General features: G+C 42.8%; 1 protein-coding gene across 2 annotated transcripts; it reads right to left on the bottom strand.

Moving 5' to 3' along the window:
* Positions 1 to 10217: 10217 nt before the first annotated feature.
* On the bottom strand, positions 10218 to 85483 carry LOC140715480 (hyaluronan-binding protein 2-like). 2 transcript variants are annotated; one of them, XM_073027779.1, is made up of 14 exons: positions 85363 to 85480; positions 84345 to 84363; positions 75582 to 75680; positions 73750 to 73818; positions 67861 to 67968; positions 54067 to 54183; positions 46960 to 47076; positions 45749 to 45920; positions 30211 to 30305; positions 25156 to 25435; positions 22791 to 22933; positions 22561 to 22695; positions 21170 to 21312; positions 10218 to 10738 (listed from the first exon to the last, which is right to left on the bottom strand). In XM_073027779.1, the coding sequence occupies exons 1-14, from the start codon at positions 85429 to 85431 to the stop codon at positions 10583 to 10585; spliced, it is 1722 nt and encodes a 573-aa protein (XP_072883880.1). In that variant the 5' UTR covers positions 85432 to 85480; the 3' UTR covers positions 10218 to 10582. The 2 variants fall into 2 exon arrangements, with proteins under 2 accessions (XP_072883880.1, XP_072883881.1); XM_073027780.1 differs by lacking the exon at positions 75582 to 75680 and having other exon boundaries at positions 85363 to 85483.
* Between the last annotated feature and the right edge of the window lie 37304 nt (positions 85484 to 122787).

The raw sequence follows: 122787 nt of genomic DNA, 5'->3' as shown, positions 1-122787 counted from the left end.
AATCTCCTTCATGACCTCCATCAGCACAGGGACACCACAAGGCTGTGTGCTTAGTCCCCTGCTCCACTTGACACTGATGACTGTCTGGCTAGCACAGCTCCAAAGCCATTTTCAAGTCTGCTTCTGACGCCGCTGATATAAGCCGACTCAAAGGAGGTGATGATTTAGGAATGGAGGTTGAAAATCTGGCTAAGTGTCGTAACAATCACCTCTTTCTCAACATCAGCAAGACCAAGGAGCTGATTATAGACTTCAGGAGAAGGAAACCAGAGGTCCATGAACCAGTCCTCATTGTAGAATCAGAGGTGGACAGGGTCAGCAACTTTAAATTCTTCGGTGTTATTATTTCGAAGGACATGTTCTGGGCACTTACTTAGTAAGTGCAATTACTAAGTAAGCACAGCGGCATCTCTACATCCTTAGGAGTTGCAGAGATTTAGCATGACACCTAAAACTTTGACAAGCTTCAACAGATGTGTAGTGCAGAGTATATTGACTGGCAGCATCATGGCCTGCTATGGAAACACCAAAGCCCTTGAATGGAAAATCTCACAAAAAGTAGTAGATATGACCCGGTCTATCATGGGTAAAGCCCTCCCCACCACTGGGTACACCTGCATGAAATGCTGTGACAGAGAAGTAGCATCCATCATCAGAGATCCCCAACACCCAGGACATGTTCTCTTCTCACTGCTACCATCAGGAAGAAGGTACAGGAGTCTCAGGACTCACACCACCAGGTTCAGGAACAGTTATTACCCCTCAGCCATCAGACTCTTGAACCAAAGGGTAACTGCACTCAGCTTCACTTGCCCCATCATTGAAATCTTCCCACAAAAATGGACTTACCTTCAAGGACTCTTCAACTCATTCCCTTGATATTTATTATTTATTTATTATTATTTTTTCCACTTTTTGTATTTGCACAGTTTGTTGTTTTCTGTACTCTGGTTGAACACCCAAGTCGTGTGGTCTTTCATTCATTCTCCTATGGTTATTATTCTCTAGGTTAATTATGACTACAAGAAATTGAATCTCAAAGTGACACACGTGTACATTTAACTTAAACTTTGAACCTTGATGATCATCCAGTTACCTATGTCCTGCATCTTGGGTGTAATTGCCTCCCTGCATGTCCTGTCTATCAACCCCTCAGCCTCCAGAAAGATCTGGAGTTCATCCAGTTCTAGCTTCAACTCCTTAACATGGTATCTGTTAGAAGCTGCAGTGGGATGCACTTGCAGATGTAGTCGTTAGAGACACTAGAGGTCTTCCTGCAAGATGAACATTCCACTATCCTGCCTGGCATACCCACCTCTCTAAAATGTGCAATAAGAAAGAAAGACTTATTACTTACTTGGGTCCTGAGCTTCCCACGGAGCATAGGCTGGCAATGAGGTCTCATCTCCAGTGTCCTCTGAAGAAGATTGTATCACTTCTGCAATCCATTGCATCCAGTGGATTGCAGAACAACCATTGTTCTGAGTAGGGGATTTTTACACAGGCTGAAAACTGCATGACACTTTAAATGTTTTTTTTCACTAGACTGTATCTGCGTTCAGCAGGCTGGTGGTTTATTAATGACAAGCCATTGAGTTCCATTCTGTACTTACTGCTACAATTTGTAACAGCGTTTTAACCTGAAACATTGACAATGTAGATATATTGAAGCTGTAAAATGTTCCAAAGTAAAAGTTGTGGTAACCTTATTATTTGGAAAATTTATGAATTATATTGATTACAATATATCAAAATAATCAATTACAGGGTATTTCATATTTATAATAACATAGATTTCAACATTGTATTAGCATGTGTGTAAGAGCATTTTAGTTACTGCATGGCAATGCACCTGTGCAGCTCAGAGGAAACACTAGCAAATATAATTAACCTACTTCAAGTCCAAGATTAATTGACATTCAACCATACATTGTTACCCATGAATATATCCAAATGAAACAGTGTTCCTTCAGGGCCAAGGTGCAGAACTCAGTACCAACAATCACATACAGCACAAGGCACATATAGGATATAGAATTACAATAGCAGTATAAATACAATCACAAAAAAAAAAATCTAACCCAAGTCCCTGAGTGCCGAGTGATGTAGATTGATGGTGCATGAGATGTTGTCCTGGAGGAGAACGAGCATACAGCAATCTGTTCATTACGTGCCAGGGCAGCTGCAGATGAATGGAATCCAGCTTCTCTTCCTCTGAGTCACCAATGGAAGGCACCGCTGACGGAGGAGCCCGTCCCCAACCCGGCCTGGATGCCTGCCACACCACTCCACCTCCAGCATCTCTGGGCAGCTGCAACAAGCGACCCCTTGGCATGAGGGGCAGGCTCACACAGCAACTGAGGCCGTGTAGCTCCCCTGCCGTCAGTATTTCCAATGGATTACTGAGCTGGACTTGCAGTATTCCACATTACCAATGTCCAATAGGGTCTTCTGATCACAAGAATAACAGCCAAGACATTCATTTCCACCAGTTGTTGGACCACCTCCAACATCTTCCTGTAGTGGCTGTAACACAGAGTGCAATAAGTGCAGTTCCATCCCTATCCAGCAAGTTGCTAGTAGGGCAGACCTACAGTACTTGTTGTTTGTAATATCCAACAGAGTCTTGAGATTGTGAAAAAGATGTAAAGGACAAACAATTACACTTTTGTTTGGAACCAGAGAGCCTATTATATTGTCTTTAGTTGTGTAGAGATTTATACTTGATGAAATTCAGCCAAGCAAATGACTATCACATGGTTATTATGATTACAATTATGAGAGATGCCAATTCACTAGGAATCCTTGGCTCACATTTGAGCCAATGAACAAAATCTATATGTTATTATATGTTACTAACAGGTCAATTTACTCAAGTAGGATATCAAGGGAGCTTGTGCTGAAGTTGAGACTTGGAATGAAAATCTGAGATATTTTACCACAGTTTTTCAATCTAATCATCATTATGTCATCAATAACATTCAATCTTCAGAATTACAGAGGCACAGCCTATTATATAAGCATTATAATATAAAGTGCCAGAATATAGTTTCTATAATCAAAGCAGCACACTGTAAGTTGTAGCACAATAAGTACTACCTCTTTGAATTAAATGCTATAATTTAATCTTCAGAACAGTTCTGGTCTACTCTAGCAGCAGTGAGTGATTGATATGGTATGGTGCAAATACAAAAATCTTTTGTGTCTCTTTGTGATTGAACCAAGCTGTGTGATTGTTACAGTTTTCTCTTCCAAAGAATTATACTTCAGTTTATTGAGTGTGGTTAGACTCCTTCTCCAAGGTTTCAAAAGGAGATATAGATCAGGCAAAATCTGATTTGTCTTTGAGTTGTCATTTCAGAAGTATATTTGAAGGTATAACCAACTATAGCTCAGTGTATTTACTTTAAACCTTTCCTGAAGTAACAACAAGTAAGATAAAGGCTATCAGGTCTTCACAGTAACAATAATCCATAAAAGAAGCTAAAAAGAAAGACTTGCATTTATATAGCATCTTTCATGATGCCAGAATGTCACAAAGTATTTTACAACACTTTGAAGTCTAGTCACTGTTGAAATGTGAGAAACATGGCAACCAGTTCCCACAAACAAGTAAGCTCCTACAAGTAACATGGTGATAATGAGCAGAAAGTCTGTCTTAGTGGAACTGCATATATTTCTGAGAAAATGATTTGCTTACATTGAACCAAATGATTTTTGTTGCTTTCCTTTATTTTGATCTAATTGACACAAACTGCACTGTCAAGCAGCTGAGAAAATTGACATATTGCGCTTCTCTTCAGACACAACAGTGTTTTTGCTGCTTAAGTTGTTGGGCTAAATCACCACAATTGAATACAGTTTCTCCCCTTCTCTAATTGAAAATGTTGGTGAAAGTACACAATGACATTGAATCAAGGCTGAATGGCATGTTTTTATCCTGAGCAACACACACAACATGCTGAAGGAACTGACCAGGTCAGGCAGCATCTATGAAAATGAATAAACAGTCGATGATTCAGGCTGAGACCCTTCTTCAGGACTGAGATGGAAGGAGGAAGATGCCACTGTAAAAAGGTGGGGGTAGAGGAAGGAGACTAGCTGAAAGGTGATAACTGAAGCTTGGTGGATGGGAAAGGTCAAGGGCTGGAGAAGAAGGAATCCGATAAGAGAGGAAAATGGACCATGGGAGAAAGGAAGAAGGAGAAACCTGGGGGAAGTGATCGGCAATTGAGGAGTAAAATGCCAGAGTGGGGAATTGAGCAAGAGGGGAGAGGGAGGGAATTTTTTCCCAGAAGGAAAAATCGATATTGACGCCATCGGGTTAGAGGCTACCCAGACCGAATATGAAGTGTTGCTCCTTCACCCAGAAGGTGGCCTCATCTCGGCACAAGAAGAGGCGTGGACCAACATGTTGGAATGGGAATGGGAATTGAATTTAAAATGTTTGGCCATCCTATTTATAAGTTAGTTACTGAGTCACAGAGTTCAACAATGTCTTTCTTCTAGGAACTATTCTAATACTTGTAGTGCAAGTCTCAATCATTTGAAGAAGAATTGTACAATAAACTCTGGAATTCTATATCATTATTTGTGGAAATTGTCCACTAAGCCTTTGCTGAGAAGTTGATTTACTTTTTCAGCACTTTAGTTGATAGAGCAAATTGTTTATCCTTTATGGAATCATCCCATATCTCAGTCCAGTGCAGGGGTTCCCAAGCTGGGGTCCATGGACCCCTTGCTTAATGTATTGGTCCATGGCATAAAAAAGGTTGGGAACCCCTGACCTAGTGACATCAACTGAAAATAAGGCAACATTGAGATGGTATCGGGTTCATTATCTGCAAGGCCTAAACTCAAAAGGAGAATTTAAGCCCTATCGGATATAGATAGCCACAGATACCCTTACAATAGGGAAGTTATACTGTAACTGCCTAGTCTTCAAGGACTAGCTTACTTCCTATGAAGTCTCTGTCGCAAGGTCTAGATGCCAATACTCATTGCTTAAGTGGCAGGCTCCCCCCTCCCTTCTGGGGAGGAGATACTTCCAGATAACAAAGTAGTTTATTTTTAATGATGCATGATTAAATTTTGACAAATAGCTCTTAACACACATTTAACACTCACAGTGGATTTCTGATTTATATAAGATTTTCAAATTACTAAAGATTTACAAACTACAAAGGATTTCCAAACAGAGATGCAATTCTTATGAACTAAAAAAAATACCAAAAAGTTGCAGGTGAACAAATCATCCATTGCAGAAACCGAAGGCTGAGGAATGGATTCTAGTTCTTGTGTCACCCTGTCTTTCCGTCATTTTCCCTGTAATTCCAAACAATCCTCAATGCTATCTGATATTTGTTGCAACTAGTTAACATTATCTGAATGTGATATTTTTCAAATATCTTTGCTGTGACAAAGTAATTTACAAAGACATTCTAAAAGCTTCTGCGGAGAGATTCCAGACATCTGCAATTGATGCTGCAAGGGTTGAGTATGCAGATATCCTGACCATTGATAGATCATCTATTCCTGTGATCACGTTTGATGTGTTAAGTGACTTAACCCCATTATTTTATGTTTGCTAATGAAGACAAGATAGCTCATGGTCACTTCACTTTGCAAACCATATCTCTCAGCACCAGTCCAGGTGTCCTTTTAACTTCAAAGTGATTATTGTTTGCAATGTACATTAAGAACTGAAGACTGATTTTTGTTTACGAAAAGAAGCTGAGCAGAGAATGTTTGTTTGAAGTTCAACTTCGTCAGACACAACTTTGGCCCTTTGGAAATGTTGTGCTGCTGTGATAGAAAGCTGAAGTTAGGAATAAATCTCTTGAGCCATGGAAAGTGAGTATCTCACACAACTTGCTCCATCTTTTCACCTGGTTGTCAGCAGTAACAAATCCAATATCTGGCCAGCAGTATCACCAAGAGGATAGTCACCATTTAAGGCCTGCCTTCTTGGCCTTATCGGTTTTGGCCCTGGCTTCAATGGAAATGAAATTTGGGAGAGAGATACACCCGAGATTGAAACAAATGGATGAGTTCTTGATTAGAGGCATTCCAACCATTATTACTTCCATCAAGGAGGAAGTAAAGGAGCCTGAAGGCCCACACACAACATTTTAACAGAGCTTCTTTCCCTCTGTCATCAGATTTCTGAATGGTCCTTGAACCCATGAACACAATCTTGCTAGTCTACTTTTACACTGTTATTTTTTGTAGCTTACAATAATTGTCTTTTTGTGTGGTGGGTGGACATACATCTCTATCAAAGGAGGTGTAAGGCTAGCCTGCAGATCATTTCTAGGCAAGGTGTAGCACCTGATCAGCCCCCATCCCCACCCCAACAATCAGGGTTACGTGAAGCCATGGGAGCAGGTGGTGGATGGTCATGTGGGCAGCTGGTGCAGATCACATCCTGGTTATGCGATCACTTAGTCCGTCCTGTTCCATTTCAGTGAGCTGAGATTGGAATGGCAGAGATCTGTTGTTCACAAAACATGTGGCTGTTTTGCCAAAACATTTGCCAAATGTTTTGCCAAATCACCCAAAACATGGGTGCTGTTTGTGCTGTGCCAGAGGCTGTAAGATGTGAACTGAGGTTGAATCCAATCATTCCATGCCTGAATGTAACCAACTGTCCAGTGTTGAAAGGGAGAAGTTGCAACGTCTGCCCATGATCCCTTGGCAAGTTAGTGACAAATGTCTCCATGTTCTAAACTAAATGCTGTCTTTTTGCAGACATTCCAGCCTAGACACCATTATTCCTTTCTAGTAGCAGATCAATGAATTTCAAAGTTCAAAGTTCAACTGAAAGTCTTTATTTAAGTTTCCAGCAGCAGATCTAGTGTGCAACTCACCATTCACAAATTGACACTTTTTCTCCTGGTCTTGCTGTATTGTCCCCAGCCCTTCAACATACGTTCATCCCTCCTTTGTGCTGTTGTATAAGTTACACACAGTGTAGATATGAGCTTGGATGCTACTACTGTAAAAATGATCATTGGCTGTATCTTCATCTTCACCAGCTGCTTAGACATGATTCCATAAGACCGTAAGATATAGGAGCAGAATGAGGCCATCGGGCTCACTAAGTCTGCTCTGCCATTTCATCATGGCTGATCCATTTCCCCCACAGCCCCAATCTCCTGCCTTTTCCCCATAACCGTCATGCCCTGACTAATCAAGAGCCTCTGTCTGAAAATACTCAATGATTTGGCCTCCACAGCCACCCTGTGGCAAAAACTCCTCAGATTCACCACTCTCTGGCTAAAGAAGTTCATCTTTATCTCTGTTCTAAATGAATATCTCTCTATTCTGAAGCTGCGTTCTCTGGTCTTAGACTCCCCCACCATAGGAAACATCCTCTCCACATCCACTCTATTGAGGCCTTTCAACATTTGATAAGTTTCAATGAGATCCTCCCCTCATTCTTCTGAATTCCGGTGAGTACAGGTCCAGAGGCATCAATTGGTTCCTAGATGGTAACCCTTTCATTCCTGGCATCATTCTTATGAACCTCCTCTGAACTCTCTCCAATGTCAACACATCCTTTCTTAGATAAAGGACCCAAAACTGTTCACAATATTCCAACTGAGGCCTCACCAGTGCTTTATACAGTAAATCTTCAGCATTGTTTTTATATTCATCCCTATGTATCTGATCTGGTAGAATAGGGTTAAAAGGTGAGAGGGGAGAGGGAAGAGGAGGACGTGTGTGATTATGCCTGCAGTAGCTTTAAGTATTATGACAAGGAAGAGACCATTTGGCCCATCAAACCAGTATCAGCCCTTGGAACAATGTGTCAATCCCCCTTCTACTACTATTTCCCAGTAACCTAATTTGTCTCATACACTTGTCAACTCCACTTTGTTTCTCCTGTCAGCTGCCTACAGTGCCTCCAAGAAGTATTCATTCCCCTTGGAAGTTTTCATGTTTTATTGTTTTACAACATTGAATGATTAGCAGTGATTTAATTTGGCTTTTTTGACACTGATCAACAGAAAAAAGACACTTTCATGTCAAACTGAAAACAGATCTCTACAAAATGATCTAAATTACAAATATAAAATACATGATAATTGACTGCATAAGTACTCACTCCCTTTAAATAATCCACCAAATCATCACTGGTGCAGCCATTTGGTTTTAGAGATCACATAATTTGTTCAATGGAGATCTGTGTAAAGTTGAGGTGTTTCAATTGATTGTAGTAAAAATACACCTGTATCTGGAAGGTCCAACTGCTGGTGAGTCAGTATCCTGGCAAAAACTACACCAGGAAGACAAAAGAACACTCCAAGCAGCTCCGCAAAATGGTTATTGAAAAGCACAAGTCAGGAGATGGATACAAGAAAATTTCCAAGACTCTGGAGCACAGTTAAGTCGATCATCAAGAAATGGAAAGAATACGGCGCAGCTGTAAATCACACTCTCTGTGGAGTGCTCTGATTGAGGGAAGTACAGTTCCCATACCAACCAGTCAGATGTAGGGGGTCCAGGGCGGGTGGCAGCATGCGGCAGATGTAGTTCATGGACAGCCCCTCAAAGCATTTGGCTATTATTGAGGTGAGTGTGACAGGATGCCAGTCATTCAGACCTGTTACCCTGGTCTTTCTAGACACAGGGACAATGGTGGATGTTTTGCAGCAGGAGGGCACTCTACACTGGGAGAGGGAGAGATAAAAAATGTCTGTAAACACACCTGCCAGTTGTGCTGCACACATCCTGAGTACTCACCCTGGGATGCTGTCTAGTCCTGCAGCCTTGTGGCTGTCCACTCGTTGGAAACACCTGAGTACTTCAGTCTCAGAAACTAGAAAGGAAGACTTGCATTTATACAGCATCTTTCAAGATGCCAGAATGTCACAAAATCTGCAACAATACTTTGAAATCTGGGAAATATGCAACCAATCCCAACAAATGGCTTTACCCATTATAACCAGCAATGGGAGCTGGAACATGTGAGTGTGTCATTCAGTTAGCTCCTGTTGCTTTATTCTGTATGTTACATCCTGCTGAGTGAAGGTTAGAAATGAGCGAAGACTGTTATAGCCAGGACTCGAAAATCGGGTAGTGTGGACTTCAAGTGCTCAGTGTGCATGGGTTAAGTTAACTGCACGGTATGATGGGTATGAAGCCTGACTGACTAAGACTGTTATTAGTAATAGATAGGTAGTGTATTGACTGAAAAATTGAGTTAGTTGTGTCATTAGTGATATATACCTTTTGAGTATGCATTCACTGACCTTCCATACTTGTATAAGATTATTATATAATTTTATGCACTGTACCTATGAGCTTAGAGCTATATTCTTGGAAATGCTCTCTACAGCACTGCCAGCCAGCACCATTAACTCCTCATGTGCAAGCTAACTTTACATACTGCAGACTGCCCAAAACATTGGCATCCCTGTAAAAGCATGCACCAATTAACAGTGTGAACAATGTTAGTAATGAACATGCCCTATAAAATTGACACCTTGACAACTTATCATGGGTTGATAAGTTTTGCATCATAATCACTTGGGAGCAGGGTGGAGAAAGGTCTCTACCAAAGGAGGTGTAAGGTGCTTCGTCCCTCTGCTAGCCTGCAGGTCACCCTTGCACAAGACACAGCTCCTGCTTAGCACCTCCTGATCAGGGTCATGTGAAGACATGGGTGCAGATGGAGAACGGCCATAAGAACAGCTGGTGCATATCACAGATTCTGGTTATGTGACCTCTGACGTCAGGCAGACAATTTCTGAAGAGTATTGATAACGGCTGGGGTCACCTGTCTTGTAAAGACACTGCCCGAAAGAAGATCACCCATATCATATGACGTGGCACCTATTGAATGAATGACCATAATCACAAAGCCCATTTTAAAAGATTATTTAGTTTAAATATTTACTTTTTAAAATGTTTTTTATGAAGAGTGCCCTCACAAAATTTGTTAATCTGTAAAGAAGGATAATGACGATATAGCTTCAAGCTAATTGAACTGAAAATAAAAATTGATGCAGGAAATGATCACTCTAAAGATGTTTTGTTTCTTATTCATGAAGTACCATCTATGAAAACAACTACTGTTAACTAACTCTGTAAGTTTCATATTGGATAATTGGTAAAGGCACTTCTCTGAGGACAGAACTCAATAATTGCATTTTGTCAGTTGTGTATACTAATATTGTACATCACTGCATAAACAGATTACAAAGACATCATTGTATATAAGAAATTCTGTATTTCTGATTTGTTTATTAAAATATGAAATAACATGAGAAGCTTTGTGAGTGTTGTAGATCAAAATTATACTATGGTAGGTCAAAATCAAAGGCACTTAGTAAATGCAATCACAAAAGGATTACGATTCTACTTCCTCATAACGATGAACAGTATTAGAGGAATACGTAATTAATGATAATGAAAATCAGAGTTGATATTAAGATGGTAGAAATGATCTTATTGTCATTGTGGTAATGACGCATTTTAATGTCCTTAATGCAGTTTCTCCAGAAATAATGTATATTTAAATACCAATGTCAAACTTCCTTTTATGCTCTACAACGATCCCCAGTGTTAAACAAACTTAGGTAGCTCGTGCTTTAATCCATTTAAGGAATGTGGTGACACGAACGTAAACACCAGGTTTGTACTTCACTCCACAGCGATCGCCCCAGCTCACTATTCCATAGACCTGGTAGCGCCCATTCTTCATACAGGTCAGTGGTCCTCCTGAGTCACCCTGAATGTGAAAGAGCAGGTGTCCAGTTTATAATGTATTAGCAATGACTTTCATTTAATCCTTTGATACTGAAGAAAAATCATCATTAAATTTTCAAATTACTGAAAATTTAAACATAGTACGCTGTGTGGTTTGTTAATTGAAAGATGGCAGAAAATAACTCTGGCTCTTGTGCCCTCTTTGTGTGATAACTGTATGTCAAGAGGCTCAGTTGTTTTTCAGACCAAACATCAGATTGGGGAAGAAATGTGATCTAAGTGACTTTGACTGTGGAATGATTGCTGGTGCCAGATGAGGTGGTTTGAGTATCTCTGAAGCTGCTGATCTCTCCTAGGAATTTTGCACACAACACTTTCTAGACTTTATGGAAAATGGTTTGAAAAACAAAAAAAAATCCAGTGATTGTCAATTCGGTGAGTGAAAACACCTTGTTAATAACCTATAATGAGAGAGGTCAGAAGACACTGACCTGACCGGTTCAAGCTGATAGGAAGGCAACAGTACCTCAGTACCTGTTACAACAGTGGTGTGCAGAAGATATCTCTGAATGTACTGCACAGCAAACCTTGAAGCTAATGGACCTTGAAGCCAGCAGAGGACCATGAGCAATACACAGTGGCTACTTTATTGAATATAGGATGAACCTAATGAAGTGGCTACTGAATGTATAAAATAGCATTGACAATGGAATGGATCTATAAAATAGCATTGACAATGGAATGGATCTATTGTGGATCATTGACTACAGAATGGATCTATTAAGGATCTACTTACTGAGGCATAGGAAATGCAAAAAGCACTAGAGGTACATATGATGTTAGTCATTACTACTTTTAACTATTGAAAAATCCTTCTCCAATTGCTAATCCATTTTTATTTCAGATTCTTGTTGTTAAAACCTCCCCATAAATTAAGTTTCATATCTGCATGTGGTATTGCTACACACTTGTGCAGCAAATGTCTCTCCCAAACCTTTCTTAAACTTGACCATTTTATTGACTCTCGTGAAAGAATGAGCTTGCAACTTCTTTAATTTTCACCTCTTCTTTATTTATCTAGCAGTAGGGAACATTTTTGATGTTCAGTGCAATACCTTATCCCCTATCAGTACTATTTAAATTACTATGAAATTGGTAGAACTGTCAGCTTTTAATGACTAACATCATATGTACCTCTAGTACTTTTTGCATTTCCTATGCCTCAGTAAGTAGATCCTTAATAGATCCATTCTGTAGTCAATGATCCACAATAGATCCATTCCATTGTCAATGCTATTTTATAGATCCCTAATAGATCCATTCCATTGCCAATGCTATTTTATAGATCCATTCCATTGTCAATGCTATTTTATAGATCCCTAATAGATCCATTCCATTGTCAATGCTATTTTATAGATCCCTAATAGATGCATTCCTCTTGTGCCAAAATGAGGCCACCCTCAGGGTGGAGGAGCAACACTTCATGTTCTGTCTGTGTAGCCTCCAACCTGATGGCATGAATTTGATTTCTTCCTCAAATAAGCAATCCCCCCACCTTCTATTTCCCACTCTGACTTTTTACCTTTTCTCACCTGCCTATTACTTCCCCAGGATTCTCCCTCACATCCCACTCCTTCTCATTCTCCTATGGTCCACTCTGCTCTCCTATCAGATTTCTTCTTCTTCAGCCCTTTATCTTTCCCGCCTGTCACCTTGCAGCAAGCCTTCTACTCCTCCCACCACCTTTTTATTCTGGTAAGATACCTGGTATCTTCCGTCTTCCTTCTCAGTCCTGAAGAAGGGTCTTGGCCTGAAATGCCAACTATCTATTCATTTCCACAGATGCTGCCTGACCTGCTGGGTTCCTCCAGTATTTGTTGGTGTTGTTTTAGATCCATTCTATTTTATAGATCCCTAATAGACCCATTCCATTGTTAAGGTTACTTTACTATTTTCATTGTTATGAAGGTATATTAATTCCACTAAGATCTTCTGCCAGTCCCTCATTGTGTCCTGCAGTCTACTTTTCAGATTACCTCTGTCCTTCTTATATTCCACTTGAGTTCCTACATTATCATCAACATTACATTTGTCATGTTCTCTTTTTCCATTGGAACAATCTCAGGATTGCTACCTGTGTCACTTGCGAGTGAGGCAAGGAACAGAAGTATTATAAAGATTAATACGTGGCTGAGAGGATGGTGCAGGAGGGAGGGCTTCAGGTTTGTAGATAATTGGGCTTTGTTCCAGGGAAGGTGGGATCTGTTCCGAAGGGACGGTTTACACCTGAACTGGAGCGGTACTAACATTCTTGCAGGGAAGTTTGCTAGTGCTTCTTGGGGGGGTTTAAACTAAATTTGCAGGGGGTGGGGATCCAGAATGTGAGAGAGGATAGTGAGAGGAAGAATAAAGGACAGGTGGGGACTACACGGTTCCGGAATATTAAGTGTGTAGTAGAGAAAGGTGGGGCGGAACAAGTGATAAGGAGGACTCGTGTACAGAGGGATGGTCTGACGGAACATGGAGTTAAATGTGTTGAAAGAATAAGTAAATTTAGGAAGGACAACAAAATTCTAGGGGCGTATAGCCCGATGGGAGTTCGAGGAGCTGGGTTAAGCACAATAGGCAGCGATTCAAACAGAGAGAGGAGAAATGGGCTAAAAATTCTATATCTGAATGCACAAAGTGTCAGAAATAAGGCGGATGAGCTTGAAGCCCAGGTGCGAATGGGTAACTATGATGTTGTTGGGATAACGGAGACATGGCTGCAGGGAGATCAGACCTGGGAAATGAATGTACAAAGGTATACTTGCTATCGTAGGGACAGAAATGTGGGCAGAGGGGGTGGGGTGGCCCTGTTGGTGAGGAATGAGATTCAGTCCTTTGCAAGGGGGGACATAGGGTCAGGAGAAGTAGAGTCTGTGTGGATAGAACTGAGGAACAGTAAGGGCAAAATGACCCAAATGGGTGTTGTCTACAGGCCACCAAACAGTAGTATGGATATTGGGTGCAAGTTGAATAGGGAGTTAACATTGGCATGTGGCAAAGGTAATGTCGCAGTAGTTATGGGGGATTTCAACATGCAGGTGAACTGGGAGAATCAGGTTGGTGCTGGACCACAGGATAGGGAGTTTGTAGAGTGCCTACGGGATGCATTCTTGGAACAGCTTGTACGAGAGCCGACCAGGGACAAGACTATTCTGGATTTAGTGTTATGTAATGAACAGGATTTGATAAGCGATCTCGCAGTAAAGGAGCCATTAGGAGGTAGTGATCACAATATGATAAGCTTTTATCTGCAATTTGAGAAGGATAAGGGCAGCTCGGAGGTGTCAGTGTTGCAGATGAACAGGGGAAACTATGGAGCCATGAGGGAGGAGCTGGCAGTTGACTGGACGGATAGCCTAGCAGAAAAGACAGTGGAACAGCAATGGCAGGTATTCTTGGGAATAATGCACAAGGTGCAAAATCAGTTCATCCCCCAGAGAAGGAAGGATTCAAAGGGGGGAAAGGGGCCACAGTGGTTGACAAAGGAAGTCAGAGATTGCATAGCATTAAAAAAAAAGGAAATATGACAGAGCTAAGGTGAGTGGGAGGACAGATGATTGGGAAGTGTTTAAGGAACAACAGAACTTAACTAAAAAGACAGTACAGGGAGAAAAAATGAGGTACGAACGCAAGCTAGCCAGGAATATAAAGGAAGATAGCAAAAGCTTTTTTAGGTATGTGAAGAGAAAGAAGATAGTTAAGAACAACGTTGGGCCCTTGAAGAATGAATTGGGTGAAATTGTTATGGGAAACAGAGAAATGGCAGAAGAATTTAATGAGTACTTTAGATCTGTTTTCACTAAGGAAGACACAAGCAATCTCCCAGATGTATGGATGGGCCAAGGACATAGGGTAACAGAGGAAATGAAACAGATTGACATTCGGAAGGAAACGGTGATGAGAAGACTGATGGGACTGAAGGCTGACAAATCCCCAGGTCCAGATGGTCTACACCCTAGGGTACTAAAGGAGGTGGCCCTGGAAATTGTGGATGCATTGGTAATCATTTTCCAATGTTCCTTAGATTCAGGATCAGTCCCTGAGGATTGGAGAATGGCTAATGTTATCCCACTTTTTAAGAAAGGAGGGAGGGAGAAAACAGAGAACTATCGACCTGTCAGCCTGACATCGGTGCTGGGAAAGATGCTAGAGTCCATTATTAAGGATGAAATAGTGGCATATCTAGATAGCAGTGATAGGATTGGGCCGAGCCAGCATGGATTTACCAAGGGTAAATCATGCTTGACTAATCTGTTGGAGTTTTTTGAGGATGTAACCAGGAAGTTAGACGGGGGAGATCCAGTGGATGTAGTGTACCTCGATTTTCAGAAGGCATTTGATAAGGTCCCACATAGAAGATTGGTGGGTAAAATCAAAGCTCAGGGCATTGGGGGGAAGACATTGACATGGATAGAAAACTGGTTGGCAGATAGAAAGCAAAGGGTTGCGGTGAATGGGTGTTTCTCGGAATGGCAGGTGGTGACTAGTGGGGTGCCACAGGGCTCGATATTGGGACCACAGCTGTTTACCATTTACATTAACGATTTGGATGAAGGCATAGAAAATAACATCAGCAAATTTGCTGATGATACTAAGCTGGGTGGCAGTGTGACATGTGATGAGGATGTTAGGAGAATTCAGGGTGACTTGGATAGGCTGGGTGAGTGGGCATGTACTTGGCAGATGGCGTTTAATGTGAATAAATGTGAGGTTATCCACTTTGGGAGTAAGAACAGGAAGGCAGATTATTATCTGAACGGTGTAGAGTTGGGTAAGGGAGAAATACAAAGAGATCTTGGAGTCCTTGTTCATCAGTCACTGAAGGTGAATGAGCAAGTGCAGCAGGCAGTGAAGAAGGCTAATGGAATGTTGGCCTTTATTACAAAGGGAATTGAGTACAAGAGCAAGGAAATCCTCTTGCATTTGTACAGAGCCCTGGTGAGACCACACCTGGAGTATTGTGTACAGTTTTGGTCTCCAGGGTTAAGGAAGGACATCCTGGCTGTAGAGGAAGTGCAGCGTAGATTCACGAGGTTAATTCCTGGGATGTCTGGACTGTCTTACGCAGAGAGGTTAGAGAGACTGGGCTTGTACACGCTGGAATTAAGGAGATTGAGAGGGGATCTGATTGAAACATATAAGATTATTAAGGGATTGGACAAGATAGAGGCAGGAAATATGTTCCAGATGCTGGGAGAGTCCAGTACCAGAGGGCATGGTTTGAGAATAAGGGGTAGGTCATTTAGGACAGAGTTAAGGAAAAACTTCTTCTCCCAGAGAGTTGAGGGGGTCTGGAATGCACTGCCTCGGAAGGTAGTGGAGGCCAATTCTCTGGATGCTTTCAAGAAGGAGCTAGATAGGTATCTTATGGATAGGGGAATCAAGGGATATGGGGACAAGGCAGGAACCGGGTATTGATAGTAATTGATCAGCCATGATCTCAAAATGGTGGTGCAGGCTCAAAGGGCCGAATGGTCTACTTCTGCACCTATTGTCTATTGTCTATTGTCTATTTCATTTTGCCCTGAATGGCCAGGAGATTCGTCATTAATCAGCTGCAAGGATTATATTTTACTGATTGTGAGCTGAATTTCCAAAATCCAGTTTCATTGAAGTTAATGGAATTAATTTTGGAAGCCAGCTGCAATATTGCTGTTCCTGTTTATTGAAATTTGCATCTCTGAATGAAGATGCACTGCTAGACATTTACTTCTTTCTCTTCCCTGCCAATACCACAATCTGCGCACAACCATTTTATCCTGAAGGCCTCTCACTTCCCATGATACTTTTGTTTTTGAATTCCAATCACCTGGAACAAAGCAACTTTCAAGTCATTGCAATTAATATTCCTCCAGGTAAATATTTCCATTCTTGAATATTCTTTGCCTTTTCTGATAACTGTTCAAACTCAATATTATGAACCTTGCTCAATTATATTTCAGACCTCTGCACACAGGGGTGACCTTCTATATGCCATGGACCCTTACCATTAACTGAGGGATCTGTGGATCCCAGGTTGAGAATCCCTGTCTGTATAGATTTAAAACTGCTTCATTAAGAATAGGAACTGAACACATTATTTAAAAGTGCCCTTCCAAATGTATTTCAAGAATTTCATGCAAGTTTTCACTGTTAGAATATTATGATTCCAATCTCCCATTATCACCATTCTTGTTCTTGCATTTTTAGTCATTACCCTACAAATCAGATTATCCACCTCCTTTCCTATTCCACTACTTCCAGAGCAAGCAGTGTAAAAAACTCCCCCATTTTCCCCTTGTGTTTAGATTACATGTTTCCTTAAGGTTGTTATAGCTGGGAGGTGGTAATGAGGATAAGTGCCCACTACATAATTTAATGCTCCCAATGGTGTGCATCTCAAACAGTCTCTGCCAACCAAGACCAGCCCCTGGCCTTCATGTGTGGCTTAGCTAACAAGCCCGGTGGAGCCATTTCTACTGACAGGAGAAGAGGAAAAAGTGGGTTACTGGCATCTTAAAACTAATCACTACGAGCAGATGGAGCTCATCAATTGTGGTTGGCAACTCATCTAGACGAAGGAAAACTTTGATCTCAAACCTCCTTGACCTTATGGCTATACCCACTCATGAGGAAGGCTGCAGGAGGGAACCCTGAGGGAAAAATGCAGAGTTCCCAAGGCCATCTTACGCTGAGTTCAGTGCTGACCTGGCAACTCCTGTGATGGCGCTGGTTGCTAAACTGTGTCGGTCTCTGCCATTCCTTTGGATTCATCAGCTGTGTGGAGAGGGGGAGCCCGCTACATGGGCAACAGCTTGCTCTCCATATCCCACTGCCTAACTTGCCTATCATGTAGACAGCTAGGATGCAACGTCCATGGTCAACCCTGACAGATGGAGGACCTCACGTTAGATTACAGTATGTACTTCCAGAGATCCAATTTCTTCTTTGATCGATTCTACCATTACCTTCCCTGTTCCTTTATACCTCCTTATCAGCTCCATATACTTGAAGGAATTTTATCTCCCAAAACAAGTGAGATTGTGAACATTCTTTAAAAATATCTTGCAACCCAATGTATTTTGAATTCTCCCATTTCCCATTTTGCCAGTAATGGAATAAACCACTGGTGTGAGGGAAAAATTTTGATCAGGTTTCTTTTCCTCAAATGTTATGTTTTACATATTTACTGTCATGGGCCCTTTGGTCCTCTACAGTGAGTCGCAGAGCGTTGGGCTTCTGGGTTTCTTGGCCACCCTTATTGAATAATTTTATAAATATTTAATGAGAGTCATTAAGCTGGCTACTGTTTAATCTTGTCAAGTTAATTGTGACTGACACAGGGTTTCCACGTTCTATGATTATTTAAAGCGGACTATCATTTCGCACTGCTCACGGAGTCTCCTTGTGGAGAATTATTTGTCTCGCAGTGCTGCTTGGTCGTGCCTTCGATGCTCTGTTGGTATTCCTGTGTATAACCTTTTGTTTCCTTCTCTACAAGGGAGTCTAACACTCTTCTTCACTTGGGTTGAGTCGCTGCCAGAGAGCACCGTGACCCAGTCTGCCGTTCCCCCGCACCTGTGTTCAGCCCTGTTGGCGACCACTGTGATATTAAATCTAGTTCACTTAATTTGCCAACCTCCAGAAACTCAGAAATTAAGAGGGGGCTGGAATTTCTGTGTAGAAGTTGTAGAGGTACTACCAACGTTGCCAGAAGGTTCAGGAGAGATTTGCCCTAAGATAATCAAATGACTTCCATCAGAGATCAGTCCACTTTACAACCTCACGGCCACTCTTATGATTACCGACCTTTCATTCCCATTAAAACTTGCCACCCTTTTGTTCTGTGCCTTTGATATCCACCGGATAACCAAGATCAATTTCCATTCCTCCGCCAACCCCCATTTACCCATCATTATCTCCTCCCCAGAAGTGGAAAACCTACAGTACTGTGCAAAAGTCTCAGGCACATATATATAGCAAGGGTGCCCAAGACTTTTGCACAGTACTGTAGTAATTTTATACATTACACTGAACTGCTGCTGCAAAAAACAAATTTCATGACATAAATCTGATTCTGATATGGGTCTCTATTGTGAACTGAGAGTGGGAAGGGGGCAGGGAGAGGGGAATGATGGTTGGGAAAAGGGGAAGGGAGAGGGGAATGATGGTTGGGAAAAGGGGAAGGGAGAGGGGAATGATGGTTGGGAAAAGGGGAAGGGAGACGGGAATCGGTTGGGAAAAGGGGAAGGGAGAGGGGAAGGAGCGGGAAGCACCTGAGAGACATGGTATAATCATCAACAAACCACTTGGTGACCTAAGGCTGGGCTTGTCTGCACTGACACCCCAGCACTCCTTCTCCGTCACCTGGCCCACACCCCTCATGCAGTGCTCCACCCTCACCATTCCCAAGACCTTTCGTTCCCGTCAGATTTACAAACTTGCCCTCTGCTCCATGCTGACAAACACAGTACTGTGCAAAAGTCTTAGGCACCCTAACTTTATGTGTGTAAGTCTTCTGCCCGGTACTGTAGTTTGTCCTAGCCTGTAAGCCTTTTTCCACCCAATGAGTGTGGATTACCAGGGACAAGATTTATGTATTTAGAGATACAGTGTGGAACAGGCCCTTCTGACCCAATGGGATGTGCCACCAGTGATCGACCTACTCACAGGACAATTTACAATGAACAATTAATGTACTAACTGGTACTTCCTTGGACTTTGTGGGAAACCAGAGTGCCCGGAGGAAACCCACATGGTCACTGGAAGAACATACGAGCTTTCTTACAGATGGTATCAGAACTGAACTCCAAACTCTGACACCCAAGCTGTAATAGTTCTGTGCTAACTGCTACGCTTCTGTGGTGCTACTGTTCTTCCAGGTCAATGGAAATTTCAAAATGACAAATACAGAGGCAAGTAATTTCCAATCTTCCTTTTTAAACCTAGTCTCTGAGATTGCTATTACATTATATGTGACATGTATACAGCTTACACAAAATGCTGGAGGAACTCAGCATTTTGTGAATAAACAGTTGACGTTTTGGACCAAGACCCTTCTTCTGGATTGAGAAAGAAGGGGAAAGGTTCTCGTCTCCTATCTGATTCTTCCTTCTCCAGTCCTTGACCTTTTCCACCCACATGGCTTCACCTATCACCTTCCAGCTAGCCTCTTCCCCCTCACACCACCTTTTCATTCTTGTGTCTTCCCCCTTCCTTCTCAGTCTTGATGAAGGGCCTTGGCCTGAAACATCAACTGTTCATTCTTTTCCATAGATGCTGCCTGACCTGCTGAGTTTCTTCAGCATTTTGTGTGTTGTTTTGGATTTCCAGCATCTGCAGCCTTTGTCATGTTTATGTATACAGCTCACCAAAGTTATTCAACATGCACAGTGCCATTTCAGACTGTTCTCACGATAATGTGATCTCTCTTCTCTTTCTGATCTTCTGGATTATTCTTTAAGCTCGAAACATTCTCGCCTTTTCCAGGCCTTTTATTTATCCCTTTCTGCTTTACTCCATGGGTCAATTTAAACCAAATTACCCCACAGTAGTAACTAGCCCACTCTGTGTGAGAAAGTTTAAGACAGAACCCTGCTATGGTGCAATTCCTCCATCAGTTTTATTCAGAGCTTCACACAGCATGGAAAAATGTCCTTCAGCCCATCTTGAACAAGATCTTCATCCACACACAAGGGATTCTGCAGATGCTGGAAATATTGAGCAACAGGTCAGGCAGCATCTATGGAGGGACATAAGCAATCAATGGCTTGGGCCAAGACCTTTCATCAGTTTTGGAAAGTAAGGGGGCAGAAGCCAGAATAAGAAGGTGGAAGGAGGCGAAGTAGTGCAAGCTGGCAGGTGATGTGAGACCTGGTGAGAGGGAAAGTGGATTTGTGGGGGGTGCGGGCACAAAGCAAGTATCTGAGAAGGGATAGGTGGAAGAGGTAAAGGGCCAAAGAAGAAGAAATCTGATTGGAGAGAACAGTGGACCATGGAAGGAAGAGGGGATCCAGAGAGAGGTGGTGGGCAGGCGAGGAGTGGATCAGGTGTGAGATGGTAACCGGAATGGAGAGTGGAAAAAGAGGGAGAGAGGGACGGAGCAGGAACTACAGGAAGCTGAACTTGATACCTTCAGTTTGGAGGCTACCCAGAAGGAATATGTGGAGTTAAATATAAGTTTGGCCTCATCGTGGCAGTAGGGGAGGTCAAGGACAGATGGGGTGGTGCATTAGCATAGTGGTTAGCACAAGGCTTTACAGAAACCATAAACTACAAGAATCAGTTTTGATACCATGAAACTCTCACTCCTTCTTACACCATTTCTGTGGCTCTGCAGTTAACTTGTTGATCGACTTTGATATAAATGAGAAATTTTTCCACGGTGGAAGCAGGTTTCACAAACAAAAGCACAGCTATTGCCAACCTGACATGAGTCCACACTTCCATCCAGACTTCCTGCACAAAACATAGTGTGATTGATGGCAGCTCCATACGACTCCGGGTCTTTACAGCGCTGATCGCCTATCACTCTCACCTTGGTGTGCAATAACTGATTGGATGATGCCTCTGTACAAACAGTAATAAATGGAAAATGGTATTAAATTCTCCGAGTATCAATTTAGGACAATGGACTCAGGGTCTAGATTATATACATACATATTTTGCGTGATTGTATTTTACTGATATCCTATATGTGCTTGCTATCTTGTATGTGAAAGGACTAGGCCTTGAGCTGTGGAGGTGTTATCTGTTGTAGCTGCCAGGGAGAGGCGTTGGGGTGGTGCCACCAGCTGGAATTAGTGCTGACACCGTCCCTCCCCCCATTGTTTACTCGGCAAAAGACGAACTGTGTTGTAGTCGTCTTCAGGATTTGGTGACTTTGGATGGCTTGAGTTTGTTCTCTTTTATCGAGTGACTGTATATTTCTATCTTATGCATGCTATGTGTGCTTTGTACTGTGTATGACTGTTGGTACTGTGCTTTGCCCTTGACCCCATAGTAACGCTGCCTAGTTTGGCTCTATTCACGAGTATTCATGTATGATTCAATGACAATTAAACTTGAATTGAATTGAAATGAATATATTTCTAAATATACTGATCTGGAGTTACACGCTGACCATGGTTCTTTGCGGGAATGGGTCCCGCTATCAGGGTTTCATAGCTGGCTGTTTCTCGGCACGCCAAGGGCTCGGCCTAAGAGTCGGCTCGGCTTTGGAGGCCTAGGATCTTGGAGCTCTGGAGATGGGCGGATTGAAGGTCAGTGTCATGGAATGAGACCCTTGAGTCATCGGTGGAGTCAGAATATCTTTGGCTATGTGCCCAGAGACTTGAGATCTTTGGGCACAGAGCTCGAAAAAAGCAGCATAACGGACTTTTAACATCGTAAACCAGTGAGTTGTTTGTTATGTCTCCCCACTCACTGTAAAAAGGAGATATCTCTTTCTCTTTTATTAGGGAGAGAGAGAGCCTGTGGTATGTCGAATGTCGGGTGAACGAGTAGTCTTTGGGGTGCTGCAAGTCTGTGTCTTTACTGTGGCTTTGCTCACGCTTGAGTGCTCAGTGGTGGGTGCCGATGTTTTTGTTGGTAGGAGAAGAGGGGATTGTTGCAGCTGCCACTTACACGTGGGAAGGAGGGGAGCTGGGGGGGCACTTTGGGGTTATAACATTTAACTATCATTCATTCTTTGGGGCACTCCTCGGTTTTTGTGGATGGTTGTGAAGAAAAAGCATTTCAGGATGTATATTGTATACATTTCTCTGACATTAAATGTACCTTTGAAACCTTTGAAAAGAACAAAAATGATTGCAGTACCTGTTTCTGTCTGTCCCCATCCTGAAATGTAGCACTCAGTACCTGCCGGAAAATCACTCTCTGGCAAACAGACAGTTTTGACGTATTTAGTTTCTTTGGCACAGTGACCACTGACAGGTTTAATCTTCAGCAAAGCTGGAATGCAAATGATTAGTTGTTACTACTGTACCGAAAACCTTACAAGGAGAATAAATTAGCAGCTTGATGGCCAAGTGCCTCTGCTTGCTTACCAATATCGTTATATAATCCCACAGAAGTTTCCTGATAGTTATCATGGACAATAATATTTTCAACATCAAAGGTCTGTTGATGTGTTTCGTCTTTTTGAAGATCTTGTTTGCCAAGTTGTAAGCGGAAATCTCTTGGCTGTGCTCTATATGTTAGTTTGAAAAATATAAAGAACTTTGCTAACTAAAAATAATTAGTAATCAATGTCAGAAACCAACAGTATTAGAACAGTATTTAGTGTATACTCCCAACACAATGTGTGAGTAAACATGATAGCTTAAATTCTTTCTAAAAGTTTCATCTGAATTGGAATGTTTAATTCAGGTGTAGGTCAGATCTTGGAATTCTAGATGGTATCTGCAGATCCTCTAACTGATCCCTCCACCACAAGAAGAAACGTTGGAAGAAATTCCCTCAGTTGATGCTGATGGTTCCTTGACCTTGAATTGTTATGGCTCTCGTGGTGAGAGCCCTTGCATCTCCAGATACCAAAGGAAGTAGTCATGAAGGAAAATTGGCAAGTGCTCAAGTCAGTAAAATGTGACAATTGGAAGGAAATTTTTATTTGAAGGAACTCTCCTGGCAATTTTTGTCTGAGAACTCATGCTCTTAGTATCTATCTAACCATTCATCTCCCTCTCTCTCTCTCTCTCTCTCTCAGAGCCATGTACCTGTTTTCTATCTGCATTGTATTCTGTGTTGCTATGTTTATCATGGTAACTAGTCACATGAGTGGGGGCGTGGTTAAAAGAGAAGGGAATAAATTATGTACTCTTGCTTATTTCGTGGCAGTTTGTAGCTTGTGACTGGCGGAGGTCACTTGGTCTTGGTTGACCACTGGGACTACACTCCATAATGCTTAGTTATATGTTCACCAATTGCTAATAAAGGATTGAATAAAGGGTTTGACTTTTGGAGCAATCACTGGTGCTGTGGACATGTCACACAAGTATAACGGTATAGTTACAGGCAAGTGGCAGTGTTTTGTTTTAATTTTGAATTAGTTTAGCCATTATTTATTTGTGTTTGTATAGTTTGTCCTCTTTTACTCATTTGTTGTTTGCCATCACTTGTTTGTAGTTTTCCATTGATTCTGTTGCATTTCCTTATTTTATTGTACAAGGAAATGAGTCTCACTGTGACATACTGTATACATACTTTGATAATAACTTTACTTTGAACTTTTGAACTATGCTCCTTCTAGGTGCTCGTAGGAATAGGAGTATCCTTTTCTGGTGGCTGCCAGTAACTAGTGATGTTCCGCAGGGGTTGGTGTTGGGACCACTTTTTTATGCTGTATATCAATGATTTATTTGATGGAATAGATGGCTTTGTTGCCACGTTTGCAGATAATATGAAGATTGATGGAAGGGCAGATAGTCTTGAGAAAAAATGTAGGTTGCAGAAGGACTTATTCAGATTAGGAGAATGGGCAATAAGGTGGCAAATGAAATACAATGTTGGAAAATGCATGGTCATGTATTTTGGTAGTAGAAATAAATGTGCAGACCATTTTCTAAATGGGGAGAAAATCCAGGAATCTGAGACGCAGAGGGACTTGGGAATCCTCGTGCAGAACACCCTGAAGGTTAACTTGCAGGTGAGGAAGGCAATTGCCATGTTAGCATTCATTTCAAGAGATTTAGAATACAAGAGCAAGGATGTGATGCTGAGGCTTTATAAAGCACTGGTGAGGCCTCACCTTGAATATTGTGAACAGTTTTGGGCCCCTCAGCTTAGAAAAGATGTGCTGGCATTGGAGAGGATCCTGAGGAAGCTCACAAGAACGATTCTGGGCATTAACCGGTCATCATCTGAGGATCGTTTGATGGCTCTGGGTTTGTACTCATTGGAATTTAGAAGGATGAGGGGGGATCACATTGAAACCACTCGAATGTTGAAAGGCCTAGACAGAGTAGATGTGGAAAGGATGTTTCCCATGGTGGGGGAGTCTAGGACAAAAAAGCACAGCCTCAGGATAGAGGCGTGTCTATTTAAAACTTCTTTAGTCAGAGGATGGTAGATTGTTTGATCTATCATCCTTTGTCTTTTAATCTTTCCTTCTTTTGAACCAATCACAATTCCAGTGGCTCTTTCCTCCTCTTTTCCAATATCTTAAAATCCATTTATGGCCAAGCTTTTCACAATACAGATGATAAGCCATTGTAAAATTAAATCTCTCCACTGATGCTGCCTAATTTACTCACCATTTTTAGCCTTTTCTGTTTGTTTTATTTTAAACATTCAACACCTATGATATTTTACTTGGAACAGAAACCAAACTTACTAGAAAATCTTATGAAATGTAGCAATGTGTTAATATGAAAGGAGATAAGTCAAGATAATCTTTAACAAGTTAATACCTACTGTGGAATGATGCAGTGTGCAGCAGTGAGAACCCAACACGGTTTAATCAAGGCTCCACCACATAGATGTCCTGGTTTATAGAGCCCAATGCGGTTCTTCAGCTGCAGAGATACCTGCCATGGATACTTTCCAGGAACTGTCCTTTTCCCTCCAAAGATTCTGAAGGTGACATTCCCAACCTCTGGGATTCCACATTGGGAGGATGAAATGACAGCAGTAGGAGCAGTAGATCGGGGTGCAGGCCTGGTTGTAGTTTGTCGATTGGATTGTGTTCCAGATGCTATGATGGAGCAAGAGTACGGAATCAAAATGCATCCTCTGAATTCACTGTAACTCTTTTGGGATTTGTGATATTTGATACTGTTTTCAGAATTTGGGGAGTTATTCTAATTATAGAGTTTATACATCTTGGAAACAGGCTCTTTGCCTCAGCCTCTCCATGATGACTAAGTTGCCTACCTGAGCATGTCCCATTTGCTTGTGTTTGAACTAAATCTTTCCCATTATGCAGCTAGACACAAGAGATTCTGCAAGTATGAGAAATCCTGAGGAAAGCACTCAAAATTGCTGAAGGAACTCAGCAAGTCAGGTAGATTCTATCAAAGAGAATAAATAATTGATGTCTTGGACAAAGATCCTTCTTCAGGAATCCTGAGACATTGACCTTATTCCACTCCATAGATGCTGCCTGACTTGATGAGTTCCTCCAGCATTTTGTGTGTTGCTACTAGAAATCTACCTACTGTATATGTCCTTCAAATGTTGTGATTGTACCAAACTCTACCACACCCTCTGGCAGTTTGTTTCATTTATCCACTATCATCTGAGTGAAAAAAGAAATGCCCCTCAGGTCCCCTTTAAATCTTCCTCCTCTCATCTTAACCTAAGTCCTTTTTTTAGATTCTTCTACTCCGGAAAAAATATCTGTCACCATTACCCTTATTTATGCCCCTAGGCTCCTGTATCTAGCATTGTTTTAAGGACATAAAATCAATCTACAATATGTACATAAGTTATCTTATGTATTTACATTTATTGTGCTTTTTTGTTATTGTGTTCTTTATCTTTTAGGTGGTAGAGTGGAGATACGTCTCTACCAAAGGAAGTTTAAGGTGCTCCTTCCCTCTGCTAGCCTGCAGGTCACCCTTGGGCAAGGTGTAGCACCTGCTTAGCCCCTCTCCCTTCCTCCCTGATCAGAGTCATGTGAAGCCAGGTGGTGGATGGTCGTATGAGCAGCTGGTAAATATCACAAGTCCTGGTCATGTGACCACTGATGCCTGGCAGACAATTTCTGAAGATTATTGATAATGAATGGGGTCACCCATCTTGTAAAAACACAGCCCAGAAGGCAGTTTTTCTGTAGAAATATTTGCCAAGTACAATCATGTTCATGACAGATGGAAGACCATGATTGCCCACGTCATATGACATGGCACATAGTGATGATTATGATATTCTTTATCTTATTGTGGTTCCTTTTTGTGCTGCATTGGATAGAGTAACAATTATTTCATTCTCCTTTGTACTTGTGTACTGGAAATGACATTAAACAATCTTGAAGCTTGAATCATGTATCATGGTTTTGTATATCTTTATTATGTCACCCTACCTCACCCCAGGATAAAAGCCCCAGCCTATCCCATCTCAGCTTATAAATTAACCCTCCATTTCCAGTAATATCCTTGTGAATATTTTCTTCACCCTTTCCAGCTTAATGACATCCTTACTGTAGTGAGGTGGCCAGAACTGGAAATAAAACACCAATTATGGCCACACCAACGGGTAGTGCAGTTGTAAGAATTCTCCAAAGATAAGAACCGTGTATGAAGAACAAATGATGTTGACATGGAGGAACTTTGTGAGATACAAATTTAGTTTGTTTTAATCATTTTGGATTAGATAAGGACACTGATTTAATAATCATAGCCATCCAAAACTACTATGAGGGTGCCATGGTAGCGTAGTGGTTAGCACAATGCTTTGCAGTCCAGGTAACTTGGGTTCCTGCCTGTAAGGAGTTTGCACATTCTCCCTGTGACAGTGGGGGTTTCCTCCAGGTGCACTGCAATCCAACAGCTTACTAGTTGGTAGGATAATTGGTCATTGAAAATTGTCCTGTGACTAGGCTTAGATTGAATTGGGGGAATTGCTGGGCAACGTGGCTCAAAAAGCTGGCAGGGCCTATTCTGCCCATTATTTTTTCAATCAAACAATCTATCATTAAATAAATAAACAGACAAATAAATAAATAGATAGTGCAAAGTGATAGATATTGACGAGAAGAATAACAAAATACAATATAAAGGTACAACTCTGAAGGGAGTGGATGGACAAAGAGACTTGGATACATATCTTTGAAGGTAGCAAGATAGATTTGGAAAATGATTGAGTACGCATATATTCAAGCAATAGCATTTGTCCAAGCATTGAATTTCAGGCATCCTGAACTGCATAAATAGAGACACCAAGTACAAACTGGGAGGTTTCATTGAAACTCTGTGAAACACTGGTTGGGATGGAAATAGACCATTGAAATCCACTCTGGCCACCACACTTCAGGAAGGATGGAACATCCCTAGAAAGGGCACAGAAAAAATGTGGAAGACTAGTTCCTGGGATGAGGGGCATCATTAAGGTACTGTAGATAGACTGAAGAATCTGGAATTGCTTGAGGAGCAAAAGTGGAGATATGATATGTTTCAAAAATGTTCTAGACTGAAGAAATAGTGAGTGTTTGCACTGATTCATGTTGGGAATGTGAGGACAGATTTATGGTGATTGGCAGAATACTTAGGGATTGCATAAGGAGAAAAAAATCCTCACAAAGATTAGCCTTTATGATCTGGAATTCATTGCTTGTAAGGGTAATAAAAGCAGATTCAATCATTGCTTTCAAGGAATAGATGCTTGAGGGAGAAAAGAACGGAAAGCTACAGGGAAAGGGCTTGTGCTTTGACCTAACTGTGATTCTGGTCCTTGATTCTCTATTGTCAGAGATTTGTTTCAATGCTCACTTGATACAATACCAAGCTGGTCACCTGTCCCATTGACGTTACAATTTCAGATTAGGAAATTGAAAAGGTGACTTGCCATCTACTTCACTCTCAAAGAAAATCAGTGACTATACAGCAGCTTATTTTGCTTGAGATCTGTGTGAAAGCTGCTTTCTATTAATTAAAATTGTTCATCATTTAACATGGCTTTTGTGAACTATGTACAGTTAGTTGATAAAAATAGACACACAATACTTCGTATCATAGTATCTTCACAATGCTTCCTTTTGTATAGGCATGGTGATAACGTATTCTCACTCAAGAGGAAGGTTACTGATTTGACAGCAAGAGTTGGCAGTACCAGGACAGGTGGCCCTTCAGATGGCAATTGTTGATTGCTGAAGAAAGGGAAAACTTAAATTCTTTTGTCCTGCCCTGGTGGTATCTCTGAGTGAAACTGGAAGGAACTAAGAAAATCCTCTGATCTGTTACATCATTCTCCAATGCCTGAGATCAATTATAAAGATGTTGTCCAATTTTATTTCTTAAATTGAAGTAGCACTGTATCTTTAGCATAAGAGATTCTCTAGAGTAACACACACACCACAAAATGCTGGTGAAATTCAGCAAGTCAGGCGACATCTGTGGAGAGGAATAAATTGTTGATATACTGGGCTGAGGTCCTTCAGTTGGATGAAGGATCTGACCTCAAAATGTTGATTCCTCTCCGTAGATGTTGCCTGACCTGCTAAATTCCTCCAGCATTTTGTGTGTATCTTTAGCAATTAATCAGCAAAGTGTTAATTATTTATTTTGATTGGGGATGTTTCTGTCTATTCAATAAGACACTACTAATCAGAAACATGAGAAAATCTGCAGATGCTGGAAACCCAAAACTTTGCAAAATGCGGGAGGAACTCAGCAGGCCAGGCAGCTTCCACGGAAAAGAATAAACAGTCAATGTTTTGGACTGAGACCCTTCATCAGGACCCTTCTCCCCAAGGAAGGGTCTTCACCTGAAACGTCAATAATTTACTCTTTTCCATAGATGTTGCCTGATCAGCAAAACTCAGCATTTTGTGTGTGTGGCTAATACCAATCAGGATCAAATAACTAATGGAACAGGTTAATTGTTCTGAAGGAAGGATGTGAAAGCTTTAGGGAGGATGCAGAGGAGATTTACCAAGAATTAGAAAGCATGTCTTATGAAGATAGGTTCAGCGTGCTCGGCTTCTCTTTGGAGCGAGGAAAGATGAGAGGTGACCTAATAGCCATGTGTAACATGTTAAGAGGCACAGATAGATTGGACATCCATGCCTTTTTCCCAGTGTGGTAATAGCTAATAACAGGGGGCATAATTTTAAGGTGATTGGAGGATTGTCTAGGGGAGAATGACTGGCAGTTTTTTACAGAGAGTGGTAAATGTGTTGAAGTGGAGATGGTAGAGGCAGGTACATCAGGGACACAAGCATGAGAAATTCTTCAGATGCTGAAAATCCAGAGCAACAGACACAAAATGCTGGAGGAACTCAGAGCAGGCCCGGCAGCATCTATGGAAGAGAGTAAACGGTTGATATTTCGGGCCAAGAACCCTTCATCAGGACTGGAAAGGAAGGGATGGAATTCAGAATAGGAAGTTGGGGGAAGGGAGAAAAAAGTACGAGGTGGCAGGTGATAGGTGAAACAAGGAGAGGGGGAGGGGTGAAGTAAAGAGCTGGGAAGTTGATTGGTGGAAGAGATACAGAGGATGGGGAATCTGATAGGAGAGGACAGAAGAGCATGGAAGAAAGGGAAGGAGGAGGAGCACTGGAGGGAGGTGATGGACAGGTAAGAAGAGAAGGTGTGAGAGGGAAACAAGAATGGGGACATTAGGGATGCTTAAGAGACTTATAGGTAGGCACATGGATGAATGAAAAATGGAGAGCTAAACGGCAAGGAGGGGTAAGGTTGATTTTGAAGTACATTAAAAGGTCTGCACAACATTTTAGGCCAAAAGGCCTGTACTTGGCTGCACTGTTCAATGTTCTATGTTCGAAATGAAATGAAGAGAAATAATACATACCTGCAGTGCATTGAGATATGTCACAGTGAGCCCAATTTAATTTGTCATGCTTTTCCTTAAAATAGCACCAAGGTTTTTCATCACCATCGGGATTTCTAAAGAATAAAAGATGTTAAGAGTAAACCTTTATTGTTAAGGTGAGTAACGTGTAATTTCAATGAAAATGTAATAGGGAAGGATTTCTAAAAGTCTACTTGTAGTTGTTCCTTTCCACACCTTGTAGCGCATTGGGCAGCAATTTTTCTCGCCATTTCTTTAGCATTTTTGTCTGTTTTTTATGAGACCAAATTGCTAGCTCAACGCTCAACCCAGCATGGATGGAAAGCGTGCAAGGGGTTAATCAGATTTGAACCTGGGACCACTTGTCTCGAAGTCCCATGTGGATGCCACTACACCACTAGGCAGCTGACAAGTTTATTTGGATGAGTCGAATTTGATGCCGTCGACAGCTGCGTTCTGTTTGACGTCTTTACTCCTCCTCCACTGCCTTTCCTTGCCGTCCATGTGGAAGGGACATTACTCACCGGATTCCAAATTACAGGCAAGGAATCACCTCTAGTGGCCGCTTTTCCACCTTTAGCTTTGGTGCACTTCCAAGGATTTATCCTGGGTGAATGTGGAGAAGATGTTTCCTGTGGTGGAGGAGTCTAAGACCAGAGAACACAGCCTCAGAATAGAGGATGGAGATGAGGAGGAATTTCTTTATCCAGAGAGTGGTGAATCTGTAGCATTCATTGCCACAGGCAGCTGAGGAATCCAAGTCATTGGGTATATTTACGGCAGAGCCTGATACGTTCTTGATTAGCCAGAGCATGAGGGGATACGAGAGAAGGTAGGAGAGTGAGAGGGAAATGGATCAGCCATGATGAAATGGCGGAGCAAACTCGATGAACCAACTGGCCTAATTCTGCTCCTGAATCTTATGGTGTTATGGTCTCTTCCTAATCAAACTCACCACCATCTCTCACAGTCGTTTTTCTGCCTTTGAAATGTCACATTGCTTGCCTGACATATGGGATATTAGAAACATTTTCAGCTAGCTATTAGGAAAACCAATTCCCCTGGACATTCTCATCATTCATCTTCCTGAGATAGGTCTGGGGCTGAGTTGATCTGTTTGCAACAGTGAGCTCCTGGCTACCAATTGATAGCGCTCCCCAAGGCTGGCCTAGTTCTACTCTTTAGTCCCCCACACATTCAAAGGTTTGTTTATTATCAAAGTATATATCTCTGAAATTCTTCAATTCTCTGGGTAACTGTGAAACCAAGAAAGAAAATAAAACAAAAATGGAACGAGCACATCAACCCTCAAATCCCTCCTCCAGCACAAAAACTGAACAAAAACAGACCAGCCACATCGACCCCCAAATCCCTCTTCCTGCAAAAAAAAACCCAAACAAAATGGATCAGGGACATTGACCCCCAAATCGCTCTTCACGCACAAGAAAAATGAATCATACGCATCAGGCACATCAACCCCTAAATCCCTCCTGCCACACTAAAAATGAAGAAAGTGGATCAGGCACATTAACACCACAAATCCCTCCTCCACATAATAAAACAGATCAGGCACATAGACCCTATCCAAATCCCCCTCCCTGCGCAAAAAAATGAGAAAATGGGGTGGGACTATAAGACTGAAAAATAGAGTTTATAGTCCAAAGTCCACATCCATCAATACTGAAAACACCTGGGTGCAGCAGCATGCTCTCCTCTCTGCACCCGCTTCGATGCTTCAATCTTCCTTGTCGCTTTAATCGGCGAACAATGGGAGCTTTAATCAGTGAAGTGGAGCCAAACATCAGCTTGTGCCCATCCTGCAGACTGCCTGCTACGAGGTTCCTGCACGTTGCCTCAGCCTCTTGGAATCCTCTCAGAGACTGCAAAGCGCTGGAACACCCAAACGATCTCCAGACTTCCATGTTCACTGTGATGTCTCAATCACCCTCACCCTCGGCAAAATGGAGCCAGACATTGGCTTGCACACCATCCTGCAGCCGTCTTGTCTGCCTCTATCTCCCAGAATCCTCGCAGAGACTACAGAGCACTGAATCACCCAAATGTTCTCCAAACAGCAAAACACAGGCCCCAACAGTTCCAGAATCACATTCAGGACAAGAAACAAATGTAAAAAACATAAAAGAAGTGAAAAAGATGGTTTCATGATCTACCCAGAAGATGTCGACCAAAGGAGTGTTGTATGCAGGAACCATCTTATCTGGATGTCCCAGCATGCATTTACTTCTTTTGCTCATCATTTACTTCTGAGAATTGTGGCCTAGGCTATATCTGATTATTTCAAAGAGTTCGACATCAACCTCACGTTCGTCTGTTCCAGTTATGCATTCTGCATTTTGTACCTATCATTGCCTCCGAAAATAAAGTTAGGTCCTCTTTGTCATTGAAGTTGTGAAAGAATTGTTACAGGTGAGGAGTGGTGATGGGAGGAAGAGAGATACACTGTCAGCTATTGTGGGATATTAAAGATTTATAGTAGACCTCAGGTTATCAAAGCAGACAGTTATCAGCTCTGAGGTCCGATACGCTACCGATTCAGAGTGGATCTGAAAGGTCTACACTCAAGTCTGTTCCCTCAGTGGGCTCCTAATCTCTAACAATGTCCTACTGTCCTACTAATATAGATGAGATGTGAGGACCACAGCAAACTGTGTCTCTGGAACTTTCTGTAAGATATTGTTATATCGAGAGATCAGTTAATCTGATGGCACAATCATTAGCAGAGCAGCAGCAGACTACACCTCTCCACACGGCTAATGAATCCAAAAGACCTGCAGGAACCAAAACGATTTGGCCCCAGTAGCATCACAGGAGTTGCCAATCAGCATTGAACTCAATGTAGGATTGCCTAAGGAACTCCAGCTCTGGATTTTCCCTCGGGATTTACTCCCAAAGCCTTCCCCATGGGTGAGTATAGCTGCAGGGCAATGAAGGTTTGAGATTAGAGTTTGCCTTCTCCTAGATGAGCTGCCAACCACAGCGGACAAGCCCCATCTGCCTGAAGCAACTGGTTTTAAGGTGCCAGTACCCACCCCTGCCCCATCTGCTGTCAGTAGAAATGACAGCATTTCTGTCACTTCTGCCACTGGGCTTAGTAGCTATAGCACATGTAAAGGCCAGGAGCTGGACTTGGTTGTCAGAAGCTATTTGAGACACAAACCACCAGGAGCTTATCCCCACCACATCCCCAGCTATAATAATCTTAAGGAACCATATCTATCTTAAAAGCCTTAATGAACCCTTTCTATATTAGCACTATCTACCCTCAGTGCATAATCATACATTTACTTCAAAATCGGCTGTTCCTGTAGAGCTCTTCCTATTTTCATTGCTGTTCCAGGGAAATCATCTTCAATTGGTTGTACTCAATGTCATGGTCAATTGAGATAAAATGATGCTTTACGCTGCATCCATAACAAATAACCTAATCTGGACCCACAGCACCTCCTCACTACTCAAAAAGGCAAATCAGCGTACACACTTTCTGAGAGAATGAAGATGTTCAAGGCTCACCATCCCCATTCTAACAACTTTCTACAGGAGCACCATCCAGAGTGTTCTGTCTGGCTGCATCATCATCTGGTACAGAAGCTGCAAGACCCTACAGAGGAGAGTAAAAACTATTGAAGAGATCATCGGCAGTCTCCTTTCCATTTACTGGGGACGATGCAGCCAAAAGCATTGTTGAGGATTCCTATCACCTATCCCACAATCTCCTCGACCCACTACCATCAGGAAGGAGGTACAGGAGCATCAAGACTAGGACAGCCAGACTGAGTAACAGGTTCTTCCCTCAGCCTGTGAAACTAATAAATATCCTACCATCACTCGGAATGCAAGCTGATTACTGTTTACTTGTGCTGCTCTTTACTACATATTAACTAGTATACAGTATAATATTTTGTTTTATGCGCTGTGTGTGATATATGATGTGTAGGTGACCATGGTCTGGAGGAACATCGTTTTGTTTAGTTGTATATATGTACACTCAGATGACAATAATCTTGAACTTGAACTCCCTACCATCCGTCATAGATATTTCTCAGGAGAACTGTGTACGCAGGGCCCTTAGTATTATCCAGGATCCCACCCATCCATCTAGCATCCTCTCTGACTTTCTACCATCAGGCAGGAGACTCTGATGCATAAAGACAAGAATGGTCAGGATGGGAAACAGATTCTGCCCCCAGGCCATTAGGCTTCTGAACTCCCTGTCAATAGCTAATCTATTCTGTACCTTACAATATTTAATTTATGCACTTTACTTTGTTTATTTATGCATAATTCATCTGTAGATTTTATCCTAAGTTATTGTGTGTTATATATGTGTTATGTGAACTATTCTGCTTTACGCTCTGTTTCGGAAGAATATCCTGTTTGATGGTATATGTGTATATAGTTAAATGACAATAAACTTGACTTGACTTGCACCATCATGAGAAAAACAGACTTTAGTTCCAAAATGGCCAACAGAACTTAGGGTCAATAATTAGTGTGACCCACCAAATTTGACATAAGTTTGTACTTCTGAATATAATCACTGATGCCTCCCCCATAAACTGATATCTCTGATTATAAACACAAATGCCTTCTTCTTTATCTAACAATACAGCAATTTCTGGTTAATTGGGACACACAAGGACCAGTACATTTTGGTTAATTAAGTAGCTGCCCAATTAGCTGAAGTTTCATGGAAATAATTAAAAAGGTATAAAAAAGACCTTTCATATGATTACTTAAGTTTATAATTACTGGGGATGTAGAGTGGATAAACTCCCGCTAACTATTCAATGCTCTCAGCGACATGTGTCTCAAATAGTCTCAGACAACCAAGTCCAGCTCCTAACCCTCGCACGTGGCTTAGTTACTAAGCCCAGCGGAACTGTTTCTACTGACAGGAGAAGGGGCAGAGGCAGGTTACTGGCACCTTAGAACCAGTCGCTTTACCTGGATGGGGCTCATCAGCTAAGGTTGGAGAAGGAAAGCCTTGACCTCAAATCTCCACTGCTTTGTGGCTATACCCACTCATGGGGAAGGCTTTGGGAATAAATCCTGAGGAAAATTCTGGAGCTTCAATCCCCAAGGCAGTCCTACACTGAGTTCAACATTGACTGGCAACTCCTCTGATGCTGCTGGTGCCAAACTGCGTCGGTCTCAGCCGTTTCTTTAGATTCATCCTGCTCCCCAGGCTGCAGCTTGCTCTCCATCTCTTACTGCCCTGGCTTGCATATCATATGCAGACAGTTGGGGATTGTCGACACCAACCAACTAGGGCCTCAATATAAAAGACAATCTACCATTTATCTGAATAACAAATTAATTAAAATACAGAACAAATTAGAACACTACCAATACTACAGGAGGTTGTCTGTCATATGTGAGAAGAGCTGTTGCACAGGGGTTGTTACGTTCCCTCAACCTCGGACATCTGGACCAGTAGTACAGGTAGTCATCACAACTGATCTTTACTGGTAGTAGTGGATAACGATAACATTTTCTGTGCCTTGTCATGCCCTTCGTTTTCTATGGAGCATTGCAGTACAGCTTTCCTGGCCATTGGACCTCACCGTAGATCTCATTTGCCCAGTCCACTGGGGCTGAGGTAGGACAGACATGTCCCTATCTCACCAAGGTATGAAGTATGAGACCTGCTGGCTACCCTCACCTGGTTGAGCCCACCTGTTGAAGTGGTGTATCGGGGTGTGGCCATTGTCACATGCAAGCAGCTACTTGGTGCCACAGGTGGGGACTGAGTGTCTGGTGGGTCCAAAGGTAGCTTTCAGGATGATTCCTTCTAGTTTCTAACTTGTTGAAGTAGTGAAATCATTTCATTTTCATTCCCAGCTGTTTCTGGCATTTCCAAGCCTGAATGTTTGAAATCACAGTGAATAAAACAATTCTGAATTGTCTTACTGCTTATTTCTTGTCAACTGTCAGTGACAGAAATCACTGTTTTCTGAAGACAAATACACCCTTCCGATGCTATTTACAAACTAGATAGATAGATAGATAGATAGATAGATAGATAGATACTTTATTCATCCCCATGGGGAAATTCAACTTTTTTTCCAATGTCCCATACACTTGTTGTAGCAAAACTAATTACATACAATACTTAACTCAGTAAAAAATATGATATGCAACTAAACACCATGTGGAGTCTAATTGCCACGCAAGCGCGCTCAACTGATGCTAGTTAGACACTGTTTGACAACAGTCTCCTGTCACAGTTAATCAGCAGAGTGTCCCAAATAAACAAAGGTAATCCAGGCTAATTTCTCAATTAGATTTTGTTCTTTAATAGTTTGTCCCAAGTGAGGGACTGTCCCAATTAACAGGTGGCCCAGTTAACGGGAATCAACTGTATTTTTTTCCACTTTTGCTCAGTAAGCTTGATTTATAAGCAATAAATTTCACACAATCGTTGTTTTTACATAAATCATCTACTTTTTCTTGCTTTTGATCACACCGTCAAGGCTCACCTTTCTTAAATAACTGGTGAAACAATGTCAACATAGTGGCAATTTGCAGTAGAAACCTAATTGGATTATTCACAGAAATTATTGAAGCTCTATAACATTTCTGGGTTTCTGATCCCAACGATAGCCTCAGCTTTCTCTTCAAATGGCTGTAGCCTGTTCCAACCAACTTTCAAAGCTAATCAATTTTTTTGCGTTCTTATGAAAACCACTCTGATTTTCAAAGCAATGTTGTATCCATTAGGGTGGTGGAGTGGAGCTACATCTCTACAAACAGAGGTGTAAGTTGCTTCTTCCTTCCTGTAGCCTTCTGGTCACCCTTGGGCAAGATGTAGCCCCAAAGTGAAGGCATGGGAGCAGGTGGTGGATGGTTGTATGAGCAGCTGGTGCATACCATAAATCCTGGCTATGTGACCACTGATGCCAGGCAGACAATCTCTGAAGAGTATTGATAATGGCTGGGGTCACCAGTGTTGTAAAGATACTGCCCAGAAGAAGGCAATCTGTGAAACAATTGACCAAGGACAATCATACTGATAGAGCATTAGTGCAAACAGAATGGGAGAAACAATGACCCAGCTCCAACACTGAGGCATGTGGCAGGGAATGATAACATAAGAACATAAGAACATAAGAGATAGGAGCAGGAGTAGGCCAATCGGCCCCTCAAGCCTGCTCTGCCATTCAACAAGATCATGGCTGATCCAATCTTAACTCTAGTTTTCACCGAATCCCACAAGGCAACAGTGCCAACCAACAGGGCACCATGCCGCTCATTTTATTTTATTATTCATCCCGCCCAAACCCATGTGATCACCCGGGGGAAAAAAAACCGAGTTGCCAATTGAGGAGAAAAAATCATTTAGAACAAATGCATTTGTTCAAAGCAGCAGGTTGTAAACATATTTTGTGTATGCAAACCTAAAAACAGAATTGCAAATTAAACTATGTTGCAATAAAAGCAAAATACTTGTGGTAAAACTAACAGAAGGGAGAATTTGACATCACTGAGGCAAATGGCTGAAGCAAATAGCTGAGGAAATAAAGTGCTTAAGAGCTTAAAAAAGTAATTCTTAAATAAAAACAAATAATGTGCTTTGCCCTCTGATAACACCTGAAATGTTGATGCTGACTTGTCAGGAAGGAAATTCTTCGCTAGATTGGATGTGTTCCAGCCATTGCCCTTCTTGTACTGGAAAGATGGTGGCGCACTCGGACATAGCAGCCACTCCAGGTCCAACCAAAGGTGTAATTGTTCACCCTTTGTGCTTTTTTTATGATTGCCAGACACTGCTGGTTATGAAGAACATTAAGCACTGCAGGTTTACCCCATTGGCAAGGCTTGATAGCAATAGAGTTGGACTTGCTGAGTACCATTGTTGTGTTGTTGCTTGGACTTGCTGCATACTGTTGTGCCGAGGTGGTGCGCAGTCCAACAAAAGGTGCAAGCAATTGCCTTGGACGTTTTTCTTCTGATCACAAGACTCTGCTGGACATTCATAATGTTGAGTACTGCAAGTCCAGTTCACTGTTTCTTTGGCATGACCGACGGTGGAGGAGCTGTGTTGTGGTGAGGACTAATCCCTCATGCCCTGGGGGTCACCGGCTGCAGCTCCCCAGGAGGAGATGCCGAGGCAGTGTGGGAGAGTGCTGGCGTGTGTGCAGGGTTGGGGGTTGGCCTTCCCATCAATGTCACCCTTCAGTGTTGGCTCGGTGCTGGCCTCTAGTGTTTGCAGAGTGGAAGAACAAGCTGGACCAGGACAACATCCCATGCACCATCATTCTCCAATGACCAATTGACCTACTAATTGGTACGTCATTAGACTGTGGGAGGTAACTGCAGCACCCGGAGGAAACTCACGCATTCGCAGAGAGAACATACAAGCTCTCTAGAGACGGCACCAAAACTGGTCTCCGAATTCTGGTGCCCTGAACTGGAATAGTGTTGCACTCACTGCTATGCTACTGCTACTGTGACACCTCCAACCCCATTCTCAACTATCACTTCCAATCCTATTTTCCTTCCTTCTCCCCTAACCTTTGACACCATTACTAATCAAGGACCTATCAATCTCTGCTTTAAATATACCTAGGGTGAAGATATGTCTCTGCCAAAGGAGGTGTAAATGCTCCTTTTTCCACTAGCCTGCAGGTCACCCTTGGGCAAGGTGTGGCACCTGCTTAACCGCCCCCCCCCCCCCAGATCAGGGTGAAGTGAAGCCATGGGAGCAGGTGGTGGATGGTTGTACGAACAGCTGGTGTATCTCACAAGTCCTGATTATGCGACCACTGATGCCAGGCAGACATTATCTAAATAATATTGATAATGGCTGGGGTCACCCATCTTGTAAGGAAACTGCCCAGAAGAAGGCAATGGCAAAACACTTCTGTAGAAAAAAATTGCCAAGTATAGTCATGGTCAAGACCATGATAGCCCACATCATACGACATGGCACATAATGCTGATGATGAATGACTTGGCTTTCACAGACACTTTGTGGTGCTACTCTCTCTTCCTTCCTTAGCCTCAAATCTGCATTTCAGGTGCCGTGGTCACAGAGAGAACTAGAAATGCCACCCGGACTGAACCAGAGATCAGGACAAAACAGCCTGTGAGGCTTTAACTCTGAACTGCAGTAATATGCATTAGGGCTCATTAAAATTCAACAAACTGTGCTGTGCTCTCTTAACTACAAAAATGCATTTATCTAACAGCTATGAAATAGTTATGAATCATCATACAAACCTTAGGAGCGGTGGAAAGAAAATCAATCAATGTTTGCATGAGCGGTTATAATTTGCAGAGCTATTGGAAATCAGATTTATAGATTCTTCTGAAGTTGGGATAGATTCAAAAGACCAAAAGGCCACCTTATGTGTTATTGAATTCTATGAGTCTCTTTATATTTGATGGGCAAGTGTGAAAACCTTATGTGAAAATATGAGGCTAGTGGGTCCCTGGGATCATGGGAGTAAACAGAATGGCACTGGTGATTCATGGTAAGGTTTTACAGGCAGCTCAGAAAACATAGATGTACTTTTAGCGAGCCTGGAGGTTAGGTTGCAAACGTTTCATCACCAGTTGATTTGACATCATCAGAGTGCAATTGAGTGTTGTCTCTGAGAAACGTTTGCAACTTTAATCTCCAGGCTTGGCGAACAACCCTTCAAACAAGCAGCTAGCCCAAGCTATCAACCTTCTCTTTCATTTCATATACATACTTTGATAATAAATGGACTTTGAACTTTGAAGAACACATTTAGAATAATTTTAAAACAGAAAAACTTAAAGCATTAACAAGTGGCTGTACCCCTTAACAATAAGTACTCATGTTTGAGTACTGTTGGGGGGGACAGCCTACCTGGAGGAAGTGACAGTGGCCGGGCCTCCGGCACAGAGGACGGCCCTGTAGCTCAGAAGGGTAGGGATAGAAGAAAGAGGACCATAGTAATAGGGGACTCGATAGTCAGGGGTTCAGACAGGCGGTTCTGTGGAGGTGATCGGGAGTCCCGGATGGTAGTTTGCCTCCCTGGTGCCAGAGTCCGGGACGTTTCTGATTGCGTCCAAGATATCCTGAAGTGGGAGGGTGAGGAGCCAGAGGTCGTGGTACATGTAGGTACCAATGACATAGGTAGGAAAGGGGAAGAGGTCCTGAAAAGAGAGTATAGGGAGTTAGGAAGGCAGTTAAGAAGAAGGACCGCAAAGGTAGTAATCTCGGGATTACTGCCTGTGCCACGCGACAGTGAGAGTAGGAATGGAATTAGGTGGAGGATGAATGTGTGGTTGAGGGATTGGAGCAGGGGGCAGGGATTCAAGTTTCTGGATCATTGGGACCTCTTCTGGGGCAGGCGTGACCTGTTCAAGAAGGACGGGTTACACTTGAATCCTGGGGGGACCAATATCCTAGCGGGGAGGTTTGCTAGGGCTACAGGGCAGACTTTAAACTAGTAAGATGGGGGGGCGGAAATCAATTTGAGGAAACTATGGGAGAGGAGGTTAGTTCACCAGTAGAGCAAGTAAGTAGACAGTGTGTGAGGGAGGAAAGGCAGGTGATGGAGAAGGGATGCGCTCAGCCCGAAGTTGTAGGGGAGAAGAAAGAAAAGGATAATAAATTTGAATACATTGCTAGGGATGAAAAGAGAGGAGGAGGTGGAGAGTATCTTAAATGTATCTATTTTAATGCTAGGAGCATTGTAAGAAAGGTGGATGAGCTTAAAGTGTGGATTGATACCTGGAATTATGATGTTGTAGCTATTAGTGAAACATGGTTGCAGGAAGGGTGTGATTGGCAACTAAATATTCCTGGATTTAGTTGCTTCAGGTGTGATAGAGTAGGAGGGGCCAGAGGAGGAGGTGTTGCATTGCTTGTCCGAGAAAATCTTATGGCGGTGCTTTGGAAGGATAGATTAGAGAGCTCCTCTAGGGAGGCTATTTGGGTGGAATTGAGGAATGGGAAAGGTGTAGTAACACTGATAGGAGTGTATTATAGGCCACCTAATGGGGAGCGTGAGTTGGAAGAGCAAATGTGTAAGGAGATAGCAGATATTTGTAGTAAACACAAAGTGGTGATTGTGGGAGATTTTAATTTTCCACACATAGATTGGGAAGCTCATTCTGTAAAAGGGCTGGATGGTTTAGAGTTTGTGAAATGTGTGCAGGATAGTTTTTTGCAACAATACATAGAAGTACCAACTAGAGATGGGGCAGTGTTGGATCTCCTGTTAGGGAATGCGATAGGTCAGCTGACAGATGTATGTGTTGGGGAGCACTTCGGGTCCAGTGATCACAATAGCATTAGCTTCAATATAATTATGGAGAAGGACAGGACTGGACCTAGAGTTGAGATTTTTGATTGGAGAAAGGCTAACTTTGAGGAGATGCGCAGGGATTTAGAGAGAGTGGATTGGGTCAAGTTGTTTTATGGGAAGGATGTAATAGAGAAATGGAGGTCATTTAAGGGTGAAATTATGAGGGTACAGAATCTTTTTGTTCCTGTTCGGTTGAAAGGAAAGGTTAAAGGTTTGAAAGCGCCATGGTTTTCAAGGGATATTAGAAACTTGGTTCGAAAAAAGAGGGATGTCTACAATAGATATAGGCAGCATGGAGTAAAGGAATTGCTCGAGGAATATAAAGAATGTAAAAGGAAACTTAAGAAAGAGATTAGAAAAGCTAAAAGAAGTTACGAGTTTGGTTTGGCAAATAAGGTGGAAGTAAATCCGAAAGGCTTCTACAGTTATATTAAAAGCAAGAGGATAGTGAGGGATAAAATTGGTCCCTTAGAGAATCAGGGTTGTCAGCTATGTGTGGAGCCGAGGGAGATGGGAGAGATTTTGAACGATTTCTTCTCTTCGGTATTCACTAAGGAGAAGGATATTGAATGGTGTAAGGTGTGGGAAACAAGTAAGGAAGTTATGGAACCTATGACAATTAAAGAGGTGGAAGTACTGGCGCTTTTAAGAAATTTAAAAGTGGATAAATCTCCGGGTCCTGACCGGATATTCCCCAGGACCTTGAGGGAAGTTTGTGTAGAGATAGCAGGAGCTCTGACGGAGATCTTTCAGATGTCATTAGAAACGGGGATTGTGCCGGAGGATTGGCGTATTGCTCATGTGGTTCCATTGTTTAAAAAGGGTTCTAGAAGTAAGCCTGGCAATTATAGACCTGTCAGTTTGACATCAGTGGTGGGTAAATTAATGGAAAGTATTCTTAGAAATAGTATTTATAATTATCTGGCTGGACAGGATCTGATTAGGAGTAGCCAGCATGGATTTGTGCGTGGAAGGTCATGTTTGACAAACCTTATTGAATTTTTTGAAGTAGTTACGAGGAATGTTGACGAGGGTAAGGCAGTGGATGTAGTCTATATGGACTTCAGCAAGGCCTTTGACAAAGTTCCACATGGAAGGTTAGTTAAGAAGGTTCAGTCGTTAGGTATTAATGCTGGAGTAATAAAATGGATTCAACAGTGGCTAGATGGGAGATGCCAGAGAGTAGTGGTGGATAATTGTTTATCGGGATGGAGGCCGGTGACTAGTGGGGTGCCTCAGGGATCTGTTTTGGGCCCAATGTTGTTTGTAATATACATAAATGATCTGGATGATGGGTTGGTAAATTGGATTAGTAAGTATGCTGATGATACTAAGGTAGGAGGTGTTGTGGATAATGAGGTGGGTTTTCAAAGCTTGCAGGGAGATTTATGCCGGTTAGAAGAATGGGCTGAACTTTGGCAGATGGAGTTTAAAGCTGAGAAGTGTGAGGTTCTACATTTTGGCAGGAATAATCCAAATAGAACATACAGGGTAAATGGTAGGGCATTGAGGAATGCAGTGGAACAGAGAGATCTAGGAATAACAGTGCATAGTTCCCTGAAGGTGGAGTCTCATGTAGATAGGGTGGTGAAGAAGGCTTTTGGAACGCTGGCCTTTATAAATCAGAGCATTGAGTACAGAAGTTGGGATGTAATGTTAAAATATTCAAGGCATTGGTAAGGCCAAATTTGGAATATTGTGTACAGTTCTGGTCACCGAATTATAGGAAAGATATCAATAAATTAGAGAGAGTGCAGAGACGATTTACTAGGATGTTACCTGGGTTTCAGCACTTAAGTTACAGAGAAAGGTTGAACAAGTTAGGTCTCTATTCATTGGAGCGTAGAAGGTTGAGGGGGGATTTGATCGAGGTATTTAAAATGTTGAGAGGGATAGATAGAGTTGACGTGAATAGGCTGTTTCCATTGAGAGTAGGGGAGATTCAAACGAGAGGACATGATTTGAGAGTTAGGGGGCAAAAGTTTAAGGGAAACACGAGGGGGTATTTCTTTACTCAGAGAGTGATAGCTGTGTGGAATGAGCTTCCTGCAGAAGTAGTAGAGGCCAGTTCAGTTGTGTCATTTAAGGTAAAATTGGATAGGTATATGGACAGGAAAGGAATGGAGGGTTATGGGCTGAGTGTGGGTAGGTGGGACTAGGTGAGATTAAGAGTTCGGCATGGACTAGGAGGGCCGGAATGGCCTGTTTCCGTGCTGTGATTGTTATATGGTTATATGGTTAACAAAAACTAATTGATTAAAAGTGATTAATATCTGAATCTTAACTCAATTCCTCCAGCTGTCTCTCTCCTTTGGAATGAAAGGAGTTGATTTTGCTTTTCCAGGTTAACCTGGTATGGGTTCAATGAGCAGATTCCCAAAATTACAAATTTCAGAGTTATATGGGGATGCAAGCTTTGATTAATCCCAGGGATTGCCTGAATGTTTATTTTCTTTTACCATATTCCACAAGGAATCAAAGCAAATACCAGAAGTAGAGCATAAATGGCAAATCCATCAAGAAGTTCAAGCCCTCTGCATTTAGGCAAGCTTGTGCAGGTGTCTTGAATTTCTTGACACTTATATGATTAATGCCAGAAATTTTCAGGATAATCCATATCAGTGTATTTCTCCCTCTCACTGTTTCTCTAAGTTCTCAGAGGAGAAATAGAGTTTCTATTCTCTTCAAATACCCATGATACACATCACTTCATAATCTATTTTGAATCCTTCTACCTGAAATTACCATTAATATGGATGCATAACAAAGAACCCATGACATATTATGGTTTGTCTATTAGCTGATATATCTATTACTTCCTCAGTTAACTTGTAATTAATCTCACTCTAACCATGTCTTACACCTTCTGTTTCAGGGATTCCAAACTTTTTTATGCCATGGACCCCTACCATTAAATGAGGGATCCATGGACCCCAGGATGGGAACACCTGATCTATTTATACATTTCATATATAAGAAATAAAGTCAATTCAATTCATAGAGAAATGCAGTTCGTGTCTTTTTTCTGAATATGTTTTGTAAAATTCAATTTCAGGAACTGGTCAAAATATAACCTTTTAGAGTACCATGGATAAATTTACTTTCTGAACATAAAGCTGAGGTTCTTGCAGTATTTCATATTCCATTAACAATTTGTGATATTTATCTTTTGTGTAATGTGCTTTGTTGCTGAAATATTCAAGGGATCACTGATATTAGATTCTATCTTATTAAGTCATTACTTGTTCTTACACATATTCTCAGAAGCAGCAACTGTCTAAACCACTATTGTCCCTTGTGGATAAAAAAATGGGATTTAATTGAATTTTGCAAAAACAGTCCCTGTAACTCCACATAATTATACATTAACAACGTAAGATCATGAATGGTAGGAGTGGGTGTAGTTCACTCATCCTCTTGAGCCTGATCTACCATTTGATAAGTTGAGCTAATCCTGGCCTATAAGTACATAAGAAACGAGGACAGAAATAGAAATTATCATTTTGCAATAAAACTGATACATCATTCAATTCTGAATTCAGTTCTGAGGAAGGGTCTCGGCCCGAAATGTCAACAGTGCTTCTCCTTATAGATGCTGCCTGCTGCCTGCTGCCTGGCCAGCATTTTGTGTGTGTTGTCATCATTCAATTCTGATCATTTAGCTTGCAATACAACTAATCCAATCACACAAAGGTGACATTATTCTGCAGAGGAAGTTACCTACATAATAATTCATTCTATTCACTGATGCACCATCAATAACTCTCGGAGACGGGAGGCGAACGATAGGCTTTTATTATCTGCAAGAGACCACGATTAGCAGCAAGTGACCACCACACAACATCCTGGAGACTGGGAGGAGCAGTGCCTCCAACCGCCTTTATACAGGGGTCTGTGGGAGGAGCCACAGGAGCAGTCAGCAGAGGGGCGTGTCCAGACAGGTATATGTAGTTCACCACATTCACACAAATATTTTAATGTAGGAAAATCATTTGTGGGCAACTTGGAGATCTGAAATAATATCCTCCATCTGAATGTTATTTAAAAAAGCACTGCCAAACTCATCATTACAGTCAGATGTTGTACTTTCCCCCAAATGTAGTATTTGATTTAGAAATCAATGTTCTGATTGACTGTGAGTTCAAAAGCTTAGAGAGCAATGCTGCGCTTTAACTGATAAATCTAGATTGTTATCCTTTAACTTGTTGGAAAGTCCACCAAAGCTTTTATACCTGCAATAATTGTGATCGCCAATGCCATATTTGCTGGGATTTTGCATGTGAGTACCAATGGCTTCTTTGAGTAGCAGGTTAGAGCTCCAGTACAGACACCTCCTCCCCTGTTCAGTTTGCTTTACACGACCTCTGTATGACACGCCATTACCCTGGTAACATTCATTTGGTGCTGTAGAGAAAGAAAGCACAAATGAAGAGAGTATAAATAAGGACTTCACTAAGTTTAAGCATCTTGGGTTTTGAAAATAATTTTGGAGGTAACACATCATGGGTAATAAGATGCCTGATACAAGGTACAGACAAGAGCTTGAAGTAATTGTATTCAAGTGCCAGTGTGGAGTTTTCCATCTCTAACCATGTTCCAATAAACCTGATTGATACGTTGATGGCTATTTCTGTAAATATAAAGAGCAAGTTTCATGTATGTAGCTCATTAGTTTATTACCAACTCTCTGCTCAGAATAAATAATAAATTCAAAATATCTTTGGAAACTTTGAAATGATTTGTGTTTAAAAATTATTACTGTCAATACCAATGGATAAGAACATAACATGATTTAAAAAAATCTTTTTTAATGCAGGTTTATGGATTAAATCAAATCCATGGATGTTTCTTGTGAGTGCGATATCCTCCACTGAAACAACTGATATTTGAAGAGCTTAATAAATATTTGCTTTCCCGTTGCTTCACCAGGTTTTAGAGTGTGCCGATGAAGCAGTGGCAGTTTTTTTTACATTCCCGGTGTGAAGGTCTAGGTTAATGGATCCAGGCTAACAGGTCAGCAGTGCTGAGCATATTGGACTTTGGATTCTTTTCAGAACATCTACACTCACAAAGCTTGTTTCATCCATATGTCCAAGATGTGCACCCATGTTTAAATGGTGTGTCACTTCAGAATACTTTACAGTAAGTAAATAAAAGGGTAATTCCTCCTCACATACATATACATTACGGAAATATGATGGCAGAAAGGAACAAGCTATTCCTGAAAATTCTGCTCCAAATTATAGATCTTGCCATTTAATGGAGTCAGGGTCAGCAATAGGAAATGGCCATAGACACTCCAACGAAACTGCCAGGATTAAATCCAGGACAGATTTGCAAGGATCCTATCTGGATAACAGGAACTATTAAAGCAAACAATGTTACCAAGGTGAACGTGTTTAGATTAGACATCAGCCCCAACTAGTATGATTAGTAATTTTACCGATTTCACATAGCTCTCCTCGGAATGATCCGACACAGTGACAAGTGAAGGATTTTTTCTTTCCGGCTTTGCATGTAGCTCCGTTTTTACAAGGATTAGGGTTACATGGTGCAGTTGCTGGCAAGACAAAATTGTTAAAAATAATTATTTGAGAGCAGAGGAAGATTATGAGGGAAGCAACATAAGAACTAGGAGCCAGAGTAGGCCACCTGGCCGTCGAGCCTGCTCCGCCATTCAGTAAGATCATGGCTGACCTGACCTGATCTGAAACAAGACTGATTTTTAAAAAGGATAAAGCTAGAAGCATGCAGCAAGTCCATCAGCACCTGTGAAGAGAAGCATTGATAGTAGATGTACATCATCAAAACCGGGAAGGAGACATTTTAACTAACCAAATAGATTTCACCAGACTGTTGATTAATCACAATTGACAAGAGAAGCTGATGTAATTTAAAGATTCTGAGGGATGAGTTATACATGCATCTGGAAAGACTGGGGTTAATTAGGAATTGTCAGCATGGCTTTGTATGTGGAGATCTTGTTTTATGAATGGGGTTTTGAATCATATGACCAGGAACATTGATGAGGACTGGGTGGTAGACATGCCTTAAATGTATTTCAGTAAATCATTTGATATAGTTGCACATGCTTGGCTGCTGGAAGGTTAGGTTGCATGGAATCCAGAACTAGTCAAGAGTAGATGGATACAGTATAACTTCCCTACTGTGAGGATACCTCCAAGAGGACCTTATATTTACTATCTAAATGGAGTCAAGTTAGGAAAAGGGGAAGTACAACGAGATCTAGGTGTTCTTCTACATCAGTCAATGAAAGCAAGCATACAGGTACAGCAGGCAGTGAAGAAAGCTAATGGCATACTGGCTTTTATAACAAGAGGAATTGAGTATAGGAGTAAAGAGGTCCTTCTGCAGCTGTACAGGGCCCTGGTGAGACCACACCTGGAGTATTGTGTGCAGTTTTGGTCTCCAAATTTGAGGAAGGACATTCTTGCTATTGAGGGAGTGCAGCGTAGGTTCACAAGGTTAATTCCCGGAATGGCGGGACTGTCATATGTTGAAAGATTGGAGCGACTGGGCTTGTATAGACTGGAATTTAGAAGGATGAGAAGGGATCTGACTGAAACATATAAGATTATTAAGGGATTGGACACACTGGAGGCAGGAAGCATGTTCCCGCTGATTTGTGAGTCCAGAACTAGAGGCCACAGTTTAAGAATAAGGGGTAGGCCATTTAGAACAGAGATGCAGAAAAACTTTTTCACCCAGAGAGTGGTGGATGTGTGAAATGCTCGCCCCAGAAGGCAGTGGAGGCCAAGTCTCTGGATGCATTCAAGAGAGAGTTAGATAGAGATCTTATAGATAGCAGGGTCAAGGGATATGGGGAGAGGGCAGGAACGGGGTACTGATTGTGTATGATCAGCCATGATCACAGTGAATGGCGGTGCTGGTTAGAAGGGCCGAATGGCGTACTCCTGCACCTACTGTCTATTGTCTATTGTCTATTGACCACAACCTTGTCATGGTTTGGAGGCGTGCGTGCCTCAATGACCTGGAGAGCTATGCTGGCTGGAGTCAGGGCCTTATGCTTAGGCTTTAGGTCGGGTCACCCATGCCAAACAGTTCAAAGGGTAGAGGTCAGACTAAGACGGGTCACCCATGCCAAACAGTTTAAAGGGTAGAGGTCAGACTAAGAGGGTTCACCCATGCCAAACAGTTCAAAGGGTAGAGGTCAGACTAAGACGGTTCACCCATGCCAAACAGTTCAAAGGGTAGAGGTCAGACTAAGAAGGGTCACCCATGCCAAACAGTTCAAGGGGTAGAGGTCAGACTAAGAGGGGTCACCCATGCCAAACAGTTCAAAGGGTAGAGGTCAGACTAAGAGGGGTCCACTGGTTCTCCAGTTTCAGGGGTTCAGTTCAGGGCATCTAATCAAACAAGACCTGTTACAGAAATAGCAACGAAGAATCCTTTGACATCTGAGTGTGACAGTTTTCCTGGGTCTCCACCTAGGACTTGCATGGCTGACAGTAGTGAAGACCGAGTGAGCACTACTGACACGATGAAGGAAGCCCTGAACACCAGCAGAGATGGAAGACGTTCACTGCTACCTAAACGCCAGTAAGTAAGTATTGTGAGGATACCTGTAGATATCTGTATCAAATAGGGCTTCTTTTGAGTTTAGAGCTTTGTGGACAGGAAACCAATACCATCAAATGGGTGAAGAAGGCTTTTGGCTTGTTAGCCTTCATCAGTCAGAGTTCTGAGTGTAAAAGTTGTGAGGTCATGGTGCAGTTGTACAAGATACTGGTGAGTCTGTATTGTTTCTGGTTTGGTCACCCTGCCGCAGGAAAGCTGTTATAAACTGAAAAGTGTGCAGAAAATACTTATACGGATGTTGGCTGGACCTAAAGGACTGAGTTATAGGAAAGGTTTGACAGGCGAAGACTTTATTCCTTAAAGTGTAGGAGACTGAAAGGTGATCATATAGAGGACATAAAATCATGAGGGCCACAGATAGGACAAATACCAACAGTCTTTTCTTTCCCTGGACTGGAGACTCCAGAACTTGAAGGCAGAGGCTTAAGGTGAGAGGGGAAAGACTTAATAGGAACTTGAAGGAAAACTTGTCCACAGCATGAGTGATATGTGTATAGAATGATCTACCAGAAGAGGTGACTAAGGCAAGTATAATAGGAACTTTTAAAGACGTGAGAGAAGGTGGGAAGATCAATTAGTTCAATCCACAAACTGAAGTGAGAGATTGAAAGCATCTCATACCAAAAAGGGGAAGAAAGAAGTAAAACATAGGGAAGTTAGCCATTATTAAAATAGAAGATGGACGGGTGACAGAGACTGGAAAATCAAGGAGGCTGCACAACTTGTTACTCAGGCCATATGGCAGACAAATGCTCAGTTGAAAGACAAAATATTGTTCCAGAAATGCATTGAAGATTCTAGTTTACTAAAACCATCTTTCAAAAAGTTTAACATCAATGAAAAGAAAAAGTTAAACCAAACCCATGGATGTCATGAAAGGGAAATACTTATTTTTTTTCTATATTTAAACATGAGATTCTGTTATTAGGAATAGACTAAACATCATCAACAGGCATCCTGTCAGGGGATGGACAGGCATTCTTTCTATCAAGGGTTTTAAGTCAGCACAGAAACACCTGCAGCATACCAGGAGGGTATTTTTTTCAACACTTTGGGGTAAGTTAGTTCCATAATGCTGCTTTTTGTATTTAACCTTAGAAGTTTCTCACTTCAAGAACTGTCTAAATCCCTTTTAATATTAATTTATGGAACACATATCCTCCATTTTTTTCCAATGGAACGTTCCCAATCTTAGCATTTCCTCACTTCCCTCGATCCCTTTTGCCAATAGATCTATGATCTCCAGTACTGACCCATCGCTGAAGGCAATCAATTTTTATTCTTTTCACTTTGCTAAAGTTTTCCATCAACCCAAGACACTATTAGATCACATTTTTGTCTTCTGGTACCAACATAAACAGTTCTAGCATTTCCAGTTTCTGATGACTGAAGCACCTCATGCATTGGTAAGTACATCTTGGCCGTCCTACATTGCTTGCTTACCAAGGCCTTTTACATTGAAATCAGGTGTGCTCAATTCTTTTCAATAATTTATAAACTTCCTGTTTTGCCTTTAAGTCCATTTGTTATATACACACTGAAATAATCCACTTAATATGCTTATCAGCTTTACCTGCCTTCTTCACAAATTTGCATATAAAAATATAAGGATCTCTCATCTCATGTACATATTTCACCTCTTGCCCTTTATTGCAAGGGTTGCCAGCCTTTTCTGTGCCATGGACCCCTACCACTAACGGAGGGGTCTGTGGACACCAGGTTGGAAATCCCTCAGAATCAGGGTTATTATGTGCCGTGAAATTTGTTAACTTCATAGCAGCACTTCAATTCAATACATGATAATTTAGAAAGAAAAAAAACTAAATCAATTAGAGTAAGTATATATATGTATACTGAATAAATTAAAAATAGTGCAATGACAGAAATGATACATATTTTTTTAGAAAGTAAGGTAGTGTTCATAGGTTCAATGTCCATTTAGAATCATATGGCAGAGAGGAAGAAGCTGTTCCTGAATCATTGAGTGTGTGCCTTCAGTCTTCAGTATGTCCTTTCTGATGGTAACAATGAGAACAGGCCATGCCCTGTTCTCATTGTTAAGAACCCTATGGTTCTTAATAATGGGTCTTTCTGAGGTACCGCTCCTTGAAGATGTAGAAACATAGAAACATAGAAAATAGGTGCAGGAGTAGGCCATTTGGCCCTTCGAGCCTGCTCCGCCATTCAGTATGATCATGGCTGATCATCCAACTCAGAACCCTGTACCTTCTTTCTCTCCAGAACTCAGAACCCTGTACCTCCCTCACCTTAAGCCTCTGCCTCAAGTTCTTGAGTCCCCAACCCAGGGAAAATAGAAGACAATTGGTATTTGTCCTACTTGTGGCCCTCATGATCTTATGTCCTCTATATGATCACCTTTCAGTCTCCTACACTACAAGGAATAAAGTCCTCGCCTGTCTAACCTTTCCCTATAATTTAGTCCTTCAAGTCCAGCCAACATCCTTATAAATATTTTCTGCAAATTTTCAGTTTATAGGAATAAAGTCCTAACCTATTCAATCTTTCCTTATACCTCAGGTCTTCTAGACTCAGCAATGTCCTCGTAAATTTTCTCTGTACTCTTTCAATCTTATTTACATCTTTTCTGTAGATAGGTGACCAAAACTGCACACAATACTTCAATGTCTATCCTATGCTTATCCTCCCAAAGTGGATCATTTCATATTCCACTGGACTGAAATCAGTTGTTACCTTGCTCATTTCATTCTATCTATATCCTTTTAGAGCCTGTTAACAAATATTTTTTCTCCAAGATTTGCATCATTTGCAACTTTATACTGACTGCTCCTTCCAATTGGTCCAGGCCATTTATAAAAACTGAAAAGAGTGCTGGATGGAACAGTAATTCTTTTGACTTCAGCCAAATGCCTCCCTGTCTAAAGGAATTCTCCCATCGACATCGTTTGTTTATTAAGTAAATTTTGAATGAAAAGTTAATCCTTGGTCACTGCTTCTAAATGGCTGGAAGAGCACCGGGCTGATTGTACCTACTTTTTCAAATTTAACTCCAGGTCAATAGAGTCAAAGTGGATATAGTTCGGCTCAAGGTTATTGGTGGTAACGAAGGACAAAGGTTTTCTCTAGTGCATCTGTACCCCACTTTCTCCTCCATTCCAAGACAGTGCACATTTTTAAGCACTCCCTCTTCCCCCCACTGTTACAGTCTTGAATTTTATCAAACAATTTAATTGTTAGCCAGACACCATGGTAGTGTAGTGGTATAGGAAAATACTTTACAGTATCAGTGACCCCGATTCAGTTCCTGCCTCTGCCTGTAAGGAGTTTGTATGTTCTCCCCGTGACCGTGTGGGTTTTCTCTGCGTGCTCCTCTTAGTGTTTCATCCCACAGTTCAAAGACGTACCAGTTGGGAGGTTAATTGGTCATTATAAATTGTCCCATGATTAGACCAGGGTTAAATTGGAGATTGCTGGGCGGCAAGGCCTATTCTGTGCTGTATCTCAGTAAATAAGTAAAACTCGTTAGTCAGCATGCCAATTCAGATTTGTAGCTCTGCCTGATGAATCCATTCCTTTACAACTGACAGTTTATTTTGTCTCTGATAATGGCTTCCAATAAATTCCTCACTACTAATATTAAACTGGTAGTTTATCGGTTTTCCTTTATCTTAAACAACATTAGACATTCTAAACTATACTGTCCTCCAGTTTCTCCCTTGCATCTAATGAAGATTGAAATGTTGTGACCAATGCCTACTCTATTTAAAGATTCATCCCTAAGTTTATTTCCGATCTTTACTTTATTTTGATCTGGTTTTTTTAAAAGGATCATCTTCTAAGTAAATTAATAAGAGGGCGAATAATAGAGAGAACATTTAATTAAGAACGCATAAAAAATAAACTTCAGTTTCTTATAGGAAACTACGGTGCTGCCTCAGAGTTACAGGCCCTCAGGTTCAATCCTGACCATAGGAACAATTTAAACAGAGCTTGCATATTCCCTCGACGAATGTCTGTGGTTTCCCTGTGAGCTCCTATTTGCTCCCATATCTCAGAGCTGCTGGTTGGTTTAGGGTGAAAGGTGAAAAGATTAAGGGGAAAATGAAGGGGATCTTCTTCACTCAGGGGATTGTGAGAGTGTGGAATGAGCTGCCAGTGCAAGTAGTGCATGCTAGCTTGATTTCAACATTTAAGAAAAGTTTGGACAGGTATATGGATAGTAGGGGTATGAATGGCTATGGTCCACGTACAAGATGGTGGGAGTTGGCAATTTAAATGGTTCAGCATGGACTGGATGGGCCGAAAGGCCTGTTGCTTGGCTATGCTTCTTTATGACTTCTGTAAATTAACCCTTGAAACAGATTAATGGCAAAAGAAGATAAAAAGGTATGAGTGAAAGACAGCAGGTTGCAAGGGGACAAGGAAATGAGGACTGAGGAAAGAGATTGCTGTGCACCGTTCACTCTCAGCTGCACTGGTGTATGGCTGCGCATTAACTGAAATGCTCTTGTGCACATAGCTTTTGTTGCCGCACAACTATATAAACATTTAAAATCCCACACATTTTCCAGGCCATGTAAAAATTTCCTGCTCAGGACAATGGTTGGTCTGTGCAGCTTTTAAAAAAAATTAGAGGGAATGTTGCTGCTTTGTAGCCTTGTTCTGTTTTGTATTAAGACATGAAATTATGATTCTACACACAAAGACTGAAAAGCACTGATTGAATTCATACTTCTATTTTTATGGCTTTGCTGGTTTAGTCACTCATTTTATGAGCTATTCAGTAATGCTTTGTCACTGAGTAAAGTTAGGTCATTGAAAACCAACCCACTACTCTCATTTCTGCCCATATAAACCTACAGTACCTCTGAACCTACGAACTGTAAATGAGAGAAATGAGCTCATTTCAGATTTCAAAAGATTTTATGATTTGTATTAAAACATATCTTACCTTTTCTGCATCCTGGGAGTATGTACGGGTGCTTGCATTTGCATTTGTAATATGGTGGATTGTACTGGATAATGCATTCACCATTTTTGCATGGGTTTTTCTTGCAAGGATCGTTTACTGAAAAGAAAAATTGAGAATGTACACTAATCTTCTGCATTCAGTTACTATGGGTTTATATCAACAGATCAATGATTAAATTAGTATTTTTGTTTATTTCTAGTTTATTTACCACCCAAGAGCTAAATAGGGCAGCACGGTAGTGCAGTGGTTAACACAGTGCCTTATAGCACCAGCGACCTGGGTTCATCTCTTGCTGCTGCCTGTAATGAGTCTGTATGTTCACCCTGTGACCATATGGGTTTCCTCTGGCTGCAACGGGACAAATTGATAGATAGATAGATAGATAGATACTTTATTCATCCCCATGGGGAAATTCAACTTTTTTCCAATGTCCCATACACTTGTTGTAGCAAAACTAATTACATACAATACTTAACTCAGTAAAAAATATGATATGCATCTAAATCACTATCTCAAAAAGCATTAATAATAGCTTTTAAAAAGTTCTTAAGTCCTGGCGGTAGAATTGTAAAGCCTAATGGCATTGGGGAGTATTGACCTCTTCATCCTGTCTGAGGAGCATTGCATCGATAGTAACCTGTCGCTGAAACTGCTTCTCTGTCTCTGGATGGTGCTATGTAGAGGGTGTTCAGAGTTTTCCATAATTGACCGTAGCCTACTCAGCGCCCTTCGCTCAGCTACCGATGTTAAACTCTCCAGTACTTTGCCCACGACAGAGCCCGCCTTCCTTACCAGCTTATTAAGACGTGAGGCGTCCCTTTTCTTAATGCTTCCTCCCCAACACGCCACCACAAAGAAGAGGGCGCTCTCCACAACTGACCTATAGAACATCTTCAGCATCTCACTACAGACATTGAATGACGCCAACCTTCTTAGGAAGTACAGTCGACTCTGTGCCTTCCTGCACAAGGCATCTGTGTTGGCAGTCCAGTCTAGCTTCTCGTCTAACTGTACTCCCAGATACTTGCAGGTCTTAACCTGCTCCACACATTCTCCATTAATGATCACTGGCTCCATATGAGGCCTAGATCTCCTAAAGTCCACCACCAGTTTCTCCAATTGCTCCAGTTTCCTGCCACTGTCCTAAGATGTACTGGCTAGTAGGTCAAGTGGTCATTGAAAATTGTCCCCTGATTAGGCCAGGGTTAAATCGGGGGGTTGCTAGTGGCATGGCTCAAAGAGCTGGAAGGGTCTATTCTGTGCAGTATCTCAATAACAAATTACTTTCATAATATAGAGAGGAGATTTAATTCAAATCTTGTAAAAACTATAAACAGATTTTTTTTTTTTAAATCTGGTTTGATTTAATTTAGAAGGGTTATTTTTTAATATATTTCTGAAATTTGTTAATGCTTCATTAATACAATTAGTGAGTAGTAGATTTTCTAATAAACTACAAACATGTAGTCTGTCCTCAGGGCAGTTTCCGTTTAAGCTAGTTTGGATTGGCTATGGGTTTTCTCTCGCTCTTCTATCCCAGAGTTCTGCAGACCTTAATGGAAATGAACTAAACTGAACATCCTTGGACTGTTCCAATGACTCTGTGGTTTGGTGTTTTATATTCTGTGATTTTCCCCTCACTTTTTTTGTTGTTTACATGATTTGTTCTCATTTTTTGCACGTTGAGTGTTTGATGTTTTCTTTGAGTGGGTTCCTTGGTGTTTCTTTTGTGTCTGTCTGTAGAAAGATGAATCTCAGGGTTGTATACCGCATACCTACTCTGATAATAAATGTACTTTGAACTTTGCATTTGACTTTTACTATTTTTAAAATTCCAGACCAAGTAGCATTTTATAGACAAACATTTTACATGTATTTGTTCTAAATGTCTGTGTTATTTATAGAATATTCTCTAAATGGGATTTGTTGCTTTATTCATGGTTGAATTACTACCCATAGCCACCTTGGTAATGATGGCATCACCTTGCGTTATATACCTCATTTCCATTGTGGTCCTCCAGATTAAACCACCTCATTTGATATTTTAACCTGTTTCAGAAGAATTGAGGTGTTTAATAAAGGAGCAAGGATTCCTTCTTTCTGGGAAAGAGTAGAACAGACTGAAAAGAAGTGGCACTTGCAGGGTTTGGAATACCCTGTCATAAAGCAAATTGCTGGAAAACTGAATTATAATAGGACATACTGAGATACACAGCAGGCCAGATGGCAGGTATGAAGAAATGTTTCAGACCAATAACTGAGTAACAGAATATCTCACGCCTCACGTCTTAATAAGCTGGTAAGGAAGGCGGGCTCTGTCGTGGGCAAAGTACTGGAGAGTTTAACATCGGTAGCTGAGCGAAGGGCGCTGAGTAGGCTACGGTCAATTATGGAAAACTCTGAACATCCTCTACATAGCACCATCCAGAGACAGAGAAGCAGTTTCAGCGACAGGTTACTATCGATGCAATGCTCCTCAGACAGGATGAAGAGGTCAATACTCCCCAATGCCATTAGGCTTTACAATTCAACCGCCAGGACTTAAGAACTTTTTAAAAGTTATTATTAATGCTTTTTGAGATAGTGATTTAGATGCATATCATATTTTTTACTGAGTTAAGTATTGTATGGAATTAGTTTTGATACAACAAGTGTATGGGACATTGGAAAAAAAAGTTGAATTTCCCCATGGGGATGAATATAGTATCTATCTATCTATCTATCTATCTATCTAATATCCTTTGAAACTTCATCAATCCGATGGTTTAACACTTTATCTCCCATCAGCACTACCAAATCCACTGAACGTGTCTGGATTTTTACTTTTATTTTCGACGTAATGGTGTCATGTTTCTAGTGCCTTCTCGACTGAGGACGACGAGTTTTCAAAGTGCTCTGTTATTACTAACTGAGCGGTGATAAGGGCAACCACTTCAACTCCCCATCCTGGTCATGGGATTTGCAGATGTGACGTGACATAGTCCTAGCAGCAAATATCGCCTGAGCAGCGGAAGAGACAGGAATGAAGCAATGTATATATTTTTTGCATCAAAAAGAATGGACGATGCCACATTAATGAAATTGTTCAGGTTCAACATTAGATATATACTTGTACTGAGATACCAGGTTAATGATCTCCTATCATTAGGAGGTAGTTACTTGAGAGCAAGTGGAACAGAAAATGACACTCAAGAGCATTTGTTAAGTAGTAGTTCATTAGTTGGATAACACTTTGAAATGCCCAGAGGTAACGACAGGTCCTGTTTCATTAATTTGTCTTCGTTATTATCACACATTAAACAGCAGGGCAACATCTCAATATTGTAAATGGTTCCCGATCCTGCACATTGTCTTGCAGTTCAGTGTGAATCCCGTCTTCAAGGGAATTACTCGCGGTAGCAACAGCAATTTCTTTCTTCACGATACCTTACACAAAGTTCATTGTTCACTTATCCAAAAGGACAGCAGGATTAAGCCAGGAGAGCCTCACATTAGTGGTCATGAAATTACTGGAAAAAAATCTAAGGAACAGAACATGTGTTCACTCAGCAAGGAAGGGATCTATCAGGGGAATCAGCACAGTCGAGTGCAGGGAAAATCCTCTCTCACACCCTAATTGAATATTTGAGGAAGTCATTGATGAAAGCAGGATGGTAGGTGTGTTATGCATGGACCATAAAGAGATCTGATTAGAAAGTTAGCTTTGAGGCCTTCCATTGGTCAGGATAGACCATGAATGTTGCATCCCAGCGATCTACAAGATACACAAGCTAAGGCAGTACAATATGGAGAGCTAGCTGTTGCCCATGTAGCAAGATCCCCTCCCTATGCAGCAGATGAATCCAAAGGAATGGCAGAGACGGATACATTTTGGCACCAGTGGCGTTACAGGAGTTGCCAGTCAGTATTGAAATCAATGCAGGACTGCCCTAGGGACCCTAGCTCTGGACTATTCCTTGGAATTTACTCCTGAAGCCTGCCCCATGTGTTGGTGTAGCCGCAAGGCAGCAGAGCTTTAAGATCAAAGTTTTCCTTTTCCTAGATGTGCTGCCAACCATGACTGACAAGCCCATCTGCACAAAGCGACTGATATTAAGGTACCTGTACCCCACCTTTGTCCCTTCTTCTGTCAGTCAAAACGATTCCATTGGCTTTAGTAGCTAAGCCGTGCGTGAAGGCCAGGAGCAGGGCTTGGTAACCAGGGCTCTTTGAGACACACGCCATTGGGAACATTTAATAGGTGATGGGAACTCAACCCCGTCACCAGAAGTTTGCTAATGACACAAAAACTGGTGCAGATGTAGAAAAAAGAAGATTGTCTTCGGACAAAGCAACATAGATCAGTTAGAAATTTGGGTGGAGAGGTACAACTCAAACTTAATCCAGACAAATTTGATGTAATTTATTTAGAATGTCAAACGCTAGCAGGTCATATACAGTAAATGGCAGGAACCTGGGAGAGAGTGCCTAGGATACACAAAGAGACCTCAGGGTGCAAATTCATTTTCCCCAACAATGATGACACAGATGGACAGATAGCGAAGAAGGCATCTGGAATTTTGTCTCCATAGACTGAGGGCTTGGATATAAGATTTGAGCCATCACGTGGCACTTGTGTAAAAAACGTTGGTTAAGTTGCATTTGGAGCATTGTGTACAGTTTAGGATGCCACTCTACAGAAGATGTAGTAGCTACAGAAAGAGTCCAGAAGAGATTCTCCAGGATATCGGCAAGAACGCCAGACTTTAGTTACTATGAGAGATCTAATAGGCTACGATTGCACCAAAGGCCAGGGGTAGTATGGGGGAGACTAACAATGAATACTCTCCTTCTAGCAGCTGGAATCTAGCTAGCCTCACTAAAATTCTGGTGTTGAATTGAAGGGATGATGTGCACCCAAAATTCTAACCTTATGCTTTTCTATGACAGGCACATTACCTACAAGGCCTGTTGCCAAGTCTGCATAGGCTCAGAATTTCAAAGCACCGGATAATGTCAACTTCTTCACAAACAGCTCCATTGCAAAATCCATCCAGTGAAATGTAGTTAGTGAATTGATGAGCATTTACTGGTGCTGGGGACAGTGGAAATGTAGAAACCCATTGCTGCTCAACCGTGGAGCAATAGTTCCAGCCACCAGGACAGTAACTTCAAGTATTGGAAAACATTACTCTTCTATGATGTCTGCAGGATACACCCTGGTCTGAAGGCAAAGAATAGATCTCATTTTATTATCACCCTAAGGCTCATTAGAACAGAAGTGAAAATCACAGGATTATCAAGCACTGTAATCCATTTACACCATTACTGCTCCACGGTGATTTCGTTAAAGCTACTTATACACTCAGTGACTACCTTATTAGATAACCTGTATACCAACTTGTTATTGCAAATATCTAATCGGCCAATCAAATGGCAGCAACTTAGTGCATAAAAGCATGCAGACATGGTCAAGAGGCTCAGTTCATTAAACATCAGAATGGGAAAAGATGGATCTAAGTGACTTTGACCAAAGAATAATTGAGAGTGATTTGAGTATTTCAGAAACTGCTAATCTCCTGAGATTTTCATGCACAACACGTCCACTGGGTTCTGTGGGTGAAAACACCTTGTAATGAGAAAGGTCAAAGTAGAATGGCCAGAGTGGTTCAACCTAACAGGAAGGTGACAGTAACTCAAATAACCACATCTACAACAGTGGTGTGCAGAAAAACTCCGAATGCACTACATGTCAAACCTTGAAGTGGATGGGCTACAGCAGCAGAAGACCATGAGCATACACTCAGTGGCCACTTTATTAGCTACAGGAGGTACCTAATGAAGTGTTCACTGAGTGTAGGAATGACAAGAACGTTGAGTTTTATGTTGTTTACCTTTTTCCCCCCGAAATGAATAGTCAAAGCCTTTGCATTGATTCATTGAATGTATTCATTTGACTTACAAAAAATAAACTTGAAGTAGTAATCTAACCTTTCACAGTCCAAGGGAAGAATTTCTAGTTTGTGTAAAATTGTTGATATGGATGCAAATTAATCTGAGATTGACATGGCTTTGAGAAAGTTTCATTTTTTCTTGAATTTCCATCCAAACTCATTTACAGTACCCATCAGAAATTGCAATATTGGTCATGAGTCAGCTAACTAGGCAGCATGGTACATTTTATTTCCAAAAATATTGCTACTTTTAAAGAGGGCCTGTACTGTGCTATACTATTCTATGTTCTATATATTTCCAACTATAATGAAAAGCTCGGTAATGCTGTTAATTGCAGTGAATATGGACTTATCATATAAAACAAATATATTTAATCTTAGTGTCAGTTCACCAATAGCAATTCAATTTTAAATGACTGAAACCTATTCTTCAAAGCAAATTTTGAGTCATGTCCTAATTAGTTAGGGATATAGTAATCAGTGGAGACACGTCTCCACCAAAGGAGATGTAAAGCGCTCTTTCCCTGTAGATCTCCTGCAGATCACGCTTGGGCAAGGTGTAGCATCTGCTTAGCTGCCTAAAACCACGGGAACAGTGGTGGGTGGTCATCTTAGCAGCCGGTGAATATCACAGCTATGTGACCACTGACGCCAGGCAGACAATCTCTGAAGAGTAGTGATAATGGCTGGGGTCACCCATCTTGTAAAGACTCTGCCCAGAAGAAGGCGATGGCAAACCACTTCTGTAGAGAAATTTGCCAAGCACAGTCAAGCTCGTGGAAAGATCAGGGTTGCCCACCTCATATGACATTGCACATAATGAACGAATGAAATAGTAATCAGTTTCTTAGTAACTTTGAAACAACTTAGAATGGATAGAACTTTGCAGCCAATCTCCTTGCATCTAGAAAATCCAACTTAACTTTGAAGATTTCTTTAAGACCAGCAAAGCAATGCAATTTACAGAATTTCCCTATAATGGCTAATGAATCCAGGTAAGGTGATCTCTTTCGAGTACAGTTCTGGCTTATAGCATGTTTTATTTAAAGCAACATTAAAAATGCATGTAAGCCTGGCATGCCATGCACATATGCTATACTTAAAATCCTATGATGTTTTGTGTAAAAGAAAATTGGTAAGCAGAAAAGCAGCTCCAAATCATATTTATATTGGTTTACAGTCATACTGTCGGTTGATTTGCAAAGGCCTACGTCACTGCAGGATGAACTTTAATCAATAATAGCTGAATTACAGACAAGACACACAACATTGTAGAGAAGTAACCTTGACTGTATATTAGGAACAGTAATTTGCAAATATTAGTTTATTTCTGCAGGGAAAAGCAGTCTAAATCACATAAAGCACATTTCATCCATAATAAAAACATCTATACTTTCATTTAGTGACATTGTTTCTTGATTCACAAATTTCTACAGATGTACAGCAGAGAGGATTCTAATCGGCTGCATCACTGTTTGCTATGGGTGGGGTGTGCAGGGGAGCTGCTGCACAGATTCGAAATAAGCTGCAGAGATTTGTAAACTTAGCTCCATCATAGCCTCCATAGCATCCAGGACATCTTCAAGGAGCGATGCCTCAAGGAGGCATTATCCATCATTAAGGAACCCTATCACTCAGGTCGTGCCTTGTTTTCATTGTTACCATCAGAAAGGAGGTTGTGGTAAACTACATATACCTGTCTGGACACGCCCCTCTGCTGACTGCTCCTGTGGCTCCTCCCACAGACCCCTGTATAAAGGCGATTGGAGGCACTGTGCCTCCCTCAGTCTCCAGGATGTTGTGTGGTGGTCTCTTGCTGCTAATAAAAGCCTATCGTTCGCCTCCCGTCTCCGAGAGTTATTGATGGTGCATTAATTTTATTAGCAGCAATTTTAAAACATGGAGAGCATTTTACAACCAGACAAATTGGACATTGATCCTCAATCTCCAGAAGCAGCCATTGCCTTTGAACTCTGGCTTGCATGTTTCCAATCGTACCTGGAAGAGATTCGCGTGACTGAGCCTGCTATCATGCACAGAGTTCTCCTCTCCAGAGTCTGTCCGCGGGTATACTCCCTTATCAGAGACCTGCTGACCTACCAAGGGGCACTGGATGCCCTCAAAAGACAGTACCTGCGGCCGGTGAACACCGTCTACGCAAGACATCGCTTAGCGACGCGGCGGCAGTGGGCCAGAGAGTCAAGCGCTGAGTTTGTCCGGGCCCTACAGATACTCGTGCAGGCCTGCGACTGCAGGGGACTGATGGTGGAACAGCATGCAGAGCTCCTGGTACGAGACACCTTCGTTACGGGGATCAGGTCAGTGTACGTGCGCCAGCGGCTGCTGGAAAACACCGATCTTACCTTACAGTCGGCGATCGAGCTGGCCAACACGCTGGAGGCTGCTCTGCACAATGCTGACGCTGTGCAGCCGTGCGATCTCCCGCCGGTCCCGTGGCCGCTGCAGACCCCGCCACCCACCGGTGAATTGACCTCAGCTGCTGCCACTCGCGAGTCCGTGAAGTCCCCGCAACCGGCTGGTGAATCGACCACGGCTGCTGCCAGTCGCAAGTCCGTGCAGTGTTACTTCTGCGGACTCAAAAAGCACCCCCGAAAACGCTGCCCGGCCCGAGAAGCTACCTGCTCCAGCTGCGGAAAGAAGGGCCGCTTCGCCAAGACCTGTAAGTCTAAACTACGAGCAGGGTTGAGCAGCGCCGCGTGTGAGGCATGTGGGTCACCATCTTGGTCACCGCCATCTTGCCTGCCCGCCTCATGCGAGGCATGGGGGTGGCCATCTTGGTCGCCGCCATCTTGCCTGCCCGCCTCGTGCGAGGCATGGGGGCGGCCATCTTTGTCGGCGCCACCTCGCCCCACCTCCGACCCATGGGTGCTTACTGGGCACCAAGATGGCATTCAACTCTGGCCTCTGGCCTCGACCAAAGTGCTCCACACCAGCTTGCAAGGTCAATGATAGACATCCTGGTGGAGGGGCACAGGACTAGCTGCCTGTTAGACACAGGCAGCACTGAGGGTTTTATTCACCCGGACACGGTACAACGCTGCGGACTCGTGACACAGCCGGTAAGCCAGAGGGTCACCATGGCTTCTGGGTCGCATTCCACAGACATCCGGGTGGGTTGTGTAGCGACATTGGTGGTGCAGGGCACAGAATATCGGAACTTTGCGCTACTGGTCATGCCTCAACTGTGCGTACCTGTGCTATTGGGGCTGTACCTGTGCAGAGTGGCGCACAGTCACACTGAAAAGTGTGACAATGGAGTATGACGGGCCCCTCCCACCAATCACTGTCAGAAATCCTCAGTTTTGTGGAGCTTCATCATATACCCCGCTACTGACCACACACACACACACCAACCCACACATCCCACCCAGCACCATGCCGACAGCTTCGCTACCGACACCACTTGCAGCCTCTCCACCCTCAAGATCCCTCCCCCACCGCTGTTCGCCAACCTGACCCCCGACTGTAAACCTGTGACAACTAAAAGCAGGAGGTACAGCGCGGGGGACAGGGCCTTCATTAAGTCGGAGGTGCAGCGGCTGCTCAGGGAGGGGATCATTGAGCCAAGCACAAGTCCTTGGAGGGCCCAGGTGGCTGTTGTTCAGACAGGGCAGAAAAATAGGATGGTCGTGGACTATCCTACCCCGCATCACGGATATGGTCAATCAGATAGCTCAGTACAAGGTGTACTCGACCATCGACCTCAAATCCGCTTACCATCAGCTCCCCATCTGCCCAGAGGACCGCCCCTACACCACCTTCGAGGCGGGCGGCAGGTTCTATTACTTCCTGTGCGTCCCCTTCAGTGTCACGAATGGTGTCTCTGTCTTCCAGAGGGAAATAGACTGGATGGTGGACCAGTGCCAACTGAAGGCCACGTTCCCATATCTGGATAACATCACCTACTGCGGTCACGACTGGCAGGATCATGACACCAACCTCCAGTGATTTTTCCAAGCGGCCAAAGTTCTTAACCTTACCTATAACAGAGAGAAGTGGGTGTTTGGAACCCAAGTGGCCTTGCTATCCTTGGGTATGTCGTGGAGAACAGGGTCATTGGCCCTGACCCCGACTGTATGTGCCCCCAGTTGGAACTCCCTCTTCCCACCACCCTCAGAGCCCTCAAACGGTGCCTGGGCTTCTTTTCCTATTACGCCCAATGGGTCCCTCACTACGCAGACAAGGCCCGCCCCCTGGTCAAGTCCACCGCATTTCCCCTCTCAGCCAAGGCCCGTGAGGCCTTCAGCCGCATTAAAGGGGATATTGCCAAAGCAACAATGCATACAGTGGACGAGACCATTCCCTTCCAAGTAGAGAGTGACGCTTCCGACTTCGCGCTGGCTGCTACCCTCAATCAGGCAGGCAGGCCAGTAGCATTCTTTTCTCGTACCCTTCAAGGCCCTGAAATTCGGCACTCTGCGGTGGAGAAAGAAGCCCAGCCATAGTGGAAGCTATTAGGCACTGGAGGCACTATCTTGCCGGCAAAAGGTTCACCTTGCTGACCGACCAGCGCTCAGTTGCGTTCATGTTTAGCAACCAAAAGCGGGGCAAAATCAAAAATGATAAAGTTTTGCGGTGGAGAATGGAACTCTCCACCTACAACTATGATATCCTATACCGGCCTGGAAGGCTCAATGAGCCCCCGATGCCCTATCCCGGGGAGCGTGTGCCAGCGCACAGCTCGACCAGCTATACGCCCTCCATGCAGATCTTTGCCACCCAGGGGTCACCTGACTTTACCATTTCGTGAAAGCCTGGAACCTGCCGTACTCCCTTGAGGAAATCAGGACGATGACCAGGGACTGTCAAATCTGCGCTGAGTGCAAACCACACTTCTACCGTCCTGAAAAGGCACAACTTATCAAGGCCACCCGCCCCTTTGAGCGACTGAGTGTCGACTTTAAGGGCCCCCTTCCCTCCACCGACCGCAATGTCTACTTTCTCAACATTATCGACGAGTACTCACGGTTCCCCTTTGCCATCCCCTGCCCCGATACCACTGCCACGTCCATCATAAAAGCCCTGCGCCAGCTCTTCACTCTGTTCAGATATCCCTGCTATATCCACAGTGATGGAGGGTCCTCGTTTATGAGTGACGAGCTGCGTCAATACCTGCTGGCTAGGGGTATTGCTACTAGTAGGACCACGAGCTATAATCCCTGGGGGAATGGACAGGTGGAGAGGGAGAATGCCACAGTGTGGAAGGCCACACTCTTAGCCCTTAGGTCAAAGGGGTTGCCGGTCTCTCGATGGCAGGAGGTCCTCCCCGAGGCACTCCACTCCATCCGCTCCCTGTTATACATGTCCACCAATGTCACCCCTCATGAGCGACTCTTTTCTTTTCCCAGGAAGTCTGCCACTGGGACCACCCTACTGGCTTGGCTGACGTCCCCAGGGCCAGTGCTGCTCCGGAAACGTGCGAGGAGCAATAAATACTCCCCGATGGTCGAGAGGGTTCACCTACTTCATGCAAACCCCCAGTATGCCTACGTGGTCTTGCCTGATGGACGGGAGGACACGGTCTCCGTCCATGACCTGGCGCCCTCAGGAGCACCAGACCCCTACCCCGAACACTCCACAGTGACTATGAACCCCGTACCCACCGAGGTGTATACCCACGAGACACCACACACACCAAGCCCTACACAGACTCCCCACGACACTCCCATACCGGGCGCCTCGCACACGCATGAGGGATCACTGATGCCTAATGGGCTGGCACCTCAAGTCAGGCCGGAGTCAGCACAACCACCGTCACCGGTGCAATCACCACCGGTGCTACGTAGATCGCAGCGACAGATTTGACCGCCTGATAGACTTAATCTGTAAATATACTTGTAAGAAACTTTGCCCCATGGGGACTCTCTTTCAAAACAAAAGTGGGGGGTGAATGTGGTAAATTATATATACCTGTCTGGACACGCCCCCCTGCTGACTGCTCCTGTGGCTCCTCCCACAGACCCCTGTATAAAGGCGGTTGGAGGCACTGCTCCTCCCTCGGTCTCCAGGATGTTGTGTGGTGGTCTCTTGCTGCTAATAAAAGCCTATCATTCGCCTCCCGTCTCCGAGAGTTATTGATGGTGCATCAGAGGTACAGCAGCCTCAAGGCACACACTCAATGATTCAGGAACAGCTTATTCCCCTCTGCTATCTGATTTCTGAATGGACATTGAAACTATGAACACTACCTCACTACTTTTCTTATTTCTCCTTTTGCAATACTTATTTAATTTAACTACTTAATATATCTATACTTCAGTAAGTCACGTTTTTCTCTATTATTATGTATTGTGTTGTTGGGCTGCTGCAAAGGCAATAGATTTTACAACATATGCTGGTGATATAAAACCGAATTCTGATTCATGTTGGGACTGTGTTGATGTCTATCCTTAACAGGCCAACATCCTTTAGCGAGGGCCCAGGAATGAGCAGAATGTCAGCTGGTTTGAAATCCCTCTCGAACTAGTTTGATCCAGTCACAATCGATCTTCACAGTGTGGACGGTCTGACTCCTTGAAAGACCTGCAGACAATCCACCATGCCTGGCACTTCTCCTGTTCTCTACTAGTTGCTGCCCCCTGCCTTGTACCCATAAGCTTCAATCCCTCTTCATGCTTCCCTGCTTGCTGGCTTTCTCCTTCCCAGATCGGGAGTTCAGAATAGGACAGACAGTGCTACCCTCGGTGACATGGTTGGTGTCAGGCCTACTGGAGCCTGCTTGTGACTAGAACGTGGCTGTCAGCCTTGACAAAAGGCTAATATTTCCCCCAGAGGTGGCCACTACAATCCTCAGACCAGATTTGGCCTGGTGGTTCAGCAGTCTGAAGGCAGCAGTAATCTCAAAGCTCGCTGTGCCCTGGAAAGACGCAGTCTGCGAGGCGCATGTGCGGAAGCACACGAGATACGCTGAGCTGGCCGCAGATGCTAAGCAGCGTGGATGGAAGGTGCAGAGTTTCCCAGTAGAGGCTGGCTGCAGAGGGTCTGTGGCTACCTCCATGCTCAGACTTCTGACGGGATTGGGAGGGCCAGCGGCAAGCTATAAAAGAACTCTCGGAGGCAGCCAAGTGAAGCAGCCACTGGTTATGGATGAAGAGGAGTGATGGCAGCTGGGCCCTAAAATGACCCACGAGTGGTCAGCTGTGAAGGGGGTACGCCTGGGACACCGGGTCACACTGTTCAGCCCTCTGGAGATGTAGCGGGCTTAAATTGGCGAAACATCTAAGAAGGGGGGTGCTCACCTGATGACCCCAGGGAAGCATCTGGCATCCACCAGGCCCCACCTCAAGATCTCTAAGCTATGACCCAAGTTAGGATCTGCTTATCAAAGGGATTGAAACATCTAGTCCAATGAGGTCAAACTAACTATCAATAATTTACTATAAAGTGCAGTAAACAGTGAAAAAACATTAAAACAAATCAACATTTGGTGTGGCTATCCTTTGTCTTTAAAATATCATCAATTCTCTTAGGGGAGTACACTGTCATGCAGTTTTATGAGAAGATTAGCTGGTAGGTTGCTCCAAGCATCTTGGAGAACTTGTAACAGTTCTTCTACAGACTTTAGCTGTCTTGCTTGCTTCTGTCTCTCCAGGTAATCCCAGACAGCCTCGATGATGTTGAGATCAGGGCTCGGTGGTGGCCATACCAGCTGAAACCATATGAAACATCTAGGCTGCCTAAGACTTTTAACAATATTCTGTTTCTGGGGCAGGGGAGCTACAGAGAATGCACAATAACCTATGGAAAGAACATACATTATATATTTTGGGAAATATGATTTTAAGGGTTATTAATATAATTGTAAGGTAAAGCATGTTACCTCTCTGGCATCTTTTCCCATGGAAGGGACGAGGACACCGACAGTTGTAGCCTGTTGCAGTGGTTTCACAGACTCCATGGTTCCGACAAGGGTTTGAAAGACAGGGATCTGGAAAAAAATGCTTTTGTTAATAGATCATCACATGCACTTGAAGCTGTTTTAACCCTAATATCGATACCAGAGGACACTGGTACTGGAAGAGAGTTTAAGGGAGCTATTAGAGGAAGGAATTCTTTTAGTGTTAGGTGCCAGCAATGGTGAAATGGGAGAAATGGTGGTAGAGTTTGATACAATCAAAACGTTTAAGAGACTCTTTGATAGGCATATAGATGTAATGAAAATGGAGGGTTATGAGCTATGTAGGAGGGAAGGTTAAACTGATTGTGAATTAGGCTTGTATAGTCCAGCACACTATCAGGGTTGAGGGTCCATACTGTACTGTACTATGTTGTGTATGTGAAGCATACACAATGGACAAATGCTGGAAATACTCAGAAGTTCTGACAGCAAAAGCAGACTGTCGAAGTCAAAGTTTATTGCCATCAGTACATGCCTGCCTTCACAGGTGCAATTAAAACTGATTTGCAGCAACATCACCGGCACATAGCATCACATAAGCAGCATTCACAATAAAAACATGAATTAAACATAAAATATACAAATTTTTTGGTTACAAGAAAAACACATAGAGAATCAAAGTTAGTTTTTCAGGTGAATGGAAACCTTAATTCTGTTTTTCTTGTCTTAAGCTGGATCTGCAAGAAATCTGAAAATGGCAGAAATGTTTGCAATTATGTACTAATGGAAAAGGGCCTGATATCCATTCTCCTTAAATTTTACTTTGTTCTTGCCTGCAGTCCGCTTTACAAAAAATTCAAGAAAATTCTATGCAAAGTAATTTCTGGAGAAAATGCCTTACGTTCTCTGGGCATCGTTCAGTCACAGTAGAGACATACAGCATTATATAGAGACACAGGTCCTTTAGCCCACTATGTCCTAACTGACTTTCAACTACATATCTGTACTAATCCTGCTTTCCAGAACTTTATCTGCAGTCTTTCATGTATTCAAGTGTTCATCTATAGTGCTGTGCAAAAGTCCTCGGCACATATATACAGTATAGCCAGGGTGGTAAAGAATTTTGCACAGTAGATAGATAGATAGATAGATAGACACTTTATTCATCCCCATGGGGAAATTCAACTTTTTTCCAATGTCCCATACACTTGTTGTAGCAAAACAAATTACATACAATACTTAACTCAGTAAAAATATGATATGCATCTAAAATCACCCTCTCAAAAAGCATTAATAATAGCTTTTAAAAAGTTCTTAAGTAGTTTACTTAAATACATTAAATACAATCAACCCTGGCACTTTAACATATCTTACTCCTGGCGGTTGAATTGTAAAGCCTAATGGCATTGGGGAGTATTGACCTCTTCATCCTGTCTGAGGAGCATTGCATCGATAGCAACCTGTCGCTGAAACTGCTTCTCTGTCTCTGGATGGTGCTATGTAGAGGATGTTCAGGGTTTTCCATAATTGACCGTAGCCTACTCAGCGCCCTTCGCTCTGCTACCGATGTTATACTCTCCAGTACTTTGCCCACGACAGAGCCCGCCTTCCTTACCAGCTTATTAAGACGTGAGGCGTCCCTCTTCTTAATGCTGCCTCCCCAACACGCCACCACAAAGAAGAGGGCGCTCTCCACAACTGACCTATAGAACATCTTCAGCATCTCACTACAGACATTGAATGACACCAACCTTCTAAGGAAGTACAGTCGACTCTGTGCCTTCCTGCACAAGGCATCTGTGTTGGCAGTCCAGTCTAGCTTCTCGTCTAACTGTACTCCCAGATACTTGTAGGTCTTAACCTGCTCCACACATTCTCCATTAATGATCACTGGCTCCATATGAGGCCTAGGTCTCCTAAAGTCCACCACCATCTCCTTGGTCTTGGTGATATTGAGTCGCAGTTAGTTTGAGTTGCACCATATCACAAAGTTCTGTATCAGTTTCCTATACTCCTCCTCCTGTCCATTCCTGACACACCCCACTATGGTCGTGTCGTCAGCGAACTTCTGCACATGGCAGGACTCCGAGTTATATTGGAAGTCTGATGTGTACAGGGTGAACAGGACCGGAGAGAGCACGGTCCCCTGCGGCGCTCCTGTGCTGCTGACCACCGTGTCAGACCTACAGTCTCCCAACCGCACATACTGAGGTCTATCTGTCAAGTAGTCCACTATCCAATCCACCATGTGAGAGTCTACTCCCATCTCCGTTAGTTTGTGCCTTAAGATCTTGGGCTGGATGGTGTTAAAGGCACTAGAGAAGTCCAGGAATGTAATCCTCACAGCACCACTGACCCCATCTAAGTGAGAGAGGGATTTGTGCAGCAAATACGTGATAGCATCCTACACTCCCACTTTCTCCTTATATGCAAACTGAAGAGGATCCCGGGCGTGCCTGGTTTGTGGCCTCAGATTCTGTATTATCAGCCGCTCCATGGTCTTCATCACGTGCGACGTCAAGGCAACAGGTCTGAAGTCATTCAACTCCTTTGGTTGTGGTTTCTTCGGTACCGGGACAATACAGGATGTTTTCCACTGTCTGGATACTCTTCTCTGCTCCAGGCTCATGTTGAAGATGCGCTGTAGTGGTTCTCCCAGCTCAGTCGCACAGGCCCTCAGTAATCACGGGGAAACTCCATACTGTACTGTGTACTCCATACAGTACTGTGGTAATTTTATGTATTGCACTGTACCGCTGCTGCAAAAATAACTAATTTCATGACATATGTAAGTGATAACAGACCTGATTCTGATATGGGTCTCTATTGTGGACTGAGAATGGGAAGGGGCAGGGAGAGGGGAATCATGGTTGGGAAAAGGGGAAGGGAGAGGGGAAGGGATGGGAAGCACCTGAGAGACATTCTGTAATGATCAATAAAGCAATTGTTTGGAATCAAATGACCTTGCCTGGTGTCTCGGGGCTGGGTGTGTCTGTACCCACGCCAACCCCTGATCCAGCACTCCTACACCTCTCCCACGGCAATCCACCCTTGCCTTTCCCAACGTGCTTGGCTCCCATCAGATTTACATTGCTCCACATTGACAAGTACAGTACTGTGTGAAAGTCTTAGGCATCCTAACTATATATATGTGCCTAAGACTTTTGCACCTTACTGTAGATACTTCTAAAATGCAGAGACAGTAGCTGCATTTACCACAGCACTCAGTCAGTGTGTTCTAGATTTCAACCACCCTCTGATGAAAAGTTCTTCCTCAGATCCTCACAAAATCTCTTACTCCAAATAGTAGTCAAGATTTGGGGTTGAGATTGCAAAGGGGCTGGAAAGGGCATGTATTAAGGGTAATGTCACCTTTGTAATGGGGGACTTCAATATGCAAGGGAATTGGGAAAATCAGGATGGTGTTAGATCTCAAGAGAAGGTATTTGTTGAATGCCCACAAGATGGATTTATGGATTTTTAGAGCAGCTTGTGCTCGAGCCTACTAGGGGTAAGACTATCCTAGATTGGGTGTTGTGTAATAACCCAGCTTTTATTGGTCAACTTAATGTTAAAGAACCTTTAGGAGGCAGTGATCATAATATGATTGAATTTATATTGCAATTTGAGAGGGAGGAGCATAAGTCACATATAACAACGCAATAAAGGGAATCACAGAGGCATGAGAGAGGAGCTTGCCCAGGTGGATTGGAGGGGGTACTGGTGGGGATGATGGCAGAGCAGAGGTTGCTGAAGTTTCTGGAAATAGTTCACAAGTTGCAGGATAGATATGTCCCACAGAAGAAGTTGTTCTCAAATGGCAGGGCTAGGCAACCGTGACTGACAAGGGAAGTTAAGGACTGCATAAAGGCCAAGGAAAGGACATATAAGCTAGTAAAAGTGAGTGGGACGTTAGATGATTGGGAAGCTTTTAAAATCCAACACAAGGCAACTAAAAGGGCTATAAGAGGTAAAAGATGAAACATGAGGGCAAACTAGATGACAATAAAGCAGGGTACTAGAAGATTTTCAGTTATATAAAGAAGGAAAGGGAGGTGAGAGCACTCCATTGGACCACTAGAAGATGATGCAGGTGAGGTTAAAGAAAATGCAGATAAACTTAATAAGTACTTTGCTTCAGTATTTACTGTGGAAGACACTGGCTGTATGCCAGAGGTCTGTGAGTGTCAGGGAGCAGGAATGAATGCCATTGCTATTACAAAAGAAAAAGTGTGAGATAAGCTCAAAGCTCTTAAAGTGGATAAGTCATCTGGACCAGATGGACCACATCCCAGAGTCCTGAGAGAGGTTGCTGAAGAGATAACGGATGCATTGATCATGATCTTTCAAGAATCACTTGATTCTGCCTTGCTCCCAGAGGAATGGAAAATTACAAATGTCACTCCACTCTTTAAGAAGGGAGGAAAGCAAAAGAAAGGAAATTATAGGTCAGTTAGCCTAACCTCAGTGGTTAGGAAAGTGTTGGAGTCCATTATTAAGGATGAGGTTTCGGGGTACTTGGAAACTAATGATGAAATAAGTCAAGGTCAATATGGTTTCTGTAAAGGGAAATCTTGCCTGACAAATCTGTTGGAATTCTTTGAGGGAGTACCAAGCAGGATCAACAAAGGAGAGGCAGTGGATATCCTTTACTTAGGTTTTCAGAAGTTATTTGATAAAGTGCCTCACATGAGATTGCTTAACAAAATATCCTATGGTGTTACCCAAGTCTGTGGCTATATTCAAAGCGGAAGTTGATAGATTTCTGATTGGTTGGGGCATCAAGGGATATGGTGAGAGGGCAGATGTATGTGGTTGAATGGGATCCAAGATCAACCATGATGAAATGGCAGAGTGAACTCAATTGCTGAATGACCTAATTCTGCTCCTATGTCTTATGGTCTTACTTCTGACCCCATCAGTTTTAGATAACTTTGGCAAGGGAAAAAGTTTCCTATTATTACCCTATTTGTGCCCCTCATCTACCTCCATTAAGTTTCTTCTTCAGCCTTCTCCACTCCATGGAGAACAACCCTAGCTTCTTAAGACCTTCCTCTTAAATTAAATGCTCCACCCCAAGCATCATCCTGGTGAATGTCCTCTGTAGCCACACAAGTTCAATCACGCTGTTTCTGCAATGTCATAACCAGAACTATATACAGTCCTGCAGCTGTAGCTTATAACGTTCCATATCACCTCCCTGCTGTTTTATTCTATGCCTCGCTAATGAAGAGAAATATCCTATATGCCTCCTTCGCCACCTTTTCTATCTGTGCTGCTACCTTTAAGAATCCTTGGACCTGTAGAGTGAGGTTCCTCTGTTCTTCAGTACTCCACAGTGCACTAATGTTCATTGTGTGCCACAATGAGGCCATCTTCAGGGTGGAGGAGCAACCTTGAATTCCATCTGGATAGCCTTCAACCTGATGGCATGAATATTGATTTCACCTTCCAGTAAAAATGATGCTTGTCATTGTGGCTCTGTGATCCTGAGTCTCCTGTTTTCACATTTAAACACCATTGACAACTAGATGTTTGGAGATGATGTTCACATTGGCTATTCACTAACCTTGATGGCCATGATCCAATTTGGAGTAAGGTTTTTTCCATTGTACATTGTGAACATTTTTTCACAAACAACATGAAATAATAGGACCTCATAGGCTCTTAGGAAGCTAATCTTGACAATTTGAGTACATAGCACAAAGAGAGAACAAAAACAAAACTACTACAATTATCATTTCTTTGCAAATTTGTAGAATTCCATGAATATACAAGTTAGGTACTGCTGCACAGACAATTCAGACTTCCGAAATTACATAAATCATAACTGCAAGATAATGTTACAGTTAAAGCAAATTGTTAACCAACCATTATCATTGTAGTAATAATCCATCCAACTGGAATAACCTTCTTCATCTATCCCTGCATGATCGTCCCCTATGATTAAAACAATTTAAGCATTAGTTTCACTGTACAGTTGGTTCAGACTTAAAACATCAACTTTGCAATATTTCCCAGTTTTCCAAACAAAAGTAAATATTTTTATCACCCAAACATCCAAACCCACCCTCTTGAGAACAGCTATTGGAGGAGAGCTCTCTCATCAGAGACAGTAAAACAGCCATCGCCAATGGTAAAGAGAGTTTCAAGGATTTCTTCAGATAATTCTATGTTTTAGACTTGAACATTCTTGATTCCATCCCAAAGCATGTCACCCACCACTATTTCAGTGCAGCCCTCCAAGCAAGAGGTTGTCAAGAATACTAAACAAGAATACCAGTTCTGGAGCATACTGAACAAGTAACCCTAAAATGGGAAGGGGAGAGCATCCTCGCAGATCTGAGACAGACCAGACACAGAACCATCATCAGAAATAGAGGCAAGCCACATTGTGGCAATTACAGAGACGTCTGGGTAAATGCAAAGTGTGGCATTAACCCATATGTGGCCTTCACTGACTTCACAAAACCTTTCCTTCTCCATAACCAGGAGGGATTATGATGTACTTTTCTCAAGTATGGCTCAGGAATTTTTTACCACTCTATGGCAGCATAGTACCATTAAAGCATCAGCGACCAGGGTTTAAATCCTGCTGCTGTCTGGAAGTAGTTTGTACGTTCTCACCATGACTGTACGAGTTTCCTCCGGGTGCTCCGGTTTCCACCAACATACAGCGGATTAGTAAAGTAATTGGTCACATGGGTGGCATGGGCTTGTTGGGATGGAAGGGTCTGTACCATACAGTTCCTCTCAATAAAAATTAAATAAATAGAATTTTCTTTCTGATTATGCGTAAGTCTTAATCCTGATCAATGGGTGTGCCATTAACCCATCCCATCACAGGCAGAGGTCAAAGCAAGGCTGTATTATCACACCTAACTGCTTTTTAATCTTCCTCTGCAATACTTCACCTCACCTCTAACATGCTTCCTGTTTGAGAGTGTCAATGAAAAGGCCAAGCAGGAAGCTCATAAAGCTTGATTGTCTCCTCTCCAAAAACAAGGTTGTTTCCCAGACTCAGCTGTGTTTTTACTTTATGCAGATGTTCCGATTTGGAGGCTGAATTCCAAGTCATCATAAATTGATTGACTGAAACAAATGAGGGGATGACTTTATCTTGAACATTACAAAATAAAGTTCCTCCTCCACCTTGTGCCCTCTGCTTCAAATTGCCCTTCCTAAGATCATAAGACCATAAGATATAGGAGGAGAATCAGGCCATTCAGCCCATCGAGTCTGCTCCACCATTTCACCATGGCTGATCCACTTTCCATCTCAGCCCCAATCTCCTGCCTTCTCCCCATATCCTTTCATGCCCTGAATAATCAAGAATCTATCAACCTTTTCTTTAAATTTACATAAAGTCTTGGTCTCCACAGCCACCTGTGGCAACCACTCTCTGGCTAAAGAAATTCCTCCTCATCTCCGTTCTAAAAGGACACCCCTCTACTCTGAGGCTGTGTTCTCTGGTCCTAGGCTTTCACAACCATAGGAAGCATCCTCTCCACATCCATTCCATTGAGCCCTTTCAACATTTGCTAGGTTTCAATGAGGTCACCCCTCCTGACAATCAAGGTCAGTTTCTGTGTCTTAGGAGTCAACTCAAACAGGGCTGTGGGAGCGCGCGAAGAGCTCAAGGAGCATGTGACATTCCAATAACCCACCCTCCTCCCCGCACCGTCAAGCACCACCTGCCCCACCTGTGGCTGAGTCTGCGGATCCCACAAAGGACTCTTCAGACACTTCAGAACCCACAGGAGTTGCGTGGACACGAATCAACCTTGACCCCGAGGGACTGCCTGAGAAGAAGATTTTATCAATGATTCTGGAAACTTTGTCTTGAGAGATATTTTCCTTTTATTCAGATAGCTGCCCTCACAACGTTGAAGATGAGTGCTTTTGGTTGTACATTTTAAGGGATTACAGGCAAATTTTCAGGATCTTGTTATTTTAGGCAAATGCACAAGCCAGCTCATATGCCTGTGTTAATTATTGGTAAAAGTACTTTCCTTTTGCACAGGAACCCCTTCACATCAGAAATCCCAATGGAAGATTTCTTTTGTACGCTTTTGCAAAATTAAAATAATTTCTCACCCTGAGGGTGGTGCAAGTGTGGAACAATCTTCTAGTGGAAGTGGTAGGAGTGTGTTCAAGTGTAACATTTACTGTAAGAGAAGTTTGGATAGAAGGAACTTAGAGGGAGATTATCCAGCTGCAGGCTGATGCAGAAGATTAGGTCAGCATGGACTAGACGGGCCAAATGATTTGTTTCTGAGCTGTAGATTTCCATGGCTCTGACTCTAGTAAATGCATTTTATTTATAAAGGTATTTACAGTTATATAGCACGTATACAGAGGTGGAACTCTGTACGATGGTCCACTTTTTCTGAAATGCAGGTTCAAATACTTTAGATGCATTGCCGTATTTAATAACTTCATAATCTATTTACATGAAGGCAAATGTAGAAGAAACCATAATTAGTCATTCACATCAATGACAATTTTGGATGTATTTAGCATTCTCTTATTTGCCCTGTTTCTCTAAAGAAAATGAGTCATGTTGGCTCTGGAGCTGAAAGGTGCCAGATGTCATCTGGTACAGTGGGCAAGGAGGCTGAGATGGTTGGTAATATTCAACTATCCAATCACAGGAAGCTACAGCTTTCCCTAATACTACTGTCAATTAATATTAATGTGTTTACTGCCACTAAAGGCTATTGGATAATACAGTATTCGGGAACTGAATTGATCTTTTTGCTTGTTCATTTGTGACTTGTGAATGCAGTGGTGATTGGGGGAACTGGGCAGGGATTCCTGACTCTCCTGCAATATTTTATTTTGTGGAATTTTGAGATCCCTCAAAGTTGCCGCGCAAGTTGACAGGGTGGATAAAAAGTGTTGGTCTCCATAAGTCAGGCAATTGAGTTCAGGAGCCGCAAGGTAATGTTGCAGTTCTAGTAAATTCTAGTTAGACCACAATGGGAAGATTGTGTTCAGTTCTGGCTGCCTTATTATAGGAAGGATATGGAAACTTTAGAGAGGGTGCAAAGGAGATGCTGCCTGGATTAGAGAGCATGTCCTACTTATGAGGATAGTTGAGCGAGCTAGGGCTTTTTCTTTAGAGTGAAGGAAGATGAGAGATGCCTTAATAGAGGTGATAAGATAATAAGAGGCAAAGATAGAGTTGAAAACAAAGGACTTTTTCCAGGGTGGAAATAGCCAATATGAGGGCCATAATTTTAAGGTGATTGGAGGAAACGTTTCGGGAAGATGTCCGAGGTAGGTTTTTATTTTACACAGAGAAACAACGGTGCATGAAATGCGTTACCGGGGTGGTGGTAGACACAGATACATTGGAGACATTTAAGAACCTCTTAGATAGGCACATGGATGAAAGAAAAATGGAGGGCTATATGGGAGGGAAGGGTTAAATTGATCTGGAGAAGGTTAAAATGTCGGCACAACATTGTGAGCTGAAGGACCTGTACTGTGTTGTTATGTTTTATGTTTTATAAGTGCTGTATCATGATATACGAACACATAACCATACCAACAGGCTGGAAGGTGCCTTCAGACAGCCTTGTACCTTGTGTTTACCCCTATGGGATACCTGGTGTCATCCTCACTCTTTACAACAGCCTGCCCTGCAAGTTCCTCTGGCCGTGCTGCTCCAGCCTTTCCACAAGGTAGAATCGGCTGTGAGCAGTAACGAGAGCACTCAGAGTGAAAACTAAATCCCCGACAAGTCATGATATCAGAAAGCTTTCTCACTAATATCAAATGTCTTACAAAAACTGATAAAACATACTTGAATCATAAAAAAGCACATTTAAAAAACAGATAAATGCTTTTAGAAGCACCCTGGACATGTCAAGTAATCAAATGCATTAACGTTGCTCAAACAACCACAAGCAACTACATGCTCTCACTTGACTTTTTAGTGAAGTTTGGTGACTCAGTCGAGTCTGCCCTCTCTGTTCAGTTTGATTGGAAATGGCCCCGGGTGTGGTGAAGAATCAGAGGCAGAGCAGGAGGCTGGGTGTACTGGTGCCCGGAGGCATCTGGAAGATGTTGGCACACACACTGCAGCTAGCTTCAGGTTCTGCCTGATGGAATGATAGAATATCCTTCAGCATTATCTATTCCTATCTTTGATTTCTCTAGAAAGAAACTGTACTGTTAAATCCAAAGCCTTGAAATGAGCAATCTGACATTTCATTAAATTTTGAAAAACTGTAGGCTTCTATCAGTTCCTTCAATAAAAGTGGTTACACAGTAATACAGACAGTCCCTGGGTTATGTAAAGCTTCAGTTCCCAAGAAATGTCCACAAGCTGATTTCAGAAAGTCCATTTTCTACACCTACCCAGCTATCGCTCTATATACACTTGCTATAAACACTTGTTAGCATTCATTTCAAGAGGACTAGAATATAAAAACAAGGATGTGATGTTGAAGTTTTATAAAGCACTGGTGAGGACTCACTTGGAGTATTGTGAGCAGTTTTGGGCCTTTACCTAAGAAAGGATGTACTGACATTGGAAAAGGTTCAAAGGAAATGATTCCCAGATTGAAAGGCTTGTCATATGAGGAGCATTTGTTGGTACTGGGCCTCTACTCACTGGAATTCGGAAGAATGAGGGGTGACCTCATTGAAACCTATTGAATGTTGAAAGGCCTCGACAGAGTGGATGTTTCCAATGGTGGGCGTGTGTAAGACCACAGGACGAGCATCAGAATAGAGGGGTGTCCTTTTAGAATGGAGATAAGGGGATGTCTTTAGTCAGTGAGTGGTGAATCTGTGGAAGCTGTTGCCACAGGCGGCTGTGGAGATCAAGTTATTGGATATATTCAAAGCAGAAGTTGATAGATTTTTGATTATTCAGGGCATGGATATGGGGTAAAGGCAGGAGATTGGGGGTGAGAGGGAAAATTAAATTAATTAGCCATGATGAAATAACAGAGCAGACTCGATGGGCCAAATGGCCTAGTTCTGTTCCTATACCATACAGTCTTATAATTCTTCCACTTCATTGGATATTCACACTTAAGCTGCCCAGAGTTAAGTGTTATCCTATCCTTAATTAATGCGCACAACATTTTATGATGACATGGTAGTGTAGTGATTAGCGCAACACTTTGCAGTACCAGGGTTCAATTCCCACCACTGTCTGTAAGGAGTTTGTCCATTCTACCCAGGACCACGTGGGTTTCCTCCGTGTTTCCTCCCACAGTCTAAGGATGTACCGGTTAGTAGGTTAGTTGGTTATTGTAAATTGTCCTGCGATTAGATCAGGATTAAATCGGTGCGTGGCTGGGTGGCACGGCTCAAAGGGCCAGAGGGCTTGTTCTGTGCAGTACCTCAGTAAGCAAAGTTACTATTATTATCTTGAAAAATTTATTGTTGGGGTTCCGTAAATCAGGATATCTGTAACCTGGGCTATTTATGTACTTTCTTTCTGTGCATGTACAGTGGTATTTTCTTGGGTAGCCTCATATTTACAAGGCTAACTCTGAGAAATAAATGCAGAGTAAATTAAAGCCATTAGATTCAAAGGAACAAAGCCAGAAGATGATTTCTGTTCATAATATTTTGCATTGAAATTTAAAATACAGATTCTAAAAATCCTTTGTGATTTCAGATTAGTTTCCAGTCTTTAGTAGAGAACAGCAGATACTGCAACTGAATATTCATCTGCACTTCATCAGGCTCAATAAGTAGAATGTTGTGATGGGCAAGTTCATTACATCAATCACATGGAAAACACAAGTATAAATTTGTTTTAAGGCATCTGAATCAATCAACAGCGGCTACTTCTGAGTAACCTAGGCCAGACTACTGGGAATAAAGTTCTTGCAGGAAACAGACATGCAAGTGGCTCATCTCAGCCTCTTACTGAGGTCCTCAGCTTTGCTGGTTCCAGACTTCATGTGACATAAAGAAATGGCTGAGCATAATGGCCACAGCAAAGACTTTGGGATCTGATAATATCTCATCTCAAGGCTTGCTCACTAAGACTCATTACTCCTCGAGCCACAACAGAGTACAATGACTCTATTGGGATCTAGCTGACAAAGGGCAGAACAAATCAAATGCAGACACTTTATAAGCCATCAGGATACAATCAATTAGCAATGGGAAATTGATTTTGAAAAACAAGATGATGGAGGATTTCCGCAGGTATGGCAGTATTCAATGAAGGGAAATATCTGGGCTGGATAATTTATACTTCCATACAATTATCAGGAAGGCTCTAGGGCTCTCCTTTTTTTTTCTAGAATAAAGAGCTAGCTAGTTTCCATCTACTAACACCTTTCTTTGCCTGGCATAACTTGTGTAAGCCCTGAACAAGTTCTCTCTTGACTCCTCCCACTTTCTCCAGTTCAAAGATGCAGCTTGGGCACTGGTATGGAAGGCCTATGTTTCAAACTTCCACCAGCACAACTGCAGAATCCTTTCTCTGCCTCCTGCACTCCCGTGGAATTCGTCACCATCTTGAAATTTGCTACCAACCTCCACCCTGCCCAGGTTAGATAAAGGGTCTCACCCTGAAACATTGGCTGTCCATCTTACCCCACAGACTTCGTCTGAGCTGCTCAAGTTCCCACAGCATCCTGTACCTTTGCTCTGGATTCCATGATCAGCAGGCACTTATGACACGAAGGACAATTGATTATTTAAAATATTGATGACAGCCACATCTCATGAATGAATAAATTTAAAAAAAGAAAGACTTAGCTCTGGAAGTTCATGTCAATAGTGGCCGCTATGGAAAGATGGCTCTTTATTTAGGATCTAAGTTATTTACCATTTTGACAGGCTCCATAAAGATGCAATGATTATAAGAGAGGGAATGGATGTGGTGGGAAAGAAATGTGAGTAGTGTGGCTGAAGGTGTGAGAGAGGAGAGTGAAAATATAATTGTATTTTCATTTCTGACTGAACTTCTTTTGGCATAGGTGGTGTGCCATAACAGCTATTATGAATTTCAGTTGGCAGTGGAGATGTCCAGTCAGCATTTTGCCCTCCTGTTCCCACTCTAATCCCTGAGCAAATAGGTTTGCTTCCTCCTGAAAGCATCCACACCAGGATCTCAGAGGGAGCATTAAAGGACCACCTGTGGAAGTGAATAAGAAGTTGATGTTTCAGCTGAGATCCTCCCTCTCAGCCCACAACGTCAACTGTATATTATTCATTTCCATAGATGCTGCTGAGTTCCTCCAGCATTTTGTGTGTGTGTTGCTTTGGATTTTCAGCATCTGCACAATTCCATGTGTTTATTAAAAGACATTGTGCTTTCTAAGAATATATAGAAGCTGACTCTCAGTACAGAGTGGTTCGTGGTTGACTGTTGCTGAGGTGAACCTGTTGTTTAGGTGGTGCTTTGAGGCAGCCAAGGTGAAGCTGAGCTTCCACTTTCGGAGTGTATCAGGAGTAGCTGCAGCTCCTGACTCGTGGTTGTGAGCAGGTAGCAGCAATGCAGTTTTGCCTGCGATGGGCGGGTGGGGGCAGCTTTCCGTGCTCCCTTGTTTTGAGGTATTCTTGAATTTCCCATCCTCTCCAGCTGGGGCATTACTGAAGCAAGGTTACCTGGCAACAACCATGGCGCTCAGTTTGTTCTGTTGCTGCTTAAAGCTATTTGTGAGCAGCGGAAACAGTTCCTCAGCAGTTCATTGAAGAGGGTAGATTGGTTGTCCATAGTTCCCATCTGAGTGTTAACCTATCCCCTACTTTTCTCCACAGCATTCTCGTACTGAAAACTTCTAACTCCATGGCTTATATTATTAGTTGTATTAACATTGTCCTATCATTAAATTATTGACTCCATGCAAAGGACCTGTCCTCATTGTTGAACTAAACCCCACTAATTAAAACATTATGTCCTGTCTTCACAAAGCAAACTAATGCACAGTGTATATAATAAACATTGCCCAGTCAATTTTATATGTTTTGGGACCAGCTATAAAATCTTTATAAAGTCTTTGCTTGGGCTTCATCACTAGAAATTTACATTCATAACACACTTATTTATGACTTGAATAATATTTTTTGATTTGCAGATGTGTCCCAGCAAACATCAAAGTTCAAAGGTTTAAAGTTCAAAGTTATCAAAGTACATATATGTCACCATTATAACCCTACGATTCATTTTCTTGTGGACATACTCAATAAATCCATAATAGAATAATAACCATAACAGAAACAGTGAAAGACTGCACCAACTTGTACATTCAACCAGTGTGCAGAAGACAACAAACTGCGCGAATACAAAATGAAATAAATAATATTAAAAATAAATAAGCAATAAATATCGAGAACATGAGATGAAAAGTCCTTGAGAGTGAGTTCCTAGGTTGTGGGAATATTTCAGTGATGGAGTGAATAATGTTATCCTCTCTGGTTCAAGACCCTGATGGTTGAGGGTAATTACTGTTCCTGAACCTGGTGGTGTGAGTCCTGAGGTTCCTGTACCACCTTTCTGACGGCAGCAGTGAGAAGAAAACATGTCCTGGGTGGTGGGGGTCACGGATGATGGATACTGCTTCCCATAAGGAGAAAATAGCAGGGAAACTATGCTCTGTGGCCATTTTATTGCATATACCTGCTCACCTGCTTATTAATATAAATATCTAATCATGTGGCATCAACTCGATGCATAAAAGCATGCAGACATAGTTAAGAGGTTCACTTTGTTCAGAACAAGCATCACAATGGGAAAGAAATTTGATTTAATTGACTTTGACTGTGGAATGATTGTTGGTGCCAGATGGGGTGGTTTGAGTATCTCAGAAACTGATGAACTCCTGGGATTTTCATATATAACCATCTCTAGAATTTACAGAGAATAGTGCAAAAACCCAAAAAACATCCAGTGAGCAGCAGTTCTGTGGGCAAAAACACCTTGTTAATGAGAGAGGTCAGAGGAGAGTGGGCAGACTGGCTCAAGCTGACATGAAGGTGGCAGTAGTTCAGGTTACAGTGTGTTACAACAGTGGTGTGCAGAAGAGCAACTCTGAAAGCACAACATGTCAAACCTTAAAGTGGATAGACTACAGAAGCAGAAGAATATGCACTCAGTGTTTACTTAATTAGGTACTGGAAAAACCTAATAAAGTGGCCACTGAGTGTAGGAATGACAAGAATGTCGAATCTACAGAGTCTGTTCTACCACCCCATCAGATCAAAACAGATAAACAATCTAGAGGTACATGCTAATCTACTCCCTGTCACCATTAGTATATATGGATGGGTTACAGCAGCAGAAAACCATGAACATACACTCAGTGGCCACTTTATTAGGTAGAGGAGGTAGCTGGTAGTGTACACACCTTTCTTGCCAGTGTAGTGGGAACAATACCAGTTCCTAACCTGATATCAATCACTACTTTTACTTAACTGTCCAGCTCCGATCCTGGACTTCTCCTTCAAATAACATTGCAGAACCCGGAAGCCAGCAGCAAACCAAGAAAGACGACGTACTAACACTTTCTCTGTGCAACCAGCCGTAAGGAATAAAAGCAGACTTATTGCAGTCTCGTTCATTGCAAGAACTTTTGTTAAATGTTGAATCATGGTTGGTTTTGATTTGGTCTCTGTGCTAACAGGGGAACATTTTGGTTGACAATATCAGCGCAGTTTGCTAAAATGTGGTCTTCATAACATATGGCCTGGCAGCAATGAGGAAGAATTAATGCATTGTTCACTGATGTTGAAATTACACCATTAGTCACGGACTCTGCCAGGGTTCTTCCTGCTGGCTAATCAGTGCCATATATTGAAAAAGAAGGCATTTTCAAATAAAAACATTTCCGTTTCAGTGGTAAAGTGAGGACAATTACCTGGACATGGATGGCAAGTTTGATTTTAAAGAAAATAAATAATAGTGTCCCTGTTTGCAACTGTAGACTTGTTAAAAGTAAAATGGTTAAAAGTTAAAAGATAAAATTTAAATGGTTCTTGGGGAATGGGGAAAGGAATGGATGTGGAGCATAGTGGAGGATTAATATTCTTGGGGAAAATACTTGAAGCTGGAATTAACTTCATTCTATTAAAAGCAGAAATTCCGGATTAGAGGTCAAGTATTACCAATTTACTAGATTTACATGAAATGGCAAAGGAATGCAAACCGCTGGGTGTTATACAGCAACTGCTATCTGAGTGGTGGTATCATTCTGCCTGATGGTAATAAGGCAGAATGGTTGCCATCTCAAAGCTAAACCCCTTTTATAAGCTTCAAGTCAAGACCAGTTTTGCAAAAAAATTGAATGAAATTGTGGAGGAGATCCCCATGCTTGTTGCCTTTTCACTTTTTATCTCAATCACTTTTCATCTTTCAGCTATTTACCCCCTACGGAAAAGGATTGAAGAATTTTGTGATCTGCCCAATCAAAATCCATTTCTTTATTAAATGTTATTTGACATCACTGTGTAGATAACATAGAGATAGGTTAAAATACACTTACCATTGTCACTATAGGCTTTCTGTGGAGAAACAAAAATATGATTGTTTTAAAAAAAGTGTAAGTAAATTTATCGAGCAGTATAAGTTTAAAAAGTGTATTTTAAAGCTTCCAGACAAGACAAGTCCCTGGAACACTAGTTATATCCTATCATATTAAAAGGTTCTTTACTGCTCCAACTTAAATTAAATCAACGTTAGTTCAAACTAAACTTTCTCTTTTGACTATTAAATGCCCTTACATATAAGTGAACTTGATGCAACAAGATGATGACATCATTTTGTCAACATTTACAATGAGCATGTTTGCACATCACATGACTAAATGGTTTGCAAAAAATATTCACTGTTGGCAGTGTCCGTTTAAGATTTTGTTTGAACGAAATGGGACCTTTGTTCCCAACCATTCTTTTAACACTTTTTGAATAATTACAATTATCTTTTCTCGGCTGCTTAATATGAAACTGGTCACAGAGTCATAGAGTCAGCATAGTGCAGAAACAGGCCCTTCAGCCCATCTAGTCTGTGCCAAACCATTTAAACTGCCTACTCCCATCGACTTGCAGTGATCTCTGCAACGTTTTTATTACTTCAAATAAAAACAGTATTATACTCTTAAGTAGGAACAATAAAATCAGCATGATATCAATTACTTAAAATTCCATGCACAAAAATGATATCTCGTAATTGAGAGGTTTAATGAAGTCAATATAGAATCAAATGAGAAGAGAAATCATGTAAAAAGAAATAGGGAATTGTGATAATCAGAGGAGAGATATCGAGGCGCTGTAATGAATTGGTGATTCATCAAAGGTTTTTCAGTGAATGGACAAATTATATTCTAAAACATGCTTAACTTTTAATTACATTGAACCAGGAAAGTTGTGTGTAATTGCTTTAGTGGTGGAATTATGCATATGCACAGTAGGTTCCAAGAGCACTTTGTTCATGTTTCCCACTTTAAACAAAAAATATTGCAGTTACACACTTTAACAGTAGTGTAAAAAAAAGTGCTTACTTACAGAAAACGTCAATGCAGCCAGGCAGATGAAAAAGCACCTGGTAATTAACCAAACTATTACTTTTGGCATATTTCTAAGATTTGGAAGTGATGTGCCTCACCCTCGATATTTGACTTTCTGCTATTTATATTACAACACATCGGCAGAAGTCAAGGGTCATATGAACATACTAGGAGTTATTAACCAGTCTTCAAACATAGATAATTTATGAAGCAAAAACTTTGACTTTGGTAAAAGTTGGAAAAAGCTTAAATTTATTATAAATGCAATGGCTGCGTATCAATCTTATCAGCAGCACCTTTTTCAACTGAACTCTCGGTTCAAATTGATGTTGGGTTGTAGGGAGCAATAAAACTGAAAAAAAAAGCTCAGTCTATCTCCTTCAAGCATACAGATAATAACATGAGTGACAGTGATGCACAGTGCCTGAAGCAAATGTTCACTTTTGTAAATTATTTTAAATTTGGAAGTAATATAAAACAAGTTCTATATGTAGAATCGAATGTCCATTTTTTATCGCAGAAGACATTCTGTTCTATAGACTTTAGTTGAAATGAGATATGATAAGTTATTTGATAAGGTTACTTAATTTTAATGTGAGGTATTTTAGTTGGCTGCAGTAAAGTACTTGTCCAACCGAAGTTCAGTCCCCATGCCAACCTCCAAACCGGCAGCATTGTGCACTTCCACTGGGATGACCAAAGCAAATAACATTGCCAACGGACTGAAATTTGTACTCTGTTATTGATGAGTGCTCTCCCACCCCTCTCTATCAGCACAGTGATCCCTCGTCCCTCTCTATCAGCACAGTGATCCCTCGTCCCTCTCTGTCGGCACAGTGATCCCTCGTCCCTCTCTGTCGGCACAGTGAAACCAATCCCTCTCTATCAGCACAGTGATCCCTCACCCCTCTCTATTGGCACAGTGATCCCTCGTCCCTCTCTATCAGCACAGTGATCCCTCACCCCTCTCTATCAGCACAGTGATCCCTCGTCCCTCTCTATCAGCACAGTGAAACCAATCCCTCTCTATCAGCACAGTGAAACCAATCCCTCTCTATCAGCACAGTGATCCCTCACCCCTCTCTATTGGCACAGTGATCCCTCATCCCTCTCTATCAGCACAGTGATCCCTCGTCCCTCTCTATCGGCACAGTGATCCCTCGTCCCTCTCTGTCGGCACAGTGATCCCTCGTCCCTCTCTATTGGCACAGTGATCCCTCGTCCCTCTCTATCAGCACAGTGATCCCTCGTCCCTCTCTGTCGGCACAGTGATCCCTCATCCCTCTCTATCAGCACAGTGATCCCTCGTCCCTCTCTATCAGCACAGTGATCCCTCGTCCCTCTCTGTCGGCACAGTGATCCCTCACCCCTCTCTATCAGCACAGTGATCCCTCACCCCTCTCTATCAGCACAGTGATCCCTCGTCCCTCTCTGTTGGCACAGTGATCCCTCACCCCTCTCTATCAGCACAGTGATCCCTCACCCCTCTCTATCAGCACAGTGATCCCTCACCCCTCTCTATCAGCACAGTGATCCCTCGTCCCTCTCTATCAGCACAGTGATCCCTCGTCCCTCTCTGTCGGCACAGTGATCCCTCGTCCCTCTCTATCAGCACAGTGATCCCTCACCCCTCTCTATCAGCACAGTGATCCCTCGTCCCTCTCTGTCGGCACAGTGATCCCTCATCCCTCTCTATCAGCACAGTGATCCCTCGTCCCTCTCTATCAGCACAGTGATCCCTCACCCCTCTCTATCAGCACAGTGATCCCTCGTCCCTCTCTATCAGCACAGTGATCCCTCGTCCCTCTCTGTCGGCACAGTGATCCCTCATCCCTCTCTATCAGCACAGTGATCCCTCGTCCCTCTCTATCAGCACAGTGATCCCTCGTCCCTCTCTGTCGGCACAGTGATCCCTCACCCCTCTCTATCAGCACAGTGATCCCTCGTCCCTCTCTATCAGCACAGTGATCCCTCGTCCCTCTCTGTCGGCACAGTGATCCCTCATCCCTCTCTGTTGGCACAGTGATCCCTCACCCCTCTCTATTGGCACAGTGATCCCTCACCCCTCTCTGTCGGCACAGTGATCCCTCACCCCTCTCTATCAGCACAGTGATCCCTCGTCCCTCTCTATCAGCACAGTGATCCCTCACCCCTCTCTATCAGCACAGTGATCCCTCATCCCTCTCTGTCGGCACAGTGAAACCAATCCCTCTCTATCAGCACAGTGAAACCAATCCCTCTCTATCAGCACAGTGATCCCTAGTCCCTCTCTATCAGCACAGTGATCCCTCGTCCCTCTCTATCAGCACAGTGATCCCTCGTCCCTCTCTATCAGCACAGAAATCCCTCACCCCTCTCTATCAGCACAGTGATCCCTCATCCCTCTCTATCAGCACAGTGAAACCAATCCCTCTCTATCAGCACAGTGATCCCTCACCCCTCTCTATCAGCACAGTGATCCCTCGTCCCTCTCTATCAGCACAGAAATCCCTCACCCCTCTCTATCAGCACAGTGATCCCTCGTCCCTCTCTATCAGCACAGTGATCCCTCGTCCCTCTCTGTCGGCACAGTGATCCCTCACCCCTCTCTATCAGCACAGTGATCCCTCGTCCCTCTCTATCAGCACAGAAATCCCTCACCCCTCTCTATCAGCACAGTGATCCCTCGTCCCTCTCTATCAGCACAGTGATCCCTCGTCCCTCTCTGTCGGCACAGTGATCCCTCACCCCTCTCTATTGGCACAGTGATCCCTCATCCCTCTCTATCAGCACAGTGATCCCTCGTCCCTCTCTATCAGCACAGTGATCCCTCGTCCCTCTCTGTCGGCACAGTGATCCCTCATCCCTCTCTATCAGCACAGTGATCCCTCGTCCCTCTCTATTGGCACAGTGATCCCTCGTCCCTCTCTATCAGCACAGTGATCCCTCACCCCTCTCTATCAGCACAGTGATCCCTCGTCCCTCTCTATCAGCACAGTGAAACCAATCCCTCTCTATCAGCACAGTGAAACCAATCCCTCTCTATCAGCACAGTGATCCCTCACCCCTCTCTATTGGCACAGTGATCCCTCATCCCTCTCTATCAGCACAGTGATCCCTCGTCCCTCTCTATCGGCACAGTGATCCCTCATCCCTCTCTATCGGCACAGTGATCCCTCGTCCCTCTCTATTGGCACAGTGATCCCTCACCCCTCTCTATCATCACAGTGAAACCAATCCCTCTCTATCAGCACAGTTGTCCCTTGCCTCTCTCTCTCTCAGCACAGAGGGTGGCAGAGTGGTGCACTGATTGAGTGCACTTCTTGACTAATCTGGACTATACTTCTTCCCACCCTGTCATCTGTAAAAATGCCATTCGCTTTTCTCAGCTCCTTTATCTCTGTGGCATCTGTTCCCAGTATGAGGCTTTCCTTTCCAGAACATTAGAGACATCCTCCTTCTTCAAAGAATGGGATTTCCCTTCCTCCACTATTAATGTTACCCTCATCCATATCTCCTCCATTTCCCAGATAACTGCTCTTACCTCATTTTCCCTCCACCTTAACAGGGATAGCGTTCCTCTTGTCCTTACCTATTATTAGCTACCTTGCTTTTTTTTTTCATCTTTACCATCTTAATGACTTCTTAAATTGATTTTAAAAGATTCCAAATCCTCTAACTTACAGTAATTTTTGCTCTATTATATGCCCTCTCTTTAGCTTTTATGTTGGCTTTGACTTTGCTTGTTAGCCATGGTTATGTCATCTTTAGAATACTTCTTCCTTTCCATATATATCCTGCGCCTTCCGAATTGCTTCTAGAAATTCCAGCCGTTGCTGCTCTGCTGTCGTCCCTGCCAGTGTTCCCTTCCAATCAACTTTGCAGCTGGTCTTGTGACCTTGTGTGTTCTTTCCCGGGTGCTCCAGTTCCCTCTCTCAATCCAAAGGCACTCAGGTTTGCAGGTTAATCAGGCACTATGAATTTCCTGCATTGTGTACATGAGTGGGTAGAATTTGTGGGGAGTAAATGGGAACGTGGGGGAGAGTTGGTTACAGTATGTTTGGCGGGGGATGGGATTCTTTGTGAATCAACATAAAGACCTCTCTAGTTGTCATAAGGAAATAGCAGTGGGGTGGGTGGAAGTTTAAGTTGGTGAGGTGCTTCAGGATGTTCTTTGATAGGAAAATGATATTAATGCACTGCACTGATATTTTAACCATTTTGTATTTAAATCTCTTCAAAACCAGGCAGTACGCAGGAAGAAGCAGTGGAACTGGTTCTACTGGAAATCTCCTCCCCTGTACTAAACAACCACTAGAAGTTCATGATCGTCCTGGTCTCTGTGCTCCTCAGTTTGATACACTGATTTCTGGATTAATTGGATAATTGTTTTCAGGTCACACCACGAGCAACCCACTCACTCTTTCCTGCATGCAGCACAGCTTTGAATGAGGAAAATGATTTATATTCTAAATGTTTAAAATATCAATGCTGTGATTCAATATTGTTCTTTGTTATAAAAATAGAAAAAAAACCTTGTCAGACCCTTTCATGGATCAAACAAAAATCTTGTTTGCTAAGACTTTTCTCTGTGTTAGGCCTGCACAAACAGGCACCTCCCAGTCTCTGCCCAGCTAACAGGAATCACCTGACACTTGTTTCTAACTCATCACCTGTAGCCTATTTAAACCAAGCTCTCATTGAAGCAACCAGTTGCTATTAGCCTTCAGTTACATAGCTCTTGCTTTGTGACCCCTCATGACTTGTTATTTTGCAGTTTAGTACTGGAAGGAGTGTGCAATTTCATGTTCTTGGGTGTCACTATCTCTGAGGATCTATCCTGGGTCCAGCATATCAATGTAGCTATGAAGAAGGCATGACAGCAGCTATATTTCAATAGAAGTTTGAGGAGATTTCAGATGCCATCAAATTTCTGCTCACAAATTTCTACAGATGTACTGTGGAGAGCATTCTAACTGGCTGCATCACTGTCTGGTATGGGAGAAGGGGAGGCTAGTGCATTGAAGTAAACTGCAGAGGGCTGTAAACTTAGTCAGTTCCATCATGGGCACTAGGGTCTGTAGTATCCAGGAGCAATGCCTCAAAAAGGTGGCATCCATCATTAAACACCCTACTCATCCAGGTCATGCCTTGTTTTCATTGCTACCATCAGAAAGGAGGTACAGAAGCCTGAAGATGCATTCTCAATGATTCAGGAACTGCTTCTTTCCCTCTGCCTTCTGATTTCTGAATGGACATTGAACCCATGAACACTACCTCATTACTACTTTTATTTTTATTTTTGTACTAATTTAATTTAACTATTTAATATATACTGTAATTCAAGTTTATTTCTGTTATGTGTTGCATTGCACTGCTAATTTCACAATGTATTCTGGTGATGTTAAACATGATTCTGTTTATTAGTAAAATATCATTTACTGCTAAATCACTACCATCGCTCTGCTTTTGGGTTAAGCCGCCTCTACATTTTCTGATACTGGGTTTTTTGTCTGAACTGATAGTGTTCTTCTGTGAATTGAAGTATGGATACATATCGTGATGGTCTGAGTAGATTTTGCCATGGGAATGTGGTTTTATCTGACATAAACATGAACTTGGATGCAAGACACTTTAAGGAAGAACAAATTGTTGAACTTGAGCTATAAACAAAACATTCTTTATTGGAACCAATTCACACAAAATGCTGGAGGTCTGGCGCATCTATGGAGGGAAAATAGTCAATATTTTAGGCTGAGACACTTCAACAGGACTGGAAGTTCAAAGTAAATTTTATTATCGAAGTTTATATAGCAGTATTGCAGTGAAGTAAAGGGAACTACAGAGGCATGAGAGAGGAGCTGGCCAAAATTTATTATAAGGAAATAATGGGAGGGATGACAGCAGAGCAGCAATGGTTGGAATTTCTGGAGGCAATTTGAAAGGCACAGAGTATATACATCCCAAAGAAGAAGTGTTCTAAGGGAAAGATAACACAATCATGGCTAACAAGAGAAGTCAAAGCCAACATAAAAGTCAAAGAGAGGGCATAATCAAAAATTAGTGTGAAGTTAGAGGATTTGGAAGCTTATAAAATCCAACAGATGGTAACTAAAAAAGTCATTAAGAAGGTAAAGTCCAACAGAGAGTCTCTTGATATGTGGGGAAGACTTAAATTTATGATTACAACCAAAGTTAGACTCTTCCAATAGAAAAACTTATGAAACAAAATCCTTACATAAGAAAGTGAACACACTTTTTGAGGATGTTGGTCTAATTGATATATGGAGGGACCTTTTCCCTGACAGAAGGGATTACACTCATTATTCTGCCCCCCAGTTCTTTATATGCAAGAATAGACTATTTCATAACATTTGGTAAAGATAAAGACAAAATAAACACCTGTGGAGTTGGGACAATAGATGTAAGTGACCATGCACCTATATATTTATCTGTTGATTTTGACCTACAATCAAAGAATACTATTTGGAAACTACATTCAAGTCTACTCAATGATCCCTATTTTTAGGAACAAGTTAAAAAAGAAAGGCAGAAGAAAGGAAACTATGGGCCAGTTAGTCTGACCTCAGTGGTTGGGGAGATGTTGGAGTTGATCGTTAAGGATGTGGTTTTGGGGAACTTAGAGACATGTGATAAAATAGGCCGTAGACAGCATGTTTTCCTCAAAGGAAAATTACAGGTAAGATTCTGGCATGGATGATTGACAAGAAGCAAAGGGTGAGAATAAGAGGAGCCTTTTCTGGCTGGCTGCTGGTGAGTAGTGACGTTCCACAGGGGATTGTGTTGGGACTGATTCTTTTTAAGTTATACGTCAGTGATTTGGATGAAGGAATTGATGGCTTTATTGCAAAGTTTGCAGACAATATGAACGTAGGTGGAGAGGCAAGTAGTTTTTAGGAAATAGAGAGGCTACAGAAGGACTTAGACAGATTAGGAGAATGGGTAAAGGAATGGCAGATGGAATACAGTGTCAAGAAGTATATGGTCATGCACTTTAGTAGAAGAAATGAAAGGGTTGACTATTTTCTAAATGGAGAGAAAATACACAAAACTGAGATGCAAAGGGACTTGGGAGTCCTTGTGCAGGATCTCCTAATGTTTAAATTGTAGGTTGAGTCTATAGTGAGGAACGCAAGTACAACATTAGCATTAATTTCAAGAGAATGTAATGTTGAGGCTTTATAAAGCACTGGTGAGGCCTCACTTGGAATATTGTGAGCAATTTTGGGGCCAGTATCTTAGAAAGGATGTGCTGAACCTGGAGAGGGTTCAAAGGAGGTTTACCAAAATGATTCCAGGATTGAAAGACTTGTCATACGAAGAGTGTTTGATGGCTCTGGGCCGGTTTTCACTGGAAATCAGAGGAATGAGGGATGACCTCTTTGAAACCCATCAAATGGAGAAAGGCCTTGATAGAGTAGATGTGAAAAGAATGTTTCCTCTGGGGGAAGAGACTAAGACCAGAGGACACAACCTCGGAATAGAGGGGTATCCTTTTTAGAAAGGAGATGAGGAGGAATTTCTTTAGCGCAAGAGTAATGAATCTGTGGAATTCTTTTTCATATGCGGCTGTGGAAGCCAAGTTGTTATGTATGTTTAAGGCAGAGGCTGATAGTTTATTGACTGGCCAGGTCATGAAGTGATACAGGGAGAAGGCAGGAGATTGGGCCTGAGAGGAAAATTGGATCAAACATGATGAAATGACGGAACAGACTCGATGGGACAAAAGCATCATTTTGCTCCTACATTTTATGGTCTTATGGTTTTAAGGGTATGAAGATCTCTGAGGATCTATACTGGTCCCAACATATTGATGTAGTTATCCAGAAAGCAAGACGGCAGCTCTATTTCATTAGGAGTTTGAAGAGATTTGGTAAGTAAACTCTAAAACTTCTATAGATGTACCATGGAGAGCATTCTGACAGGCTGCATCACTGTCTGGTATGGGGGGGGCTACTGCACAGGACTGAAAGAAGCTGCAGAAGGTTGTAAATCTAGTCAGCTCCATCTTGGGTACTAGCCTACAAAGTACCCAGGACATCTTCAGAGAGCAGTGTCTCAGAAAAGCAGTGTCCATTATTAAAGACCTCCAGAACCCAGGGCATGCCCTTTTTTCACTGTTACCATCAGGTAGGAGGTACAGAAGCCTGAAGGCACACACTCAGCGATTCAGGAACAGCTTCTTTCCCCCTGTCATCTGATTTCTAAATGGACATTGAACCCTTGGACACTACCTCACTTTTTTTAATATACAGTATTTCTGATTTTTGCACATTTTTTAATCTATTCAATATATGTATACTGTAATTGATTTACTTATTTATCATTATTATTATTTTATTTTTTTCTCTTCTAGATTATGTATTGCATTGAACTGCTGCCGCAAAGTTCACAAATTTCATGTCACATGAACCTGATAATAAACCTGATTCTGATTCTGATTATATACTGTACGTCACCATATATAATCCTGAGATTCATCTCTCTGCGGGCATACTCAGCAAATCTATAGAATAGTAACTATAACAGGATCAATGAAAGATCGACCAGAGTGTAGAAGACAACAAACTGTGCAAATGCAAATACAATTAAATAGGAATGAATAATGAGAACATGAAAGAATGAGATAAAGGACCTTTAATGTGAGATCATTGGTTGTGAGAACATCTCAATGGAAGAGCAAGTGAGTGTTGTTATCCCCTTTCATTTAAGAGCCTGATGGTTGAGGGGCAGAAACTGTTCTTCAAGTTGGTGGTGTGAGTCCTGAGGCTCTTGTACCTTCTACCCAATGGCGACAGCGAGAAAAGAGCATGGCCTGTGTGAAGGTCTCTGATGATAGATGCTGCTTTCCTACCAGAGCGCTTTACGTAGATGTGCTCAATGGTTGAGAGAAGGCAAAAGCCAGAATAAGAGGGCAGGTAATGTGTGAGACCAGTGGAGGGGAAAATGAAGAGGGCAAAAGCCAGAATAAGAGGGCAGGTAATGTGTGAGACCAGTGGAGGGGAAAATGAAGAGGGCAAAAGCCAGAAAAAGGCTGCAGATGACAGGTAAGACCAGGTGAGGGAGAAGATTTTATTGAGACCGATATCAGTCAACTGAAATGGAGATACATCACCACCAAAGGAGGTGTAAGGTGCTCCTTCCCTCCACTAGCCTATAGGTCACCTTTGGGAAAGGTGTATCACCTGCTTAGCCACCTGATCAGGGTCACACGAAGCCATGAGAGCAGGTGGTGGATGGTCATATGAGCATCTGGTGCAGATCATCTGTGATTATGTGACCACTGATGACAGTCAGACAATCTCCAAAGAGTATTGATAATGGTTGGGGGTCCATGATCGTACATGTCATAATGATGATAATGATCAATCAACCAATCAACAGGGTCTGGTTTTAAGGTCATACAAATGGTTTCTTTAGTTCTTAATGGTAGACCTAAACATATACTATACATATGATTGAACTAGGAAGGAAATAAATGCATACAAACCACTGTATTTAGTGTATGAAGTTCGCACAATTTCATACGTGCTGAGGGAATTGGCGGAGGTTATAGTTGATGCATTGGTAATCATTTATCAAAACTCTCTAGACTCTGGGCAGGTCCTGGAGAACTGGAAGACAGCAAATATCACGTCGCTTTTTAAAAAAGGATGTAGGCGAAAGACGCGCAACTATAGACCAGTTAGCTTAACATCTGTAGTCAGGAAAATGATTGAAGCTGTCATTAAGGAAGAAATAGCGAAACATTGACAGATGCAGCATGGATTCAGAAAGGGCAGGTCCTGTTTGACAGACTTACTGGAGTTCTTTGAGGATATAATGAGTGCAGTGGATAGAGGGGAACAGGTGGATGTCGTATACTTGAATTTCCAGAAGGCGTTTGATAAGGTGCTACAAAAGAGACTTATCAATAAGATACGGATGCATGTAGTCGGAGGAAGTAATACACTTCCTTGGTTAGTGGATTGGTTAACAAATAGAAGGCAGAGAGTTGGTATAAATGGGTGTTTCTCTGGTTAGCAGTCAGTGGTGAGTGGGGTGCTGCAGGGGTCAGTGCTGATCCCACAGCTGTTTTCCATTTACATTGATGATTTGGAAGAGGGGACTGAGTGTAGCATAGCTGATGACACTAAGCTGAGTGGAAAAACAAATTGTACAGAGGATATGGAGAGTCTGCAAAGGGATATAGATAGGTTAAGTGAGTGGGCCAAGGTCTGGCAGTTGGAATACAAATTTGGTAAATGTGAGATAATCCACTTTGGAAGGAATACTGTAATAGAAGAGCAGATTATTATCTAAATGGTGAAAGATTGCAGCATGCTGTTGTGCAGAGGGACTTGGGAGTGCTTGTTCATGAATCACAAAATGTTGGCTTGCAGGTACAACAGGTTATTAAGAAGGCGAACGGAATGTTGGCCTTCATTGCTAGAGAAATTGAATTCAAGAGCAGGGAGGTCAAGCTGCAACTATACAGGGTACTGGAGTTATGTGTGCAGTTCTGGTCTCCATACTTGAGGAAGGATATTCTGGCTTTGGAGGCAGTGCAGAAGAGGTTCACCAGGTTGATTCCAGGGATGAAGGGGTTAACCTATGAGGAGTGATTGAGTTGCTTGGGTCTATACTCTCTAGAATTCAGAAGAATGAGAGGGGATTTTATAGAGACATACAAAATTTTGAAAGGGATAGATAAGATAGAAGTAGGAAAGTTGTTTCCATTGGTAGGTGAGACTAGAACTAGGGGACATTGCCTCAAGATTCAGGGGAGAAGAATTAGGACGGAGATGAGGAGAAACTGTTTTTCCCAGAGAGTGGAGAATCTGTGGAATTCTCTGCCCAGGGAAACAGTTGAGGCTTCTTCACTAAATATATTTAAGATACAGTTAGATAGGTTTTTACATAGTAGGGGAATTAAGGGTTATGGGGAAAAGGCAGGGAGATGGAGCTGAGTTTATGGACAGATCAGCCATGATCTTATTGAATGTTGGGCAGGCTCGATGGTCCAGTTGAACTACTCTTGCTCCTATTTCTTATGTTCTTATGCACAAGGTTAATCATTTACCCATAGAGTCATAGAATAATCACAGAAACAGACCCTTCACCCCAACTGCCCAATGCTAGCCACAACATCCTCCCTCTTATTCCTATTTCCATCATTCAACTCAGAACCCTCCAAGCCCTCCCTTCCATGTACCTGTCCAAATGCCTCCTAAACATTGCAATTATACTTGCCCTGACCATTTCTTTGTAAGCAAGGCTGCACATTCCTTCCTGTGTGCACATGGTTTTCCTCTGGGTGATCTGGTTTCCTGCCACAGTCCAAAGATGGAGCAGTTAGTAAGTTAATTTCTGATTGTTTTTAGACTTGGGTTAAATTGGTGGGTTGCTGGGCTGGGAGGTCCTGTTCTGTGCTCTTTCTCTAAATAAGATATAAAAATCCTGAGGTGGCCCATTTGTCTGCATTTGCCCATACCCATGCACCTGGGGCATTTAGTTCAGTGTTACATCTGTACACAACTCTGCCACTTTCTCTGGCTGCTTATTCTGCATCCCCATCACTCTCTGTGTGTAAAAAATTCCTTTCTGATACCCTTTAAATCTTTCGCTCGTCATCTTAAATCTATACCCTCAAGTTTTAAATTATCCCTATCCTTGGAAAAAGACTGTGACCATTTACCTTGTTGTTTAAGATTCAAGATTATTTAATGTCATTTCCTGTACACAGTGTACAGGAGAATGAAATAATTGTTACTCTGAATCTGATGCAGCACAAAAAATAGTCACAATAAAATGAGGAACACAATAGTAATAAAAACGCCATAAATATAAATACATAAGATGTAAACGTAAATTGATTGTATGTCCATAACATGACGCTAGGTACAGGAGTGTCTGAACAAAAAGTGACTGACAGGAAATAATAAAGTAGTGGTGGTTGGGGATATGGAGGAGTGGATTAGTGGGTGGAGGTGTTGATCAGCCTTACAGCTTGGGGAAAGAAACCGATTTTGACTCTAATGGTCCTGGCGTGGATACGATGTTGCCTCCTTCCTGATGGAGGTGGGACAAGCAGTCTATGAGTAAGGTAGGAGATGTCTCTAGCCCTTTTCCGGCACCTTTTTGAACATATGCCCCTGATGGTGGGTCAGTCACTTCAGCCTCCTACGTGCTGTACTGGGTGGAAACGGCTCCAGACTATCCAGTCTCTCCTCATAACTCAAGCTCACCTTTATTGGTAAAGGCCTTATGAACCTTTCCTGCTCCCTTTCTAGCTTAATGACATCCTTCCTATAGCCAGGTGATTAAGCAGTACCATCTCGGTCTTGACACCAATGCGGTGTGTGTGGGTTTCTTTTTTTGCTGCAAGTAGAGGCAATAATGGAGGTAGAGCTATGAACAGATCCTTCCCTCCCCCCCCAACTTTTGTGCACCTCTTTCAGTTTACTTAATCACAAGTAAACCGCAGTGGTTGGTGCAACCATATACCAATGACACACCAAATGCTACACTCAATTCTTAAAGATTTCTTTATATTTATAAACTCACAGAGCCATGGGGTTCACAGCGTAAGAAAATCCTTGTTAAATTTCTATATCATTTCTGATTGAGGAAAGGGTGCAATTTTGACAGATGGATTCCAAAAACTTCATAAAGCGGTACAGCAGAGGAACAGAGCCTTCAGCCCACAAGGTTAAACTAACAACCAAACCAAAGCCCTCTGTCTGCGCAGTGTCATATAACTCCACTTCCGACACTGCCCCAGCCACCCACCACTCTCTGTGGAAAAAACTTGACCTTCACATCTCTTTTGAACTTAACTTCTCACCTTGGACCAGGGGTTCCCAACCTGCAGTTCACGGTCCTCCTTGGATAACGGTGTGGTCCTTGGCATTAAAAAGGTTGGGAACCCCTGCCTTAGACTTTCAATCCTGAAAAAAAGATACCAGCTATCTATTCTATCTGTGCCTCTCATAATCTTATAAATCTCAATCACATCTCCTCACCACCGCTCCAGAGAAAACAATCCAAGTTTGTCCAATTTCTGCTTGTAGTGCATCAGAATCAGGTTTGATATCACTGGCAAATATCATGAAATTGCTCGTTCTGTGGCAGCAGTATATTGCAGTACATAATAATAGAAACTGTAAATTATAATAAGAAATACTGCATATTTTTAAAAATAAATTGAATAGATAGTGCAAAAACAGAGCAAAAAAAGAGAAAAAAGAAGTATAGTGGTAGTGTACATGGCTCTTGTACCTTCTCCTTGACGGTAGCGATGATGGGCATATCCTGGGTGATGAGGTTCTTAATGGTGGATGCCACCTTTTTGAGGAATTGCTTTTTGAAGACGTCCTCTTCAAAAGCATGTCCTCTACTACAGGTTGCATCCTTGTAAGCCTCTTCTGCACCCTCTCCAAAGCCTCTACATCTTTCCTATAATGAGACAACCAGAATGCAATACTCCATTATAAAGTATGGTTTTATAAGCTGCAATATTTTTGACATTGATTCTTTCTAGCAGTCTTAGCTGATTATAGCTTTATTTGTCAGACAGCAGTCAACCATTGTTTGAAGGACATTAATGAAGTGTCCAGACAGCTCTCGTAGCTGATTATCCATGAAACAAAGACCAAACACAGTGGCATTCTAAAGTTGGAACAAGTGTAAAGAGCTCTTGACAAAATAGGTGTGACTTTGTTTCAATGCATTAATAAGAGAGGCTTTCATTTAACAAATGTCCACCTGGTGTGAAACGTCAATCAACTTGACATGCATGTTAATACTTCCTACCCAGGAAGCTGTCTTGACCCTATTTATTGCTACAATTCACTGTACCAGCCACGGTGACTCTGAATCATGTTCCAAGATGGGTGATTAATGATCAGAGATATCCCCTGCAGTCATAACTTCTGTTTCAAGTCATAAGGAGGAGAACAAATATAATGAGGCCCGTGGGACTACAAGAATTGTGATAAAGCAAACCAAATGCATATTGAAGTCTCGCTTAAGGTGCCTGGATAATTCTTGCTGCCCAGCCCAGGCATCGTAGCCGCCTGCTGTACCTTGCTTGCCAAAGTTAAAAGGACTGAAACAACAATGACAAAGAATAGTGTCCATATTGCTGAGAGTAGTTAGGCGTACAGAGCTTTCAGCTTGCTTGCAAGTTGGAGCCCAGCATTTTCTGAAAATAAAGTAGATTCGTAAGACCATAGATGTAGGAACAGAATTAGACCATTCGGCCCATCGAGTCTGCTCCGCCATTTCATCATGGCTGATCCATTTCCCTCTCATCCCCAATCTCCTGCCTTCATGCCCAGACTAATCAAGAATCTATCAACCTCTGCCCTAAATATACCCAATGACTTGACCTCCACAGCCACTCTGGCAATGAATTCCACAGATTTTCCACTCTCTGACTAAAGAAATTCCTCCCCAATTTCTATTCCAAATGGACATCCTTCTATTCTGAGGCTTTGTTCTTTGGTCTTAAACTCTTCTCTCCACTTCCACTCTATAAAGGCTTTCACATTCGATAAGTTTTGTGAGATCCCCCTCATTCTTCTGAATTCCAGTGAGTACAGGCCCAGAGCCAACAAGCACTCCTCATATGATAAGCCTTTCAATCCAGGAATCTCCTTTGAAATCTCTCCAACATTAGCACATCCTTCCTTCGATAAGGGGCCCAAAACTGCTCAGAAATACTCCAAGTGAGGCCTCACCAGAGCCTTATAAAGTCTGAGAAACTAAATTAAAGTATTTCTTTGTCTGTATGCTGTCCCAATTCAACTGCCTCAGAAAGGGCAGTTTTCCCAAAGGTTTGTGTACTTTGCCCTCACAACACAAGGGTCATGATCTCACATGTCTTTGCCAAGTTGCAAACATCCATGTCATTTCATTCTTTAATCTATTGGCCAAACATTTCTCCAACCATTAAAAGTTAAAAATATTTTCATAACTTCTGACTATGCCTGGTTTATCCTGTCATTATCAATGAGCCTAAAGCTTACCTCTAAAATTTTCTCAATGACAATGTGGACTTTTAAAATGGTAATTTCAGACTCATGTATGTGGGAGATAATGCATGCATCCCACATAACCCATCAGCATACTACCACGGCAAAACCATAGGACTGGGAATATCATTCCAGATGGGATAGACTGAAACCCCAATGCATCCAGGTGCATTTAAGTGCTTGTTGACATGGTGGAAACCATCAATACACTGCAATCTTCTCCTGGAGTCTTGTTCCACAGAAAGCTCCCAGTTTTGTACAAACCGTTGTGCTTTTCAGCTGATTTGTACTTTACAGGTAAACTCTTATCCTGGAGGTGTATGCAGTGGAGCTCGTCCACCTTCCCTCATCTTGACACGCGCACAGATGAGTTCTCATTGGATGAGGGAAATTCTAGGCAGTGGTAGGGTAACTCTAGACAGTTTTTAGAGTAGGTTACATGGTCAGCACAACGTTGTGAGCTGAAGGGACTGTAATATGTTCTATATTTTACATGTGGTTTATACACCAGAGTCATTTTGCTTTTAAAGATAAACAACATCCCCTGCCTCCCTATACCATCATCCACACTTCCACTGGCTCAGCAGCCTGATATGGTATTTGTGGCACGGAGTGTTCCTCTCCATATTCAGTTTCCATTCTCAGTTACTGATGCGTGCTGCCTCAGTGAATGACAACTATTCTGTCTTTCGTGTTACCTTCCTCCCAGTGATTTCTTTTGATTAGTACTGGTGGATAATATACTTCTGGAAAGTTTAGACAGTGTTGGATTGTATCTGCTGCATGAGGTGACTGCATTGAAGCACCTGATGGAAGAGTGGGGAATGTAGAGAGAATGCTGTGGCAGGGAGGGGGCAGTCAGAACTAGCGAAAACATTGTAAATAAGGAATCATCCGTTATTCCATAAAACCATAGAACACTACAGCACAGTACAGGCTCTTCAGCCCTCCATGTTGTGTTGACCCATATATTCCTAATAAAAAAATCATATAATCTTATGAAAACAAATCATGATATGGTGGAGTGTGTATTGAATGATTGTGTCCTTGCCTGGCGTGGGAATACGAATACCCTTGACTGGAAAATCCTACAGAAGTAGTGGATAAAGCTCGATCCATCGGGGTAAAGCGCCCCCCCCCCCCCCCCAGCACTAAGCACATCTACACAGGAGAGCAGCACCCATCATCAGAGAGCCACTGTCATCCAGGTCATGTCTCTCCTCACAGCTTCCATCAGAAGGGGGTACAGGAGCCTCAGGACCCATGCCACCAGGTCCTGGAGCAGCTACAGTCAACAAGCTCTTGAACCAGAGGGAATAATTTCACTTGCCTCATCACTGAATTGTTCCCACAACCAATGCACTGACTTTCAAGCTCTCATTTCTCATTTCAATATTTATTGCATATTTATTTATTTATTTATTTATTATCATTATTCTTTTTTCTCCTTGGTGTTTGCACAGATTGTAATCTTTTGCACATTGGTTGTTTGTCTGACCTATTAAGTATAGTCCTACATTGATTCTATTGTGTTTCTTGTATTTACTGTGATTGCCTGCATGAAAATGAGTTGTAGGGTTGTACAGTGCCTATAAAAAGTATTTACCCCTCCTAATCACAGTGGATTTAACTTGGCTTCTTTTAACACTGATCAACAGAAAAAGCCTCTCTTGTGTCAAAGTGAAAACAGATCTCTACAAAGTGATCTAAATTCATTACAAACATAAAACACAAAATAATTGATTGCATAAGCATTCATCCCCTTTAATATGATACACCAAATCATCACTGGTGCAGCAAATTGGTTTTAAAAGTCACATAATTAGTTAAATGGAGATCATCGTGTGGAGTCAAGGTGTTTCTATTGATTGTAGTAAAAAATACTACAATACTAAGTATCTGGAAGGTCCAACCACTTTTGAGTCAGAATCCTAGCAAAAACGACACCATAAAGACAAAAGAACACTTTAAGCAGATCCACAAAAAGTTTATTGAAAAGCACAAGTCAGGAGATGAATACAAGAAAATTTCCAAGTCACTGGATTTCCCTCGGAGTACAGTTGAGTCAGTCATCAAGAAATAGAAAGAATATGGCACGGGGTAAATCTGCCTAGAGCAGGCCATCCTCAAAAATTGAGTGACTGTAGACTAGTGAGGGAGGCCAGCAGGAGACCTATGGAGGAGTTACAAGCTTCAGTGGCTGGGATGGGAGAGACTGCACATACAACTGTTGCTTGGGTGCTTAATCAGCCACAGCTTTATGGGAGAGTGGCAAAGAGAAAGCCACTGTTGAAAAAAACTCACATGAAATTTCAGCTAGGATTTGCCAAAAGGCATGTGGGAGACCTTGAAGTCAGCTGGAAGAAGGCTCTATAGTCTGATGAAACCAAAATTGAACTTTATGGCCATCAGACTAAATGCTATGTTTAGTGCAAGCCAAACACTGCATATCATCAAAAGCTCACCATCCCTACTGTGAAGCATGGTGGTGTCTGCATCGTGCTGTGGGGATGCTTCAGTCCAGCAGGCCCTGGAAGGCTTGTGAAGGTAGAGCGCAAAATGAATGTAGGAAAATACAGGGAAATCCTGGAGGAAACCCTGATTCAGTCTACAAGACAACTGCGACTTGGGAGAAGATTTGTTTTCCAGCAAGACAATGACACCAAGCATAAAGCCAACGCTACACAGGAAGGGCTTAAAAACAACAAAGTTAATATCCTGGAGTGGCCACGTCAGAGTCCAGACCTCAATCCAATTGGGAATTTGTGGCTGGACTTGGAAAGGGCTGTTTATTCAGGATCCTCAGGCAATCTGACAGAACTTGAGCAGATTTGTAAAGAAGAATGGGGAAAAAGTGCAGTTTCCAGATGCGCAAAGCTGATAGAGACCTATCCACACAGACTCCAGGTTGTAATTGCTGCCAAAGGTGCATCTACTAAATACTGACCTGAAGGGGGTGAATACTTATGCAACCAATTATTTTGTGTTTTATATTTGTAATTAATTTAGATTTCTTTGCAGAGATCTGTTTTCACTTTGACACAGAAGAGTCTTTTTCTGTTTCAAAAAAGCCAAATTAAATCAATTGTGATGCAATGTTGTATAACAATAAAACATGAAAACTTCCAAGGGGGTGAATACTTTTTATGTGCACTGTATTTGGTGATATATATGTACTTTGATAATACATTTACTTTGAACTTTGAAATATTACAGAAATGAGGTGATCGTTTTTTTTTCTCAAAGAATCTCTTCTGCAAAGAGTAGAAGCAAAGTTTTAGAATATTTTTTTTAAATTTAAAAATATATATCTTTGCATAATTAAAGATAGATTTGGATAGCAGAGAGTTGAAAGGTAACTATTGCTGGATGGGAATGCAGAAATGCGGTTTCAACCCAATTGGCCATAAGTTTATTGAATCATGAAGCAGACTCAGGACGTAGTTACTGACACGTGCTCTTAATACCTGAGTATCTTGATGTGCATGAGTAATTTTAAACTATCTTCTTCCAGGTCATCGTTCATTTTGGAAGTTTGATTAGTTTTGTAAATATCATAATGACTCATAGGATCACAGAAAGGTACAATGTTAATGAAAATACTTACCTCATCATATCTATGCAAGCCCGTAGAGTACTACTCCACCAAGCCCAATTAGCTGCCCTTGTTTAGTAGGCTTGTCAGTCACACATCATGTTTTCTTTTCCTTTCCCAGTTTTGATGAATGGTCATTGGACTAAAATCTTAAATCTCTTTCTCTTTTCTGAAGTTCTGTGTGACCTAGGGAGTGTTTCCTCCAATTTTCTTGCTAAGGAATAGATTTGGGGATTTGTTGTTATACCAACTGTAGCATTGAAAACTGAGTCATTATAGGGACAAAATCGTCTAGCAGAGACTCTGCAGAAGAGTCTGGATTTATACAGAGCGCTGCATTTTCTCATGTGAGGTTTAATAGGACTGATCATCTGAATCACCACAGACTGCTGATGTGCATCCATGCCTATAGATTATGTAGAGTGCAATATTGTCCATGCACGTTGATTACAGATATTGAAAGATTATCTCCATCTGAGAAAAGTTCTTGCTACTGCATAAACATGAGAGATACTGTAGATGCGAGAAATCCAAAGCAACACACACAAAATGCTGGAGGAACACAGCAGATCAGGCCACAGCTATGGAAAGGAATAAACAGTCAATGTTTTGAGCTGATGTCCTTCATCAGGACCGGAAAGAAATCAGAGAAACATAGAAAACATACAGCACAATACAAGGCCCTTTGACCCACAATGCTGTGCTGAACATGTACTAGATTTAGAAATTACCTAGGGTTACCCATAGCCCTCCATGTACCTATCCAGGAGTCTCTTAAAAGACCCTATTGTATCCACCTCCACCACTGCCGCCAGTAGCCCATTCCACACACTCACCACTCTCTGTGTAAAAAACGTTACTCCTGACATCTCCTCTGTACCTACTTCCAAGCACCTTAAAACTGTGCCCTCTCATGGTAACCATTTCAGCCCTGGGAAAAAGCCTCCGGCTATCCACACGATCAATGCTTCTCATCATCTTATACACCTCTATCAGGTCACCTCTCATCCTCCGTTATTCCAAGGAGAAAAGGCCAAGTTCACTCAACCTATTCTCATAAGGCATGCCCCCAGTTCAGGCAACATCCTTGTAAATCTCTTCTGCACCCTTTCTGTGGTTTCCACATCCTTCCTGTAGTGAGGTGATCAGAACTGAGCACAGTACTCCAAGTGGGGTCTGACCAGGGTCCTGTATAGCTGTAACAATACCTCTCGGCTCTTAAACTCAATCCCATGGTTGATGAAGGCCAATGCACCATACGTCTTCTTAACCACAGAGTCAACCTGCGCAGCAGCTTCGAGCGTCCTATGGACTTGGACCCCAAGATCCCTCTGATCCTCTACTCTGCCAAGAGCTTTACCATTAATACTATGTTCTGCCATTATATTTGACCTACCAAAATGAACCACCTCAAACTTATCTGGGTTGAACTCCATCTGCCACTTCTCAGCCCAGTTTTGCATCCTATCGATGTCCCGCTGTAACTTCTGACAGCCCTTCACACTATCCACAACATCTCCAACATTTGTGTCATCAGCAAATTTACTAATCCATCCCTCCACTTCCTCATCCAGGTCATCTATGAAAATCACGAAGAGGAGGGGGCTCCAGAACAGATCCCTGAGGCACACCACTGGTGACCGACCTCCATGCTGAATATGACCCATCTACAACTACTCTTTGCCTTCTGTGGGCAAGCCAATTCTGGATCCACAAAGCAAGGTCCCCTTGAATCCCTTAATTTCTCAAGCTTAATTTCTCAATAAGCTTTGCATGGGATACCTTATCAAATGCCTTGCTGAAATCCATATACACTACACCTACTGCTCTTCCTTCATCAATAGTCACATCCTCAAAAAATTCAATCAGACTCATAAGGCACAACTTGCCTTTGACAAAACCATACTGATTATTCCTAAGCATATTAGGCCTCTCCAAATGTTCATAAATCCTGCTTCTCAGGATCTTTCCCATCAACTTACCAACCACTGAAGCAAGACTCACTGCTCTATAATTTCCTGGGTTATCTCTACTCCCTTTCTTGACTAAGGGAATAACATCGGCAACCCTCCAGTCCTCTGGAACATCTCCCATCCCCATTGCTGATGCAAAAATCATTGCCAGAGGCTCAGCAATCTCCTCACTCGCTTCCCACAGTAGCCTGGGGAAAATCCCATCCGGTCCCAGTGACTTATCCAACTTGATGCTTTCCAAATGCTCCAGCACATCCTCTTTCTTAATGTCTATATGATCAAGCTTTTGAATTCACTGTAATCCACAATTGTCAATATCCTTTTCCGTAGTGAATATTGAAAGAAAGTATTCATTAAGTACCTCAGCTATCTCCTCTGGTTCCATACACACTTTTCCACTGTCACACTTGATTGGTCCTATTCCCTCATGTCTTATCCTCTTGCTCTTCACATTCTTGTCAAGTGCCTTGGGGTTTTCTTTAATCCTGCTCGCCAAAACCTTCTCATGGCCCCTTCTGGCTCTTCTAATTTCATTCTTAAGCTCCTTCCTACTAGCCTTATTATCTTCTAGATCTTTTTCATTACCTAGTCTTTTGAACCTTTCGTAAGCTTTTCTTTTCTTCTTGACTAGATTTTCAACAGTCTTTGTACACTACAGTTCCTGTACCCTACCATCCTTTCCCTGTCTCATTGGAATGTACCTATGCAGAGCACCACGCAAATATCACCTGAACATTTGCCGTACATTTCCCTGAGAACATCTATTCCCAATTTATGCTTCCAAGTTCTTGCCTGATAGCTTCATATTTCCCCTTACGCCAATTAAACGCTTTCCTAACTTGTCTGTTCCTATCCCTCTCCGATGCTATGGTAAAGGAGATAGAATTGTGATTACTATCTCCAAAATGCTCTCCCACTGAGAGACCTGACACCTGACCAGGTCCATTTCCCAATACCAGATCAAGTACAGCCTCTCCTCTTGTAGGTTTATCTACATATTTTGTCAAGAAACCTTCCTGAACACACCTAACAAACTCGACCCCATCTGAATCCTTTGCTCTAGGGAGATGCCAATCAATATTGGGAAAATTAAAATCTCCTACCACGGCAACCCTGTTATTACTACACCTTTCCAGAATCTGTCTCCCTATCTGCTCCTCGATGAACCTGTTGCTATTGGGTGGTCTATAAAAAACACCCAGTAGAGTTATTGGCCCCCCCTCCTGTTTCTAATTTCCACCCACAGAGACTCCGTAGACAATCCCTCCATGACTTCCTCCTTTTCTGCAGCCGTGACACTATCTATGATCAGCAGTGCCATGCCCCCACCTCTTTTGCCTCCCCCCCGTCCTTTCTGAAACATCTAAAGCCTGGCACTCGAAGTAACCATTCCTGCCCGAGCCATCCAAGTCTCTGTAATGGCCACCACATCATAGTTCCAAATACTGATCCACGCTCTAAGCTCATCTGCTTTGTTCATGATGATTCTTACATTAAAATAGACACATCTCAAACCATCGGTCTGAGCGTATCTCTACTCTATTGCCTGCTTTTCCTCCCTCACACTCTGTCTCCAAGCTTTCGCTATATGTGAGCTAACCATCCCTTCCTCCGTCTCTTCAGTTCGGTTCCCAACCCCCCAGCAATTCCATTTTAAACTCTCCCCAATAACCTTAGCAAACCTCCCTGCCAGGATATTGGTCCCCCTCGGATTCAAGTGCAACTCCTACTTTTTGTATAGGTCTCGACTGCCCCAAAAGAGGTCCCAATGATCCAGAAATCTGAATCCCTGCCCCCTGCTCCAATACCCCAGCCAAGCATTTATCCTCCACCTCATTCTATTCCTATACTCACTGTTGTGTGGCATAGGCATTAATCCTGAGATTACTACCTTTGAGGTCCTGCTTCTCAACTTCCTTCCTAACTCCCTGTAGTCTGTTTACAGGACCCCCTCCCTTTTCCTGCCTATGCCATTGGTACCAATATGTACCACGGCCTCTGGCTGTTCACCTTCCCACTTCAGGATATCATGGACATGATCAGAAACATCCCAGACCCTGGCACATGGGAGGCAAACTACCATCGTGTTTCTTTCCTGCACCCACAGAATCGTCTGTCTGACCCCCTAACTACAGAGTCCCCTACTACTGCTGCCTTCTTCCTTTCCCTACCACAGGGCCAGATTCTGTGCCAGAGGCATGGCCACTGTTGCTTCCCCCAGGTAGGCCATCCCCCCAACAGTACTTAAACAGGAGTACTTATTAATAAGGGGGACAACCAAATGGGTACTCTCTGGTATCTGACTCCTGCCCTTCCCTCTCTGACTCTTACCCACTTATCTGTCTCCCAAGGCCCCAGTGTGACTACTTGCCTATTGCTCCTCTCTATCACCTCCTCACTTTCTCTGACCAGACGAAGGTCAACGAGCTGCATCTCCAGTTCCCCTGCCTGGTCCCTAAGGAGCTGCAGCTCGACACACCTGGCGCAGATGTGGCCGTCCGGGAAGCTGGGAGTCTCCAAGTCCTCCCACATCTGACACCCATTACGTAACACCGGCTTCACAGACATACTTCCTGTTTCTATTCCTCACAGGTAACTTAATGATGCACCATCAATAACTCTTGGAGACGTGAGGCGAGATATAGGCTTTTATTGGCTGGAAGAAAGAACAAGCAGCAATTGACCACCACACTGCATCCTGGAGACTGAGGCCGGGGCAGAGTCCCCAATCGCCTTTATACCGGGGTCCGTGGGAGGAGCCACAGGAGCAGTCAGCAGGGGGGGGGGGGGGGGCGTGTCCAGTCAGGTATGTGTAGTTCACCACACTTACCTCGCCTTGACCCGTTATCCCCGAAGTCTGAATGAGCCAAAGCCCTCCCACTCTGCCTCAGATCACTCCGTCCATGACCGCTCCACTGGGCAGTGTCTCCCTTTTATGCCTGAACCTTCCCTGCTATTTAACTTATGGTTGGTGCTCCGGTTATAGCCGCTGATAGGCCACGTACAACAGATAAATGCCCTCAAAGCTCCCTTTTTAAATAACCGCCATTGACCTATGAGAGATCCCTCTTGGGAAAGGGGAAGATGCCAGAATAAAAAGGTGGTGGTGGGGGGAAGGAAGACAGAAGGTGATAGGTGAAGCCGGTGGAAAGGTAATGGCTGGAGAGAAAGGAATCTGATAGGAGAGGAGAGTGGACCATAGGAAAAAGAGAAGGAGGAGGGGACCCAGTGGGAGGTGATAGGCAAGTGAGAAGAGGTAAGGGACCAGAGTGGGGAATAGAAGAAAAGGAGAGGCGAAGGTTTTCTTTTAGTAGAAGGAGAAATCGATATTCATGCTATCAGGTTGGAGGCTACCCTGAAGGAATATGAGGTGTTGCTTCTCCATCCTAAGGTTGGCTTCATTGTGACACAAGAGGGCACATGTACACACATATTGGAATGGGTTGAGTTTGACTCTGTGGTTTTCCTTGTGTTCTGGAACCTATACTGGAAAAGAATAAAGATCTGCTGCCTCAAGTATACTGAGTATTTTCTTGTTGCTTTATTTTTGCTGAAGGTCACTGGTTCGAGCCTCAGCTGAGGCAGCGTGTTTGTGTCCTTGAATGAGGCACTTAACAACACGTTGCTCTGTGACGTCACCATGCTAAGCTGCATGGGTCCTCGTGCCCTTCCCTTGGACAACATCGGTGGCGTGGAGAGGGGAAGGCCTGCAGCTTGGGCAACTGCCGGTCTCCCATACAGGCCTGCGCCCTGGAAACTCCAGGCACAGATCCATGGTCTCTCGAGACCGACGGATGCCACCACCACATTTTTGCTAAGACTTTTTCAGCCACTTTGCAAATTGCACCATATGTGACCCTGAGAGATTGCCCCTTCATTTAGTCACATGCTAGGATGAGCCAATATTTGATTGTACTTGAATATATCCTTTAGGCTGAATAGCAGTTAATATTTCTACATCATTTTGACAAGCATTAAATAAACAACATATCAGTAAAGATCAAAGTACAAGTAGACACAAAGAAATCCATTAACTACTGTTTAAATATAGACCATTACAGCCCAGAAATTGAAAAGTGTTGCACCCAAGTGTAGAACGGCGTTCTAAGCACCAAAATCACATGGCGCAGTCAGGCTCTGCTCTAACTCCATCGTTCGTAGTTGACATCATCGTAATGGACTAGATCTCAAGTAACAATGAGTCAGAGTACAGGGAAGAGTGAGAGCTTAGTGATACAGTGTCATGATAACAGCCTTTCACTCAATATCAACAGAACGGAAGATCTGCAGATGCTGGAATCAAAGCAATACACACAAAATGCTGGAGGCCAGGCAGTGTCTATGGCAAGCTGCAAACGGTTAACCTCTTGGGCTGAAACCCTTCATCAGGACTGAAGAAATAAAAGAGCTGGTCTTTGACCTCAGGAAGTGGAGTGAAGAACACAGACCTGTTTGCACTAGTATTTATTATAAATTACTATAAATTGCACATTGCACATTTAAAATTGCACCATTTCGGATCGCAAGACCCTGCAGCGGATAGTGAGGTCAGCTGAGAAGATCATCAGGCTCTCTCTTCCCGCCATCACGGACATTTACACTACACGCTGCATCCGCAAAAGAAACAACATTATGAAGGACCCCATGCACCCCTCATACAATCTCTTCCCCCTCCTGCCGTCTGGGAAAAGGCTCCGAAGCATTCGGGCTCTCACGGCCAGACTATGTAACAGTTTCTTCCCCCAAGCTATCAGACTCCTCAATACCCGAAGCCTGGACTGACACCTTGCCTTGTTGTCCTGTTTATTATTTATTGTAATGCCGGCACTGTTTTTGTGCACTTTATGCAGTCCAGTGTAGGTCTGTAGTCTAGTATAGCTTTTTCTGTGTTTTTTTTATTACGTAGTTCAGTCTAGTATTTGTACTGTGTCATGTAAACCATGGTCCTGAAAAACGTTGTCTCATTTTTACTATGTACTGTACCAGCAGTTATGGTCGAAATGACAATAAAAGTTGACTTGACTTGAAAAGGATATACAACGTAAATATTTTTACTCCTCATTTATATGATGGATGTAAGTAATAAAGTCAATTCAGTTCATTTCAATCAACGATTCTGAGGTGGAGATGGTTGAGTGCTTAAAGTTCCGATGTGTAAAGATTACCGATAGCTTGTCTTGGTCCAACCATGCAGACGCCATGGCCAGGAAAGCTCGCAGATGCCTCTACTTCCTCAGAAGTCTAAGGAAATTTTGTGCGTTTCTATTGACACACACCAATTTTTATAGATGTACCATAGAAAGCATTCTACCTGGATGCCTCACTGGTATGGTAACCGCTCTTCCCAAAACCACAGGAAATTGCTCAGCACTTCACAAAAAACAGACTCCCCTCCATGGACTCTGTCTGCATTCACTCTGCCTCAGGAAAGCAGCGTCCCCTCCATGGACTCTGTCTGCATTCACTTTGCCTCAGGAAAGGAGCCTCCCCTCCATGGACTCTGTCTGCATTCACTCTGCCTCAGGAAAGCAGCGTCCCCTCCATGGACTCTGTCTGCATTCACTCTGCCTCAGGAAAGGAGCCTCCCCTCCATGGACTCTGTCTGCATTCACTCTGCCTCAGGAAAGCAGCCTCCCCTCCATGGACTCTGTCTGCATTCACTCTGCCTCAGGAAAGCAGCGTCCCCTCCATGGACTCTGTCTGCATTCACTCTGCCTCAGGAAAGGAGCCTCCCCTCCATGGACTCTGTCTGCATTCACTCTGCCTCAGGAAAGCAGCCTCCCCTCCATGGACTCTGTCTGCATTCACTCTGCCTCAGGAAAGGAGCGTCCCCTCCATGGACTCTGTCTGCATTCACTCTGCCTCAGGAAAGGAGCGTCCCCTCCATGGACTCTGTCTGCATTCACTCTGCCTCAGGAAAGCAGCCTCCCCTCCATGGACTCTGTCTGCATTCACTCTGCCTCAGGAAAGGAGCGTCCCCTCCATGGACTCTGTCTGCATTCACTCTGCCTCAGGAAAGGAGCGTCCCCTCCATGGACTCTGTCTGCATTCACTCTGCCTCAGGAAAGCAGCCTCCCCTCCATGGACTCTGTCTGCATTCACTCTGCCTCAGGAAAGGAGCGTCCCCTCCATGGACTCTGTCTGCATTCACTCTGCCTCAGGAAAGGAGCGTCCCCTCCAAGGACTCTGTCTGCATTCACTCTGCCTCAGGAAAGCAGCCTCCCCTCCATGGACTCTGTCTGCATTCACTCTGCCTCAGGAAAGGAGCCTCCCCTCCATGGACTCTGTCTGCATTCACTCTGCCTCAGGAAAGGAGCGTCCCCTCCATGGACTCTGTCTGCATTCACTCTGCCTCAGGAAAGGAGCGTCCCCTCCATGGACTCTGTCTGCATTCACTCTGCCTCAGGAAAGGAGCGTCCCCTCCATGGACTCTGTCTGCATTCACTTTGCCTCAGGAATGCATCGTCCCCTCCATGGACTCTGTCTGCATTCACTCTGCCTCAGGAAAGCAGCGTCCCCTCCATGGACTCTGTCTGCATTCACTCTGCCTCAGGAAAGCAGCGTCCCCTCCATGGACTCTGTCTGCATTCACTCTGCCTCAGGAAAGGAGCCTCCCCTCCATGGACTCTGTCTGCATTCACTCTGCCTCAGGAAAGCAGCCTCCCCTCCATGGACTCTGTCTGCATTCACTTTGCCTCAGGAAAGGAGCCTCCCCTCCATGGACTCTGTCTGCATTCACTCTGCCTCAGGAAAGCAGCGTCCCCTCCATGGACTCTGTCTGCATTCACTCTGCCTCAGGAAAGGAGCCTCCCCTCCATGGACTCTGTCTGCATTCACTCTGCCTCAGGAAAGCAGCCTCCCCTCCATGGACTCTGTCTGCATTCACTCTGCCTCAGGAAAGCAGCGTCCCCTCCATGGACTCTGTCTGCATTCACTCTGCCTCAGGAAAGGAGCCTCCCCTCCATGGACTCTGTCTGCATTCACTCTGCCTCAGGAAAGCAGCCTCCCCTCCATGGACTCTGTCTGCATTCACTCTGCCTCAGGAAAGGAGCGTCCCCTCCATGGACTCTGTCTGCATTCACTCTGCCTCAGGAAAGGAGCGTCCCCTCCATGGACTCTGTCTGCATTCACTCTGCCTCAGGAAAGCAGCCTCCCCTCCATGGACTCTGTCTGCATTCACTCTGCCTCAGGAAAGGAGCGTCCCCTCCATGGACTCTGTCTGCATTCACTCTGCCTCAGGAAAGGAGCGTCCCCTCCATGGACTCTGTCTGCATTCACTCTGCCTCAGGAAAGCAGCCTCCCCTCCATGGACTCTGTCTGCATTCACTCTGCCTCAGGAAAGGAGCGTCCCCTCCATGGACTCTGTCTGCATTCACTCTGCCTCAGGAAAGGAGCGTCCCCTCCAAGGACTCTGTCTGCATTCACTCTGCCTCAGGAAAGCAGCCTCCCCTCCATGGACTCTGTCTGCATTCACTCTGCCTCAGGAAAGGAGCCTCCCCTCCATGGACTCTGTCTGCATTCACTCTGCCTCAGGAAAGGAGCGTCCCCTCCATGGACTCTGTCTGCATTCACTCTGCCTCAGGAAAGGAGCGTCCCCTCCATGGACTCTGTCTGCATTCACTCTGCCTCAGGAAAGGAGCGTCCCCTCCATGGACTCTGTCTGCATTCACTTTGCCTCAGGAATGCATCGTCCCCTCCATGGACTCTGTCTGCATTCACTCTGCCTCAGGAAAGCAGCCTCCCCTCCAAGGACTCTGTCTGCATTCACTCTGCCTCAGGAAAGGAGCGTCTCCTCCAAGGACTCTGTCTGCATTCACTCTGCCTCAGGAAAGCAGCGTCCCCTCCATGGACTCTGTCTGCATTCACTCTGCCTCAGGAAAGCAGCCTCCCCTCCAAGGACTCTGTCTGCATTCACTCTGCCTCAGGAAAGGAGCCAACATAATTAAAACTACCCTAGGCATACTTTCTTCTCCTGCTTTCATCAGGCAGAACATACAAAAGTTGAAAAACATGATCAGACTCGAGGGCAGCTTCTATTCAGCTGTCATAGACTATTGAACAGACCTCTTGTATGACCAGGTGTGGTGAACTAGATATACCTGTCTGACTGCTCCTGTGGCTCCTCCCAAGACCCTGCTGACTACCCCTGTGGCTCCTCCCACAGACCCCTGTATAAAGGCGACTGTGGCCTGCTGCTCTCCCTCATTTTCCCCAGGATGTAGTGTTGTCCTTCAGTCAATAAAAGCCGATATCTCACTTCCTAAGTCTCGGCGTGAGTTATTGATGGTGCATCAATTTTATTGACTGAAGGACAACACTACATCCTGGGGAAAATGAGGGAGAGCAGCAGGCCACAGTCGCCTTTATACAGGGGTCTGTGGGAGGAGCCACAGGGGTAGTCAGCAGGGTCTTGGGAGGAGCCACAGGAGCAGTCAGACAGGTATATCTAGTTCACCACACCAGGATGACTATTAACCTCACAGTCTACCAATTTATAGCCTGTCTGCCCACACTGCATTTTCTCTGTAACTGTAAGACTATGCTCGACGTTCAGTTATTACTTTTCCCTTGAACTACCTTGACCCATTTATGTATCGAGGTGATCTGTATGGATGGCAAGCAAAACAAAGTTCTTTGCTCTGTCTCAGTACTTGTGACAATAATAAACCAATAACCAATTACTAATCCTGAGATTACAACCTCAGGTGACCTATTTTTTCCAATTTTCTACCTATGTCCCTAAAATTCCTTTGCAGGAATTCCTTTCCCTGTGCCTGTCTATGTCACTGGTATTGATAGGGACTACAGCCTCTGGCTGCTCACCCTCCCCTCTCAGAACATCCTGTACCCATTGGGACCAGAGAGGCAATACACCTCCCTGGAGCCTCAATTGCAGCCACAAAACAACAATTTCTGCCCCTGATTATTCCAAATAAACTGATTCCTAAGCTTCGGAACCTGGGTCTCAGTACTCAGATCTGCAGCTGGATCTTCAACTTCCTCACAGACAGAACCCAGGCTGTGAAAATAGGGGACAAGCTCTCCTCTACAATCACTCTGAGCACCGGTGCCCCACAAGGCTGTGTACTCAGCCCCCTGCTGTACTCACTGTACACCCATGATTGTGTAGCCAAGTTTCCATCAAACTCAATATATAAGTTTACTGATGACACCACAATTGTAGGCTGTATCTCGGGTAATGATGCGTCTGAGTATAGAGAGGAAATTAAGAACCTGGTGGCATGGTGCGAAGACAATAACCTATCCCTCAACATCAGCAAGACGAAGGAATTGGTTGTTGACTTCAGAAGGAGTAGCGGACCGCACGACCCCATCTACATCAGTGGTGCGCAGGTGGAACAAGTCAAAAGCTTTACGTTCCTTGGGATGAATATCACAAATGACATGACTTGGCCTAACCAAGCAGAGTCCATTGCCAAGAAGGCCCACCAGTGCCTTTACTTCCTGAGAAAGCTGAAGAAATTTGGCCTGTCCCCTAAAACCCTCACTAATTTTTATAGATGCACCGTAGAAAGCATTCTTCTAGGGTGCATCACAACCTGGTATGGTAGTTGTCCTGTCCAAGTCTGGAAGAAGCTGCAGAAGATCGTGAACATAGCCCAGCACATCACACAAACCAATCTTCCATCCTTGGACTCACTTTACACCGCACGCTGTCGGAGCAGTGCTGCCAGGATAATCAAGGACACGACCCACACAGCCAACATACTTTTTGTCCCACTTCCCTCCCGGAGAAGGTTCTGGAGCTTGAAGATTCGTACGGCCAGATTTGGGAACAGCTTCTTTCCAACTGTGATAAGAATGCTGAACGGATCCTGACCCGGATCTGGGCCGTACCTTCCAAATATCCGGACCTGACTTGCACTACCGTACTTTCCCTTTTCTATTTTCTAATTATGATTTATAATTTAAATTTTTATTATACTTACTTTGATTTGTACTTCAGGGAGCGTGAAGTGTAGAATCAAATATCGCTGTGATGATTGTACGCTCTAGTATCAATTGTTTGGTGACAATAAAGTAGAGTATTAATAAAACAAAAATATTTTAAAAATTTCTCCTTATATATTTTGCTCTAAACTTTAAATTGGTTTCAGTGGTCTTTGACTCATTCTATCAAAACAGAATGAAATCTGTGGCATAAGTAAATGGCTTAGTCAGGAGTTCCAATCTGGGGTCCTTGTACCCTTTGCTTAATGGTATTGGTCTTACGGCATAAAAAGATTGGAAACCCTTGGTTTAGATGAAAATGACCTCATTGCCACCCTTGATGCTTCCTATCATGACACCAAAAGAAAGAAGAATGACTAGAGTTAATTTTTACTCCTTTTGGTTCCATACCAATTACCTCACTATTATCTCTCGCATACTCAAATACTTGCTTCCTCCACTGGTTATCACCTTCCCTCCCAATAATCTCCTTCACTAGAAAGGAGAACCCATGTAAGGGTACCACTGAATCATAAAATTAAAATCCTCCTCTTTGTCCATGTGCCTGGCACTTCCAGTAGGCAATGGCACCATGGCAGCCTGGTGAAATGTTCAAGGGCTTAAAAAGGGGAGATTCCTCAAGGTTGTCATAGCCAGGGTGGGGTTGTAGTGGGAATAAGCTTCCACTACTTACTAAATGCTCCCAATGATGTGTGTGTTCCAAATGGCCTCTGGCAACCAGGTCCAGCACCTGGCCTTCATGTGTGGCTGAGCTACTGAGCCTGACAGAACTGTTTCTACTGACAGGAGAAGGAGCAAAAGCCAGTTACATCAAGCAGATGGGGTTCATCAGCCATGTTTGGCAACTCTGATCTCAAACCTCAGCTGCCTTGCGACTATAGGAGAATGCTTTGGGAGTAATCCTGAGGAAAAATCTCGAGGTGGAGTTCCTGAGGCAGTCCCATGTTGAGTTCAATGCTGACTGACAACTCCTGTGATGCTGCTGGTGCCAAACTGTATCGGTATCTACACTTCCTTTGGACTCATCAGCTGCACGGAGAGGGGAAGTTTGCTACATGGACTACAGCTTGTTCTCCATATCATACTGAACTGGCTTGGTTATCATGTAGACAGCTGGGATGCAATATCCATTGTTGATCCCGACTAGCGGAGGGACACATAAACAGGAATGTCTTGTGCCTATTCATTCTGCCTATAGGAACATTCCTAAACCTGGAATAATCTCTGGGTCAACACATAATCTTCTACGTCCATCAAAGCTGGTGGTGCCTTTCCCTCTATCACAGGACTTCCCAACCTGGGGTCCATGCACCCCTCGGTTAATGATAGTGGTCCATGGCATCAAAAATGTTTGGGAATCCCTGCTCGCGTAGCAGTCCTGTAAGAATATACCTTGCGAAAATTGAATTCCCACTTGATGAGAGCACATGCAATTTCCCTTCAAGTTCACGAATGGACAGTTGTCCTTAACCTTCTGCAGAGCCACTGAAACTGAGCAACACACACAAAATGCTGCAGGAACACAGCAGGTCAGGCAGCACCTGTGAAAATGAATAAACAGGTGGGCCAAGACCCTTCTTCAGGATGGAAAGGAAGGGGGAAGACATCAGAATTTTAAAAATGGGGGGGGGAGGGGAAGGAAGACAAACTACAAGCCAGGTGGGTGGGAAAGGTGAAGGGCTGAAGAAGGAATTGGAGAGGAGAGGAGCGTGGGCTTTGGAGAAAGGGAAGGAGGAGGGGACCCAGGGGAATTGATAGGCAGATGAGAAGAGGTAAGAGGCTAGGGTGGGGAACAGAAGAAGAGGAGGGGGAAGTGGAAAAGACAAAGGAAATGTAAAAAAGGGGAAAAAAGTGACCAGAATGAGAAATTAATATTCATGTCATCAGGTTGGAGGCTATCTGGATGGAATATGAGGTGTTGCTCCTCCACGTGACTCACGTGGACTGACATATCAGAACAGAATGGAGATAGGATTTAAAATGGTTGGCCACTGGGGAATTCCCCTTTAGGCAGAACTAGGCTAACTTGAAGCATAAATCTGAACCATATTCCAACTTCCTTTACTCTAAAAATTCCTAAAGCTTTCGTTAAAGCTTCCATGTAAAAGCAGCAATTATTTTAGCTTCTGATTAGGTTTTCATAAAGATGGTTAAAATTTCTTGCTGAACTTGTTAAAAAAAAAGGGTTCTGATCATTTCCAGATGAGTTCTTTCAGGCGTTTTAGGGAGTGATTTCTGGTGTTTTGCATTACAGGCATTAGTTACTCCTAACCACTTCAACCACTTTTACTGCCTTTTCCAACTTCTCCTTGGACTGCATGATTCAATTGATCGTTTCTGCGTGCAGTTAGCCACATGATTGTAGCTCTCAAGTCACTGAGTGTCTTCCCTTACAAGAACCCAACTGTTTCATGATCCCCACTACCGATACCAGCATTTTAAACTGCTGATTATTTAATTAACCAGATTTAAATTCCCCAGCTGGAACAGTGCAATGCGCTCACGTCAACTAGTCGTTAATCTGGATTGTTGGTCCCAGTGCTTGGTGATGCATTTATCAGAATTATGGAGAACTGCATTAAGTAGTGTTTAAAATACGATTTAGATTTACGTAACAATGTTTGCAGTGGTTAAGGTAATGGTCTGTGAATTATCTACCTGGTTTTAATAGAGACAAGGACCACAGTACAGGTGCACCACAGGGCTGTGTGCTTGGCCCCCTTCTCTACTCACTTTACACATATGACTGTGGCTAAGCACAGTTCCAAAGCCATATTCAAGTTTGCTGATGATACCACTGTTGTGGAGTGAATCAAAGGTGGTGATGAATTAGCACACAGGAGGGAAACTGAGAATTTGGCTGAGTGGTTTCATACCAACAACCTTTCATTCAAAGTCAGCAAGACCAAGAAACCGATTATAGACTTCAGGGGAGGGAAACCAGAGGTCCTTGAGCCAGTTCTCATCAGAGGATCAGAGGTGGAGAGGGTTAGCAACTTTAAATTCCTGGGTGTTACTATTTCAGAGGATCTATTCTGGACTCAGCATTTGTGGAATTTTGAAGAAAGCACAACAGCCCCTCTGCTTCCTTAGGAGTCTGCGGAGATTCAGCATGACATCTAAAACTTTGACAAACTTCTATAGATGTGTTGTTATGAGTATATTGACTGCCTGTATCATGGCCTGGTATGGAAATGCCAATGCCTTTGAATAAAAAGTCCTACAAAAGGTAGTGGATTTGGCCCAGCACATCATGGGTAAAGCCCTCCCAACCATTGAACACATCTACATGAAATAGCATGATAGGAAAGCTGCATCCATCAACAAAGATCACCACCAACCAGGTATGCTCTCTTCTCACGGCTGCCATCAAAATGATTTCCTGATCTACGGATAGCTCATCCGTATCAGTGAGTGTTTGAGAGACTGGTAGGATGGATTTGCCAGCTACTGTAAGGTTGAAGGCATCTTCTGTTGTGTGTGAATTCAATTCGCAGCACTATCTGATTGGTTGAGTTAAGGTTTTAGTTTAACTACATCTCGCCCTTTGTTGAATCATGTTTTATTCAATTATCAAAGCCAAGGTTGAGTTGAATGTTGTATGTAACTGTACACAAAGGGGCAATGAAAACCTTGCAGCAGATCACGGGTGCCTAGCATCAGAAATATATTGCTGGGTGGTTGCACTTCTGACTTCAAGTTCAAAGTACATTTATTATCAAAGTATGTATACATTATACAACCTTGAGATTCATCTCCTTACAGGCAGCCAGCCAGCGATTACTTACTGGTGGCAAACCAAACAAAGAGTACAACTAAACTCTTTATTAATAACACGTTTTCTTATAACATTTATGGTAAATGATCACTGCAAATAATGGAGACGCAAGCGAAGGTGAGGCTCAGTCGAGGGTTGAAGTGTTCAGGTACAAGGCAAAGGTGAGGCAAAGTCGCGGCGAGCAGGGCAAAGTTGAATCAGCGAAGAAGCAGATGCGAGCTCCGTCCACCTGAATCGAGAGCGAGGTTTGACCGAACTAAGGGCCTGGCCAATTTGGAAAGGTTGGGTACGGACCAAAACACGATGGTGGGGTCAGACCCAGTGCGTATCCATGCGGCAAAGCTGGGGTCCTAGTGTGAGGAACGACCCGATGGCCTTCAGACTGGTGAGCTGTTCAGAAATGCCGTGGGAGTATAGTAGAAGTGCGACACTATTACAGCTCATGCCATTGGAGTTTGGAGTTAAGTTCCAATGGCTTCTGCAAGGAGTTTGTACATCCCTCCTCGTGAAAGTGTGGGTTTTCTCCAGGTCCTCCGGTTTCCTCCCATAATCCAAAGACGCACCGGTTAGTAGGTTAATTTGTCATTGTAAATTGTCCTGTGTGGTTATATCGGTAGGTTGCTGGGTGGTGTGGATCATTGGGTTGGAAGAGACTGCTCCCCACTGTATCTCTAAATAAATAAATCTGATTAAAGATTAAAGATGCAACTTCCTTATCTTTATATATTGGACATTGCAGGAGTGCTTGATATGTTGACTAAATGGTGAAAGAATTCACTGAGACTATTGGATATAGAATCAGATTCAGATTCAGAATCACTGACGTAAGTCTTGAAACGCGTTGTTTAGTGGCGGCAGTGCAGTGCATTGCAGCTCATTGGGCCAGGAAAGCCTGTTCTGTGCTGCATCCCTAAGTAAAATAGGAAGCAACAGTTCTAAGGATGGGAACTCTATTGCAACTGGGGTAGAACCTGCTAACCAATGGACATAATAACAAAGTGCATCAATTTAGAACCTTGTCCACTGGATATGGTCGTGTTCCAGAGGCAGCTGAGAACAATCTTAAACTGCTCAAACAATAGGAAGCTAAAAATCAGTAATTTCCATTTGATGAATCAAATCCAGACTTAGAAATGTAGCGGGATGTTCACTGATATGTGAGTGACTCTAAATTAGGGAGTGCAAATGGAAATTTTGGGATTCTTCTGTACAGCAATGGTTGCTAACGAGCCCAGAAACTAAGTGCAGGTCTGTCACAGCAGACACAATTGTCTTTCTTTATAATTACATGTGAATAAAACCTGTAAACAATTTAGAAGGATGTTGAAAGCAATTTAATCTATTTGAAACAGCTTCCCGCTCATTGTAGCGGGGTTTACCCTTTACTTATTGCTCATACACTGGGTGAAAATATGTTTTAATTACAAAGGAACTTCTGAAGGAGATAAACTGTTTCGTAATAAGAAGCTTTATATTACACATCAGTGATCAAAAATTTATTCTGTCATTAATGCTAAATATGCTTCATATTAATGCCAACCATTGAAGTCAATGGAAAGAATATCAGAGGCCAAATATAATACGAGCTTCTTCCATCCCAGTGGTATCATGTTCTAGGTCTGCCTCAGTGAAGTGTAATTATTCTATTCTTCTGTAAAATTATGTCCAGATTTTTAACAAAAATTCTAGTAAGTTCCAAGGATCTCATTGAGGATAGGGCAAGCTTACCTATATAGGTAAGATATGGTTCAAGAATTTTATTTCGACGGAGTTGTGTTACTTTGAGGCAATTGAGATGGAACAATATGTTTTTTATATAGTTATCTGTGATTATCCATATCCCAAGTGAAAATGAGGAAATCTCAAGGATATATAAACAGGAGAGTTTAATTTTAAATGTAGTGGCAACTCGAATAAACCAATGCCGCAGCTGGAGACCAGGCAAGGGGAATTATCCTGTATGAGCACCCTCTGATTAATCCAATAATAGTGTTCCAAAAAGACAATGAAATGTATTTGATCTTTTATTAGCAACTAGTAAAACATACAATCTTGAAGCAATGAAACTTATGAAATGAACATTAGTGATATTAAAAATACTTAAGCGGACTTAAATGAAGTTAAGTAGAGTTAAGTGATTTCAAATGTAATTATGTGAAGTTAAGTATAATTAAGTGGCTAACTAAATATATGACATCCATCAGTCCCCAACTCTACCACCCAGAATAAGCTTGAATACAGAACTTATTCCCTCTGCTTTTCCCATTCCCCACCCATGTGACTAGCTACAATAATAAAAGTAATAAACGCTCAGCACAGGATGCAATGCAAATGTAGAGCAGATGCACGGCATCTACATTAACTGAAAATGATTCTTCAGGATTTAGTTTCACAATATTCAATGTATAGAACATGTCCTCCTATACAGTTTAGGAATAATGATAATAATGACAGAAATACCAGGTTTACTTTTTAATTTCACATCCTGGCTCCGAAATGATAATTCCCTATATGTAGCACACTCCTTTTCTTACACAATAATAATCCTCTTGGAAAGAAATACAGAAATATTTTAGAAACGTTTTAATTCCAATTCCCATTTCCGTTCCGACATATTGGTCCATTGCTTCCTCTTGTGCCAAGATGAGGCATCCCTCAGGGTAAAGGAGCAGCACCTTATATTCCACCCATCTGAGTAGTCTTCAACTTAATGGCATGAGTATCAATTTCTCTTTCAGCTAAAAAAAAGAAATCCCTCAACTCCACCCTCTCCTTCTGTCACCCACTCTGGCCTCTCACTTCTTCTCACCTGCCTATCACCTACCCTGGATCCCCTTCTCCTTCCCTTTCTTCCATGGCCCACTCTCCTCTCCAATCAGATTCCTTCCTCTCCAGCCCTTTATCTTTCCCATCTACCAGGCTTCAACCATCCTCCTTCTCTCCTCCACCTTTTTATTCCGGCATCTTCCCCCTTCTTTTCAGTCCTGAAGTAAAAATGAATATTAAAATTATTTTGAACTCCATGGAGCATGTGGGGATCCTCCGATATCCAGGCAATCTTTCTCTCTTCTTTTCTTTCTTTAGATAA

The sequence above is a fragment of the Hemitrygon akajei genome, chromosome 23, assembly GCF_048418815.1.
Source record: "Hemitrygon akajei chromosome 23, sHemAka1.3, whole genome shotgun sequence".
NCBI lineage: Eukaryota > Metazoa > Chordata > Chondrichthyes > Myliobatiformes > Dasyatidae > Hemitrygon > Hemitrygon akajei.
This window is presented reverse-complemented; position numbering and strand designations above follow the sequence as displayed.

Bases quoted from the DNA above. Each gene is read 5' to 3' on its own strand.
- LOC140715480 (XM_073027779.1), bottom strand. From the start codon at position 85,431: ATGCCAAAAGTAATAGTTTGGTTAATTACCAGGTGCTTTTTCATCTGC. The intron at 25,436-30,210 runs GTATGTATTATT...GCTCCATCATAG, and splicing joins CATATCTCAATGCACTGCAG to CATCTGGAACACAATCCAAT. The intron at 22,696-22,790 runs GTAAGCAAGCAG...TTTGCATTCCAG, and splicing joins GGGATTATATAACGATATTG to CTTTGCTGAAGATTAAACCT.